This window comes from Eulemur rufifrons, chromosome 30 (assembly GCF_041146395.1).
Source record: "Eulemur rufifrons isolate Redbay chromosome 30, OSU_ERuf_1, whole genome shotgun sequence".
NCBI classification, from domain to species: Eukaryota; Metazoa; Chordata; class Mammalia; order Primates; family Lemuridae; genus Eulemur; species Eulemur rufifrons.
The window spans coordinates 104975388-105119566 of record NC_091012.1 but is presented as its reverse complement, the minus strand read 5'-3'; positions in this window follow the sequence as shown (position 1 = coordinate 105119566).

Sequence of the window (144179 nt, the reverse complement as noted above, 5' to 3'; positions counted from 1 at the left end):
CTATATTTCTTGGAAGTGTGGTCCTCGCAATGGTATCATGTAACATTTTCTATAGGAAAGGGAACAATGGTTATAGAAGGACATTCAGATGTAATCACCTCTTAGAGATTCCCAATGAACATGATCATATTAAAAGTTCTGAGAAGTTCTATATTAAGGAAGCATATTTAAGTTTGTCCTGTGAAACATACTGGAAAAATTGCTCTAGATTTGTGCTGCTTCTGCACTGGGCTAGGTCTGAATTCCGTACCTTCTATCCAAAGTAGTGCCAAGGTTGCAGGGCACATTCATGTACACCTGTAATCCCAGGTACTCAGGAGGCTGAGGCAGGAGGACTACTTGAGCCCAGGAGTTTGAGACCAGCCTGAGCAATATAGTGAGACCCTATCTCAGTAACTACAGCAAAAAAATAAGACCAAGATAAGGCAGAACAAGTTGAACAGCAAAGAGTTTACTCTGATTTGGAGTAAACATCAGGAAACATAGTACAGCATTTCATTTTTTCTATTTGAAGTGAAATTTTCTTTTTATGGATCTCATTAAGTGATATGGTCACTCATGGCAAATGCTAAGAGACTGTTTTAGCATGTTTCAATATGTCAAATTATAGTCAGCATTAGGCCATACCGAGCAATCTTTCTGTGTTTTCAGAGAGGTTGGTTGGTTGTAAGGTTTTGAGACTTAGTGCTTTTACGCAGTGGTATGTTGGGATACAGTGATTGGAAATATTTGTGGGAAAACACTGCCTTTCCCGTAGGGCAAGTTTGATACTTTTTGAAGTCTAGCCATGCCTTTTTAGTTTTGTATTTTGTTTTAGATTTCTTTTATTCTATACATATTGTTACTATAAGAAAGAAAATTTCTGTTTTTCTTAGGCCTATGATACACTTAAGTATTAAGAGGATTTAAAAAGAACAAGATTGCTGTCTCTTACTTTTTGGATGGGACAAGTGCTCTCAGAAAGCTATCTTTTTTTTTTTTTTTTAGCATATTAAGCTTTTGACAATACACTTCTTTTTTTATTTCAACATATTACGGGGATACAAATGTTTAGGTTACATATATTGTCCTTGCCCCACTCGAGTCATAGCTTCAAGCATGTCCATCCCCCAGATGGTGTGCACCAGACCCATTAGGTGTGTATATACCCATCCCCTCCGCCCCCTCCCACCTACCTGACCCCCGATAAATGTTACCACTATATTGCTCTTAAGGGTTGATCAGTTAATACTAATTTGATGTGGTACATGTGATGTTTGTTTTTCCATTCTTGGGATACTTCACTAAGTAGAATGGGCTCCAGCTCTATCCAGGATAATACAAGAGGTGCTAGATCACCATTGTTTTTTTGTGGCCGAGTAGAACTCCATGGTATACATATACCACATTTTATTAATCCACTCATGTATTGATGGGCACTTGGGTTGTTTCCACATCTTTGCAATTGTGAATTGTGATGCTATAAACATTCTAGTGCAGATGTCTTTTTATAGAATATCTTTTGTTCTTTTGGGTAGATGCCCAGTAAGGGATTGCTAGATCAAATGGTAGATCTACTTGTAGCTCTTTGAGGTATCTCCATATTGCAGAAAGCTATCTTTATTTAATGCAATCACTCAGAAGCTTTTTATTTCAAACAATTTTTAAAATAAAAGTAGAAGATTCTTCTACTTTTATGCCTAGGGAAAGGCATTGAGGCTTTTCAAAATCATCTCATTACCTAGCCAGCAGCTTTTGTCCCTGAAGAGTAATGTGTTGCTTGTTTTTTGGTGTCTTCCTGCAAGAGGAAAGGAACGGGATGTCCAGGACAAGTTAAAGATACACAACTTAAAACCCTGTGACCCCCAATTAGAATGCTAATTTCTTGTCCATAGTTCTCTTGGTTCCACAGAGTGTTAGCTGCCTTCCCAAAGAGTAGGTCACTGTAGGGTGAGGGGGAAATTTCCCCTTTCCCCTGAAAGTTAGCTGAAAGATCAACTCACATAAGGCAGATTAATAAGAGAAAAAGGTTTATTTACCATGCACACTCGGAGAATCACGGAGTGATTACCCAGTATCCCAGTGGGATCCAGATATTTTTACACCTGCCTTTTAGAGGGGAGGAGGAGATGTGGAGTATAGGTAATTCTGTTTAGGAGCAATAAATGGTTGCTCGGGAGGATGAATAGATACTCGGGGAAAATGAATGGATGGGGGAAACAGATTGTCTTGTAAATTAACCTGAGAGACAGGTATTATGTTTAAAATGATTTGGGCCAGGTCTGGTTGCATTCTTGATTTTCTTTCCTGCAATATAGCGAGATAACAGGGAAGGGAAGATAAACTGATTGTTCTTTTGATGGGTCAGTCCAGTTTATGCAGATAGAGGGAAAGCCCCTTCCAATGTCCTTTGATCTCAAAGAGTCTTTAATTCAAAATATTCTTTATACCAAGGAGTCATATTTTGGGGTGAAATTTCCTGAGCTCCTTCATCACCATCCCTTACCCTGGCAGCGGGTGCTGGGAGTTTGGGAGAAACAATGGCTCTTAACAGAGAAATAAACTATATTATCAGCTAGTTACGCTTCTGCAATCTGTAGAAACCTTGGATGTCTGATCCCTCAGGGAATCAGCAAGACCTTTTCCTACTGATGCTAAATAAACCAGCCTGCTGAATGTGAGGAAGTCATTTTTGTTAGAAAACCTCAGACCTTAATTTGGCTCTTTTATTCTCCTTCCACAGTACAGAAAAATTTCCAAAACCTGAAGTGGTTCTGATTAGCAGTGAAGTCAAGAAGCCTTCAGCTCCAATTAAAATGGGCATTAAGTCATTTTGTGTGGTAATGGCTGAAGTATAAAAACAAGTTAGGTTTCTCTTTATTTTTGATCATGGGTTTGGCTCTTGAATTATTCTATTCACCAGCGATGTTGGCACAGCTTTCTGGGCTGCCTGTGGAGGAGGTGTTCATGGGCTTCCCAATTAACACCCTGTTAAGCTGCACACCTGTGGTGAAATTACCCTCAGATCACGATATTGAAGTTTTGAATCCCATGACACCTATATTATTGTCCTGAAAGTCAAACCTAACATGATATAAAATGATTCCTGATATCTTTGCAAAGACAATTTGTTTCTGTGGCATTCTAGTGGAGCAGTCAAGGGTAGAGATATACGTGGGGGAGCCATCGTGAAGCAATTTATTCCTTTATTAAAAATTTTATAGAGGTATAGTTTACATTCCATAAAATTCATCCATTTTAAATATACAATTTAATGATTGTTTGCATATTTACAGAGCTTTGCAATCACCACCACAATCCAATTTTAGAATATCTCCATCACCCCAAAAAGAAGCCAGCACCCATTAGCCATCACTTCCTTTTCCCACACCCAACCCTAAGCAACCAACAAACTATTTCTGTCTTATAGATTTGCCTTTTATGAACATATCACATAAATGGAATCATGCAAAATGTGGTCCTTTGTGTCTTGCTTCTTTCACTTAGTATAATGTTTCCAAGGTTCATCCGTATTGTAGTAGGTATGAGTACTTCATTCCTTTTCACTGCTGAATAGTATCCCACTGTGGGAGAGCACCACATTTTGTCTACCTATTCATCAGTTTATGGACATTTGGATTATTTCTAAGTTTTGGCTATTATGAATAATGCTGACATGAACATTCACATGTACAAATTTGTGTGAACATAACAATTTATATTTAACATACTGAAAGCAGATTAAAACTCAGCTTAGATCCTCATCTCCAGACAGAACATCATAATATTAGTGGAGCTATGGGGAGTGGGCTGCAACATTTTCAGAGTAAATGGCAGTTATACAAAAGTGCTGATAATCAGAACACTAATTTATGTAAAAATTCATAGAAATTCCCAAGGATTTTATGAAAATTTTGAGTTTTATGAGAATTTTTAGGTTATGCCTTTTCCATGTCCGCTGGCAACAAGCTTAGCTTTTTCCAATGACTATAAAGAATAGCAAGGGTTAGAGCATGTGCTGGTCTGAGTGTAGGGGACCAGTCTGGGACTTATGAGTTCTGTCTGCCTTTTCTATGGCCCTCTCTGCTGCCCTAGGAAAATATTTTGAGCCACACTCCTCAGTTTCATTGTCTTCAAAATGGGGAAAAATGATTCCCGTATAGATCTCAAGGTGGTTATGAGGTTAAACATTTTCCAGGCATTTAAAGCACCACATATGAAATAGAAATACACTATATAAGCATAAAGAATTTTTGTTGGCAAAGACAAAAGGAAGGTTTAGTCAGCCTTTTGTTCTTTCTGGAAGACCTAAAAAATAGATAAAACCACAGGGTTTAATTTTGTACATTTGAGCTGGCAAGAATGTGATATTCATTTCCTCCACGGCCAAAAATGTTCATGGTTCCAGTAATGTTAAGCCCCTGATTGGAGGAACTGTTTTTCTGAGCTCCCACAAGCTTTACTAACTGCATTCTAAAATGAAGTCCTTTTACCTTTTCATGGCAACACAGCAACTATTTGGTTTACAGCAGAAAAGGGGAAAAAAACATATAGAAGGAAATTAGCCCAATAAGCAATTAACCAGTAAGTCCTCATCGAATGAGATACAAGGTGCTTCTGCCCTTAAGGAAGTTAGCATTCTGATAGAGCTCAAAGAGAATTAATAAATGCAGAAATTATGCCACATTTTTTTTTTGCTACCCCACCTCTGCTTCCACTCCAGAATGGTATCTGGCCTATTGAAGATGATAATTTTCCAAAAACAGTGAAATTTTGACTCTCATACAGATATAAAAATGAACACACATTAAAGATTTTATTTAACTCATAATGAGGGGACCAGACAGATGTTATAACCAATTCAAAGGAGAGTACGAAAAACAGACATATATATAGCTCAGTAATATCGAAATTAATGTGCAAATGGAGGCTAAACTGGCTTCTTCCACAATGGAAGAGGGAAGTCAATTAGACCTCTACTGGACAGGACAGAATGTGCATGTCTATAAATAAGAATTATTTTGCATTGCTATCAGTTATCTACCATTTAGAGAATTGTAAAATAGCTCCCATAAAATCAGAATCAGATAATCTGGAGTAGTGTCAGCTAGACCAGAGGGTCAGCAAACTAAGGCTCTCAGGCCAAATCTAGCCCCTGGTTTTGCAAATAAAGTTTTGTTTGAACATGGCCATGCCTACTCATTTACATATTCTGTGTGGCTGCTTTCACACTATAATGCTAGAATTGAGTAGTTGTGACAGAGACACTATGGCCATCAAAGCCTAAAATATTTACTACCTTGTCGTTTTACAGAAAAAGTTTGCTGACCCCTTCTCTAGTGCATGTTTTCCGCTGAGGCGCAATTTTTTCCCTATCGTCTCTAGAGTACTTGGAAAGTACTTTTAAAATTAATGGACAAAATAATCAGACAATAAAAGTTGTGGACTTCAGATAAGGAAATTGATAAAGATTTGTAAGATTTTATGAAAGAGGAGAGCAGGAATGAGGCCTTGATGAAGATATTTGGATAAGGTCAGGGTGCGGGGGAGTAGAAAGAAGGGCAGTTCTAGGCAGGGACAAAAGCATGGGAAGAGATGCGATAACCCAGCCTGTTAAATGTGCAGGACAGTTGGAAGTGAAGAGTTAGGCAGACTTTGTGATAGAGGCTAAGAAGTAGGTCATTTATACACAAGTTCCCAAAGAAAGAGCTAGCTGTGTCTGCAGTTGCTTTTCAAGTGTGGAATCAGTCTATGGGAGCCCAGAGTTAAATAGTGTTGTTCCAGGGGTCCTAACCCTTGCCCACAAAATATTTCATGGATTCACCAGACTGCCCTAGTATCTGAACTTCCCAACTCTATTCACTCCTCTGGTTGTACAGTATTGAAGGCAGCTGTTCAAATATGAATGGCATTCATCTTGGAAGAATAAATTTTGGGTTTTTTTTTTTTGTTTTTTTGTTTTTTTGAGACAGAGCCTCACTCTGTTGCCCGGGGTAGAGTGCCATGGCGCCAGCCTAGCTCACCGCAACCTCAGACTCCTGGGCTCAAGTGATCCTCCTGCCTCAGTCTTCTGAGTAGCTGGGACTACAGGCATGAGCCACCATGTCTGGCTAATTTTTTCTATATATTTTTAGTTGTCTGGCTAATTTCTTTCTATTTTTAGCAGAGATGGGGTCTCACTCTTGCTCAGGCTGGTCTCGAACTCCTGACCTCAAGCGATCCTCCCACCTCGGCCTCCCAGAGTGCTAGAATTACAGGTGTGCGCCACTGCACCTGGCCAAGAATAAGTTATTAATATATAGCCTGATTGGTCATTAACACCATAGCTCCTAATAGATGATCAGTTTCCTCAGAACAGGAAGTACTCCACCTAGAGGGAACCCCCCCCTCCGCCCCGCCCCAGTCAAGATGCCACTTTGGATTTTGGCCAGTTTTGTTCTGGGCCACAAGATATTTTGGGATATGGGGAAAGGGTCTCTTCAAAGTATCCCCCATGCAGAGACCTGTGGATGGTGTGCAGCTTTGCTCTAAAGGTTCTGATGATGATCTTTTGGATAGGATTAAACCTGACTTGGCTAGAAGCTTAAGGCCTTTCTCCTGAAATCATACCTCTATGAGTCCCTTCGAATTTCTCTGTTTCTCTGGCATATTTTTGTTTTGACTGGCTCTCATAAGAGGCAAGGAGAAATCTAGGAGCATGAAGCCCTGCTTAGCAGGAGGAGCTGGCAGAGGCTGTCCTCTCAGGGGTGGGGTCTCTTTGCCAAGTGGCTCTTTGAAAGGGAGAAAGGAATTGGCAGAGGAGAGTGTTAGATTTGCTTAGGGTGGGAGCCCGAAAGAAAGTATATACAAGACAAAATGCAATTAATGGAAAACTTAGATAGTGATCATAAGACCTGTGAAACAATAGCTGCAGGAGTCTGGAGAGTCTGGAGGTTGTCAGTCTAACTCTGACCACAGACGTTGCCACAATGCGGGCATTCCTATCCCCCTTGATAAGGACAGAGCTACCCCGCCCCATCTCTGCAGGATGTGACTGATCAGGGGGTCCCAGAAGTTTGGTGTTTGGAAACAATTTATTACAGTGACTGCTTTGGCCCAGTTGCTCACTCCCCTCAAAAACCCTCTTTAAAACCCGAAGTTCTCCCCTTCCTCATGGTGGATGCTCTTTTCAGCCTCCACCCACCTATGCCCAGATATCCAAATAAATAGCATTTTGCTATGCCTGAGGCTTTGTGTGTTTCCCTCTCGGCTCCGGACCTAACAGAAGGTACAACTTCCTGAAATGCTGCTTCTCCCATTTCACTCCTTTTTTCTGCTCACTTCCCGGTATTTCCCATTGTGCGGAATTCTCTAAGTTGATTCATACGTTTGGTGTACAGCTTTGGGGGACATCCAAAATAAATATTAGATTAGCTCATCAATAAGCACTGTGCTGGGCACTGCAGAGTGTACAAAAAGTTTTGAGACTGGCCCCTGCCCTCAAGGTGTGTGCAGAAGGAAGTAAGCAAACGTGAAAATATTGCTAATAAGTATGACAAGGATTTTCATTAACATTGTAGAATGCCTGTATTTTGGAGCTTGCCAGAGAACTAAATCTTGAGTTAAGATCACATCAAAAGATGAAAAATTAATATCTGAGAAAGTTTAATCATCCTCTAGACAAGCAGTTCTCAACCTTGACAGCTTATTATAGTCATATAAGAGGCATTTTCAAAATACAGATGCCTAAATCTTACCCTAATCCAGAAATTTTGCTACAATTGGATTAGGGTAGAGTCCAGATATTACTAATAGTGTTTTGAAACTTCTTTACCATGAAATAAAATACAAACTTTAAAAGTACATAAAATGAGAATGTACAGTTTAAAAAACTATTATTTAATAAATACCAATGTAGCCAGCATCCAGGCGAAGAAATAGAACATTTGCCACATTCAATGAGTCTCCTTGCAATGACTCCCTGTGCTCTCCCAATCAGAATCCTTCCTCTCCCAAGAGTAACCACTCTCTTGGTTTTTATGGTCATCATTTCCTCGCTTTTCCTTATAGTTTTACCACATACACACACACACACATATATACACCAACATATTAAATATCAGTTTAGTCTCTCTTTGAAATGTATTTAAAATAGAATTCTTTGCATTCTTTGGTGTCTGGATTTTTCACTCAGTATTATGTTTGTGAGATTGATCTAATTTGTTATATGTTGTTCATTTTCATTGTGGTGTAGTATTCCGAATTATGACTATTCCACAGTTCATTCATTTATCTGTTCTAGTATTTTTTTTAGAAGGGGTCTCACTCTGTCACCCCAACTGGAGTGCAGTGGCATCATCATAGCTCACTGCAACCTCAAACTCCTGGGCTCAAGTGATCCTCCTGCCTCAACCTCCTGAGTAGCTGGAACTACAGACACACACCACCACGCCCGGCTACTTTTTTCTATTTTTTTGTAGAGACGGGATCTTTCTCTTGCTCAGGCTGCCATTCCACTATTGACAAACATTTGCCTTGCTTCCAGTTTTGGGCTTGTATGAACATTCTTGTGCATGTCTTGGTGTATTTACATATACATTTTTAATGGATTTGTACCCAGGTATACTATTACTGGGTCATTTATTTATATGTTCAGCTTTAGCATATACTGCCAAACAGTTTTCCAAAGTGGTTATACAAATTTACAGTTCCACAAGCAATGTCTAAGAGTTATTTTTGTTCCATGTTCTTACTGAAGCTTGCTGTTGACAGCCTTTTTTAGCTTTAGGCATTCTGGTAGGCTAAATTTTAAATATAATGGTACCCTATTACAGTTTTAATTTGTGTTTTCTGATTACTAATGGTTTTGAGTGCTTTTTCATTTTGTTGGCAATTTGAATTTCCTCTTGTTAAGTGGTACTTTGAATTTTTGCTCACTTTTCTATTGGGTTGTCTGTTGATTTTTCTGTTGATTTGTAGGAGTTCTTTGTCTGTTCTGAAAAAAAAATATATATATATATAGCAAATGTCTCACTACTCTGTGGCTTGCCTTTATACTCTCTTAATGGTATCTTTCAATGAACAGAATTCTTAATTTTAATGTGATTAGAGTTTTTAATGTCAATATGACTTCACTATAATAAGGAGAGGGCCATAAAGATAAAGAGATATTTTGCCAAAGACTAAAAGAATCAGATTTGTAGTTAGTTATAGAGAAAAAGAGCACACATGATGTTGACTTGTTTCTTAATTTGAGAATAACACAAATTTCTGATGAAAATCCCCTATCAGAACTCATTATACAGATGTGCAAGGCACCAAGATCTGGAAATAAACTCACCCACCAGGCTAATAACCCTATATTACTTGCTAATTATTTCAAACTTATTATTATTGGTTTCTCAATTAGATTTTAAAGTCCAGTCCAGCAAATGGAACCCATTATCCTTGGACATAACATACAATGTGTAGAATTGCAGGCAGAGGACAGTACAAAGAAAATGAATGCTGGATAATGCCTGGTGAGCTATAGGTGTGTAGGGGAGGGAAAATATCTTATTCTCTACCCATTCTAGGTTCATAGCCAAGGCCCCTATAATAAAAGACAGACTAACAAGAGAAAAGTATACAAAGTTATTTAATGTAAGTTTTATGCAACACTGGAGCCTTCATAAGGAAATGAAGACCTGAAGAAATGGTTCAACTTGTATATTTTTATGGTAGGTTTGATGAACAAGTGAATAGTTATGGAGAAATATGGTTGGAGGACAAAAGGATCTGTTCTCATGGTAATAAAGTAGGGGAAACTTAGCAAGGCTAAGTTCAAATTCTTTTCTGTGTCCCCGAGTCTTCAGATATAAGGATGTTCCTTTCGTCTGGGTATAAGAAAGTATGATAGTTAATTTTACGTGTCAGCTTTACTGGGCTAACAGATAGTCAGAAAGCTGATAAAACATTATTTCTGGGTATGTCTGGGAGGGTGTTTGCACAAGAGATTAGCATCTGAATCAGTAGACTGAGTAAAGGAGATTCACATTCACCAATGTGGGTGGACATCATCTGATTCATTGAGAGCCCAGATAGAACAAAAAGGCAGAGTACAGTACAAATTTTCGCTCTCTTCTGGAGCTGGGACATCCATCTTCTTCTGCCTCCAGTCATCAGAACTCCAGGTTCTCAGGCCTTTGGACTCCTGGACTTACACAAGTGGTCCCCCAGTTCCTCAGGTCTTCAGCCTTGGACTGGGAGTTACACCACTGGCTCCCCTGGTTCTCAGATCTTTGGACTTAGACTGAATTACACCACCAGCTTCCCTGGTTCTCTGGCTTGCAGACAGCATATCATGGGACTTCGTGCCTCCATAATTATGTGGGCCAGTTCCCATAATAAATTCCCTCTAATCTATTTATCTATTATCTATCTACCTACCTACCTACCTATCTCCTGTTGGCTCTGTTTTCTCTGGAGTACCCTGACTAATACAGGAGGGTACTTCTTGAATGAGGTTTTATGACCTGCTGTAGGGGACAAGGGCCAGTAGAAGGTAATAGTGACCTTCCTGCTCTGCGGTTTTTCTCAAATGCCAAGGTACCATATTTTGGGGTAATGAACCCCATTGGGTGCTTCACTATCACCAGGGTGGGAAGCACTGGGAAGGAGCAGGAGCATTGGGGCTAATAAGTAAGCGGTGTTGCCAAGCTAAGGAGCTTTGCGTGTCATGCTGAAATGGTGGTCTAATGAAGTTCTTTAAGCAGGGGGCTAACACAGTCATTTTTGTAACTAGGGTCACTGGCAGCTGTGTGGGGAAAGGGTTGGGATAAAGGGAGTGAGATTGAATGTTCAAAGGCCAGTGGCCATTAAATGGTTAAATCTCATGGTATTTAGGCAATACATTTAAAAAATTAGTAATAATTGGGGGTTGGGGGGGTGAAGAGAGGAAAACATATCCTAAAGTCCTTAGAAAATTAGCCCAGAAATATATTTTATTTAAAAAGTGGGTTCTATCATCACACAGGTTTGGGAAACAGTGTCATCGTCTTATGTGCACACTAGAATAGTAAGAGAGCTCTGCTAACTAATTTGACAGGGGAAATCTGTTTATTTTTATTTAATCCAGCAGTTCAAAATTTTATTCTTTCAAATAACTTTAATTTTTGCATAACACATATTAATATCCTGTTCTGTTGGGTTTGCCTGGAACTCACTTTGGGAAATATTGGTCTAGGATGACTTCCAGGGAGTTCTGGCTTGTTTAATAGCATAAAGGGTGGTTCTACTAACTGAGTGAGCAAATACATGAGTAAGAGCAGATTTGTGGGATAAGATAATAAGTTTAGTTTGCATGTTTTTAAGTCTAGGAGGATATCTCTAACAAGCAATTAAATAGATAGGCCTAGAGCTCAAAGATGAGAGTTGTGATGGAGGAACAGATTTGGGACCCACCAGCTGAATTCAAAGGAGTGGATTATATTTCTAAGAAAAATGCATATAAGTAGAAAGAGACAAAAGGCTGGAGGATGGTGTTAACAATACCATTTACTGAATTCTTTCCCACTCATTTACCTCCTACCAGTTTCATATTTCACACATAGATCAACTCTTTTAGCTAATTCTTAGGATTGATGTGTCTTAAAGACATAGCTTATATTGCTACCCCTTGCTTATGAAGTTTTAAACATTATCTATTGATTTCCCAATACAGAGCATTGATATCTGTGTTTAGTTATCTTTCACTATTATTCAACTGCCACCATATGTACCTATATTCCCTGTGTCCTATTCTTCCAGAGCAGTTATATGGTGACTTTGGTTGAATCATAGTCATTTACATAATCATGAATCGTTATTAGGACTATGTAAATGCTACTTACTTAGAGTATTCTTTCCTGCGGAATCTTTTGTTTTCCTGGAGTTAATATCTTTTTGTTTTGCTTTGTTTGCAAATGTTCCCTTCTAAAATTCTGGTCCTCAAATTGTGTAAATAGCCTCACAATATATTAATTTAATATTAGGGTTTATTAATTGTATCTTTTTGAAGAAATCCCTTCTGGAAACCAGTGATTGCTCTCTCCCTGCTCTGCAGTTGTCCTTATGAGATTTCACATCACCAGTCATACTGGGAATTTTCCTTCCCTCTTTCTTATATCATCCCCTATTGACTGAATCCCCTGTCTTCCTCTTTCTTGGTTTACTCCCTCACTTTCTAGGAGGTAAAAAGGATTGAGATCCTGCATGTCTGGAAAAAAATATCTTTATTCAAACCTCACACTTATTTTATAGTTTAACTGCTTGTTAAATCCTCAGTTGTAATTATTTTCTAAGAATGATGCCGCTCCATTGCTTTTCAGCTTTTACTGTTGCTGGTTAGAAGTCCAAATGCCATTCTAATTCTTTTACATTTCTTTTAAACCTTTTCCTTTTCTTCTCTTTGGAAGCTATAGGGTCTTCAGTATTCTAAAATTTTATGAAGACATACGTAGGTTTGAGCCCTTCAATTGGTGGATCCATTTAATCATGAAACTTGGGTCTTTCAGATATGGGAAGGAAACACTCTTGAATCATTTCATTGATGATTTCTTCTCTATTTTCATTGTTCTCTTTATCACTTTGTCTGTCCTTATGAATTCCTATTATTTAGATGTGAGAGCTCAATAGGTTCTCTAATTTCTTATCTTTTATCTCCTATTTTCTTAAATTTTTCTTTTTGCTGTATTCTGGGGGATTTTTCTCAACATTATAATCCATCCATTTTATTGAAGTTTTTCCATGTTTTTATTTCTTTGATTTCAGTGTTGTTTCCTGAGTATGCATTTTTATAGTTTCCTGTTCTTGTTTCAAGGAAGCAAAATTTTAAAGTTTTCTAGTCCCATAAAGTATCTGTTTCTTCCATATTAACTGGACATCTATCCTATCTTTTCTAATTTCTGGAAGAGAGCACTTAACTTTTTAGTTTTAATCTTTGTTCATTTTAAAATAAATACATTTTAAAGCATAAATTTCCCTCTAAATGATGCTTTTGCTGTATATTACAAGTTTTGAAATGTATTACTTTCATTGTCATTCAGTTCTAAATTTCTATGTTGTGGTTTATATTATTTTTTGTTAACCATGAGTTAGTTCCAGGAACATTTTTAAGTTTCTAGACATTGTGTTTTTAAACAGATTTTTCTGGTGCTTGATTTCTAATGGTCAGCATGATACCATATCTTTTACACTTTTTTTTTTAACTTCCTTTAAGTCCTGTTAAGTGATTAGTTTTTGTAAATATTCTATGTATATTTGGAAATAAATTACATTTTACAGTTATTGGATGCTAATTAATTTTGTCATTCCTTTGAAGAACAAAATTCTTTCCTGTAAGAGGTAAAAACAAACTGTTTTTCCTTTCTACTGTCACATTTGACACATAGCACATTCAAACCAGAGCCTCCAACAAACACCAGCTGCATGTTGTCCTCTAATTGAATTCAATTCTGACACTATCTGCCTGGAGACAGCATCAGATCACACAGGTTGAGGGCTCAGTCCTACAAGACTGTCCCCCACTTCAGATACCAGTGACAAGGCCCAGGTTGTGACTTGTACTTCTGACCTACCAGCAATAAATAGAGGTTCCCAAGGCCCCCTTCTTGGATTCTATTAATTTGCTAATGTAGCTCATAGAACTCGGTGAAACAATTTGCTTATGTTTACCACTTTGTTATAAAGGACAGTACGAAGGTCACAGATAAGCACAGGATGGTAGAGATGCACAGGGCAAGGAATATGGGAAGTGTCATGGAGCTCCCATGTCCTCTCCAGGCATGCCACCATCCAGGAACCTCCAGGTGTGCAGCTATCTGGAAGCTCTCCGAACTCAGTTCTTTTGGGTTTCTATGGAGGCTTCATTACATAGGCATGATTGATTAAACCATTGGCCGTTGGTGACCAACTCATCCTTCAGCTCCTCTCCCCTCCCCAGAGGGGGTGAGCTGAAAGTACCAATCCTCTAATAATGTCCTGGTCTTTCCAGTGATCACCCCCCATCTTGAAGCTATCTAGGGGCCCCAGCCACCCATCATCTCATTAGTTTACGAAAGACACGCTAATCACTCTGGAGATCCCAAGGGTTTTAGGTGCTGTATGTCAGGAAATTGGGATGAAGACCAAATATATATTTTGCAATATCACAGGTTCTATATTCTTAGTATTTTTTATCTGCTTTGTCTATCAATTTATGATAGAGGTATTTTGAAATCTCCCATTGTGATTATGGATTTTTGTTGTATTTGCCTTGAGGCAATGTTGTCAGTTGCATACAAGTTGAGAACTAATAACTTTCTGGTAGAAATTTCATTTTGTTATATTATTGCTATTTATCTGTCTTTATTACAGTTCATGTTTTTTTGCTTCAAATTCTAATTTGACTTATATTAATATACTTTTTGCATCTTTTTTATAGTTATTATTTACATAGCATATTTTTCATTCCTTTATTTTCAACATTTCTGTTGGTTTGTTTTTTTGATGTGTGTTTATATAGTTGAATTTTTTTTTTTTTTTTTTGAGACAGAGTCTCACTCTGTTGCCCAGGCTAGAGTGAGTGCCGTGGCGTCAGCCTAGCTCACAGCAACCTCAAACTCCTGGGCTCAAGCGATCCTCCTGCCTCAGCCTCCCGAGTAGCTGGGACTACAGGCATGCACCACCATGTCCGGCTAATTTTTTCTATATATATTTTTAGCTGTCCATATAATTTCTTTCTATTTTTAGTAGAGATGGGGTCTCGCTCTTGCTCAGGCGGGTCACGAACTCCTGAGCTCAAACGATCCACCCACCTCGGCCTCCCAGAGTGCTAGGATTACAGGCGTGAGCCACCGCGCCCGGCCTATAGTTGAATTTTTAAATATTCTTTTTAAAGAGTGTAATCTATTTCATTTATTTTGATTACTAATGTATTTGAACTTATTTTGTATAATTATTCTTTGTTCCTTTTTTATGCATTCTGTTCAATAGATAAAATTTTCCATGTTGATTCAGAGGCTATATATTATATTTTTTATTCTTTTATTATAATAGCTATTTTCAAACTTTAAATATATATATTCTTAAATTTTCTAGCAAAGGTCAAAGTTATCCAATATCTGTATCCTTATCTCAGTCACGACAAGGTCCTTAGCCTGCTTTTACTATCCCACTTTCCATGATCTTGATTTTGTTTAACGATTTAATTTTTTTACCCATTTTAAATACAAAAAGTTGTTATGATTATTTTAAAGTAATAGTTAATTAAGGTTACTTATATATTTTATTGTAGGTGGTACAGTGTATTTCCATTAGAAAGCATGATATCTGGCTGTCTCTCTTTTTATGCTATTAACAGTCACTGATGATCATTACCTATATCCATTGATTATAATAGATAGGGGTTCTAAAATGGTGATGTTTTATTTTTATCCCAACCTGTGGGATCTGATGCTATTATTCCTTCTTTATTTATTAGTTGGAAGGGAACACATCTATAGACAGAAAGTTGTACTTATCAACTATTTGTTTACCCTGAGGTAAAGTTCATATAGGAAAGGCATAATTAATACTTGATTTCCCCCTTTATTTGTTAGTTCAAAATAGTGAATTGGTTCTCTAGCATCCTCCAAGCATGACCAAAGAATATTTTTTTAAATATCCTCATGAACTCATGGATTTAAATCCATCCATTGTATGTTTTTATCTTTCATGATGTTCAGACAGACCCATCTTTGGTCAATGGGAACATATTCATACTGATTCCTGAGTCCTAAAGACACAATCCTAATATTCTTTGACAACTTCTTGCTTTATGATATCACATGATAGCTAGCCTCACCTCATACATGTCCTGCCCTGTTCCTTCTAATGGGAAATTAGAGGCCACAATCTGGGCTCTTAGTGGTGCTTATTATTTCTGGTTCATTTTTGTCTCTAGGCCTTTTTAATGAACAAAGCTAAGAAATATGGGGTTTTTTTTTAAAGGAAATACATCATGAGTTCATAATGATACTCTTAATTCAAAATCAGAGTTATCAATTTTACCTAACCTCATTGAATTTACATCTGTATTTCCTTTCTCCCATGTCAAAAATCCTGATGATACCAGCACATTACTCATTTGCTTTATCCAACAATAAACACACAACAGTCGCAGAATAGCAATATTAACACTACCACTAACAATATAATTACTAACTAGTTTTACATTTGTTTTATTTTTGTTTTTGTTGTTGCTGTTGTTTTGTCCTTAGGTCTTGAACCTACTAATGATGTATGGTCAAATTTCTGTGTTTTAAAGTCAGTGGGCATAATTCTTCTCTATGTGGTATATGCCAACAACTGTAAGCATATAAAGGTTCATTTATGTCTTCTTAATTTCAATTTTAAGAATTGTTTCTTTAAGTTTAATTTTGACCTATAAATGTGTAAAATATTTGTATAGTTCCAAAGTCAAATACGCAAAACCAGGTGTATTCAATGAAATCTAGCTTCTATTTCTGTCTGACACTATTTTCTCTCCCTATAAGTAACCATTGTTTAATGTTATGATTTATAATTTCATTTTAAATGACATATGAACATAATTATATATGCATTTATAATTTATATTCTGTCGTGTCTAGATTTAAAAAATTAGCATCTGTACTGTTTTCTCCTTTTTGCTTTTCTTCTTTAAACAAAATATCCTAGGATTATTCCATAGTACTACACAGATATTTTTCATTTCTTTTTGCACCTGCATAGCACTTCACTTTTCAGTACCACAATTTATTTAACCAGTTACCTATTGATAGACCTTTGGGACTATTTCCTGCTTCTTCTATCATTATAAATAATGTTTCAATGAATAAACTTGTACATATATCTTTTTGCATTTTTGGCAATGTATCTTTGAAATAGATACTTAGAAGTGAGATTGCTGGATCATAGGATAATTATATGTGTAATTTTGCAGGATATTGCCAAATTTCTCTTCATAGGGACTTTCCATTTTCCACTCCCACCAGCAGTATTGTCTCATAGCCTCAGCCAACTTGGTATAAGTGTGAAATGATCTTTCTACACAGTTTGCATTTCTTCATCTTCAGTTAACCATCATAAGGTTAAGGTCCATTTGCATTTTTTCTGTAAACTGTCTGTTCATATCTCTATCCCAGTTTTCTCTAGGACTGATGGTCTTTTTCTTTTCTGTTTTTAGAAGTCCTATATTCTTTCTCAGTTTATTATTTCTCTTTTTATTAATACTTTACCCATGACTTTTTAAAAGGTAATCAAATGTATCAATCTATTCCCTTATTACTTCTGGATTTTAAAATAAACAGATGGGTATGGTGGCACTTTGGGAGGCTGAGGCAAGAAGATCAGTTGAGGCCAGGAGTTTGAGACCAGCCTGGGCAACATAGCAAGACCCTGTTTCTACAAAAAATAAAAGAAAAATAAATTAGCCAGGTTTGTGGAGCATGCCTGTAATCTCAGTTTTTCAGGAGGCTGAGGTGGGAGGATCACTTGAGCATGAGTTCAAGTGTAGTGCACTATGATCAGGCCACTGCACTCCAGCCTGGGCAACAGAGTGAGACCCTTTTTCTAAAAAAAAAAAAAAAATTACCCAACTCTCAGGTTATAGAGGAATTCACCCATGTTTTCCTTTGGTACTTACATGCTTATTTTCTGTATTTAAGTCTCTGATCCATTTAAAACTTACCTAGTGTATGGTGTGAGAAGTTTTCTCTTTTTCAAGAAGGTTATCCAGTTATCCTGCACTGACTAAATAAAAGTCCATCTTTTCCACCACTGACTTGAGATATCACTTTTATTGTTACTTTTTTTTTTTTTTTTTGAGACAGTGTCTCACTTTGTTGCCCGGGCTAGAGTGAGTGCCGTGGTGTTAGCCTAGCTCATAGCAACCTCAAACTCGTGGGCTCAAGTGATCCTCCTGCCTCAGCCTCCCGAGTAGCTGGGACTACAGGTGCAAGCCACCATGCCCGGCTAATTTTTTGTTTCTATTTTTAGTTGACTGGCTATTTTTTTTTTCTATTTTTAGTAGAAACGGGATCACGCTCTTGCTCAGGCTGATCTTGAACTAACCTCAAGCAATCCTCCCGCCTCGGCCTCCCAGAGTGCTAGGATTACAGGTGTGAGCCACCATGCCCAGCCTGTTACTTAAACTTCATATACAATAGGGTCTATTTACGGATTTTCTATTCTTTTCCATTGATGTGTCTATGAACCAATATCAAAATGTTGTAATTTTAAAGTGTATCTAGTGTGTTTTAATGTCTGGTATTGCTAGATCCTTCCTCATTACTTTCATTTTTAGGTTTTCCTGGCTATTCTTACTTATTTGTGATTCTAAATGAACTTATAATCAATGTGTCAAGCTCCAGAAAAATACCTGTTGTTTTTTTTTCCAGTTGGTTGGGACTGTGTTAAATTTCTAAATGAATTTAGGGAGATCTGACAACTTATTATGCTGATTCTTTAATACAAGAATATGTTTGGCTATGTTTGGTGTTTAAGATTGTTGCAGTTTTGCTCATACATATTTTGTATATTTCTTGTTAAGTTTATGTCTCAGGATTTTATTTTTTTACTATTGCTAAAAAGCTCTTATCTCCCATTAGGTCTTGTCACTGATGTTTGTATATATGAAGGCTCTCTTAGTCTTTTTCTGTCTTAAATTTCTTCACCCCCGCACTAAGCCTAAATTATAAGTTTAGCTGGGTAAAAATGATACATTGAGAGCTACTTTTCCCCTCTGAAGATGTTATTCCTTATTCTTTGTCATGGAGTGCTGCTGGTAAGAAGTCTTCTCTCAATCAAATTGTTATTAATGTGTGTATAATCTGTCTTTTGTATCTTTTACTATGATCTCTTCATCTTTGAAATTCTGCATCTTTACTATGAAATATCTAGCTGTGCATTTGTTTAAATTTGTTATATTGGGTGCTTAGAGTGCTTTTTATTCTACACCTTCAAGCTTTTCCTAATTAAAAAAAATTCTCACTCGTTATATCTTCAAATTATTGTATCTTGCCATTCTATCCATTCCCACCCTCTGAAAATTTTATTCAACAAATGTGCAAGCATCTCAATCTATCTTCTACATCTTTTATCTCTTCTTTCATATTTTTATCTATTTTTATTTCTCTCATCCATCCTGCATTCCTCAAAACTATTTCATAATTCATTAATTTGCTCCTTTGGTCTAGCCTTTAGATTATTATATTATATTTAATTTTTTTTTTGACCAGAGATAAAATTTCTAAGATTCTAAATGGGTTTATTTTCAAACATACCAGTTCTTTTAAAATATGTCTATTTTTATTTCTTAATTCTTTTAGTCAAAGTTATGTTTTCACTTATGTCTTTGAACATTTTCAACACACTTATTTTTAAATCCTCATCAGACTATTATATAAAATAATTTCTTAGGGGATAAATTTCTGTTTCAACTGTTCACTTTATTGGTTGTCTTTCACAGTATTAGACTTATTCTTGCATTTTGGATTGATTTGTAGCCTCGGTTTTTTTCTTTCTCTTGCTTCCCTCTGCCTTCTCCCTTTTATTTTGGCAGTTTTGTGGTTGCCTATTCTTGTCCCTCTGTGCTTCCAGTCTAAAACTAGGTCTAATAATGACATTTTGGAGTTCTTGTCTCACAGTGACCTTGGACACTTGACAGGTCCAGTCAAAGCCAGCAGGTGGCTTAGTTCAACCCTAGGTTCCAAGGCTATGTGTGTCTGTCATTTTACCTTCCTGGACCTGCAGCTTGATTCTACTTCTAGCCTCAGTCAACATTTGAGGTAATTTCTGTAGGCTCCTTTCAGAGGGGATGAGTTGGGATCTGGCTCCCCTGGCCTCTGGCTTTACACATGAATCTCCCTCTGTTTCGCTGCCTTGTATGTGAATCACTGCAGTCTTCTTGGCCATGCGAGCGCTACATTTCTGGCTACCACTGCCTGTTTGTGGGCCCTGAGAACAGCAAGCCTCAGCCTATCTCTGGTTCATAAATATATGTCTCTTGTATTTGAGCTCAACTATATCTTCTTTATTTTTACTTTTTATATCTTATGCATCATTGCTATGTGTTTGGATCAAAGAGGATTTTCAAAGCAATGAGTCACAAAGGAATGTTAACTGGAAGTCCATGTGACTCTGATACTTTTCATCATTTACCAAGGTTTTAATATCTATTTTGGCTGCATGTGATTGTTTGAGCCCAGGTCATGTGCCTGTATCAAAGCTTTAAGGGAGCCTAAAAAGTATTTGACATTTTCAGCTCCTACAGGGATAGGTAGCTCTGCTTCCCACCAAAACTCATAATTTGTTGATTTCCCAAACTGGGAAACAGAATTCAGATTTAGGGCTGTCAAACAAAATAACTATCTACTATAACATATACTCTGGAAACCTATGAAGAGATATCCTCTATCTGAGCATCACATGTATTTCTTCCTTTCTGTACTAAACCAAATAAATACTCAAACATCAACAAGCTAAAGTTTAATCTCATGCAATTCTGCAGGCCCTGCAGATCAACATGACCACACGAAGCAGTGTTTTTTGTTAAAAGCCTGACTGAAATTCACAATGGCCTGATTTTATACTTTATAATAGCTTTTAATCTGCATTGGTTGGAACTCTAGAGGCCCATCTGTTCTAACAGAAGACTTTGTCAACTTTATATTTTTATGGCACTACTGTAATTGCAGGTTTTTGTGATATTTGTAGAGTTTGAGCTGAAAATAATGAGAAAAATAATCTATAAAAACGGTTAGGACACCACCACTTTTTAGCAGTTACTGTGTGGTCACAGATGCCAGGGACATTTAATGATTTAATTATATTGAACTTGAAGACCTCTTTCCAGTTTCAAAAGTTGTAGACTTTTAGGCTGGGCGCGGTGGCTCATGCCTGTAATCCTAGCACACTGGGAGGCCAAGGCAGGAGGATCACTCTAACTCAGGTGTTCGAGACCAGCCTGAGCAAGAGTGAGACCCTGTCTCTACTAAAAATAGAAATAAATTAGCTGGATAGCTAAAAATATATATAGAAAAAAATTAGCCGGGCATGGTAGTGTATACCTGTAGTCCCAGTGACTTGGGAGGCTGAGACAGAAGGATCACTTAAGCTCAGGAGTTTGAGGTTGCTGTGAGCTAGGCTGACACCACGGCACTCCAGCCAGGGCAAAAAGAGCAAGACTCTGTCTCCAAAAAAAAAGAAAGAAAGAAAGAAAAAGTTGTAGACTTTTGGTATCATAGATAATGGGGAAAATAAAAATGAATGGGGTTTCCAGATTCCCTTTCCCCTCCTATCTAAGAAAAAAATTTCCTTTGCTTTATGCTTACTGAAAAAGATTACCACTCCCTTGGGTCCTATGAGAAACTCTCTTTATAACTTCTGTATTTAAAATGAAAATATCCTAGAAGTTTTCTCTTGAACCTTTGTCAATGTCTCTGTGACTCTTCTTCATATGCCAAATGTGAATGAATATATGGACCTCTATTCTTCCCCAAGACCTGTACCTATCTCTGCAATGGTCAAAGCCTGCAAGTTCTCTGGCAAGATTTTAGAGTGTCATTAAAATTACAACATGATATTTGGTTTGCTTCCCATACTGATTCTCATTAATAATTAAGGTAACACCTCACTCCACGTAGCAGCACTGTGACCATTTTAAAGCATCTCACCTTAGAAGATAACCCGTCTGTAAAGATTGGCTATAGTCAATGCCGTATGCCTGACTACTGCTGTAGCATATTCTTGGGGAATCCTCTGTGTCTTCTTGACTCCATTTTAGGGATGCCCTAGAATGTTGCCATAAATTCTTTGTGCATTTACCAGATGAGAGATTTTATTGATTGACTGGAATTTGGTGACAATCTATCACCATTTTCTCTGAATATTTGCCCCCTATTTCTTACCATTTACTTAGATATATTTTTACCCCCTCAAGTTGGATATTGGTTAAGACTAAGTTCTCCTAATGCTAAATACAACTGGTAGCACTTTGACTGGTAGAGAAGTAAGGGTGGAGTGAGCAAAAAAGAGGTCTGGGAGCCAAGTTTGGCAGTGAAGTAAGAAATGTGTGTTTTCAACCAAAAAAAGCAATTAAACATGCACCTATTTGCTAGTCTTGTCTCCTCAAAGAAAGAGTCCTTGAATTAGCTAATGGTGCACTTGTTTAACTTTTCTATGGTACCTGACATGCTGTGAATGGTCAGAAAAGGTCATACTCAGCATCTCTTTTATATTCTTTAGTGTTACATTCAAGGGTAAGTGAAAATATAACAAATGTAACAAAACCCAGTAAGCCCATATTAGACTGTTTATTGTAGTTACTCAAGTGATAAAGATTGTACTGAAAGTATATAGTTGGAGGAAAACATTCTTCAGACTTTTTTAAGACAGTGATACATAAAAATACTTAAATTTTTTTCTTAATAGTCATACATTTATAATGGAATAAATTATTTAGTTAGTTAAACCCCCATATCTTTATGAATATATTTCCTTTGAACATAATATGAACAGAAATAAATGTTCTTTATCTAAGAAAGGTGTATCATCATCTGGCATTAACAAAATAAAAAAGAGTGCTATTATACCTCTAAAATTTCACTCCTTGGCTTCCAGTCTGTGAAACAATGATTACTGCAAATTTCCATCAGACTTACATTCAAGCAAATGATCTAAACATTCCACTTGTCATTTTACCCAGTGTTCTCAGAATTAAAATTAAGCTATTTTATTTGGGAGGCAAGAAATAGGTTTGCATTGTGAGATTTACTCCTTTTCCAGGAAAAGACCCTAGTCACACTATAGTAAAAACAAGTGCCAAAAACAAATGAAGAAAATAGGATAGATCCTCAAATCAAAAGTTAGTATTAATGCAAAAGTAATAAGCAGAGAAAGGTAGAATTGCAAAGTAATTTTCTTTCTTTCTTTCTTTCTTTTTTTTTTTTTGAGACAGAGTCTCGCTCTGATGCCCAGGCTAGAGTGCCGTGGCGTCACCCTCGCTCACAGCACCCTCAAACTCCTGGACTCAAGCAATCCTCCTGCCTCAGCCTCCCCAGTAGCTAGGACTACAGGCATGGGCCACCACGCCTGGCTAATTTTATATATATATATATATAGTTGTCCATATAATTTCTTTCTATTTTTAGTAGAGGCGGGGTCTGGCTCTTGCTCAGGCTGGTCTCGAACTCCTGAGCTCAAATGATCCACCCGCCTCGGCTTCCCAGAGTGCTAGGATTACAGCCGTGAGCCACTGCGCCCAGCCAGCACACATTTATATTTGAGGCCGCAAAGTAATTTTCAACACAGCATAGAATGAAAACAAATAGTTACCTCTTGCATTGCATACTCATGTCACATTCCTGCTACCTGCCATAAACCAGAGATAAGCTTGGGGAAGAATTAATACTTTTCCTGAGCCAAACTGGGGTGGAGGTCTAGAGAAGACTGGGTAAATAGCTCTTCTTTAAGGAATACATAGGAAGGGTGGAGGAGAAGGTGGTAGATGAGGAGGAGTGGAACTAGGAATAAAATGTTTTAATTTGACAGTTCCCTCCTGCAATTCCTTTATAGTCACATCTCCTCCTCCCTCCCACCCCTAACTCCTGGCAACCACTGATATATTCTCCATCTTTATACTTTTCTCTATTTCGGAAGAACATATAAATGAAGTCATATAGTATGTAGCCTTTGGGTCTGGCTTCTTTCACTTAGAATAGTTCCCTGGAGATTCATTCCACCCTGTGTGACTTGTACACCCATCATTTAGCTCCCACTTATAAGTGAGTACATGCAGTATCTGTTTTTCCATTCCTGAGATACTTCACTTAGGATAATGGCCTCCAGTTGTATCCAAGTTGCTGCAAAAGACATTATTTCATCCTCTTTTTATAGCCGAGTGGTACTCCATGGTATGCGCACACATGTACACACACACCCTATACACACACCCACTACATTTTCTTTATCCACTCAATTGGTGGGCACTTAGGTTGATATCATATTTTTTCAATTGTGAATTATGCTGCAATAAACATATGAGTGCATGTGTCCTTTTGATAAAATAACTTCTTTTCCTCTGGGTAGATACCCAGTAGTGGGATTTCTGGGTCAAATGGTAAGTCTATCCACCAATCTATCTTTTTTTTCACTTGTTGACATCTTTTTTTGGAATTTTTTATTTATTTCAGAATATTACAGGGTAACAAATGCTTTGGTTACATACATTGCCTTTGCACCACACCATTCAAGTCAAAGCTACAAGTATGTCTATCCCCCAGACAGTGTGCACTGCACCCATTAGGTGTGAGTTTACCTGTCCCCTCCTGCCCACTCCCACCCACCCAACACCTGATGATTGTTGCTTCCATATGTGCTCATCAGTATTGATCAATTGGTACCAATTTAATGGTGAGTACATGTGGTATTTGGTTTTCCATTCTTGTGATACTTCACTTAGGACTATGGGCTACAGCTCCATCCAGGATAATACAAGAGGTATTAGTTCACCATTTTTTATGGCTGAGTAGTACTCCATGGTATACATATATCACATTTTATTAATCCACTCATGTATTGATGGGCACTTGGATTGTTTCCACATCTTTGCAATTGTGAATTGTGCTGCGATAAACATTCGAGTCAAATGTCTTTTTTATAGAATGTCTTTTTCTTGTTTGGGTAGATACCCAGTAGTGGGATTGCTGGATCAAATGGTAGTTCTATTTTTAGTTCTTAGAGGTATATCCATATTACTTTCCATAGAGGTCGTACTAGTTTGCAGTCCCACCAGTACTGTATGAGTGTTCCTATCTCTCTGCATCCACACCTACTTTTGTTGTTTTGGGACTTTTTGATAAAAGCTATTCTCACTGGAGTTAACTGATATCTTGTTGTGATTTTGATTTGCACTTCCCTGATTATTAGAGATGTTGAGCATTTTTTCATATGTTTGTTAGCCATTAGCCTGTCTTCTTTTGTAGTTTCTATTCATGCCCTTTGCCCATGTCCTAATGGGGTTATTTGATTTTTTTCTTGTTGATTTTCCTGAGTTCTACATAGATTCTAGTTATCAGCCCTTTATTGGATGTATAGCATGCAAATATATTCTTCCATTTTGTAGGTTTCCTATTCGCTCTGATGATAGATTCCTTGGCTGTGCAGAAGCTTTTTAATTTGATCAGGTCCCATTTATTTCTGTTGTTGTTGTGATTTCCCATGGCATCTTTTTCATAAATTCTTTGCCTAGACCGATGTCTATAAGAGTTTTTTCAGCATTTTCTTCTAGAATTCTTATGGTTTCATGTCTTAGGTTTAAGTCTGTTATCCATTGTGAGTGGAATTTTGTGAGAGGTAAGCGGTATGGATCCTGTTTCAGTCTTCTACATGTGGCTATCCAATTTTCCTAGCACCGTTTATTGAATAGGGATTTTCTTCCCCAGTGTATGTTTTTGTCTGCTTTGTCAAAGATCAGATGGCTATATGAGGATGGTTTTACATCTGGATTCTCAGTCCTGTTTCATTAGTCTATGTGTCTGTTCTTGTGCCAGTACCATGTTGTTTTCGTTATTATAGCCTTGTAGTATAGCTTGAAGTTTGGTAAATTGATGCCTCCCAATTTGTTCTTTTTGCTTAAGGTTGCTTTGCCTATATGAGGTCTTCTCTGGTCCCATACAAAGCATAGAATTATTTTTTCTAGATCTGTGAAAAATGATGTTGGTATTTTAATAGGGATTGTATTGAATCTGTGGATCACTTTCGGTAGTGTAGACATTTTAATAATGTTGATTCTTGATCTATATCTTTTAAGTGGGGTATTTAGATGGTTTATATTCAATGTTAATATTGATAAGTGAGATACTGTTCCAGTCATCATGTTGATTGTTACTTAGTTGCTTTGTATTCTCCCTTGTGTTACTGTTTTATACCAGCTGTGAGTTTTTACTTTCGAGTGTTTTTACACTGGTGAGTATCAACAGTTCTTTTTGGTGTTTAGAGCACTTTTGAGCATTTCCTGTAGGGCAAGTCTAGTAGTGACAAATTCCCTTAATGTTTGCTTGTCTGGGAAAGATTTTGTTTCTCCTTCATTTATGAAACTTAGTTTTGCAGGATACAAAGTTATTGGCTGAACAGATACTGTTTAAGAAGACTAAAGATGGGACCTCGATCCCTTATGGCTTGTAAAGTTTCTGTTGAGAAGTCTGAGGTTCATCTTACAGGTTTTCCTTTATAAGTTACTTGATGCTTTCATCTTGCAGCTTGTAGGATTTTCTACTTCACTTTGACTTTGGCTAGTCTGATGCCCATGTGCCTTTTTGATATCGTATTTGCAATGAATCTTCCAGGAGTTTGATGACCTTATTGTATCTGGATGTCTAAATCTCTAGCAAGACCAGGGAAGTTTTCCTCCATTATTCCCTCAAATAGGTTTTCCATGCTTTTTGCTTTTTCTTCTTCTCCCTCAGTGATACCTATGATTTTTATTTTGGGGCATTTTACATAATCCCATATTTCTCAGAAACTTTGTTCATTTCTCTTGATTCTTTTTAACTTATTTTTTGCCTGACTGGGTTAATTCAAAAGCCTTGTCTTTAAGCTCTGAAATTCTTTCTTCTGTTTGTTCTGGTCTGGTGTTAAAACTTTCCACTGTATTTTGAAATTGCCTAAATGACTCTTTCATTTCCAGAAGTTCTGTTATTTAATAAATCTATCTATTTATGAATTATTCATTCATGTCCTGAATTATTTTTTTGGTTTCTTTGTGTTGGTTTTCAACTTTGTCATCAATCCCATTTAACTTACTTGCAATATATATTTTGAATTCCATATGTGACATTTAAAAAATTTCCCTTTGATTGGAGTCCATTGCTACAGGGCTAGTGTGAATGTTTGGGGGTGTCAGGACAAAACAGCCTGTTTTTTTCATATTGTCAGAGTTCTTGTGCTGGTTCCTTCTCATCTGGAACCTCCTACCTCAGCTCGAAACAGATGGCTCTGTGGTTCACCTGTTCTACTCTGCTAGGAACTCTGCTGCTCAGTGTAGAGGGGGAGAGTACACTGCCTTTCAGCTTGTGCAGGTAGGCACCCGCTGTGGTGTTGCTGGAAATTTGGGTTGGTTGGACCTCAGACCCCCAGGAGAGTGTTCAGGTCCTAGTGGTGGTGATTAGGTTAGATAATCCCCGGTCCCCACACCCCTGGATGGCATGTGTGAGTCCTGGGGCAATCAGATTGAAACTGGGCTGGCAAACTTGCCCTCAAGCCTCCCTGAGTTCAGGTGCTAGCTGTGATAGTGAGGGGTGGGGTGATCTGCTCCAGAACAATGCTCAGGCAGGAGAAGGGCAGATGTACCGTCAGCCTGCAATAGGAGCAACAGGCCTCTCTTGACAAAATTAGCAGAGGCAGGTAGCTATGGGGTGCACAAGCCACTCACACCTCCTTCTCTTGGCAGTGACAGTGGTCTCTGTCCTTCGGGGACACAAAAGCACCCAGATTCCCAGCCTCTACCTTGGCCCAGCTGCAGCAGAGATGGTGGAGGCAGCTGATCCCACTGTGTGCAGGGCTACCAGACTGGCTGTGGGCTGTGGCTGAAATGCTCTGGTAGGGGAAGTGTAGTTGTGCTAAGGACCTGCCTTGAACAACAGTAGGCTCCTCCCAGAAGAGACAGGCAACTCAGGGAGAGGACTGCTAGCCATGTTCTCCCTCAGTGGAGGTGGTAGTTTTTGTCTTTGAGGCACACAAAAGCACCCAAATTCCCCCTGCCTTCCTGGCCTGGCCACAGCATATTTGGTGAAGGATGCTTGAGCCTTGGTATGTATGCCAGGCTCCCAGAATGGCTGGGGGCTGCCACTGAAATGCTTGGTGGGTGAGGGGCAGTTGTGCCAGGGATTTGCCTCCAGGAAGGGTAGGTTCCTTCCAGAAGTGACAGGCAATTTGGGGAGAGGACAGCTGGCCTTATCCTCTATCAACAGAGGTGGTAATTTTTGTCTGGGCACACAAAAGTGCTTGCTGTAGCTTTTTAAAGGGAAAGGAGTGAGCTCCAAGCTCTGTGGAAGCCTGGGTATGATGGGTGCTCTGTGAGAGGCTGGACAGCCATTCCCAAGTGCCCTGTCTTAATTGTTCCCTGTGGAAACTTCATTGATCCTGAGTGGAAATAGCTGAGGCTGCCCGGGCAGCAGTGGGTGGGGAGGGGAGTAGGAGGAGAAGGCCCCAAATGGGAGGGAGCTGGTGCCCTGAACCTGTTTGTCCTAAAGAGCCGTTTGGCATGCTATACTCTCCTTTCAGCTAGAAGTAGCCCACCCTGAATGCCCAAGCCCCAGGAGACCAAGAGTTCCCCTTGGACCCACAGGTTCCCTGAGGCTGCTATGGTCCAAGTGGGTGCTAGGGAGCATTGGCTGTGGATGCAGCAATACGACATAGAACCCCAGGGGCTGAGATTCCTGGGTCAGGACAGCTGCAAAAACGCGGTAAACATTCTAGTGCAGATGTCTTTTTTATAGAATGTCTTTTTTTCCTTTGGGTAGATGCCCAGTAATGGGATTGCTGGATCAAATGGTAGATCTACCTGTAGTTCTTTGAGGTATCTCCATATTGCTTTCCACAGAAGTTGTACTAGTTTGTGGCCCCTCAGCAGTGTATGAGTGTTCCTATCTCTCCCCATCCATGCCAACATTTGTTGTTTTGGGACTTTTTGATAAAAAGCCATCCTCACTGGAGTTAAGTGATATCTCATTGTGGTTTTGATTTGCATTTGCCTGATGACTAGAGATGTTGAGCATTTTTTCATATGTTTTTTGGCCATTAGTCTATCTTCTTTTGAAAAGTTACTGTTCATGTCCTTTGAAAGATGTTAATAATAGGGGAAACTTTAAGGAGGAAAGGGAGGAGCCGGGGTATATAGGAACTCTGCACTTTTTGATCAATATTTCTGTAAACCTAAACAGCTCTAAAAAACAAAGACTATTAATTTTTAAAGAATATATTTACCATATGACACAATAATCCCACTCTTAAGTATTTAGAGAAATGAAAACATGTTTCATGTGTTTTTGGATTTCTTTTTACTTCCTTTAATGTCTTCTTTTTTGTTAAGAAGATATTTTCCAGCATACCCTTTTAATTTCTTTGTTGGTTCTTTTACTATATTTTTGAGATATTTTCTTAATGGTTGCTCTAGCAATTACAATATAGATCTTAACTTCTCAGACTTTCTTTCAATTAATGGTAATTCAAATAAGATATAAAAACTTTGCTCCAATAGAGATCCATTCACTCTCCCTACCCTGTGCTTTTGTCAGCATACATACATATATTACACTTTCATATGCTTTGTTAAAACAACTAATTTGGAGGCCATTAAATGCCTTCTGTTCCTACATAAGTAAACTAAAACCTAACTCAAAATTTAAAAGAAAACAAAACTTAAGCTAACCCAATCACAGGCAGATAACTGGATATTAGTTAAATTGTCTTAAACTTTCCCACAGGGATTGTCTAAATAAGGCTCAAACTTTAATTAATCAAATAATTTCTTTGCTCTGCTTTCATGTTCACCCTATACAAGTCTTTCCCTCATGCCCCTTCAACAGAACCTTGAACCACTTCTGATTCGAATCTGCCCAATATATGAATTGCGCATCATCTGGGGGATGGACATGCTTGAAGCTCTGACTCGGGTGGGTGCAAAGGCAATATACATAACCTAAACATTTGTACCCCCATAATATGCTGACATTAAAAAAATTAAAAATTTATGAATTGCTGTCTACTCAAATAAACTCTTTAAAATTTTAATGTGCCAAAGTTTATTTTCTTAACAGTTCTAAGCCTAAAAATATTGTTTTTGAATAGTGTCATAAATTAGTTAAGTGAAGAAAGGTCACATTTTCCTGTTTCTTTCCACATCTCATAATTTATTGTTGAAAAATATATATTTTTAAATATTATATTGTAGCAAATCTTAATTCTGACTCCTTTTTTGCCACTCAGGAGTAGCTGTTGTTGTTCTGTTGTTTATTTGTTTCATCTCTTGCAAGGACTAGTTCTGTGAAGTCTGTTCTCCCCACAGTGTGTAGCTATTGATTTCTCTGCAAACTTGTTTTTGTTTTGTTTTGTTTTGTTTTGTTTTTAATTTTTAAGCCTGGCTTCCTAGGAGTCACCCATGTGTCAGCATAGCAGCATAGCTTAGTGATCAGCCAATTATTCTTCAGAGGTTGTGCTTAAACACATTGGCGAAGTAAGATCTTTACCCTTTGCTGATGGATCTGTGTGTTGCTGGGGGAAAGGATTCAAAATTCAGACAGTTTACAGGTCTGTCACAGCTTTGCCTTTCTGTACTTGCAAAGTGTCGCATTTATCCAGGGATGAGTAGCTCACTATGGCTCTCTCCTGTCTTTCCAGAGCATGAGCCCAGTGCAATACAGGCACACAGTCTCCCAGCCCAAAGGGATATGACAGCTTATCAAGGCCCACTGTGGTTGTCTTGTTCCCTGAATCTCACCATTAAATTTCTTGCTATTGTGCTGTTCTGTTGCTTGTCTCAATTGGTATCATGACCTCAGGATAGTGGTGATGTTACCTTTCCCTGATTATTTGCCACTGAGATTGCTGTCTTTGTCTAAATGCCCATCAGCATGGGTTTTTCTGTGCCCTGATTCAAATTAGGTACAATTTCCTCCTGGAGCTGAGAAGACATAGGAGCAGCCCCTGGCTAAAATGCCACAGACTGTCACTATTCTTATCAAGGTTCAATTGTTTCTCTTGAATAAATGCTTTTCAATTTTATGCCTGGCTTTTGTCAGTTTCCAAAGCCCTGATAGTGTTGTTTTTGTTAATTGTATCCAGTTTTATCATTGCTTTTGATGGAGAGGATTTACTGAGCTCTTCACTGCATTCTGGAAGTCCTGCCACCTGGTAATACAATTTTATCTCTAATTAGGATATTAATGTGTTGTGCATCCAATGTAGCACAAGTTTCCCATTATATCATTCTTTCTCCTTTCATATATTTAGTACTATATTAATGAGTGGGTTCGCATGAGCTAAATGGGATCATGGAGCCAAAACTCAGCTGAGGCAGTACGGCAGGACCCAACAGTATATGAACAAATAGGGAAAGCATATTTATGCTCATGTCCAGTTAAGGATACCTGGTAAGTTTTCCAGGTATTCTTCAGTACTGTGGATCCAATTTCTTCAGTTACAAATCTATACTGGTGAGTTTCTAGATAACCAGGTGTACTCTCAGTCATTCAGAATAGAATTTAATAATACTCAGATGTGTGTGAACATCATTCTCCATGAAAAATCAAACAAAGCTCAAAGCAGTTGTCAGTGCTGTATTTTTTCCTTCTTCTAGTAGTCTCTGAAAATTAGCTCTTAATTCTGGATTGTTAGTGAATTTAGCAGAATTATATAATGTTGTCGGTATGAAGTTTATTGTCTTATGACTTATGCCACCCTCTTTCTGGTTATTGACCCCAAATTATTGTGATATTATTTTGAGAAAAGGAGTGATTCCAGGGATTGGCTCATTTTTTTTTTTTTACCTAAACCTTAGCTGATATGAGTAATCATTTAAGATTTGACAATTAGCTAGGTCACATATGGACCAGGTGCACAAGAAATCTGTGAGCTTTTGTTTCCAAGCTTTTGCTTGGAAAGCTCTTTCCTTCCCACCAACATTTAAACTCAGCCAAAGAGAAAATGCCATTTCCAAGAAGATAGCCTGTATCTTTATTGTTCAGAATTAAGCCCTCCTTACCTTATATTACCAAAAAAGTTTGCTGATGGACTATTAGAGGGGATTGCTTTTTTCCCTTCTTCCTGGACTCCCAGATTTACTCGTCATGGAAGAGAAGTCTTCGTGGTTGGTAAGTTTGGGGAAAATAAACTGGGCATCTTCAGCTCAGCTCTTTATTTTGTTTTTTTCCTTGAGAGGAATCTTGCTTTCAGAGAGCAGAAGTTCTCGTCTGAAACTCAGTGCCAGAGTTTCTACCCACTTTGCCTGTGACAGGGTGAGTTAGTCTGCCTAACTAGTCATCCATACCCTCCAATTTAGCCTTTATTGGTAATAAAGTTAGTAATTTGGCCTCTCAACCATTCTTTTATATTTTTTCTAAAATAGTCAAAACTTCCTGGGATGTGGAAAGGAAGAGGGGATATTTATTTTACTCTCTTGTAGACCCTAGCAAATATTTTAATAGCTCATATCTCAAGTGGCCTTTTATTGTGACTATGATAGCTGTTATTGAAGCACATTTTCTTCTAGAATTTTGCTACTCAAAAGACTGGTACAGGGGCCTGGTGCATTGGTATCATGTGTAATCATCTTAGAAATGCAAAATATTGGTCTTGATCACAGACTTTAAAAATTACAGCCTGCATTTTAATAAGATCCCCATTGCAGATTCAGGCGCACATTAACATTTGAGAAGCACTACCCTATTTGTCTCATCCCTAGAGAACAGGTGCATACACTGGTCAGTTTTTGATCTCTTTCAGGGCTTATGATACTTCTTGTGCCATAACATTTTAATAATCTGTTAAATAAATTTCTAGAAACAAATTCTAAAACTGAAAATGCACTCATACTCTATTTTTAATTTTCTTATTGAGACAAAATTCATGTAACATAAAATTTACCATTTTTGCCATTTTAAAGAGTACAATTCAGTGGTATTTAGAATATTCACAATATTGTAAAACTATCACCACTATCTAATTCCAGAACATTTCCATCATCCTAAAAAGAAAACCTATATCCAATATCCTATATTCCAATATCCCCTTCCCCCCACTTCCTGGTAACCACTACTCTACCTTTCAGTCTCTATGGATTTGCCTATTCTGTACATTTCATGTAAATGGAATGATACAGTATGTGGCCTTCCTCTTGTGGCTTCTTTCCCTTAGCATAATGTTTTCAAGTTTCATATATGAAACCTTATTTCTTTTTATGGCTGAATAATATTCCATTGTATGGATATGCCATATTTTATTTATTTATTCATCAGTTGATAGATATTTGGGTTGTTTCCACATTTTAGCTATTATGAATATTGATACTACGAAGATTTGTGTACAATTTTTGTGAGAACACCTGCTTTTAATTTTCTTGGATATATTCCTAGGAGTGGAATTGCTAGGTTGCAAATAACTCTCTGTTTAACTTTGAGGAACTGCAAAACTGTTTTCAATAGCAGCTGCACCATTCTGACCAGCAATGTACAAGGATTACACTTTCTCTATATCCTTGCCAACCCTTGTTATTTTCCATTTTTTAAAATTATATCCATTCTAGTGGGTGTGAAGTGCTACCTCATTGTGGTTTTGCTTTGCATTTCTCCAGTGACTAATGATGTCGAGCGTCTCTTCATGTGCTTATTGGCCGTATCTTCTTTGGAGAAATATTTATTGAAATCCTTTGCCCATTTTTAACCTATGTTACTTATCTATTATTGAGTTGTGGGAGTTTTTTTTAATATATTTTGAATAGTAGAACCTTGGCAGATATATGATTAGCAAATATTCTCTCTCATTCTGTGGGGTGTCTTTTTACTCACTTGATAAATAATCTTTGATGCACAAATTTTAAAATTTTGATGATATAAAAAGTATCTATTTTTTTCTTTTGTTGGTTATGCTTTTGGTGTCATATTAAGTAACCATTCCTTAATCCCAGGTCACAAGAATTTATATCTATGTTTCTTTCTAAGAGTTTTGTAGTTTTAGTGCTACATTTAGGTCTTTATCCATTTTGAGTTAATTTTTGTATATGGCATAATGTAGGGGTCCAGTTTCATTTTTCCCATGTGGATATCCAGTTGTCGTAGCATCATGTGTTGAAAAAACTATTGTTTTCCCACTGAATGGTCTTTACATCCTTGTTGAAAATGAAAAACCAATAGAACATAGATGTATGGATTTATTTCTGGATTCTCAATTCTATAGCATTTACAAACACACACATACACAGAGTTGACTCTTTAACAACACAGGGGTTGGGGTGTAGACTCCCCCATTCAGTCAAAAATCCATGTATAACTTTTGACTCCTCTAAAACTCAAATACTAATAGACTGTCGTTAGCTGGAAGCCTTACCAATAACATAAACAGTCAACTAACACATAAATAGACTTGTATCTACATATATTTTATGCATTTATGACATACGTAACTTTTTCTTAGTTTTTAAGATATTTCTAGGCTATGTGGTTTGTCTGTGAGTTGTGTCAAATTGCCACAAATCTCCAAACATGTTTTCAATATATTTATTGAAAAAAATCCACTTATAAGTGAACCTGTGCAGTTCAAACCTATGTTGTTCAAGGGTCAACTCTGTGTGTGTGTGTGTGTGTGTGTGTGTGTGTGTGTTTTCTTATGCCAAGACCACACTGAGTACTGTTGCTTTGTAGTATTAACAAGTTTTGGAATTGGGAAGTGTGAATACTCTGACTTTGTTCTACTTTTTAAATATTTTTGGCCATTCTGGGTCCTTTGCAATTCCAAATGAATTTTAGTATCAGCTTGTCAATTTCCACAAAAAAAGCACTTGCAACTTTGATAGAGATTGCCTTGATTCTGTGGATCAATTTGGAGAATATTGTCATCCTAGCAATACTAAGTGTTCCAATCTATGACCACAGCATGTCTTTTCTTTATTTAACCATTTTTTAATTTATACAACAATGGTTTGTAATTTTCAGTTTACATGTCTTTAACTTCCTTGTTAAATCTATTCCTAATTTTGTTCTTTTAGATACTATCACGTACAAAATTATTTTCTTAATTTCATTTTTGAGTTGTTTATTGCTAGTATATAGAAATACAACTGAGTTTTGTATACTGATCTTGTACCCTGCAACTTTGCCGAAGTCATTTATTAACTCTAATAGTTTTTAATATGGATTCTTTAGGGTTTTCTATGTATAAGATTATATCATCTGCAAATCGAAATAGTATTACTTCTTCTTTTACAATGTAGATACATTTTGTTTCTTTTTCCTCCCCCTCTGCCCCCCACCCAATTCTCTAGCTAGAATTTCCAATACAAAGTTGAAAGGAAGTGACAGCAATGGGCATCCTTGCCTTAGTCCTGATCTTATTTCTGATCTTAGGGGAAAAGCTTTCAGTTTTTCAACATTATGTATGATGTTAGGTGTGAGTTTTTCATAGATGCTCTTTATTAAATTAAGAACTTTTTCTTTATTCCTAGTTTGCTAAGTGTTTTTATCATGAGAAGCTACTGTTTTTTGTCAAATACTTTCTCTCTGTCTATTGAAGCAATCATATGGATTGTTTCCATCATTCTGTTAATATGGTATATTACATTGATTAAATTTTTATGTTGGACCCCCTTATATTTCTGGGTAAATTCCATTTGGTAATGGTGTGTAGTCCTAATGTGCTGCTGCATTCAATTTGCTCATACTTTGTTGAAGATTTTTGCATCCATATACACAAGAGATATTAGTCTGCAGTGTTTTTTTTTCTTATGATGTTTTTGGCATGATATCAAAGTAATACTAGCCTCATAATATGAGTTAGAAATTGCTCCTTCCTCTTAATTTTTTGGAAGAGTTTGAAAAGGATTAGTGTTAACTCTCCTTTTAACATTTGGTAGAATTCACCAGTGAAGCCATTTGATCCTGGGCATTTCTTTTTTGGAAGCTCTATGATTATTAATTTAACTTCCTTACTTGTGTTTATTTAGATTTTCTGTTTCTTATGAGTCCGTTTTGGTAGTTTGTGCATTTCTAGGAATTTGTCTATTTCATCTTTGTTATCTAATTTTTTGACATATAATTGTACATAGCATTCTCTTATAATCCTTTTTATTTCTGTTGGGTCAGAAAGTAATGACAGTAATGTCCTTGCTTTCATTCCTAACTTCTGCTCACTGCTTTCAAGACTATCTTTGTCTTTTGATAGTTTGACTAGGATTGTCTAGGTGTAGATCTCTTAGTGTTTATCCTACCTGGGTTTTGTTAAGCTTCTTGGGTGTGTAGATTAATCTTTTTCATAAAATTTGGGAAGTTTTGAGCCATTATTTCTTCAAATGTTCTTTTCCCTTTTTTTTCCTCTCCCCTCTCCTTCTGTGATTCCCATTATATATGTACATTTGATGGTGTTTCACAGATCTCTTAGGCTGCATCCAGTTTTTTATTCTTTTATTTTTCTCTTCCTCAGATTGAATAATTTCCATTGATTTTTCTTCAAGTTCACTTATTCTTCCTTCTGACTGCTCAAATCCTTATTTGGACCCCTCTAGTGAATCTTTCATTTCAGTTATTGCACATTTCAATTCTTGAATTTCTATTTGGTCCCTTTTTATAATTTCTATCTTTTTCTTACTGCTATTTTATGAGATGCTTTCATGCTTTTGTTTTTGACATGATTTCCTTTAGCTCTTTGAACATATTTAAAATAGCTCCTTTGTCTTATAAATCTAATGTCTAATGTCTAGGCTTTCTTAGAGACCATTTATATTAATTTCCCCTTTTCCTGTGTATGGGCCATACTTTCCTGTCTCTTTGCATGCCACAAAATTTTTGTTGAAAACTGGACAAGTTAGATATTACAATATGGAGACTCTGGAAATCAGATTCTTCCCCTTTCCCAGAGTTTGTTTTTGCTGCTTGTTACAGTCGTTGTTTGTGTGTTTAATGATTTTTTTTTAAAACTAATTTTATAAATTCCATATTCTTTGTCATGTGTGGCCCCTGACATCTCTGTTGCATTAGCTTGGCAGTCAGCTACAATTGAACAAGAGATTTCCTTGAATACCCAGAACCAAAAAAATGTTCCAGTCATTGTAGAAGTGTGTGTTTTGAGGAATGCCTTCAATACTCAACCGTGCAGTTTATAACTCTGTTATAGCTTTCACTTTCTGTTTGCACAGAGCCTAAGGGTCAGCCAGAAGTGAGAGATTATGGCCTTCTCAGGTCTTTCCTGAGCATGCACACAGCCCTGTACGTCCACATGGTCTTCTTGATTCCCATAATATGCTGGAGCTTTTCAAAACTCTTATTCTTAAGAGTATCTCATTCTCAGCCTTTACTCCTAATCATTTTGGTTAGCATATTGTTTTCCCCAACTGTTATTCATTGTTTCATGTGGCAATGACAAAAACATTTACTTGTAAGTGTTTTTGAGCAACATCTCCCAGTTAGTGGCTTTAGTGCTGGGTGAGTTCTGAGTTAGGTGAGATAAAACAAATCTTTTGAACAAGTCTTCCAAGGAAACACCAGACAGATCAACCAAGGACAATCTTTATAAATAAGGTCCATTCTGCTCCTTCAGTGCTGTTACTAGGAATACAGTCTGTTATTGTCAAGGCTACTGCTGAGCTGGGGAGCAAAGGATGGAACTAGTGCAAATTAAAACACCACAAAACTCACTATAATTATGGAGGTTCAGCAATTTTTCTTGAATAAGTGCTCCCTAGGTTGTTGCAAGGTTTTGTTAGTTTTCAGAGTTCCAAAATTATTGATTATGACAGGAGTTTTATTTTTTTCAGTTTTTTAGTTGCTTTTATTTAGGGATGGACTACTGGAGTTGCTTTCTCTGCTTCTTTTGCTGATGTCATCCCTCTGCACAAATACTTTTAATCACAATGAGTCAGGTACATAGAAGAGCAAATGCATTTATGGATCAACAGGTTGTTTTCCAAATTGTGTTGTCAAATTCTCTTTTCCTTATGAAAAACATTTTCGTCAGACTCCTTAAGAAAATAAACTGTGATTCACATTTTACATTGCAAATCTGCATATGGGCAAGCACATCTTTGAAGACATCCAATGAGTGCCAGAGTTGCTCCATCACCAAGATGAAATGACAGTTCTAGGTGAGGATGAAGAGAAACTAGCGATGAATAAGAAAAATGATAGATAGTGAGTGCTTTTCCAAGTTACAGGTTTGGGCAGTGTAATGGGTAGACTCAGCCCAAGTAAATCAAACATGAGCAGCCTTATCTAGCACTTTTTGCCATCTCAAAATTGGCATAGACCAGTAAAGTCAAATTAAGGACCTGTGTTTACCTCATGTAGAACTGAAATCATGTCTGCATTACTCTACCAAAGATGGAAACAAAAACTAGATGCTTCCTTCCTACAGAGCCAGACCCTGTAGTAGGACCACATTGTGGCCAGGGATGTGATAAGAAATGTATTTAATGATTCTATTGACTCATTCTCAAATTAATGCCCTGGTAGTCTACTTGGGAGGCCATAGCATATTTAAACAGTGTTTATTGAGCAAAGAAAAAATACATTGTGATCACTGATATTTAATACCCTCTCATGTACCAACAGACCATCAAATGTGAGTTAAATAAACTAATCGTTAGGAGGACTCACAAAAGTCAATCAAAGAACTTGCTCATTAGATGATCTTTGAGGGAAATTGGCCATCATATTTATAAGCTATTAAATCAATTTCTTTCAGTTGTAAGAAACTTTCACAATAACCAGGCCCAATGCTTTTACTTTAAAAAGTATTTGTTGGCTGGGAGCGGTGGCTCACACCTGTAATCCTAGCACTCTGGGAGGCCGAGGCAGGAGGATCGTTTGAGCTCAGGAGTTCAAGATCAGCCTGAGCAAGAGCGAGACTGTGTCTCTACTAAAAATAGAAAGAAATTAGCTGGACAACTAAAAATGTATAGAAAAAATTAGCCAGGCGTGGTGGCGCATGCCTGTAGTCCCAGCTACTCGGGAGGCTGAGGCAGAAGGATTGCTTGAGCCCAGGAGTTTGAGGTTGCTGTGAGCTAGGCTGACGCCATGGCACTCTAACCTGGGCAGCAGAGTAAGACTCTGTCTCAAAAAATAAATAAATAAATAATAAAAAGTATTTGTTATTGTTAATTATTATAAACAAAATATGAATGAGAATATAATGAACCCATATATCACCATGCAGCTCTACAAAATATTAAGTACTTCTTTAATTACATATAATAATTTTCATAGGTAATACTTTCATTGTTTATTTCTGAATGTTATATGATTCTCAAAATAATCCATAACTCATTCAGGTGTGCATTTTAAGTTTTCAAATGTGTATGTTGTTTATGTGGGTATTTACTCTCTTTTTATTGTTGATTTGTAATTCAAATTTAGTTATGGTAAGCAAACATTGTCTGTACCATAGTGGTTCTTTGAAATATTTGAGACTACTTTGCAACTTACTATGAGGTAAATCTTTATAAATGATTCATGTGATCTTAAAAAGAATGTAAATTCTCTATCTGTTCTATGTGTACCCATTAGATATAGATTATTAGTTTTTCTGTTCAAAGTTTTAAAATTCTTATTGTCATTTTGTCTCCTTGTCTGATAGAGGTATATTAAAGTCCCCCGATGATTGTAGATTTCTCAACTTCTCTTTATAATCCTAGTTTTTTAAAATGTTATATATTTTAAGGATATACTATCAGGTGGCTATAAGTTCACAATTGTTATATTTTGGTTTCTTTTAATGTGTGTTGGTGTGGTATGTAGTGTGTTTGTCGGGATAAGCTATATAATTCTGTAATGACAAATAATCCCAAAATCAATGCCTTAAAATAGTAAAAAAGGTTTTTTGTTCATACCAACTACATATTCAACATGGGTTGAAACCATTGAGGTTTTATCTCCATACCTCACCTGCTTCCATGAGCACATAGCAATGGGAAGAGAAGATGGTGATTTGTGCAATGACTCTTAAAGCTTCCACCTAGATGTAACCACATCCTTTCTGGTCACATTTCATTTGTCAAGGCAAATCATGTGGCCATACCTATCATTAAGGGGGCAGGGAAATGCAAGTCTACCATATGACTGAAAGGGGAAAGAAATGAAGCCATTTAGTGAACTGCATTGATGATTACAATATGTAATGCCCCACATAATTCCTCAAGAAGCCAAAAGCAGTAGCTGATGAGTAGTAAAGAATGAAGAATTAGGAGGATAAAAAGGCATAACCTGACCCATTTTCCATCACATGTTTCTGAGAATGAGGTAGGCCTGAGCTGTAGGGATGGGAAGATGCTTTGAATTCACTAGACAGTAAAGTTTTGATTTAGATTAACTTTTAATACATAAAAATGGGACTTTCCTAATGTCAGAGAAAAATGTTAAAAATGATTGGATCTGCTAGAAATATCATCTAGTTAGGATAGAAGAAATAGAATAGTTCTGAACAGCAGCAGTGGAGAACAATAGATTTCTCCTCATTTACATGTCCAATTCAATATGCTGGTTACACATTTCTAACTAGGCATTTTACTAATAAAGTCTAAAGTTTTTCATTATTTCTATTCTTCACCAGACTAGAATTTAAGCATTATTCACCGAACACCATCCCAATCTGATTGTTGCTTAGAATTTTGGCTTTCCCCTAACAAACAAACAAAAAAATTAGGATACAAACAGAAAACAACTGCATTTATTTTACTATGTCTTTTGATTTGTTGAATTATTTTTTCCTTATCCCTGAATGAAAGCTTGATTGGTCCCTAGCTTTTATAATTAGTTTTACTCAATAAAAAGCCCTTCTGCCACATTCAATCAGAAGAATGCATCCATTTTAGTACTTCAAAAAACCTAATCAGTATATGAATCAAAACTCCAATCTGGTCTAGTGTTATAAACTACCCTAGTTGATCCCTGCTTGAGTTTTGGGTGTCCCTAGTTTGGGAGGGGCCATGATCTGCTGCTGCTTCTTCACTTATTCTCCTCCCATTCTTTAGTTGTCTGTTTTCTGGGGATAAGAGAGATTGGGGGGAAGAGGAGAGTGTTAAGTTTCTGGTACAGGTGTCCTCTGATATTGGTTGCCTGAGGATGTGGCATATATGCAATCGCTAGCCCTCTCCCTCCTGGAGAGTCATGTGGGTTTTTCAGAGGATATAGCACTTGGGACTGCTGATTGCAGCTCCCTTGGCAGAAGTTTCAACAGCAAATGGTTAGCACCCACAAAAGGGTTTCATGAGTAATTATTGTAATTGAGCAAATATTGCTTGCAATTAGTACTCTTCTCTGAATGAATAAAATAAATTAAGTAAATTGGTGGTACAAGGCTTGACAACTCATAGTTACTTAACATTTATCTGACATTTGTTTTTTTAATAGTACATTCAGTTCAGCAGTTCATATCAAAGAAAATTAATCTACATGCCATAGCTAGAAATAACCAAACTTTATCTTTTTCAATATTTCATATGAAGACCCTTACATAGATGAAAAATATTTCTGCACTGCAGCTATAGAGTAAAAAAGGAGCCTATTTAGGACTCCAACTCTATTCAAATGTTCTTGACACCATCAGCTGGGTGTTTAGTGCCCTGCATCATATTTCTAACTCTCTAAGAAAATCCCTTCAGTGATAAACACACTCTAATAAAAAAGAAGGTAAAATCATGTAGCTAAGGTTTGGAAAACTATGGTCCACAGGCCAAATCCAGCCCACCACCTGTTTCTGTATGGCCCGAGAGGTAAGGATTTTTTTTCATATTTTTAGATAGTTGGGAAAAATCATAAGAAGAAGAATATTTCATGACACAAGACATTATATGTAATTCAAATTTCAATGTCCATAAGTAAGTATTGGGACACAGCCACCCTCATTTGTTTGCTGTTGTCTATGGCTGCTTTTGTGTTATAATGGCAGAGCTGAGTTATTGTGACAGAGACTGTATGAACCTCAAAGCCTAAAGTATTTACTCTCTGACTGTTTATAGAAAAAGTTTGTTGATTCTTGGTGTAGAGTGCCAGTTTTATTTAATTCAAATGAAATATTGTTCAATTAATGCATCAGTTTAAAACCATCTGCAGAGCAAATTGAGGTAACTCAATAAATATCAAGTTATTTCTGCCTGATTAGTTGTCCTGACTATGATACCAACCCTTAAACTCTTCATGTTTAGCAAACCTTATCAGTCACCCACCCAGAGCCCTCAGACCCTACTATCTCAGTGTCCTCTGGTCAACGTACCCAAGGGCTTTTGCCAGAACTGTGAAAGGCTGCTCTGCCTACTCACATGTACCAGGCAAAAATGCCAGGTGATTAACACCTCTCCCCAAGCAGCCTTCAACCACCTACATACAGGATTTAGTGTATAAATATCCCAGTTCTGTTGACCTCTGAATGGGCTAATTCTGGGGTGTGATTTTTTAATACCATTTCTCAGAATTTCTCTCTGACATTAAGCTCCAGTTGCCCACTGCAGCAGCTAGCTTAGTAATACACCTTTTTTTCCCAGCTGCCTTGTCTTCCTGGTATTATTTCTCCATTTTCCTACCTGTACCCCCACCTACCCCTAAATAAACTACTTTCCCTGAAATCCTTGTCTCAGGATCTGCTTTGAGAATCCAAACATACCACACAATTAAACAACTTTTAGCTTCTAATAATGGCTACCTAGACAACCTTAAAATATCCTCATTCTCAGACAGAAAGGCACCTCAGTTTCAATATCACTATTATAATTCTGGGCTGTCAGAACCACTTAACAATGGAGATTGAGTGAATGTGAAGGGTAGAGATTATGGTGTAAATCAAAGAAGGAAATGAAACACAACATTAGAAGAAATAATATCTTCTGTATATCTGTACTCTTTAGCCAGGTACAGATATACCAAATTCTACCAAAATTTTCCCAATATATTTCTAAGCCTCTATATGGTCACCATTTTTCACATTAGGATATTGAGATTGAAGAAGCTTAAACCAAGTGACCAGCATGCTGTACATTTTCATGAAACATAGACCAGACAGAAGAGGCTGAAGTAAGAGTAGTTATGATTTAAGTTCAATGTTTGCTACTAAAGGATTTTGAACTGCATAAATCTGAGTTGCTAGACTAGCTGCCAGAAAATGAAACAAGGTATGGAAATCATACAGTGTCCAATGGTGTTACACAGAATCGAATTCAAATTTTAAGGTTCTTCACTTACAAGCTGTATAATTTTGAGTAAGTGGCTTAACCTTTTAGAGACCAATTATGCATCTATAAAACAAGGAACAATGAGTCATCTCACGGTTGTAAGGATTAAATGAGATAATGTATGCTTAATAAATGGTAGCTTTTTAAAATTTTTTAATTTCAAAGTATCAGGGGGGTATAAATGTTTTTGGTTACATGGATCACTTTTGTAATGCTTGAATCAGGGTTATAGGTGTGCCCGTCACCCAGATAGTGTTCATTGTACCCGTTAGGTAGGTTTTTGCCCATCTCCTTATCCCCCTCCCCCCTGTTTGATTTCCATTGAGTTGCACTTCCCTCTATGCACTATATGCTCACCGGTTAGTTCAATTTAATAGTAAGTGCATGTGCTGTTTGTTTTTCCATTCTTTAGATACTTGACTTAGGATAATGGCCTCCAGTTCCATCCATATTGTTGCAAAAGGCATTAAGTCATCTTTGTTCATGGCTGAGTAGTATTCCATGGTATACATATACCACATTTTGTTAATCTACTCATGAATTGATGGGCATTTGGGTTGATTCCACATCTTTGCAATCGTGAATTGTACTGTAATAAACATTTGAGCTCAGGTGTCTTTTTGATAAAATGACCTCTTTTCCTTTGGGTAAATACCCAGTAGTGGGATTGCTGGATCAAACGGTAGGTCTCTTTTTAGTTCTTTGCAGAATCTCCATACTGTTTTTCATAGAGGAAAACCTCTAGGGACTAATTTGTAGTCCCACCAACAGTGTATAAGCATCCCTTTCTCTCTGCATCCACACCAGCATCTATTGTTTTTGAACTTTTTAATGAAAACCATTCTAACTGGGGTAAGGTGATACTCATTGTGGTTTTAATTTGCATTTCCTTGATGATTAGTCATGTTGAACATTTTTTCATATGTTTATTGGCCATTTGTCTTTCTTCTTTTGAAAAGCTTCTGTTCATGTCTTTCACCCACTTTTTAATGGAGCTGTTTGATTTTTTCTTGCTGATTTGCTTGAGTTCTTTATAGATTCTGGTTATTAGCCCTTTATCAGATGTATAGCTTGTGAATATTTTCTCCTATTCTGTAGGTTGTCTATTTGTTCTGTTGATTGTGTCCTTGTCTTTGAAGAAGCCTTTTAATTTAATCAAGTCCCATTTATTCATTTTTGTTGTTGCTGTGATTGCCCTTGGGGTCTTCTTTATAAATTCTTTGCCTACGCTGATATCTGGAAGAGTTTTTTCCAACATTTTCTTCTAGAATTCTTATCATTTTATTCCTTACATTTAAGACTTTTATCCATCTTGAATTAATTTTTGTGAGTGGTGAGAGATATGGATCCTGTTTCGTTATTCTGCATGTGGCTATCCAGTTGTCCCAGCACCAATAAATGGTAGCTTTTGTATTTTTTAAATTTCTACATTTTTAATTTTTATGAATACATAATAGTTATACATATTTATTGGGCATGTATGATATTTTGATACAAGCATACAATGTAAACTTTTATAATTTTTATTTTCCTAGTAGTTTATTTTTATTTTTTTTTCTTTCTTTTTTTTTTTTTTTTTTGAGACAGCGTCTCACTCTGTTGCCCAGGCTAGAGTGCCATGGCATCAGCCTCGCTCACAGCAACCTCAAACTCCTGGGCTCAAGCGATCCTCCTGCCTCAGCCTCCCAAGTAGCTGGGACTACAGGCATGTGCCACCATGCCCGGCTAATTTTTTCTGTATATATTTTTAGTTGTCCATATAATTTCTTTCTATTTTTTAGTAGAGACGGGGTCTCGCTCTTGCTCAGGCTGGTCGCGAACTCCTGAGCTCAAACGATCCACCCGCCTCGGCCTCCCAGAGTGCTAGGATTACAGGCGTGAGCCACCGCGCCCGGCCCCTAGTAGTTTATTTTTAAATAAGACATTGGTTTGGTTAAAAATTCTGGCATTTTCCACACTCATCCCACTCTGATGAGGAGCTAGCACAAATACTAGGTCATATTCAGAGTAAAGAGTCAAACCTCTTTGTCTCATCCCAGAGCTTACAAATCTACACTTCAACAGCAGAATGTCACGATGTTTATTACTCATTAGAGAATATAATTTAAACTGCCTGCTATTGATCCCTTGTTGAAAGCACAACAAAAATAAATGACATATGAGGAATGTAATCATCTTTCTACCTTTGGAAGTGAGAAAAACTTGAATTCCTCTGGTTGATATTAATACTCCTTTCTGGTAAGAACCTCCCATGCTTTCTCCCATTTTCCTCTTTACTTTGACCTTTGACTTTGAAGGATTTAGAGCCACATTTGCACATACATATTATGTATACATTTATAATGAAATATTATATATCTATTTTTTTCCCTTCAAGTTTCTATACTCTGTTTTTTTAAGGTTGTTTCTGTATTTTTTAAAAAACTACTTCATTTGATGCCATGGCACTCTAGCCCGGGCAAGAGAGTGAGACTCTGTCTCAAAAAAACTACTTCATTTTTGTAGTTTGTTTATTAGTTCATTTGGGGATTTTTTTGTGAAAATATGGCTAAGAAATAAATTCAATAACTACAATAAATGGAAATTATCCCTACATGTATATTTTTAGGGTAGATTAAATGCAGTAAAAGTTTAGCATTGGAGACAAAGCCTTCTGTGGGCTCATTTGAACCATGACTCTATTGATCTCCTAGCTTCCTTCCTCTTAATTGTGGTTGCCTCTGGTATATCATTTATTTTCCTAAATATGTCATTTGATGTTTTTGATCATAAGTAAAACTAAAAAAAATGTACCATTCTTATTTCTTTGCTCATTCTCTCAACACATATTTATTGAGAATCAGCCAAGAGCATATAGTAGTCATCAAAACATATAAATTTCTGGCTCTCAAGGACCTTACATTCTAGTAGGAGAAGAAAATAAATATATTTAAGACTCTTCTCTCTATCATCCATAAAAAGCCACAGTATGCTGGTGATTTGGGTTAACCTTACTTGACTTCAATTTCTTACTATGACAGGTGGTAATCAAATGGAGGCATAGGTATATACTGGGAAGTTTTTTTTTTTTTTTTTTTTTTTTTTGAGACAGAGTCTCACTCTGTTGCCCGGGCTAGAGTGAGTGCCGTGGCGTCAGTCTAGCTCACAGCAACCTCAAACTCCTGGGCTTAAGCGATCCTACTGCCTCAGCCTCCCGAGTAGCTGGGACTACAGGCATGCGCCACCATGCCCGGCTAATTTTTTTGTATATATATATATTTTAGTTGTCCATATAATGTCTTTCTATTTTTAGTAGAGACGGGGTCTCACTCTTGCTCAGGCTGGTCTCGAACTCCTGACCTCGAGCGATCCACCCGCCTCGGCCTCCCAGAGTGCTAGGATTACAGGCGTGAGCCACCGCGCCCGGCCTTATACTGGGAAGTTTTGAGTTTTTAAGTGCTGTTTAGGAAATAAAGGCAGGGCAAAGGTATAGTAAGTAACAGAGTGGGGTGTTATTTATGGCAGAGTGGTCAAAGAAGATATCTCTGAGAAGGTGGCATATAAGCAGAGACCTGAGCTGAAGTGAAGGAGTATGGCCATACAGTTTTCTGAAGGAAGAGTTTCCAGTAGCAGGGACTACAGGAGCAAGGGCCTTCAGGCAGGAATATGCTCTGCATGTTCAAGAAATAGCAAAGAGATCAGTGTGGATGAAAGGCAATAGGCAAAGCAGGATTATTCAAAGATGAGCTCAAAAAAGGAAGAAAGGAGCAAAATCATGTAGGGTCTTGTAAGTCACTGAAAAGTCACTGGTTTTGCTCTGGGGGAAAAGCCATGGGGGGTGGGGAGAAGAATAGATTTAGGAATGACATTATTTGACTTATATTTTTAAGATACTCTTTTGGCAACTACAGAAGTGCACAGAGAGACCAGTTAAGAAGCTGTTGCAATAATCCAGGCAAGAGATTGTGGAGACTTGGACCAGGGGATATAATAAATCATCAGTGGTCAGAGTTTGAACATATTTTGAAGGTAAAGCCAACAAGAATTTCTGATGGGTTTAATGTGGGATGTGTAAGAAAGAAAACAGAATTTTCTTACAGACTAGCTTCTGGTAATGAAGCTGAACACCACTTCGTGAGCTGGGCACCATAACATAATGTCAAATCTTGATATGAACTCTGGACTTGCATCTTCATGTCAAGATAATTTGGTAAGTCAGCATAATGGGAAGTATGTGTCTTTCTAGCAGCCATTCCTACAGCTAGTAATAACTTAGCTATATATGGAAGTGACTTTGAATGTAATCCAAACTAAATGCATTCGCAACTCAGCTTCTCTTTAGCTAGACCTCAAAACTGCCCATGGCCACTCTAACATCACTCAACTCAAGGGAAAGAGTGATGAAGAGAAAATCAAATTGGAAAGAGCCAGAAGTTTTAACTGTTTGCCACTAAAATACCTAATTTTTGCAAATTTTACAAAACTAGATGGTTATAAGAACACATTATTAGGGTTTTTCCGAGAGCCTTTCAATGGGCTTGTATGAGTGCAGGCCCCTGAAGCTTAAAGCCAATTAGCTTCACAATCATTTTACCTCTATATGTAGATTTTGGAGAGACGAGCAGAAATCAGTCTAGGAGACTGAGTGCAGAAGGAGGAGAACTAAGAGAGCAGAGCAACTTAGAAGCCAAATGAAGATCTTGATGATGAGATTGGTCAGATGAGAACTAAGAATTGAGCAGTGTATTTGGCAACATAGAGGTCATAGTGAACTTAAGAGGAGTTATCTTACTGGAGAGCAGGGGTCAATCAAATGTGTTCATTCATTCAAGAAAGACGGAGGGAAAGGTAGTGGAGAGAATGAGTAAGCACAATCCTCTTGACACTGTCTTTCGCTTATTGTCCAGATCATTTTTTGAGTTATATGAGGAATTAATATAACAGGATTTCTTCCTATAAAAAATATTCTCATCTTCCATTCAGTCCTCTTCTTATATCATACTTCAGGTCTACATATTTTCAGCATTTTCCCAACTACATCCACTTCCTTGGCACATTTACTGTTGTATTGCTTTACCCTGTGAAATGTAGTGAACTCAACATTGAGAAAATTAAAGAGGCATTTACTGGAAATGGGGGGAGTTCTGTATTCATACCCATGCTAAGACACTTATGGAAAAACCGTAGAGCAATGAGGGGACACTTGTCTGTGGCACATGCCAATGAGATTTAACCCAAGCACTTATCATGAGAATTTGGGGAGAAGCCCAGTATTACTGAACTTGGAGGATGCAGACTACAGAATAACATGAAAACCATTAGTTGTTGAGTAGAGTTATGAACTAAAAATAGCATTGCTACACTATTGAGATTGAGGTGAAAACCGAGCAATGATATAGTGTGGGTTCAGGATGTGAGGATGTTAGTAAGGCAGGTTAAAAACTAAAGCAGAAGAACAACAAAAAGACCTGATCCCCTGTGATTCTGAAGAAAGCAAAGCCAGTGAAAACATTTCTCTCTTGCCTTTATTCTGAGGGATGTTCCTTTGGATGATTTATAAAATGAAGTTTAGCTCCTTCCCAATTTTGTGGGCATCCCTGTTGCTCTGAAGGCAGCTAATTCTAGACATTGTCAAGCTTGGATGGATGTATATGTTTGGAAATGGTATAGAGGCAGATTGGTACAGTGGGGAAGAAATCCACACTCAGGGTCAGAATATTTGGACCACATCTTGATTTTTCAATGAGCCTTATAATTTGGAGCCAAACTCTTAAACTCTGACTTCAGCTCCAATATCTATATTTATACTTCTAGTCATGTCATTCCCATCTAAAACCTTTCAGATGCTAAAAATTATGAGAAAACTGAGTTTCATGTCCCTCTACATGCACAAGGCCCTCTGTGACTAGATCCTGCCTCCTTTACCAGCATCATTTCTATCTAGCCTCCACCGAACTCCTAAGAGCCTAATGATACTGAACTGCTTGAGATTTCCTCATGAACTATGTTGTTCCAGAGGAGACACTGTTCCATTCTCTCTTCACCAAACTCATTTACCCTTATCCTTCAAGGTTCAGCTCAGCTGTCATCTTCTCCAAAAAGCCTCCACTAGATCCCTCAGTTGGACTGAGGCCCTCTGCCTGCTATTCCCATAGCACTTCATATTAGGTTGAAAAACATCTGAGACCCCTGGATATGAGGGAATGGCCTGTGTTTTGGTTGTTTGTGTATCCCTAGGCCCAGCACAGGGACAATGGTCACTCTATAGAAAAATCCTATCAGACCAAACAATCATAAATTGAGGGAAATAATATTAATACTTGCCTGACACCTAACAGATTGCTGGCAAGAAAAAGTTGAATGTTAATGTAATCCATATAAGGATGTGTGAAGGAATGAGCATTTATTTAACCTTTAATATGTTTATTTGATGCATTCATTCCCAAAATATTTATTGAATATCAACCATGTGCCTACAGCACTAGGGATACAACAGAGAATATAGTTTACCAAGTCCCTCTCTTCATAGAATGTACATTGCAGGAGGGACATAGATAATATAGAGATCAACAAGTATATATCCCATTATGTAAAGTAGTATAAAGAGAAACAAAGCAATGGAAGTAAAGAGAGATATAGAGGGCTTACTATTTTAAATAGGGTGGCCCGTAAGGGCCTGTTTTATGAAGTGTTGATTGGCTTAAAGGAAGCAAGAAAGCAGGCCATTTGATACTGCTTGTGACAGTGTTGTAGACAAAGAGTACATCAAGTTTGAAGGCCTGGAGGCAGGAATGTGTTTGGCATGTTCAAGGAACAGCAAGGAGCTCAGTGTGGATGGAGGGCACTAAGTGAGGGAGAGTCTGGTAGGAAATGAAGTAGAAGATGCAGTGAGGAGACCAGATGAAAAAGGGCCTTCAAAACTATGGGCAGGACTTGGCTTTTGTTTTAAGTGAGATGCATGTCATTGGTGGAAAAGCTCAGGGAGCAGACATGAATTGATTTATGGCTTAAAAGGCTTCCTCAGGCAAGCTTGACTACACGGAGAGCAAGCATAGATGATCGTAGCATGGACTGGGGAGACAGAGGTCAGATTTGGGATTTAGTGGGAAAACAGGGCCAACATTCACCTATTGAATATGTGAGACAGAAAGATGAGTTAAAGATGCCTCTGGGATTGTGAGTACCCAAAAGATTGGACTTGCAATTTATGAAATGTGAGAGGCTACAGAAAGGACAGGTTAGGGCAAGAAGTGAGTAGGTAATCACAAGTCTGGTTAATTAATGTCATAGGATGGTTATATGCTGATGGAAGTCGTGCAGCAGAGATTTTTAAAAAATCACGTTGGAGACCTGCAAATTGCTGGAATGACGTCTGTGAGATGACAAGAGGGAATGGGCTCTACCATTGGCCTTAGTTAAGGGCATGAACAATATCAGAAATTGCACTGGAGGCTTAAGCCCTGTGAAACACTGCACAAACATAAGCCTCTTATAGGCACAATTTCATTAACTAGATTTATGAATATTCTAACTGTTGTATTCTTTGGGGGCTAACTATATTTTCCAGTTGAGCTAGTTTGATGAATTAAAATGTCTAAAAGGCCATAGCAATGACATGGTGCATATTGCATTTGTGCTCCTTGGAGTCATCCTTATGCACAGAACTGCAAATTTAAATATCAGCTGGCCTTTTCAAGATTGTATTCATATCTGTGGTCTTCCCTGATCTTCAAACTCTAGGTAATATAGGCATTATAATTCCCATTTTATAAATGAAAAAAACAGAGGCCCAAAATTACATAGTTTGTTAGTGACAGAATCAGGACTAGAACCTGGGTTTTCTGTTCAATACCTCAGGGTTTGTCCTAATAATTGGGAGCACAGTCATATTCTATACCTGCCTTCTTGACATTGTCCCTGACCCAGAAGAGACTTACATACAGTTCTAAAGGGGATTTTCTTTGGCCCCTTGGTCTCTCAACTCACTGATTTTTCCTTCTGCCTTTTCTTCATCTTTCCCATCCTTGGAGTAACAGAAAAGGTTTGTAACCTTCTCTTAGGAAAGTGATTAATTATGGAGATAAAGAACTAGATTCCTGTAAGCATGTACTATACAAGAAAGGCCATTTCACTCCTCCCCAGGAAAGAATACGAACCTGTTGCCATGGTTCTTTCTCACATCCTGGCCTAATGCTCCTTGTCTGCACCCGGGGAACTTAAAGAGGATTGAGTCACCACGCAGTTTAGATAAGCAGAGAAGTTTCCACATGTTTATTTATGGGTTATATTGCAGATTTTGCCTTTCTTTTCTTTCCTGCCCTCCCCTTCCTGTATTTTCTAACTGCATTTAAAGGAGATTGCAGAATTAATACTATCAAACTTGGCAAAAACAAATATAAGGGATAAAATGGATGCAGGGAAAAGAAAGTAATGAGGATTGGATGATTCTGAAGTAAGATTAAATAAAAAGGACAAAAACTTACACATCTTCTAGAGGTATCCTGCACACTTGGCTCTGAGCTTCTTAACAGCCAAAGCAAAGGGGAAAACATGACAAATACAACATCCATGAGCGCCCATGAGATTATGACAAATTGGTTGCTCAGAAATGTAGTTTTTCTGGTGCTAATATATAGGAGAAATTTGTCCCACAGGTCATTAAAAGATGACATTGGGAAACAGAATAAATGAAGTTCTCATAATATCCTCACAGTCAGTACTGAAGAAGATAAGAGAAGAGAGAGGAGAGGAGAGAAGAGAATGGCATGCCTTAGATGAGCTCAGTTTGTTAATATTAACTCCATGAAGAGACATAGCAAATTGATCCAGGTGAAAAGCTTTTTGTTAGTCTGGCTTGATGCATTTCTCAAGCTTTTTGGTCTCAGGACTGCTTTACTCTCTTAAAAATGATTCAGAACTCCAAAGAACCTTTGTTTATGGGGAGTATATCTATCAATATTTACTGTATTAGAAATTAAAATGTCAACTTTGAGAAATATGTATTTTAAAAATTCATTTAAAAATCACAAATCCATTACATGTTAACATAATAACATATTTTCCAAAACAAAGAATTTAATGAAAAGAATGGCATTAACATTTTGGCCAATCTCTTTAATGTCTGGCTTAACAGAAGAGAGCTGGGTTCTCATATTTGCTTCTGCATTCTAGCTGTTAATATATATTTTGGTGAAGTATATGAAGAAAACCCAGAATCACACAGATATGCCATTGAAAAAGAGAAGAGTATTTTAAAAGCCTTTTCTGGTAATTATGAATATTCCTCTTTGATTCTGTAGCAAAATTTCACAAATGACTATTTCTTAAAGATTAGTTGCAATGTGGAATCTGAAAGTATATCAATGAACTTTTTCTTTGGTAGGGATGGCATCTTGCTATGTGGCCCAGATCTCATACTCCTATGTGGTCTCATACTCCTGGACTCAAATGATCTGCCCACCTCGGCCTTCCAAAGTGCTGGGATTATAGGATTGAGCCAATGTACCTGGCCCTCAATGAACTTTTCACATGCTGTTTCATTATAATCCATTGCTCTATGTTGTACTTTTAATAGAGCTTTTATTCATGTATGATTTTGTAATATCATGTATTGGTGATTTGGAAAATACTGGTTCACTGAGTTAAGTAGATCTTATAAATATTGATATATTTTATTATATCAAAAGATCACATTTGTTAATGTTGCTATCAATCTCATTAGAAAGCCTTTAAGTATTTGAATGCTGTCAAGCTCTCAGTACCAGATACAAGCTTTCCAAATTTCCAATTTTTAGTTGAAAGATCAAATTTTGTCAACAAATACAATCAGTTGTTTTCCGTGAAGTGACAGGCTCCTTTTGTACATTTTGAAGAAAATATCTGCCAAATACTCAAATCTGAATAACTATACTTTGACTATTAGTTGCTCTTTCAAGTAAAAAATGGTGTTTGCAGGAAAAAGAGATTAGTTCAGCTCACAACTCAGTTGCACAAGTGCTTTTCCTGGAGACAACTATTGTGCTTCAGTATGCAGTGAAATTGCTTTACTAATGTTTTCCATTGCATCACATATTCTGTGTGTTCAAATTTGAGATTTAATAAAATGAATAACTTTTACCTTAGCATCATGGGCATTCTTAAATGAAATTTGCTTTTTGTTTTTATTTACCTGTTGTTTCTTTTTGTTTTGTTTTGCCTTGTCTTTTACTGTGAGGGTGTGGCAGTGAAGAAGATGATGACTACTAGCATAGTTGGTACCGCTGCCTTGATTCATGCTAGGGTGCCAGTAGTTTACCATTGCATTTGCGCCATCACAGTGAAAAAGACAATATTAGTCATCTTAGTGTTAATTAGTATAATTATAGATTAGTATATAAAAGCATACCTCATTTTATTGTGCTTTGCTTTATTGTGCTTCATAGATATTGCATTTTTTATAAATTGAAGGTTTGTGGCTACCCTGCATCAAGCAAGTCTATAGGCACAATTTTTCCCAAAGTATGTGCTCTACCCGTGTCTATCACATTTTGGTAATACAATATTTTAAAATTTTTCACTGTTATTATATCAGTTATGGTGGTCTGTGATCAATGAGCTTTGATGCTACTATTGTAATTGTTTGGGGATGCCACAAACTGCACTGCTCATAGAAGATGGCAAATGTAATGGGTTAAATGTTGCGTATGTTCTAACTGTTTCACCAACTGACCATTTCCTGGTTTCTCTCCCTCCTCCTGGGCCTTTCTATTCCCTGAGACAGAATAATATTGAAATTAGGTCAATTAATAACCCCACAATGGCCTCCAAGTGTTCAAGTGAAAGGAAGAGTCACACATCTTTCACTTTAAATCAAACACTAGAGATGATTAAGCTTACTGAGGAAGGCATGTCAAAAGCCAAGATAGGCTGAAAGCTAGGCCTCTTGCACCAAACAAGTTGTGAATGCAGAGGAAAAGTTCTTCGAGGAAGTTAAAAGTGCTACTCCAGTAAATACATGAATTATAAGAAAATGAAACAGCCTTATTCCTCATATGGAGAAAGTTTGAGTGGTATACACAGAATATCAAACTAGCCACTATATTCCCTAAACCAAAGCCTAATACAGAGCAAGGCCCTAAAACTCTCCAATTCTATGAAGGCTGAGAGAGGTGAGGATGCTGCAGTAGAAAAGCTGGAAGCTAGCAGAAGTTGGTTCATGAAGTTTATGGAAAGAAGCTATCTCCATAATATAAAAGTGCAAGGTGAAGCAGTGAGTACTGATGGAGAAGTTGAAGTTATCCAGAAGATCTATTAATAGCTAAGATCACTGATGAAGGTGGCTACACTAAACAACAGATTTTCAATAGAGATGAAACAGCCTTCTATTGGAAAAAGATGCCATCTAGCATTTTCATAGCTAGAGAGGAAAAGTCAATGCCTGGCTTTATAGCTTCAAAGGATAGGCTGATTCTCTTGTTAGAGGTTAATGCAGCTGGTGACTTTAAGATCATTTACCATTCTAAAAATCCTAGAGCCCTTAAGAATTATGCCAAATCTACTTTGCCTATTCTCTGTAAATGGAACAACAAAGCCTGGATGATGGGAAATCTATTTATAGCATGGTTTACTGAATATTTTCAGCCCACTGTTGAGACCTGCTCAGAAAAAAAATTCTTTCAAAATATTACTGCTGATTGACAATACACCTAGTCACACAAGAGCTCTGATGGAAATGTATAAGGTGATTAATGTTGTTTTCATGTCTGCTAACACACCATCCATTCTGTAGCTCACAGATCAAGGATTAACTTTGACTTTCAAGTCTCATTATTTAATAACTACATTTCATAAGGCTATAGCTGCCATAGATAGTGATTTTTCTGACGGATCTGGGCAAAGTAAATTGAAAACCTTCTGGAAAGGATTCCCCATTCTAGATGCCATTAAGAACATTTGTGATTCATGGGAGGAGGTCAAAATATCAACAGTAACATGAGTTTGGAAGAAGTTGATTCCAGCCCTCATGGATGACTTCAGGGGATTCAGGACTTCTGAGGAGGAAGTAACTGGAGATGTAGTGGAAATATTAAGAGAACTAGAATTAGAAGTGGAGCCTGAAGACGTGAATGAAATGCTGAAATCTCATGATAAAACTTGAACGAATGAGAAGTTGATTCTTATGGATGAGCAAAGAAGGTGATTTCTTGAGATGGAATCTATTCCTGGTGAAGATGCTGTGAACACTGTTGAATTGACAACAAAGGATTTAGAATATTACATAAAAGTAGTTTATAAAGTAGTGGCAGGGTTTGAGAAGATGGCTTCCAATTTTGAAAGAAGTTCTGTGGGTAAAATGCTATCAAACAACATCACAGGCAACAGAGAAATCTTTCCTGAAAGGAAGAGTCAATCAATGTGGCAAACTTCCTTGTCTTATTTTAAGCAATTGCCACAGCCACCCCAACCTTCAGCAACCACCACCCTTATCAGTTGGTGGCCATCAACATCAAAGCAAGACCCTCTACCAGCAAAAAAAATTACGACTCACTGAAGGCTCAGATGATTATTAGCATCTTTTAGCAATAAAGTATTTTTAAATTATGGTATGTACATTTTTTTAGACATAATGCTATTGCACACCTAATAGGCTACAGTATAGTGTAAACATAACTTTTATATGCACTGGGAAACCAAAAATTTATGTGACTTACTTTATTGCAATATCTATTGAGATGGTCTGGAATCTATCCTGCAATATCTCCAAGGTATGCCCATATTGGTATATATTTATTATAATTAGTCCTTGTGTTAATATGCAAATAGTGTTGACCTTGTAAGCCCTCTGAAAAGGTCTCTGTAAATCACTCTTTGATAACTGTTCACTTAAAGGAAAGGATGGGCTGCATATCCACCATGTTATATATGTATATATAGATAGATAATTTTATAAGATTCAGATGGTATAATATAATGAACTTTTAAATTCAATTTTATAATTTGAGATCATCATAGATTCACATGCAGTTTTAAGAAATAATGAGAAGAAATCCTGTACAGCTTTTGCCCAGTTTCCCTCAATAATATCTTCTAAAGCTACAGTACAATATCACAACCAGATCACTGACATTGATACACTCGAGATACAGAATAGTTCTAGCATCATAAAGATTCCCTGTGTTGCCCTTTTATAGTCACATCCACTTTCCTCCTGCCCATTCCCCCACACCACCTCCCATCCCTGAGCCCTGGCAGTCATTAATCTGCTTCCCTTTCTATATTTTGTATTTCAGTAAGGTTATCTAAATGGAGTCATATGGTATGTAGCCATTTGGCATTTTCACTCAGCAAAATTCCCTGGAGACTCACCCATGTTGTTGCATGTATCAATATTTTATTCCTATTTATTGTTGATGACACAGTTTGTTTATTCATTCACCCTTTGAAAGTCCTGTGAGTTGTTTTCAGTTTTTCTCTATTATAAATAAGCTGCTGTGAAGATTCACATACAGGTTTTTGTGTGAAAATGAATTGTCATTTCTCTGGGATAAGTGCCCAAAAGTACAATTGCTGGGTTGTATGGTAATTGCAGGTTTGTATTTTTGAAAACCTGCCAAACTGTTTTCAGGAGTAGCTGTACCATTTTCCATTCCCACCAGCAAAGTATAAGTAATCCACTTTCTTCACCTCCTCATCAGCATTTGGTATAGTCATTATTTTTTATTTTAGCCATTCTGATAGACGTATAGTGATATCTCATTCTGGTTTTTATGCATTTCCCTAATGGATAATAATGTCGAATGTCTTTTATGTGCTTATTGTCATCTGTATGTCTGTTCATGTCACACCCATTTTCGAATTGTATTATTTGGGTATATTTATGGCTGAATTTTAAAAGTTCTTTATAAATTCTAGATATTAGTTCTTGCTTTTTTCTAAAATTTTTATAGTTTTACATTTTATAGTTAAGTTTGAGATCCATTTTGAGTTAACTTTTGTATAAGGCATAATAAGACTTAGGTTGAGGTTAATTATTTTGCCTATGAATGTCTAATTTCTCCAGTACCATTTGTTAAATTGCTTTTGTACCTTTGTCAAATATCAATTTGGCATATTACTGTGGGTCTATTTCTGGGTTCTGTATTTCCTGTTGAGCTGTGTGTCTGTCACTGACTAAGCCATTACCACACTCCTAATTATTGCAGTTATACAGTAGACCTTAATGTCAGGTACAATGATCCATCTCACTTTATTCTTTGTAAAATTAATTTAGCTATACTAGAGGCGTGCTTTTCCATTTAAATTTTAGAATAAGCTTATCTATGTCCACAAAAAAATTTGTTACGATTTTGATAGATATTGCATTAAACCTACAGATCAATTTAGGGAGAATTGACATCTTTATTAGGTTTTGTCTTTCCAATTCATGAACACAATATATTTCTTCATGAATTGATTTCTTTCATCAACATTTTGTAATTTTCAGAATAAAGATTCTGCACATATTTCCTTAGGTTTATACCTGAGCATTTAATTTTCTTTTCAACAATTGTAAATGGTATTGTGTTTTAATTTCACTTTCTACATGTTCATTGTTTGTATATTGAAAGGAGATTTCTGTGTTTTCATCTTGTATCCTATGACCTTGCTAAACTCATACATTAGTTCTAGGAGGTTTTGTAAAAATGGATTTCTTGGGATTTTCTATGCAGATAATTATGTAATCTGCAAATAGGGAAAGTTTCTTTCTTCCTATTCAATCAATATTCCTTTTATTTCTTTTTCTTGCCTATTGTAGTGACCAGAACTTCCAGTACTATGTTGAATAAGAGTAGTGAGAACAGACATGTTTTCCTTTGTTCCCAATCTGAGGTGGAAAGTATTCAGTCCTTCACCATTAAATATGATGTTAGCTATAAGTTTTTTGTAGGTGCTCATTATCAAGTTGAAGAAATTCACCTCTCTTTCTAGTTGGCTGAGAGTTTTTATCATGAATGGATGTTGGGTTTTGTAAAATAGTTCTTCTGCATCAATTGATATGAAAATATGGTTTTTATTCTTTAGCCTGTTGATATGATGGAGTATATTGACTGATCTTTGAGTGCTGAACCAATTTTATATAACTGTAATAAATCTCACTTGGTCATGGTGTATAATTCTTTGTATAGATTGATGGATTTGATAATATTTTGTTGGAGATTTTTACGTTTAGTTTCATGAGAGATATTGGTGTGTAGTTTTCTCTTTTTTCTTTTTTTATATTCCTCCATTTATTTATGTCTTCTTTAATTTCTTTAAAAAATTTTTTTTTATTTCAGCATATTACAGGAGTACAAATTACGTATATTGCCTTTGCCCCACCCGAGTCAGAGCTTCAAGCATGTCCATCCCCCGGACATTAGGTGTGTATATACCCATACCCTCCTCCCCCTCCCACTTGCCCAACACCCAATGAATGTTATTACTGCATGTGCACTTAAGTGTTGATCAGTTAATACCAATTTGATGGTGAGTACATGTGGTGCTTGTTTTTTCATTCTTGTGATACTTCACTTAGTAGAATATAGTTTTCTTCTTTCCTATTTTCTTTTTCTGATTTTGGTATAATGGTAATACTAGTCTCATAAAATGAGTTGAGAAGTGTTCCCTCCCTCGAGATTTTCTTAAAGAGATTGTGTAAAATTGGTGTTAATTTTTCTCCTCCTCCTCCTGCTCCTCCTCCACCTCCTGCTCCTCCTCCACCTCCTGCTCCTCCTCCTTCTTTTTGTAATTCTTTAAATATGTCTCCAGTAAAAATCATCTAGAACTGGAGATATCTTCTTTGAGAGATTTTAAATTACAAATTCAATTTTTAATATGTTTGCAGGGCTATTCAGATTGTCTATTTCATTTTGCTTGAGTTTTGATAGTTTGCTGTTTTCAAGAAATTGGCTCATTTCTTCTATTAAATTGTCAAACTTATGGATGTAAATTTGGTTGTAGTATTCCCTTATTTTCCTTTTAATGACACAGGATATGTGGTGGTATTACTGTTTCATTTCTAATATTGTTGATTTGTATCTTTACTCTTTTAATTTTTCTAGAGGTTAATTAGTTTTGTTGATTTTTTAAGAACCTGATTTTTTGTTTTATCGATTTTCTTTATTATTTTCCTGTTGATTTCATTGATTTATCCTCTTATCTTTATCATTTCCTTTCTTGTGTGTGCTTTGGGTCTATTTTGTGCTTCTTTCACTAGTTTCTTAAGGTAGAAGCTTAGATTTAAGAACTTTCCTCTTTTCTAATATAAGCATTTAGTGCTATAATGTCCATCTCTACTTTAGCTGCCTCCCAAATATATGAATATGTTGTGTTTTTACTTTCACTTAGTTCTATATATTTTTAAATTTCCTTTGAGCCTTCCTCTTTAGTCCAAGAAATGTTGTTTAATTTCCAATGTTTGGATATTTTCCTGCTGTTTTTCTGTTACTGATTTCTAATCTGATTCCATTATGGTCAGAGAACATACTCTGCATGATTTCAATTATTTTAACTTTGTTGAAATTTGTTTTATGGCCCAGGGTATGGTCTATCTTGGTGATTGTTCCGTGGGTGCTTAAAAAAATGTATATTCTACTGTTGTTGGATGGAAAGTTCTACATACATCGATTATACTTTGTTGCCTGGTGATATTGCTCAGTTCTCCTGTACCTTTGATGATTTTTTTATCTAGTAGTTCTATCAATTGCTAAGAAGTGGATATTAAAGTTCCAAGTATAATTATCGATTTGTTTATTTCTCTTTTCAGCTCTATCTGTTTTTGCTTTATGTATTGTAAGGCTCTGCTATTTGGCACATACACATAGGATTGTTATGTCTTACTGATGGATTGATTCTTCTATCATTATGTTATGTAACTCTTCATGTCCAGTAATTTTCTTTGCTCTGAAATCACTTTACCAGATATTAATATAGCCACTTCTGCTTTTTTAAAAATTAATGTTTGCATGGTATATCTTTTTTATCCTAATGTACTGTTAGCAATTTTCTAGGGCTTCTGTAAAAAAGTACCACAAACTGGGTAGTTTAACATAACTGAAATTCATTGTTTCACAGTTACAGAGGTAAAAATTCTGAAATCAAGGTTGACCAGGGCATAGTCTCTCCAAATCCTATAAAGTAGTATCCTTCCTTGCCTCTTACAGCTTGTGTTAGCTCCAGGCATTCCTTGGTAGAGGCAGCATAACTACAATTTCTGCCTCTGTCTTCATCTGGTATTCTCCCTGTGTCTCTGTCTTCTTATGGTCATCTTTTTATAGGAGCATCAGTCATATATTGGATTAGGGGTCCACCCTACTGTTAACATACATCTGCAATGACCCTATTTCCAAATAAGGTCACATTCTGAGGTACTGGAAGTTAGGATTCCGACATATCTTTTTTTTGGGGGGGGTGCAATTTAACCCATAATGCCTACCTCTATCATTGTATTTGAAGTAAAATTTTATAAACAGCATATATTTGGATCACTTCTTTTATCCACTTTACCAATCTCTCTTTTAATTGATGTATTTAGATCAGTTAGAACTTAAGTCTCTATTTTATTATTTGTTTTCTCTGTTTTCCTCTCTTTTTCTCTTTTTTGCCTTTCTGAAGGTTACTTGAATATTTTTCAATATTTCATCTTGATTATATTATTTTTGAGACTATCACTTTGTATAATCTTTTTAGTGGTTGCTACAGGAATTACAAACTACAAATGTAACTTATTACAGTCTACTGGTATCTACCTTTTACCACTCTGACTTAAGTGTAGAAAACTTACTTCCATTTATGTTCCTTTACTGTCTCCACTTTTTACATATAACTGTCTTAAGCATTTCCTGTACATACATGGAGTACTATGTTCAATAATGTTATAATGTTTGTCTCAACCATTAAATACGATTTAAGAGTCCTATGCGAATAGTCTATTATATCCCCCCGCCTTTTACCCATTCCAGTATTCTTTCCCACTGAAGTCCCCCTTCTGTTATCATTTTATGTCTGTTTAGAAAAATGTCTTTTAGCCATCTTTAAGGTAATATGTGCCAATTTTTCTTATTTTTCCTTTGCCTGAGAATATCTTCACCTCTTCTTCATTCCTGAAAGATATTCTTTCCAGGTATAGAATTCATGGTTGAGAGTTCTTTTCTTTTAGTACTTGAAAAATGTTATTTCACATTATTTCGGACTCAGTGTTTTCAGATGACAAATTCAGTGCCATTTTAATTGGTGTTTGACTATAAATAACACATTGTTTCTCTCTGGCTACTTTCAAGATTTTGTTTTGCCTCAATTTTCATAAGTTCAATTGTGATGTATTATGGCATGTATTTTCTTGGGTTTATACTATTTGGGGTTGGCTCAACTTTTTTGAATCTGTAGGTTTATGTCTTTCACCAAATTTGGGGAGTTTTTAGCATTATTTGCTCAAATAATTTTTCAGTCTCACTCTGTTTCTCTTCCTTTTCTGAAATTCTAATAATATAAATGTTAGGTTTTTGGTTATTCTCCCTGAGATTCTGTTCATTTTGCTACAGTCTATATTCTCTCTGTTGTTCATGCTCGGTAAATTCTATTGATTTGCCTTTAAGTTCATTGATTCTATCTTTTATCATCTCCACTCTAATATTGATTCCATCCAGTGAGTTTTTATTTGGGTTATTGTATTTTTCAGTTCTATAATCCCCATTTGGTTCTTTTTTATAACTTCTATTTCTTTACTGAGATTTTTATTTTATTTATTTATTTATTTATTTATTTTGAGACAGAGTCTCACTCTGTTGCCCGGGCTAGAGTGAGTGCCGTGGCTTCAGCCTAGCTCACAGCAACCTCAAACTCCTGGGCTCAAGCGATCCTCCTGCCTCAGCCTCCCGAGTAGCTGGGACTACAGGCATGCACCACCATGCCTGGCTAATTTTTTGTATATATATATTTTAGTTGTCCATATAATTTCTTTCTATTTTTAGCAGAGACGGGGTCTCACTCTTGCTCAGGCTGGTCTCGAACTCCTGACCTCGAGCGATCCACCCGCCTTGGCCTCCCAGAGTGCTAGGATTACAGGCGTGAGCCACCGCGCCCGGCCTGAGATTTTTAAATTTTTCATTTGTTCAAGAAAATTCATAATTGATTATTGAAGCTTTTTTATGATGGCTGTTTTAGAATCCTTGTCAGATTCCAACACTTGATTCATCTTGGTACTGGGGTCTATTTATTGTCAATTTCATTTTTGTAATTTTTGTGGTTCTTAATATGACAAGTGATACTTTATTATATAAAATATCCTTTATATTTTAGATATTAGAAAACTCTGAATTCTATTTAATCTCCTTTTTTTTAAGCAGGCAGTTCTCCTGTTGACATGGAGCAGGAGAGCCAGATGGGTGTGTATGTTCAGCCTGCCACTGGGTCCCATCGACACCATTTCAGCAAAGGTTAAGTGCTGACTCATACTTCCTTATTGCAGATGGGCAGAGTGAAAGTTCAGCTCCCCTGCAGACATCTTACCAGTGAAAGTAAGGCATCAACTCATACGCCTCGTTGTCTCCAACTGAGGGTGTAAGCTCAGCTCCTTGCTGGGCTCCAATGATATAAGGAGAGGGGAGGGTGGGAAGTGAAGTGCCAACTAAAACCCCCCACTATCTCCTTCTGCCTTGTTGAAGCTGGGAGGAGTAGCTCCCCACTAGGTTCTACTGACATTAGCCCAGCTGAGAAATCTAAATACTCCTTGGTTCCGCCAGGCAGGGATGTCTGCTTGGTCCTACTTATACTCCTTTGACAGGGGAATTGGATTGCTGCCACATACTTCTGCTGGTTAAGACATGGATGATCAGCTCCCTGCTCAGCTAGTCAACACCCTCCAACAGTAGGGGAATGGGAGTATGCTGTCTGCTTCTGCTGGGGTGGGGAGTGGAATGAGGTGGGATATCAGCTTCCCGAGTAGGGAGGGTATTGACTGAAAGATTTTCTGTCGTTAGGCCGCCCTTTGCCCAGTACTTTGGCTAAGGAGAATAGGCTTCTCTTAGAGCTTTTTTGTGTGAGCCTGTTGGCAGTTCTGGGTTGAAAGCTTCTGCAGCATCCTGTCTAAGATAAATAAGAGGTAATAAGGAAGCCCAGGGCATTCGCCACAGTGTTATTTCTCAAATCCCAAAGTCCCCAAGCAGCCTGCTATCTTCTTACTATCTTTCAGAACATTCCCATGCTTGTTTGTTTTGTTATGTCCAGGGTTTGGTTTTGGGTTTTTTTTGTCAATATAGTTTGTTAATATAGAGACTAGTTTGAATCTCAAATGTTTCTTTGTCCCTACCAAATTATGTGGCCTGGAAAGGTCACATTAATAGATTGCCTCTCTGTCCCTTTTCCTTCTTAAGCTCTTTTAGAGGGTATTCCCCAACAAAGAGCTTTAAATATTTTTATTGAGGTGTAATATACATGCATGAAAGTGTAGAAATCGTAAGTGTACAGCTCAGTGAATTTTCACAAACTAAACATATCTATGTAATTAGCACTCAGCTTAAGAAACAAAACATGACCAGCAACCCTAAAGACTTCCATTCCTACCTGCTTTCAGTGACTAAGCCTCCTAGTGGTTACTATGCTGCCTTCTGAGAGTATAGATTAGTTTTGCCTATTATTTTTTGTGTCTGGATTTTTTGTTGGTAGTTGTGGTCTGTTCATTCTTATTGCTCTGCATTATTCCATTGCGTGAAAATACCACAATTAATCCATTCTACTCTTGGGCCAGGCATGGTGGCTCACACCTATAATCCTAGCACTCTGGGAGGGCAAGACGGGAGGATCACTTGAGGTCAGGAGTTTGAGACCAGCTTCAGCAAGAGCAAGACCCATCTCTACTAAAAATAGAGAGAAATTAGCTAGACAACTAAAAATATACAGAAAAAATTAGCGGGGTATGGTGGCGCACACCTGTAGTCCCAGCTACTTGGGAGGCTGAGGCAGGAGGATTGCTTGAGCCCAGGAGTTTGAGGTTGCTGTGAGCTAGGTTGATGCCAATGCACTCAGGCCCAGGCAACAGAGCAAGACTGTGTCTCAAAAAAAAAAAAAAAAATTCCGTCTACTCTTGATGAGCATTTGGGTGTTGTAGTAATCAGGATTCTCTAGAGAAACAGAACCAACAGAATCAATAGTGTGTGTGTGTGTGTGTGTGTGTGTGTGTGTGTGTATCAAGAGATTTATTATAAGGAATTGGGGCTGGCAAGTTCCAAGATCTGCAAGATGGGCCGTCAATCTGGCACCCCAGGAGAGCTGATGGTATACAGTTCCAGTCTGAAAGCCAGCAGGCTGGAGACTCAGGAAGAGCTGATCTTTCAGTTTGAGTCTGAAGGCAGGAAAAAAGCTGATGTCTCAGTTCAAAGGCCATCAGGCAGGAAGAATTTTGTCCTACTTAGGGAAGGGTCAGCCTTTTTGTTCTATTCAAGCTTTCAACTGATTGGATGAGGCCCACCCGTATTAGGGAGGGCAATCTTCTTTATTCAGTCAACCAACTTAAATGTTAATCTCATCCAAGATCACCCTCACAGAAACACCCAGAATAATGTTTGACCAAATATTTGAGCACCCCATGGTCCAGCCAAGTTGACATAAAATTAACTATCCTAGGTATTCTCTAGTATGCTGCTATGACCATTCTCACATAAGTCTTTGAGTGAATATATGTGTGCATTTTTGTTGGGTATATATCTAGGAGTGAAATTACTCTTTCATAGTGTAGGTGTATATTCAGTTTTAGTAGATACGGCCAAAGAGTTTTCCAAAGTGGATGTGCAAATTTACATTCCCAACAGTGATGTATGAAAGTTCTAATTGCTTCACATATTTGTGATCCCACAATACTTGGCATTTATTATTTTTTGTTTTAGTCAGTCTGATGAGTGTATAAAGACATTGCATTACAGTATTAATTTGCATTTCCCCTATGACTAAGGCAGCTGATCTCCTTTTGCTGTGTATTTGCCCTTTGGTTATCTTCTTTTGTAAAGTGTCTAAGTCTTTTGCCCATTTTTCTATTAGGTTGGCTGTCTTTTTCTTAGAAATGTATAGGAATTCTTTATATAATCTGAATAGGAGTCTTTTGTTGGATATATGTACTGTAAATATAATCTCCCAGGCTGTGGCTTGTCTTTTACTCTCTTAATGGTAGCTTTTGATGTACAAAAGTTTTTCATTTTAATATAGTTCCACATTATAATTTTTTCCCTTTATAGTTAGTGCTCTCTGTGTCCTGCTTAAAAAGTTTGGGGGCTCCTCTTTTAACATTTCCCTCTCTTTCCCAGGACAACAGTTGCTCAAGAAGGAATGAGGTGGTGGAGAAGGAAGGGGTGGGAGGATGGATCAGGTAGCATTCAAGCTCAGCCTTGCATTATTCTTAAAGCACCATCTCTAGCACGAAGAGCTTTGTGCTAAATCAAACTTACCTTGCTCAAGTTTACCCACACGTGATGATTTCTCCTTCAAAAGGCTACTGTTCCTCATGAATTCTTTTGGTCTCTTCCATCCCCATTTCATGAGACATGTCTGTACATGTCTAAACCTCCAATTCTGTACAGAGCTCCAGAGATCTTTTGTATTTAAGCCCTGGGCCATGGGCAATCATGAAATGCCACAAGTGTAAGTGTTCTTGTAAACAACCTTGAAGTTAGGAAAATTATATTCAATTCAGGTCATTGAGGATTTTGAGTATGCTAATTTCATGAGCCAACATATTTAACTGTCAGTTCCAGGCCAACCAAGACACCTCCATACTCATATTTCTGTTGTGCTATTTTTCAGATTATCTTTTTACTGTTTAAATAAGAACATAAGCAAGTCTCTTAAGCTAAGACTTTAGATATGGAAGTTCTAGAAATGCCAATTGATGTATCAGTCTAATTAGGGAATTACAACGGAAAAACATTATCATGATAATATTTCAGTGATTATGATTAAATATTTGGAGTTTACAACTTACCAATGAAATTCTAGCAATGAGCTAAATGTATGAAACAAGGTAAGAGTGCAAGGACAAATTCATACAAAAGGGAAAGATAAAGGGCATTATGCCTAGAAAAATAATACTGAAATTATGTTCCAAAAGATTGTTTTAAAATCAGCTATTTAGAAATTAGAGTGTAATTTTTCCTGGGAGAAAAGAAGTTAGATAAAGTTATGCAGTGTCTAGGGTCTAGGGTAGCCTACAAAAATTTATTTAACCCAAAATATAGCAGCAATAGTATGATGTCTTTTCCTTATTTCCAAGTTCCCTCAAGGTGTTTACATCCCAGTCCTTGAGCCTGAACTCATCTAAGCTCAGCAATAGAACTTGAGCTTTATGGAGACCTGAACCCAGAGAATGGAAACCTATGAAAGGGGAGCAGGTGGGAAATGCAGTTCTATGGCAGCAAGGAGCTAAAGACTCCTATAGCTGGGAGATGGGAAGAAAGGTGACTTGGGCCCACGGTATTTCCAGATATGCTATTAATAATGGGAGGGGGTGTCATGGGTCCCTCAGCAACATGGAGTAAGGGCTGCAGTGAACCAGTCATCACTGCTTGGCCCAGGGAGCTATGGTGGCAACATGGATGCCAACAGATACCCACAGGCTACTTAGAAAGTGTCACCTATTTGGCACTTCTCTGTAGTCTTGATCTGGTTTGAAGGGACTGAGCATCTAAATTAAATCAGAGCTGACAGACACTGTAATGTCTCTAGTTTATTAGTTCTATGGTGATTTAAAGCAAATTCACCAAATGTCTTAATTAGATTCTTGAAATTCCAAAAACACTAGGCAAAAATTCAATCTTGGCAAAAACATGTTAGTCCCACCCACACCCCCTTCTGCACACCCAGCTGCCAAATTGCTGAAAGTTCTAAATAATTGCTTTCTAGATTAAAATAAATTAAGCTCCTTCATTTGCACTCAAGTTTCAAGACTCAACTGCCCATCCTTGCTCTCAAAGTTTATCAGCAAAAAAAGTACAGTTTGTTTTGTGTTGCATACACACACAATTAATAAAATGAATTTTTCAAATGATACATATATAAGTGTCAGAAAAGACAAAATCAGTAAATATTAAAATGTGTATTATAAAACTGAAATTACTTTCACCATCTATGATAGAATAAAAGGGAAAGAATTATTTACGTTACACTTATTTAAAGCATGTTGATTCAACAGGATTGCACAAAGTACATTCCATGGTAAGAAGATGTGTCACTTATAAAGAAGCCTGTCTACAGAAGATGAAAGAGAAGATGAGAGAGGAAAATATATGTCATTCACCTTAGTAGTAATAGTTGACTCTCACCATTAATATTCTTATTTTAAAAAAATCTAATGTTGCATCTGGAAAATAACTTTGTCAAGGTCCTGCTGCACCATCAGGTGAGAAGAAAGGACAGCTCCCTTCAGAGTGAGGCTTCCTCTCTCTGTCATCTAGTCTAACAATTTTTAGCCTGCGGTCCCCGGACTGGCAGCATTAGCATCATCTGGCAACTTGTTAGAAATGCAAATTCTTGGGTCCCTCCCTAAATGAGCTTTCAGGAATCAGTTTTTTTTTTTGTTTGTTTGTTTGTTTGAGACAAAGTCTCGCTCTGTCACCCCAGCCAGAGTGCAGTGGCATTATCATAGATCACTGCAACCTCAAACTCTTGGGCTCAAGCGATCCTCCTGCCTCAGCCTCCCAAGTAGCTGGGACTACAGGCACACGCCATGATGCCCGACTAATTTTTCTATTTTTAGTAGATACAGGGTCTCACTCTTGTTCAGGCTGGTCTGAACTCCTGACCTCAAGCGATCCTCTCATCTCGGCCTCCCACAGTGCTAGGATTACAGGCATGAGCCACTGCACCTGGCCAGGAATGAGTTTTTAACAAGCCCTACAGATGATCCTGAAGCATGCTAAAAATCTGAGAACCGTTGTTCTTGAAGCCTTTAAATTACATTGATGGTGCTTCAGTTATATGTCTTTCAAAATCAATAGTTTATAGATTCACCAGAAACAATACAGGGTGTCTGAGGAGTAATAGGATCATGTTGGCCTAGGTTCAAATTCTGACTCAGCCACCTAAAGCAGAATTGCTTTGGGGGAGCAACTACATTTCACACTGCACTGGTGTCTTCCTCTGTAAATGCAACCAGGCATGGTGGGATAGGGCCCAGTGAAAACATAGGCCTAGATCTCATGCCTTCATTGGAATTGCTGGAAATCGCTTAGGAAGTAAGCTGTGGCTTTTGGAAATTTCTCTTTCCCACTCTTCCTTATGATCTGAGGAAGCAAAAATAATGTGGATCTGTTACATTAAAAGCAAAGGTCTGAAAAAGGGCAAAATGTTTTACGATTTGTCTCTTTAAAATCCCCACCCTTTTTGGGAATTAAAACCTGCATTCCTGCCTGAGGCCAATAATCAAAGGGGCAGGAAAATGTCCTTTGTTCGTTATTTCTAGTATCTTAAAGCACAGGAGATGGCTCAGCAGAATTGTCCTGAGGTCACAAGATCATCTTCACTAGAGATAAGATCAACCAAAACCACCAACTACACTTAAACAACAGTAGCCCAAAGCCACACCATGTGACACTGGTCACATAGACCCAAGCCCAACATCTAGAAACCCCTCTTTAAAAAGCCCTGTATTTCTCCTTAAAGACAGGATGGTGGTTTTTTGAGACACTAGTCTGCTGCCCTCCTCATTTGCTGGTTAATCAATAAACTTCTCTTTCCTTTTCCTCAAACCACTTGTGCTCCTTCTTCTTCTCACTGATTCAGCCTTGGGGACAAGTACTGAACTTTTGGCAACAAAATAGAGATCTCTCTAAAGAAGCTAGGGAAAGCATGCTCTCACACTGGAGCAGCTATATGTTGCATCTATAGTTGGATTCTCAGCTGTTGTTTTATGAAAACTCATCTACTTTTTCTACAGTAAAATCTTATAAAAGGAAAATACTGTGGAAAATTCCATAGTTTTGTAGTCATTATCAGAGATAAGCTTCTTTTGAGCTATTTCTTTAAAGATGAGTGTTATAGCTATCTTATTTCAACTGGTAAAATCTCAACTTGCTACAGTAATCTTTTGTGAACTAAAATAAAATCTTAAGCTCCCCAGTGGACTAAATGGACTCCCGCTTGGCCAAGAGGATCCCAAAAACACCCTAAAGCTGAGTTGTTGGCCATGAGAAGGGAGGTCAGATATGCCTTGTCATGCCCCATTCCTTTCTTAGAGCTATCCTTTGTAACTCATTAACAGGCTTAAGGTTATGTGAGACAAAGCTTAAACCACACCTGCAGGTCATCCATTTACTTAAGAGATCACTCAAGTCTGGTTATATGTCAGGTGGCTTGTCTGTGATTAGCAACTTCCTTATCTTATCTTAAAACATTCCAAGCCTTTAGACAAAGTTTCATTTCTTTAACTGATTACAAATCAAAGAATCTTTAAACCCACCTATAACCTGTAATTCCTTGCTTTGAGATGTCCTGCCTTTTTGGGCCAAACCAATGTACACCTTCCATGTATTGATTTATGAGTTTACATGTAATTCCTGTCTTCCTGAAATGTATGAAGTCAAACTGTAACCCAGCTACAGAAAGACCACTTGCTCAAGGCTTCTTGGGCATGGCTCTGGGCCATGGCTGCACATACTTGGCTCAGAATAAACCTCTTTAAAGTATTTTACAGAGTTTGGGTTCTTTTCCATTGACACTTTCATATTTCTGCTTATTCTCGTTCTTGGAAGTAAATGGGATGGGGATTCAGAGAACTTAGCCGAGCAAGGAGAAGATTCTGTTACTGAAATTTTGGTACTTGTCCCCAAGGCTGAATCAGTGAGAATAAGGAGGAGGACAAGTGGTTTGAGGGAAAGGAAAGAGAAGTTTATTGATTAGCCAGCAAATGAGGAGGGCAGCAGACCAGTGTCTCAAAAAACCACAATCCTGTCTTTAAGGAGAAATACAGGGCTTTTTAAAGAGGGGTTTTCAGAGGTTGGGCTCAGGTCTATGTGACCAGTGTCACATGGTGTGGCTTTGCGCTACTGTTGTTTAACTGTAGTTGGTGGTTTTGGTTGACCTTATCTCTAGTGAATATGATCTTGTGACCTCAGGACAATTTTGTTGAGTCATCTCCTATTGTTCAAGATACTAGAAAACAAAGAATAAACATTTTCCTGCCCCTTTGATTACTGGCCTCAGGCAGGAATGCAGGTTTTAATTCCCAAAAGGGGTGGAGGCTTTAAAGAGATAATTTGTAAAATATTTTGCCCTTTTTCAGACCTTTACCTCTGTTACAACTCTAGATGTGAAATAGGCTCTGTATACACTAAACATGAGGAGTTTTTCACCGTCTGCTTTGTGGCTGGATATGGAATCTCCAAAATCTTACCTTCAGAAGGGTATGGTGTCATAAGAAATCCTAAACTTTGTAGGAAAGAGGGTAACCTAGCTGGAGGTTGGTGAGGGAGAGGGTTGTCATGGCCAAAATATCCTACTGGAGTTCATTGGCCTTTTTTTTTTTTTTAACCTTCTCAGTGAAGTCATAGGCATTGAAATATTAACAGATACTGGATATCACTGCTCTTAAGCAAGCTTTAAGAATAAAGGGAGCCACAGCTATATGAAGTTAAGTTCTATGGTAACTGGAATGTAGTCACTATGTATTCTTATTAAGGAATGTTGACTAAAGAGATATTGATATAAACCATTCTGTGCTAATGACATTCCAAATTTTTCTTCAAAAGATAAAAATCTTTATGCCAGATGTTTCTTTAATCAGGAATAAAATGTCTCTCCTATATCCCCTGAAAAAGCTATATCTATTGTTTTAGAGTAGGGCTTCTTAACTCAGGGCCCACAAATGGGCATTAGGAGTATCCTTTAACCTGAGTCTGTGTGTAAGATTTTGTGTAGTTTTCTGGAATGAAGTCCATAGATCTCAAGAGATTTGCAAAAGATTCATAACCTAAAGCAGTTGACAATCACCAAAAAATTCTTTTCCAGAGTTTTCATTTCTTCATTATTCTTCATAAGACCCTCTTGCTGTAAAAATACTCCATCTTAATGAAGGGCTTGATGGCTTATTCAACTAACAATAGTTTGTGGACAGAATATGGACACAGACCCTAGTCTTTCTAGGAAGAATAAAGTAAGACTCACTAAACATTGCCATTTCTTAAAAAAAAAAACCATTTTGTATTTTTATAGGCAATATAAGCAAATGATACAAACTTCAAGGATGGAGTGAAAAACAAGCCTTCCTCTCAGTATCTTTCTCCAGACCCCCAATCCAGTTTCTTGTGTACCCTTCCAACACTATTCCATGCATACACAGGCATATAAATATATGTATATATTTTTACAGAAATGGTAGCATGATTTTTCAATATATTCCTTGATTTTTCACTTAGAAGTATATCTTAGAAATCTTTCTGTATCTAAACATATATGAATCTTCCTCATTCTTTTTTATGGCAACATAACATTCTTTATATGGTTATATCATGCTTTTTTTGCTCAATTCCCTATTGAAAGATATTTAGGTTGTTTCCAATCTTTTGCTAACACAAATAAAACTGTGATGAATATCTATAAATATATGTCATTTTGCCCAGTCATTTTGGGTGTGTATGTTTAATAAATTCTTGGAATGTAATCATTGCTTATGTGTTGGATGACTTTGTTAGATATTCTCAAATTTCCATTTATGGAGGTCGTACTAGTTATTCTTCAACCAGCACTGTATGAAAGTGTGAGTTTCCCTGCTCTCATCTTTGACAATGTTGTTGAACTTTGACAAACCAATGGTTGGAAAATGGAACCTTGTTTTAGTTTTAATTGATATCCCTCTTATTGTGATCTAGTTTTTTTTATTAACAATCTGAACCACATACCAGAATTCCATATAGAACTTGGTCCTAAAGTGCTTATATAGGGGATAAATCCTTAAGAAAGGCACATTTTGGCATTCTGTTATGAACAGAAGCCATTGGAGACAAGGAGAGCAACAGAGTGAATATTATTTTTCCACTCCCTACTCTGCAGATGCTCTATTGACAGCATCATCCAACACAGAGGAAGGACTACATCATTATTGCTTAGGATACATTTAAAGAGATAACCAATCTATGTCTCACCCAAGAGGGGTTTTTGTGAGGCAAAACTGATTAGACAAAAAGATCCTGCTCTATTTGTTATCTAATCATTTAATCTAGTTCCTTTTCTGCTCTCTTATATGCTAGTGGTACCACCACCACCAACAACAATAATAAAAAACCAATGTTAAAGTATAAACATTTTAAGTAAAGATTAGAAATTTCAGTGTATCTTCACAATTCAAAAAAAGAGACTTGCCTCTTCTGGAATAATATTAAAAATATTAAGTTATCAATAATACAGCATGCAGATATTTTTGTATTAATTTGACAGGTTTTATAAAGGAGATTCTTTTGCATATAGCCTGAACCTAGGCAATATTTTTACTTATGTGATAAATCTGGTACTGCTGTAGATAAATTCGAATCTGAAAAAAAAGATTCTTGAAATGAAACTTGTGTGTGCACTGTAATATTTGTTAAATTTAGACCAATATCTGGAGAAGTTAAAAATGAATATTGCAAATTATCGCATCTAATTTATTTTTATAAAACACCAATTAGGAAGAAATGAGGTAATTAGACAAATCTTCCACTGAAACAAATGTAATAATCACAGACAATCCTTTAAACCACAATGGACCTGAGGCCTCCTTTATCATTAGTTAATGTTAATCTCTCTGCATGGCCATTAGTTATTGGGAAAATTTGTTGATATTTAAGGTCTGTCAGAAAATAAAAACTTCAAGAAGAGGGAAAAAAATCTCTTCAGTGCAATTATTCCATGACCAAGATACATATGTATATGTGCATCTCTCTCTCACACACACAAGTGTAATAATAATGTACTTTCAACAGGACTGATATTTATATTTCCTGAAAATAATCACTTTATTTCAATATTTTAGATTAAAGCAATATAGTGTATCGTGAGTATAGGTGGTATTTACTCTAAAGTACCGATTATGTGGTGAGTACTCAAAATTCGCTATGATTAATTCAGAACTCTGTTAAATTAAGCAAGATAGTTTATTGAACATTGAGGCACTATCAGTAGATTCATGTTTTTTTCTAATGGTTAATACACTGGAGAGAGTGTACAGCTAAATTCTTTATGAAAGTTACTTATTTATCATTTTTGTGATATTGTGTTTCCAGGGATAAAAATCAATTGAGAATACCAATGTATGAAATTAGTAAAATGAAAAAACTAATCATGCCTTGTTAGGAATCCACTGAAATGATTCAGTGTTGTTTTTCAATATTTTAAGGCCAAGGGGAGTTTACATTTTTTAAGTTTTAACAAATTTTTAGAACTCCCAATGTATTAGGTAGCAGATTGGAGAAACATCAGAAATTAGAATAATCATTTTTAAAAAATGTTATTAGATTCATTCATGATACCTAATAACATTTTATATTACTCATAAAATAACTAATGTTATTAAAAATGAGATATGTACATCTTAACAGTTTATTAGATTAATTTTGGATCTAAATATCCTGGCTTCTAGGTTTGCATGTAAAATGTATGTTCGAATTAATGAATATTTATTGTGCTCCTACAATATGCAAAAAAACCCTTATTCATTTCCCTAAAAAGGCTTATAATTTGGTTTGGAGAGGTCCCAAGGTGAAAAGAATCGTTTCATTGAAACAGTAATTAGGAAAAATTGAAAGAGAGTCAGCTATCATCATCACTGAAGAAGCATCAAAAATCTTAGACCAAAATGACAAAAAATTACATTTCCTTGAAACCCTTCCACACCTAGTGAAAATCTTGCTAAGTGAAAAGCTTTCACAGGTGCACTGGAAATAGCTCATACTGACCATGAGAGCCAAGTTTTAAATTTTCAGGAATTTTGTGAGACAGTTGTGAAACACATATATTATTAAAACAAATTATAGAAATGTATAATTAAATTATATTAAAAACAAAGGTAACAGATACCCCAAAACTCATCACTTCTTAATTATTTCGCTAAATTTTTCTATGATCTATTTTCTTGCCATTGTTAGCATCTATTGTATCTGTGTGGTGGGAATACTACTGCACATCTCTTTCTAACTCTGCATTCAGTGATGTCACCTTGGTAGCTTGAAATTGGCCGTGATGGAAGTATTTACTCCATGGAAATTGGCAAATGCTTCAAATCACAGCCTTTTGTTTCAGAGAAACAGTGGCCAGATGTTTATCAGCATACCATTGTTTAGACAGCACATCAGGCTCAAATTCTAGGTCTGAGGAAAATTTGAAAATTAGATACAAAATATCTCATCAAGCAGGTGAGCAAGGTGTCTCCCAGAGTGCTTTGCAAATGGAAATTGAGGAAGACAGGTCACATTCCAGATGAATTAGTCAGGCTTCATGATCACTTGGTGACCTAATAATCAGGCACTCCATCTCCTCCAAGCCATGCCAGGAGTTATTTTTTGAAAGATGTACTTGACATGGCTTTTCTTCAGAAGCCCAGGGGTCTGTGCTGTGCTCTCCAATTGGAGGAAAGTTCCACATAGTTTTTCCCACTACTGAAACTTCTAATACCATAGGATCTGCCAGGTCATATGGTCCAAGGTGTAGGGATGCTTGCATTGAAGCCTGGGTGTATTGCAGAGCTTTTTACTGCTCTGAGCCCCATTAAAGCTGGCAGACATTAGTGTCACCCAATATATGGATCATAGCACTATTCCAAAGTGTGAGCACTGTTCTAAGTGCCTCCAGAACCCAAAGAGACCTGCAAGGTGCTGCACTCCTTCATGGTGAGAGGGACAAGATGCAAAAATGTTTCCTTTATTGCTAACGAGATGTCCTGGCATGTCCCAGACCACTGAAGTCCTAAACTTTTTGTTGATTTTGTGGCAGTCCCTTAATTTTTTTTATGGGATTTATCTCCTATTTTCTGGAGTACATGTGTTTTAACACTGCAAATGTCCTGGGTGCCTTTTGCTTAACCAGTCATATTGGCATGATGTCATCAATAGAGTGGACCATTATAATGTTCTGTGGGATGTATAGCTGATCTAGGGATCTAGGTTTCTTTGGACTATTTTAGGAGGGAGGATAGAGAATCAATGTATGCCAGGGCAAGACTGTAAATGTATTCTGTTGTATGTTCTAAGTAAATATAAACTGTTCCTGATAAAAATAGAGAAGAAAGCATTTTCCAGATCAACAACCACATACCATGTACCTGATATCATGCTCATTTGATCTAACAGATACTACATCTGGCACCAGGAGCTAAAATCAGGGCTACTGTTTGGTGGAGTTTGCATAGTCCACTTTTATCTTTCAGGATCTGTCTAGTTCCTATAAGGACCAGACTGCTGACTTAAATGGAGACATGATGGGTGCATCATCCATACATCCTGTGGGTCTCTAAGGATGACATTAATTTATGCCACTCCTCCTAAGACTAAGTATTGGTTTTGATTTACTATCTTTATTAGGGAGGTGAAATTTTATTTTATTTTTTTTAAGACAGAGTCTTGCTCTGTCACCCAGGCTGGAGTGCAGTGGCATGATCATAGCTCACTCCTAGGCTCAAGTGATCCTCCTGCCTCTACCTCCTGAGTAGCTGGAACTATAAGTGTGTACCACCATGCTTGGCTAATTTCCTTTATTTTTGTAGAGGTGAGATCTTGCTATGTTGCTCAGACTGGTCTTGAACTCCTGGGCTCAAGCAATCCTCCCACCTCAGCCTCTCAAAATGCTGGGATTACAAGGTGTGAGCCACCACACTTGGGTCTGGGTGCAATTTTCGAGGCTTCCACTTGGCCTTTCCCATTATTCTGGAGGTTGTGCCAACTACTAAGGACATCCATTTCAATTATACATTTGGGGCCAAGGAAATGACCATGGGGTGGGCTCTGTAGACCTCGTGGAATCACTGTATTCGATTGAAGCATATGAAATTGACATTTATGTAGGTTGAAATGATTGAATATTAACAATGATGTGCTGTCCAATATAATAGTAGAATACATGAGGAAGGAATTTGCATTGGGTATGTTGTCATAAGTAAATGTTCATACATTCTAAAATGATCTATCAAATAAATTCACCTCCCGCATAAGCCCTAAAGCCCCCCAATCCTCATCATTTTGGTTACATGCATTAAAAGCCTTGCTATTAAAGCCTCTGATGTCACCCACAACCACTGGTAAAATAAAGCCTCATTAATCAATGGTAACTTACCTACTTCTATTCACTACATTCATTCCACCTCTGAGTCTTGAATTGTGTTCCTCCCCTCACCTGGAATGCTTCTTTCTGCACTGTCCCATACCCTAACCAAACAACAATAATAACAACACTCTTCTTCAAATCCACCTCCTCCTTAGAGCCTCTCCTGATGATACCAGGTTTGTCATAGCTTCCTAGAGTTTCTCCAGCATCTGAGGCCAGTTCAACACAATCAATGATTTAATAGTGTTGTGATGTATCTTGTGGAAGGATTCCATTTCATGGGATTACCTTTGTTTCACCAGCTAGGTGTGAGTTCCTTGAAGACAGAGGTTGTCACATTTACTTCCTCTGTTTTGTCCACATCCTTAACACCCACGTGGAACCTGATGATTGAGATCTGTGGATTTTAAAGGCCTTTGAATGTGTGTATTTCCTATTTACCTACCATAACTGTCCTTTCAAAGTTATATATTAATATAATCATTAATTAAATCATTCATAAATACTAAAAAAGCAAAGGAATTAAGTTAAGGGTCTGTTAAAGTATTCTTGGAGGTGTGAAAAAGCTGAAGGGAGAAGAGCTATCAATACCCAGAGAGCAGAAGCTGTGAGTTTGGCTTCCTGATTCTCCCTGTCATAGAACACTGCACTTTCCTTAGTAACACTTCTCATTTTGTCTAATTATATGTTTGTGTCACCATTTAATTAGTTTCTGTCCCACCTAATCTAATTTATAAGATTCATGAAGACAGGTACCATGCTTGCTTTTCTTACCATCATATTTCTGGTGCCTAGCACATAATATGTGCTCAATAAATGTTTATTGAAAGAATTATTAAATGCAGTGACTCAATGACTCAATGAATACCATTTGATGAAAGGAAAATAGGACTATGCCCTCAGCTCCAGGGACTTCTAGCCACCAACCTCTACCCCTGGCCAATGCTCAAAGGTGGGCTTCTTTCATCCTGTCATATCTTCCCATTTGGGAAGATCCCCAATGGATAAACACCCTCAGTCCTTACTCCCTGCCATGAGAACCCATCCCTTACTCTTTTGAGCAAATTTTAGAGTAGAGGATTTGTCTTCACTCTAGAGGTTCACTGTCCTATGGCTGAATTTGTTACCTGGACTCACAACATACACTCATAAGACCATCAACTTCACCAAAACAAGTGCGTCTCCTGGCAGTGGCACCACCAAATTGACACTACAAACTCTTGAAATCTCCCTAAAGAATACTTCTTCATATTCTGCCCAGAAAATCGCCCTCTGGACACACCTTTCCTAAACTGCCACTCATACTGGACCCAAATATTATAAGTGGTTTCTTGCATTTACTACTCAATACAGGGTTATCATACTCATGAGTCCATTTTCTCCCTTCCTCTCTCTAGAGTTTTCCTGCCACCTATCTTTCCTCTACACTATTTTGAAACAATACTCAGGTTTACATTGCTGTTGTTGTTGTGTGTGTGTAAAGTGAATTGTGGAGTGTGGAAGAGTTTGCAGCATGGCAGAATGGAGAAGAAACAGTATCAAAAAGAGAGAAGGTAAAATTATTCCAATGTCTTTTTATTCTGCACTTACAAGTTATTTATTTTGCCTAACAAATCATCCAACACTTAGTGGTTTAAAGTACCAACCATTTATTTTGCTCACAAATCAGAAATTTGGACTGGACTTGGCAGGGGCATTTGTTTCTGCCCTACATGGCATCAGCTGGGGCAGCTCGACTAGGGGCTGGAGGATCCATTTCCAAGAGGGCTCATTCACACATGACAAGTTAGTGCTGGATGCCAGCTGGGAGCTCAGCTAGGGCTGAGGGTGCAGGGAGGTAGGACTTTTGGAGTCCTCACAGCACGAAGGCTGAGTTCTAAGAGCAAATGTCCCAAACCTAATGAATTATGTTTGGATATTATTAAAGAGTTTAGCTGAGAAGCCCAAGTATTGGCTGATCCTTTCTCTATTTTTCATTTATAACCAGCTTATTTCCAAAGGATTTGAGGCAGAAGTTCCCTTTATTTAAGGTAGACACCATGACCTTTAACATGATTCTTACACTCTGGATTTTAAGAGATGGTCTACATTTTTGAGAGGAAAAAAAGGCATGTGTGTGGTATGGGGAAGTGTGCTTGTGCATTTGCATGCTGTGCGTGAGCATACATGTACACGGCTGTGTGCTTTTACACGTGTGTGTATTATGTGTGTGCCTATGGGTACCTACATGTGTGTCTATGTGGGAGTGTGTGTATATACGCATGTTTAACTGTGCTGGTGAGACTGTGTGTAGGTGCATCCATGTCTCTGCATGATATGACTTTCCATGAGGATACCAATCTTTATTGGTAGTTCTACAGTGCTTGGATAGTTGCTGCAAGACTGACTAAATGATAACATACTTTTTAAAAGAAAATTCAGTACTATATGCAAATTCAACAGACTTTAAATGTAATTATCTTTTTAGCTACATGAATGTTAGCACAAGCCATAGCATTTTCTCCAAGTGGCCCCTTCATTGACAAAACTGAATAAGGGGGCTTACCTGAGCCAATACCTTTCAAATGGTATAGTTCTAAAAGTCCTATAGATTTTTCTGATAAAATGTAAGAGTTGCTGAAAAGGAATCTACTGAATTTTCCCTGATAACTATGATTCACACCTTAATACTTATACTTAGGACTACTTGAGAAGAATAGTTCTGAAATGATTCATTTGTTCCTGGTTGAAAAGAACTGGTAAAAAAAAATGCAGTACATTTTTACCTTTTAAAAAAAGCAAATACAAGTTTCCAAGGAATGGACTGCAAGACTACTCTAACTTTGATGTCTAATTATGCAAAACTTTATCTCTGTGGTGCATGAGCCATTTTCCGAGTTACCTTTGGCTCGTTGCTTTTATTTATACACAGTAAAATACGCCTTTTTGGGCATACAGTTCTATGAGATTTGACAAATGCATAGGGTCACATAACTACTATCATAATCAGGATATAGAACAGCTCCCTCACCCCAAAATAGTACCTCATCCTGCCTCTTTGCAGTCAATCACTTCCTCTTCTCTAACCCATGGTAACCACTTACCTGTTTTCTGTCCCTAAAGTTTTGTCTTTTCCAGAATGTCACAGAAATGAAGTTACATCATAAGTAACCTTTTGAGTCTGGCTTCCTTCACTTAGAAAAGTGCTTTTGAGATATACCCATGTTGTTGTGTGTGTCTATAGTTAGCTCATTTGTATTAATGACACTCAGCATTCCATTTTATAGACATGCCACAGTTCATCCATTCACCTATTGAAGGATATTTGGGTTGTTTTTAGCTTGGTGCTATTGTGAATAAAGTTGCTATAAATATCCATGTGGAAACATAAGTTTCATTGCTCTAGGGTAAATAGTAAATACTTAGGAATGAGATTACTGAGTCATATGGTATGTATACTTTCAATTTTATAAGAAAACGCCAAATTGTTTTCTAGAGTGACTATTTCCTTCTGCATTCCCATCAGCAATGTATATTGGTTGCTCCATATCTATGTCAGTACTTTGTCTTGTCAGTATTCTTTATTTTAGTATTTCATTGTGGTTTTGATTTACATTTCCCTAATAACTAATGATGATAATAATACCTTTATGTGTTTATTTTCCATCCACATAGGTTTTTTGGTGAGATGACTGTTCAAATCTTTCCCCCATTTTTGAGGGGCTGTGTGTTTTCTTGTTGAACTTTGCAAGTTCATTGCATATTCTGAATGTAAGTCCTTTGTTGGATATCTGATTTGCAAATATTTTCTTCAGTCTGTAGCTTGTCTTTTCATTCTCTTAACAGTGTTTTAGAGAACAAAGGTTTTATTTTTTTTTTATTTTTTTATTTTTATTTTTTTTCAATTTAATTTTACAGAATCAAAGAGTCTAACAGTATATCTTGTTAGATACAGTATGTCCTCATAATGTATACATTATTTCTTGTACAATGATATGAAATAATATGGGAAATATTCATGGTAAATTATTAAGTGAACAGTGCAAGTTAAAAACAATAGTTTCATATTTTTTCCCCACCCCCCCTTTCCCGAGTCAGCACCTTCAAGTGTTACCACTCCCCAAACCGTGCGCAATGCACTCATTGTGTAGGCATACCCCCATCCCCTCCCCCACCCCCCACCTCAGTCTGATGTCCAATTGGTGTCGTTTCCAGATTTGTATTTAGGTGATGATCAGGGAAACCAATTTTCTGGTGAGTACATGTGATGCTTGTTTTTCCATTCTTGGGATACTTCACTTAATATAATGGGTTCCAACTCTCTCCAGGAGAACCATAGAGATGTCGTATCTTCATCATTCCTTATAGCTGAGTAATATTCCATGGTATACATATACCACAGCTTACTAATCCAATCATGTATTGATGGGCATTTGGGTTGTTTCCACATCTTTGCTATTGTGAATTGTGCTGCTATAAACATTCGGGTACACATGCCTTTGTTACAGAATGACCTTTTTTCCTTTGGGTATATGCCCAGTAATGGGATTGCTGGGTCAAATGGCAGGTCTACTTGAATCTGTTTAAGATACCTCCATAATGCTTTCCACAGGGGTTGCACTAGTTTGCAGTCCCACCAGCAGTGTATTAGTGTTCCTGTCTCTCCACACCCACGCCAACATGTGTTGTTTTGGGTTTTTTTGATAAAGGCCATTCTCACTGGGGTTAAGTGATATCTCATTGTGGTTTTGATTTGCATTTCCCTGATGATTAGAGATGTTGAACACTTTTTCATATGTTTGTTAGCCATTTTTATATCTTCTTTTGAAAAATTTCTATTCATGTCCTTTGCCCACTTTTTGATAGGGTTGCTTGATTTTTTCTTGCTGATTTTCCTGAGTTCTAAATAGATTCTTGTTATCAGTCCTTTATCTGATGTGTAGTATGCAAAAATTTTTCCCATTCTGTAGGTGGTCTGTTTATTCTCTGGACTATTTCTTTGGCTGTGCAGAAGCTTTTTAATTTAATCATGTCCCATTCATTTATTTTTGTTGCTGCTGTGATTGCCTTGGGGGTCTTCTTCATAAATTCTTTGCCTAGGCCAATGTCTGTAAGAGTCTTTCCTACATTTTCTTCTAGAATTCTGATTGTATCACGCCTAAGGTTTAAGTCTGTTATCCACCGTGATTTGATTTTTGTGAGAGGTGAAAGCTGTGGGTCCTGTTTCAGTCTTCTACAAGTGGCTAACCAATTCTCCCAGCACCATTTGTTGAATAGGGATTCTTGTCCCCAGAGTATATTCTTTCCCGCTTTGTCAAAAATTAGGTGACTATATGAGGATGGTTCTATGTTTGGATTTTCTGTTGTGTTCCACTGGTCTGTGTCCCTGCACTTGTGCCAATACCAGGCTGTTTTAAGAACCACGGCCTTGTAGTATAGTTTGAGGTCTGGCAAATTAATACCTCCCATTTTGTTTTTGTTGCTTAAAATTGCTTTTGCTATACGGGGTCTTCTTTGATTCCATACAAAGTGTATAATTATTTTCTCTATGTCTGTAAAGAATGATGTTGGTAATTTAATAGGGATTGCATTGAATCTGTAGATCACTTTGGGTAGTATAGACATTTTAACAATGTTGATTCTTCCGATCCACGAGCATGGTATATTTTTCCATCTATTTGCAAGTTCTGCTATTTCTTTTCTCAGTGTTTCATAGTTTTCCTTATAGAGGTCCTTTACCTCTTTAGTTAGATATATACCTAGATATTTTATTTTCTTTGTTGCTATTTTGAAGGGTATTGAGTCTTTAATTTGGTTTTCTGATTGACTGTTATTGGCATATATAAATGCCTCTGATTTGTGTATATTAATTTTGTAGCCTGAGACTTTGCTGTATTCGTTAATCAATTCCAGGAGTTAGAGAACAAAGGTTTTAATTTTCACAAAATTTGACTCACAAATTTTTATTTTGTGAATCATGCCTTTGTTTTTGCATCTAAGACATCATTTCTAACCCAAGGTCACAAAAGATTTTCTATTTTTCTCATATAAGAATTTTATATTTATTTTAAATCTATGATTAATTTTTAGTACATTTTTGTATCAAGTGTGAGATATAGGATGCAGTTCATTTTTTTATGCCTATGATGTCCAATTGTGCTAGCATCGTTTGTTGATAAGACTATCCTTTCTCCGTTGAATTACTTTTACATCAATTGACCATATTTGAGTGGGTCTGTTTCTAGACTCTCTACTCTGTCCCATTGATCTATGTGTCTGTCTTTTGCCAATACCACATTGACTTGATTATCATAGCTTAGAGTATGTCCTGAAATTAGGTAGTGTGAATCTCTCAACTTTGTTTTCTTTTTCAAAATTGTTTTGTCTATTGTAGTTTCTTTATCTTTCAGTAGGATCAGCTTTAGATATCTACAAAAAGTTTGGCTAGAAATTTAATTCTGATTGTGTTAAATCTATAGATCAGTTTGAGAAAAATTGACATCTTAACAATATTGGTTCTTCTGAATCATGACCATTGCATATTTTTCCATTAGTTTAGGCCTTATTTGATTTTTTTCACCATTGTTTCATAGTTTTAAGCATGTAGATATTGCACATATTTTGTAGATTTATAAGTATTTAATTTTTAAAGTTTTATTTTATTTTTAATTGACACACAATAATTGTACACATTTATAAGGCACAGTGTGATGTTTTGATATATATGTACATGTGCAATATCAAATAGGGTAATTAGCATATCCATCACCTCAAACACTCATCATTCCTTTGTGGTCAGAACATTCAAAATCCTCTCTTCTAGCTATTTTGAAATACATAATACATTGTTGCTGACTATAGTCACCCTACTGCAATAGAACATTCAACAATCTCACTACTAGGTATATATCCAAATGAAATTAAATCAGTATGACAAAATGATATTTGCACTCTCATGTTTATTGCAGCATCATTCATGATAGTCAACACATGGAGTCAACTTAAGTGTCTGTCAACAGATAAATGGATAAAGAAAATGTGGTATATATACACAATGAAATACTATTCAGCTACAAAAAGGAACAAAATCTTGTTACTTGCAACAACATGGATGAACCTAGGGGACATTATATTAAGTGAAATAAGCCAAGCACAGAAGGACAAATACTACATGATCTCATTCATATGTGGAATCTAAAAAAGTTGATCTCATAGAAGTAAAGAGTTAGAATAATGGTTGCCAAAGGCTGGGGAGAGTAGAGTGGAGGGGGGATGGAAAGATGCTGGCCACGAGGTACAAAGTTATAGTATTTCATTTTCATTATAGCTATTTGGAATGGTAGGTTAAAAATTGGGGGTTTCAGTAGTTCATTACTTGTATATAGAAACACAATTTATTTTTGCATATGATCTTTAATTACTTCCAGGAGCTTTGACTTATATAATGTATTTTAATTGTTTATTTTTTGATAACCTTTGAAGACATTATTATTTTATACAGTCAACTTTCTTTTAGATTTACTCATATACTTGCCATTTTTCTTTGCTCTTCTTTCCTTTTTGCATCTCATATTTTCCATCTGAGATATCTTTCCTTCTGCTTGAAGTATATCCTTCATACTTTACCCTTCATACTTTTTCTAATGGAAAATTTTCAGTTTCTTAATATGAAAATTTATTCATTTTGCCATCATTCTTCGAAGATATTTTCTCTTGGTGTATAATTCTAGACTGTAGTTACTTTCTTTCAATATATTGAAAATATCAATTCACTTCCTTTTGCTTTCCGTCGTTGCTGTCAAGGGGCCAACTATCAGTCTAAATGCTTCTCCTTTGAATGTCATCTGTCTTATTTATTTCCTGGGCCTATATTTTTATTTTCCTTTTGTCTTTACTGTTCTTTATTTCACTCTGTTAGGCGTAGGTGGGAAATTTTATTTATCTCGCTTGAAATTGAGGGGCTTCTAGAATTGTGAATTAATGTATTTCATCAGTTCCAGAAAATTCGTAGTCATTATATCTTCATTCTTTCTCTATTGTCCTTTTGGGATTCTAATTGGATTATTGTTAGATGCCTTCGCTCCATCCCCCCATGTCTCTTAAACTCTTGTTTGTATTTTGCATGCTTTATTTTCTCTGTGTTGCATTCTCGATAATTTTTCAAACTTATCTTCAAATTCACCAATTATCATTTTACCCACAAGTAATCTGCTATTAATTTTATGCATTAATTCATAATACATCCATCTATGTCTATATCTATCTATATACATATATTCATTTCTAAAAGTTGTAACTGGTTTCTTTCCAAATCTGATGTCACTTTATAAAGTTTCCTGTTTGCACAGATACTTTCAGTTTGTCATTTATTTATGTAAGCATTGAAAGTATAGTTACAGCCCTTGACTAATAATTCCAATATCTAGAGTCTTTGTGAATCTTGTTCTGTTGTCTATTATTTCTTCTTATTCTTATGCATTGTGCTTTTTTTGTGTGTGAATAGCACTGTTTGATGCTAAATATCTTTGAAAATTTATTTGTAGGAATAATTTGAGTTCTGGTATGAAAGGTACTTCCTCAAAAGAACATGCACATTTGCTTAAACCAAATATCCAAAGACACTATCTGTTCAGGATCACTTCAGACTAAATTCAATGCTTGAGGGGTTTGGGTTTGTTTTGACATTCCATAAGATGTCAATTTCGGCTAAAAATACATTCAAAGGCCAATTTTTGTTTTTTATATTTTTTTATATATATATTTTTTTCAGCTCATTATGGGGGTACAAAAGTTCAGGTTATATATATTGCCCACGCCTCCCCATCCCCCCAAGTCTAGGGAATGGACACACTTGAAGCTCAAAGGCCAATTTACTTCTGCTTGACTCTAACCCTAAGGGTATAGCCCTTTGAGATTTCAGCTTAAAATGGGGAAGGTTCCCTCTTAGACTTCCCATCTTGGGCAGATGAGGCAGATCAGGAAGATCACCCTGGTTACTAAAACTAAAATTCCAAGTTCTGCAGATTGGCAAGAGCCTTCAATGGCTTCTGGGCTCCCTTTACCTCTCTGGGTTTCTGCTTTCCCTTCAAGCTTGCCCTGGAAATTCCTCACTATCTTGTTAGCTTGTCAATGCTTTTTCAAAAACATTTTATTTGTTTGCATTTTATCTATAATTTGTAGTTGTTCTTCTGCAAAAATGTTGGTCCAAATAACATAACCTGCTGTTATTAGAAACAGAAATCAATTAACAATATTTACAAAAGAATTCTCATTTCTGATTGGAATTATATAGGTCCTGATGTAACAAGGCTGTAATAGATTATTTTTATTTATTTTCACTTTATTTTTATGAGGAGGGGTTGCCCATTCCAGTTTCTGCACACAACTGCCTTATTTTAGGGGAAAAAATGAAATATTCAGTAGGAAGCTTTGTCTTTTGGCGTCAGTAATGAACAGATTTTCTTCCCCATCTGTTAGTGGGGGGAGGGTCAAAAGCATTTTCTTTGTCTCTATCAGTTTCTCTTTCCAGACATATTTATATAATTTTATAATTTCCTTTATGTTACAGACTGTTAGCAATTCTCAAATTGACCTTTCTTGTTTTGTGCTCACAAGTCTGTTATTCTTCTTCTTAACTTTCCCTTATTTGTATGAGGTTGAGGGTTCGGGCTTGTAAGTTTCTTTTTCTGGTTTTTTTTTTTTTTTTTGAGGGGGAGGGAGCTAAAAGGGAACTTAATCTTTTTTCTGCTGTCTTATATTTAATTTTTAAAATTCACTTTCTTTATTTTTCTGGGCAACCTATCATGTGCTGTTGCAGAAGTTTCTCCAAGTTTTATGGTGAAGGGATTGGATTCAGAAAATTTTTTAAAAAATAAATAAATAAGAGAGGATTATAAGAAGTTTCGAAGAAACTACAAGTCAGACTTTTTGTAACAACCGGATCATCTCATCTATTAATAAATCCAACTTCATCAAGCAATAACTTGTTTCTCTCTCATTATAATCAATGTTTAAAGTGTTCCTAGTCTTGTCATTCATGAGTCACCACTATTGAAAGCTGTACCCTACCTAGGGGTTTTGTGAAGGAGGGAGACTCCACCCTTATTACACCCACACTGAGTGAATCAAGAGTTGATGTTTGAAAAGAGAAAATAAAAGATAAGTAACAAGTCAAAATATAATAAAAGAAGCTGATAAAAAAAAATCAAGCAGAAAAAATTAACAATTATTTGGCATTATTAAAAATTTGGAGGCCATACGGTCACTTCAAGTTGTGCATGACTATAAATTATCTAGAATCTCCAGTTTTTTAGAGGAGATATTGTCCTTTCACTGTGAACACTTGACTTCCCCTAAATTCAGTGATTCTCTCTGTTCTGATGGAGCCAAAGAAGATCCATTTTCATAATGTATTTCATCACAGAGTCATTCAAAAAGCTAGTATGAGGTCTCATGAGAAAAAAAAATCCCTTCTTCAAATCAGACTGGGAAATATCAAATTAAACAAAGTCAACCAGTTTTCTCTATTGTATGTTTCCTTGAGTCTTCAGCATGTTAATCAGCATAACAAATCTCTAAGAGAGAAGTTAGTAGGTAGTAATCCCTCTTTTATTGAGTATGTCGTGGAACAAGCGTTCTGTGGAACTCACTTAGAGAAACTTGGCTTTAAAGTATAGAATGGGAACTTTAAAAGGGAGAGAGAGAAAATCTATTTCTTCATCCTAATGGAAGTTACATTACCAGCAAAGCCTTAAGAGTCTTTATCTCATTTCCTCCTATAGTGTGTGATACATTATCATTCTTGGAAAATTGAGATACTGAAAGGTTAAGTAACTTTTCCAAGATCACACATTTGTAAGTGGCAGAACTAGGATTTGCGTGTAGAAGTTCTTGATTCATATTCTTGACAGTATATCTTCTTTCATACAGGAAGAAAAAAATCTTTCTGGTGTTTCCACTAACTCCCAAGTAAGAGCAATTCTTTTAAGAAAAATGTGCATAAACACATAAATCCACACAGGTCACTAACTCTCTGATGAATAGGACATCTGTGCCACCAGGAATGGATTGAATTTTACGAAATGTGTTTGGGTGTTTGTCCTGTGCATACACTTTAATTAATTGGCCTAGCACACAGGTACAATTTGGAAGGACCTAATCTTCCACCTTGCCCATCAAGAATCAGAAAAATGCCTGTGGCTTTCATAAAGTACACCAGTCTGCATAGCTTCTATCACTGGGAGGGAAGGGAGTCCAGTTTTACCAGCAGCATCTCCTTTCTTCCTGCTCCTCATGTATTCAGTCTCCTTCACATCCCTTCCTGATTCTAATCCAAGTTTCTGTTTTAGAAGTGATTATCAAGGAAAAAAGTGGAATTCTTATGTGGTTCATGTTAGACTTGAGATTTACAGAGAACTTGACAGATACCAAGTCTCATTCCTTTTGAATGATACACTAAACGTGCCCAAAGATGTTTCAGATTGTCCCAGAAACATACATACCAGGATTCGTTAGGGCATGATATCTATCTGTGCATCCAAGTTAAAATGGTGTGTGTCTTCTCAATTCTGATGTCTGCCCCAGAAAGATGATGCTACTCAAATACTGTACATGGTGACAGACTTGCATTTGATTTCTTTAAAGTCCCCAACAATTCACTTATAAGGAGACCAAAAGTTTTTATACTTACACAAAGCACAAAACCCCCAACAAGTATAATAAAAAAGGATTAATTAAAAATACATAGAGTTCCAATATGACAAAAGTTCAAAAAGTCTTTAAAATGTTTATGGGCTTTTAATGATATGGAGAAACATTCATGTTACAACTTACTCTTCAGCAAATACTTATGTAGCATGTATTATGTTTCAGGCTCTATTTTAACGATTGGGGATAAAGTAGTGAATAAAGTACCCATGATTGGGGGGCTTATATTCTGGTGGAGGGACAGATGTCAACAAGAGTCAGATGAGTGACAGATGTGTCTCATCCATTGAGGTTCCCATGAAGGCTGGAGCCTCTCCCTAACCCCAGCTTTACTGACATTAAGCACAATTGGCCTCCTCCATTTTCTCCAGCATGCTATTCGAATAATAATAGTTCATTTTCTTAGTGTGCCCATGATGGAGAAAATGTCAGGAAGTCCTACAAAAGGAAAATAAACAAAAGGTGATATGACAGTTATCAATATGAAGAAAAGATAAATCAAGGTCAGGAAAAGAAGAATAACAGCAGTGTAATTTTATGTACCTAGTAATAAAGGCCTCTTCATGGAAGAAATTTCTGAGCAAAGATCAGAATGAAGTGAGGAAGCCCATGTGGCTATTTACAGGGAGAGCCTTCCAGACAGAGGGAGCAGCAAGTGCAAAGGCCCTGAGGAATGGGCATGTTTGGCATTCTTGAGGAACAGTAAAAAGGTCAGTATGACTAAAGTGGAATGAACAAGGTGTAGAGTGAAAACAGATGATAGTGATGTAGGCAGGGTATATCCTGTAGACAGAGGGGCCATAAATTGGAACCAGTTTATACCAAACTTGGCAAGCTGTAGTTGAAAGAAACTGACTCTTTTGATTAGGCATGAACTCTCCAGATCACTATAATATTCACCTAATCACTGTCTTTGTGTTATCTGCCTGGCTCTGTAACAAGCATTCAAGTTTGCAACCCATGCTGTTGGTATGATATGTACATGCACAAACAGTGGCTATTACTGGGTGATTTTTAATTTCTTGTTGAAAGATTTAGTTTAGAATTTTTTTTTTTACAAAGAGCATGTGATTTATTTTTACAATGAGAACAACAAAAATTGGTTTTGAAAGAATTGAGTAGAAGCCTACCTTAAGAGGAAAAGACAATTTAGGATTTCGTGCCTTCTTGGCCAACAAAACTCCTTGAAATAAAGATGGTTGGAGGTGTAGTTATTCTGTTCAGCCCAAGGCAGCCTGAGAGGTGAGGAGGAGAGGCCACGAAGGGTAAGGTGATTCTAGGCTCAAGTTCAGCCAAAGCTGGAGGCCTCTCTAACATAGGCCCCTCTGAGTTAAGCAGCCACCATGTCTCAAGGGAAGCCACACATGTCACAGGACAGTTAATAAGCTCAGAGACCAGGAGTAACAAACAGCAGTCAGCTTTAAAAATGGTCAAAATGCAAGCTGATCTTCTCACTTCTGGTTCAATTTTCTTCCACGGCTTCTAATCTATTGCATCTAGGGTACAATCCAAACTCTTCCAGAGCTTACAAAATCATACATGATCTGGCCCCTGCTTACCTCTGTGGTTACATCCCTTCTTATTCTTCCTCTCACCTACCAGGACCTTTTTACCCTAAGAACATTTCTTTCTTCTTTCTACCTGTTGTAGATTGTGTTCTCATGGAAATAGACCCCGAGGCAGAGTTTAGCACGCGGGTTGTTTATGAAGGGATCAACGGCCAAGGGAAGTAGGGGGGCTAAGCTGGTGTGGGAAGACAGAAAAGTCCAAGGTGCAATGCCAGCCTAACAAAGGCCTCAGGCAACCTGATGGGGCACTCTGGAGTTAGCATGGCCCTTCAGAATTGTTCCAAGTTGGGACACGATGACCAAACTTTTTATCCCTGGCTCTGTCAGTCATTGGGGGTGGGCCAGCCTGGGCAGAGACATGGCCTTTGGGGCAGTGGTTCTCTGCTAGCTGATGCAGCCCCTGTAGGCATTGACAGCTGGAAACTGATTGCAAGCAGCACTCCTAGCAGCTAGGGCAATAAGACCTTCCTTTAAGGAAGTGTTAGAGGTTGAATTGTGTCCACCAAGAATGATATGTTGAAGTCCTAACCCCTAGTACTTCAGAATGTGGCCTCATTTGGAAATAGGGTCTTTACAGAGGCAATCAAGTTAAAATGAGGTTATTAGGATGGACCTAATCCAATATGACCAGTGTCTTTATAAAAAAGGGGAAATTTGGACACAGACACAGACATGCACAGTGGACAGATGACCTGACGAGACACAAGAAGAACACCATGTGAAGGCAGAGGACAAGCCAAGGAGCACTAAAGATTGCAGGAAAACTACCAGAAGCTAGAGGAGACGCATGGGACAGATTCTCCCTTACAGCGCTTAGGAGTAACCAACCCTGCTGACACATTGATTTTGGACATCTAGCCTCCAGAACTGGGAGGCAACACATTTCTGTTATTTTAAGCCACCTGGTGTGCAGTAATTTGTTATTGCAGCCCTAGGAAATGAATACAGGGAGCTTTGGGCAGTGCATTACAATGAATACCATGTCCTGCACGTCCCCATGTGCTCTATGGAGGCGACATGCTGGAGATTTTGTCTTTAATCACTCTCTTTCATCTCTCTTAGTCATTCTCATTGTTGTCTCTGTTTCTGCTAAAGTGCTGCAGTAGGATTGGTGCCTACCATTTGTCAGTCAGCCTGATACTAGAACTCTATGCTCCCTGGGCCAGATGCTCCACCTATTTCTGTTAGTGCATCACTACATCTCCAGAGCATCTCATGTAATAGGTGCTCAGTGAAACTGTGTTTGTGAACAAATCAATTAATGAAGGAATGTTGAATATTTATGTGCATGTGGACACTCAATTATGTCTGAATGTCTGAAAGTCAGCTAAAGGGTTGCTTTATGGAGCTGGGCTAGAATCAGGCCTGGAAGAAGCACATCAAGTTTAGAAGCTTAGAATAAAAAGGTATCTATCCTACAGTAGCAGTGCCAGACCAGGAATGAGCTGAGGAATCTGGAAACAAGACCACATGAAAAGAAAATTAAATAAATAAATAAATAAATCAGATCAAAGCAATGATTGAGAACCAGGTGTGAGAAAGAACATGAGAGTATGAAAATACTCTCCAGATACTAGAGAGCAAGGCATCAGGTGTCACACCCAGGCAGATAACAAAGAATTGCATTTTTAATGTAAGGAAATTAATCAAAAACCAAAAGGTCAGGAGATTCTGTGTGTCAGAACACAGCAAACAGAGGACATCAGCAGTAATGGAGACTTTTGTACTCTTGAAACCGAGGCAGTCTTTTGCTAAAGCCAGAAGATAAAAGACCATGGCCTTGGAGTCAGACTTTGATTCCTATATCAGCTCTGCCATTTGCTAGTTGAGAGGAGACCTAAGGTAGAGAAGTTTTAAAACACTCCTGAGTTTCAGGTTTTTTCTTGGGCAATACACATATAAAAATGGCTCTTTGACTGACAGTGTTTACTAAATGTGACTCATCTTCCTTTATGTGCTTCCTGCAAGCTTCACACTGTTTGTTGGGTGACATGTATGTAGTGGGCAAACACAAGCACTTTAGGGAGTTAATGAGAAAAATTAATTAGTGGCAATGGGGTATATCAAGGCAGCTTCTCTAGCAAAGTCATTGCTGCCTCTTTATTTGTAGGCAATATGATCAAATATGAGTAACCCTGTGAAATTTCCAAAAACCTGACAAGTGTTGGTCAGTGAATTTAATAAGGTTGCAGGATAGAAGGTCAATATTCAAAAATTAATTGTATGTCTATGTTCTAATAAAGAACAATTGAAAATTAATATAACAACAACTGAACTCTGTAAACAAAAAATATTGCTGAGAGAAATTAAAGATCTCAATAAATGAGGAGATATATGTGTTCTACCTATTAGCTTACTCAATAATAAGAAAATAGTTTTGAAAAAAAAATGGACAAAAGATTTGAACAGGCACTTCAGCAATTAAGATAGTGAATGACAAATAAGCACATGAAAATATGCTCAAGATCATTAGTAATTATGGAAATGCAAATTAAAACCATAACAGGATACCACTACACACCTCTTAGATGGCTAAAATTAGAAAGGCCAACCATATCAAATGTTGGCAAGTATGTAAAGCTACTGGAACTCTTATATACTGCTGGTGGTAATGTAAAATAGTAAAAATCATTGGTAAAACTATCTGGAATTTTCTTAAAATGTTAAACACATACTTACTGTAAGACCCAGCTATTCTACTCCTAAGTGTTTATCCAAGAGATGTGAAAGCATAAACCCAAGAGATGTCCATGCAATGATTTGTACATGAATGCTTAGAGCAGCTTTATCTGTAATAGCTCCAAAGTGGAATCAATCCAAATGTCCATCAACATATCAATGGATGAATAAATTTTGGTATATCCATACAATGAAATACTACTCAGCAAAAAAAGTAATGAACTTTTGATACATACAACGTGGATCAATCTCAAAATAATTAATTGCTCTGAATGAAAAAAGTCAAACAAAAAGAGTACATACTATATGATTCTATTTACATTAAATTCTAGACAATACAAACTAATCTATAGTGACAGGAAGCAGATCAGGGGTTGCCCGGGGATGGGGTTTGGGAGAGTATGTGGAAAGGCATGATTATGGATTACAAAGGAGCATGAGAAAACTTTGGGAGATAATAGATGTGTCCATTATCTTGATTGTAGTAATGTTTTCATGGGTGTATACACATGTCAAAACTTATAAAATTGTATACTTTAAATATGTGAAGTTAATTATATGTCATTGTATCTCCATAAAGTTGTTTTAAAATGTAACACCTCAAGATAATATAAGAGAAAACCTCATTTACATAACCAACAAAAAACAAAATACCTTGGAATAAATTCAACATGAAACTTGCAAATTCTAGATGAAGAAAATATTTAAACATTTGTGAAAGACACAAAAGTAAACTTGAACAAACCAGATGATATTAATTTATTTTGAATATGTCCAACAATATCACAATGACATGACTCCCTGAGTTAATTTAGAAATTCATTGCAATCCCAATATAAATAAGTTACTTTATGGAGTTGAACAAGCTGGTACTAAAGTTCATTAAGAAAAAAACCCCTCCAAGAATAGCCAGGTAAATACTGGGAAAAGAAAAACTAAAGGGGAAGGACTAGCTTTATCAGTTGATAAAACATACTTTAAGTGTCTATAATTAAAACAATGCAGTACTGGCATATGAATAGACAAATAGACCAGTGAAATAAAATAGACTTTCTGTCCATAAATAGGCCCAATTATATATGGAAATTTAGTATCTGATAAAGGTCTGCCCTCTCAAATCACTGAGGTAAAGATGGACTTTCTAATAAATGATGCTGAGACAACAGGGTAGCCATTTTGAAAAAGACAAAAGTAGAAATATTTCTCATACCATAATACCATCCACAAGAATAAATTCCAATGGATCAATAATTTAAATATAAACATATAAGTACTATATAACCACATAAATACTATAAGGAAACCATATAAGTACTATAAAGAAACATGAATGTTTAACCTTGGTGTAGGGAAAAGCTTTCTAACTGTGATTCAAAAGGAAGAGTCAGTAAAGGAAAATATTAGTAAATTTGACTACATAATATTTCTGACATGTGTTTGCATGTCAGAAAGTCCACAACGTCAAAAGACAACTGACAAACTGTGGGAAATATTCACAATATATATCACAAAGATTACTATTCTTAATATAAAAATTATTAAAAATTGAGGGACAATTTTGAAATATGCAGTGCATCATTAATACATATACTTATTATGTCAATTAAAAATAAAATTTTTAGAATAAAATAATTTTATTAAGAAAAAAATATGAAGAACAAAAAAAAACCAACAGAAAAATGGGAAAAAGATATACAATTAACAACAATAGCAACTACTACTCTGTGTGTGTGTGTGTGTGTGTGCATATATATGTGTGTGTGTGTATATATATATATGGCTCTCAAACATATAAAAATATTGAAACTCATTCATAATTATAGAAATGCAAATTTAAAAGTATGACATCACATTCCATTCCTATGGGGATGTGTACATCACTGAAATGCAAATTAGTATAATCCTTCTGGAGGGAAATTTAGCAATACCTAACTAAACTACTTATGCACTTACCTTTTGACCTAGCAATTCCAATACTAGAAATCTACTCTGAAGTTATACCTCTAGCAATACAAAAATACATATGCACTAGGTTATTCATTGAAGCATTTTTTGTAATTGTGAAATACTGGAAACAATCTACATGCCCCTACATAGGAGAGGGTTGAATAAACTATGGTTATATCCACACAATGGAATGCTACGCAGCTATTTAATACAAACAAATAAATGAAAACAGAATGACTAAGATCTTTATGAACTGATTTTGAGTGAAAATATCAAAGTGCAAAAGAGTATAATATGCTACATCTCTTGTAAGAGGGGGATATAAAAAATTAGGCACATATCTGCTGCACTGTACAAATGAAATATAGGAAGGATAAACCAGAAACTAAAGATTTTTGTTTCTTACAGGGAATGGTCAGCAAAAGGGGGGAAAGAAAGGAATAATGGGAATGGGTTAGTAGGGATAAGGAGGGAACTATGCTTCTCTGATTATAGTTTTTATATGGCTTTGATTCTTAGAAACATAATAATGTTTTACATGTACTCCTGCAATAAATAACTAAAATAAATCAAGATGTGAGGGCAACCCAAAATGGAATACAAACAATAATAAATGAACCAAACTGTATGACAAATGAATAACATAACCACACTAAAGGAGATAGGGAAGAAAAGTCCTAATCTAAGTATCCTTGGAAATGAGTATTTTGACTGGATTCTGTAAGGGTGAAGACAAAAAGAACTGCACACAAATACTGTACTCTAGTTAGAAAGCCTGGTTTTCATAGGCATATGGGTTGGTAGCTCTGAAATTATTTTATATGAAATCTAGGGTTGAACAAATAAGTAAATATAATTAAAATAATGAGGGCCAGGCTTCTCACTCTCAGAGTTCCAAATAAGGAAAGTGTTAAAATGAACCTAGTAGTGTTGAGTTGGAATTGGAGATATCAGAAGGAACTCATGGTTTTTAACATACACATACAGATATATACAGAACTAAATACAGATATGTGTGTATACATGAGTTAGTATACACACATGTATTTCCTGGCTCTTTCTTCTCAGAAATCTTAGAAGTAGTGATACCTCAGTACCAATGAGCACAATTAGTGTCCAGATCTTGGTCTCTAAAACACCATTGTCCAATAAAAGGACCAGGGATTGTTGGAGAAGCAGTTGACTCCAGGGCAGGGACAAGAAAACTACAAGATGAGCCTGGAATATTTTGTGGTGCCAGAAAATAAGGATGTGATCAGAAAAGGATGGGGGTGTTTCAAAGGGACACAGGAGACAACCTAAAGGAGCTCCTAATGGCCAAATAGGAACAATTTGAGAAATAAAATGAAAAACAGTAGTGTTAGATAACAAGCCATAGAATAAAATAAGTATCCATGAGTCTATGTTGACAAAAATAAATAAATATATAAATAAGCAGATGATAATGGACAGCTCTCCCTTACTGAAGAATTCTAATTTTTAAAATTTGCAAAGAATGAGAGAAATGCAAAATCTCCATGTGGCAAACACCACAGTAACAGTTGTTGCAGTCAAGATCTACTGATGGATGCTAAAATCAGTGGGTAAAAGTTTGAGGAGAAACAGGATATTAACATAGTCTGAAAATATCTCTGTCAAGATATTTGTCAATTCCCAAAGGAAAAATAGTAACTTTACAGTAGAGAAACTTGGCAGGCACCACTTTAACCAAGTAATCAAGGTTAACATCTCCAGGAACAAGACACATTGGCATCATGTACCCCCTGATATAATGCACCAATGGGAACACAATATAACTTACATACTTTTCTTGTAAAAATGCATAACATCAAACTAATCATGAGAAAAACATTTTAAAAACTGAAACCAAATAACTGACCGGTACTCTTTAAAAGTTTCACAGTCATAAAAGACAAGGAAAGACTGAGAAACTGTCACAGATTAGAGGAGATAAGACAAAACAACAATAAGCAACATGAGATCCTGAAACAGAACAAGGACATTTGGGAGGAAAATTGGGAAAATTCCAAAGAGCTCCACAGCTTGGTTAATCATATTTTATCAGTGTTAATTTCCCAGTCTGGATTATGGTACTATGCTTATATATGACATTAACATTAGAGTAAGTTGGATGAAGGGTACACCTAAACTATTTGTAGTATTTTTGCAACTTTCCTGTAAGTCCACAATTATTTCAAAATAAAAAGTTAGAAATACTGTCATCTGTGTCTGTGTAGGCAGTGGAGAGAGAAAGAGTAGAGAGAAAGAAAGAGAGAGAAATGTCATAAGAGTCACCAGAGGTGTATGGCAGTGACAAAATATGACATGAACACCAGTAAAACCAAAATTGTAAATAATGTAAAGGCAGATGACCACCATCTGGAGATATGATAAAGGCAAAGGTGGGGCATCAAACCTCTTTAAGTTACAGAAATACCCCTGGATTTCTGATATCTGATCCACTGAAAGATAAACCTAAATGACATTAGTTTAGTCAACCCCGACAAGCCTGCATAGGTTTAGTGAAAGCAGACTTGGGCAGGCATTAGAAGACCAGAACCAGGTGACAGCAAAAAGACAGATGAAAATGCACTTTTACTGAAAAAGAAATGATCATTCTCAGAGCCCAAATGTCCTCAGAGTTCCAGAAACTTCTGAGCACTCATGGAGGCAGGTACTGAGCAGCAACAGAGCATCAAGTACCTAATGGCTGAGTCCTTGTGCTACTGTCTATTCGCTGTGTTGGTTACATTCTTACCAACTTCTTTTTGTTGAACTTGGAGTACTGCCCTCATGCTTAAAAGCCACTTCAAAAGATGGATTATTCAAATATCTTTGCTCTGCCTTTTATTTTTTCATTCTGAAGAATTTTCCTTTTATCATCTGATTGCTGCCCCAGCTATTTCCAGAGGGAAAATATATGCTTTGTTCCTAATGCGCTACTCGGCAAATAATGTTAGCCTCTGAACATTTTTACCACAAGCAACCATTTTAATAGTGGAGTTTGGTAACATCACTTTTGCTGATAAATTGCCTCCATGTTAGATAAATAAGTATTAAAAACTTTAGATTAGGCAAAGTGACAAGACAGGCAATCATTTCAGATGATTAGAGAAATGATAATTATCTTCATTTCATGTGGGAGAGGGAAAGTAATAATAATGGTGTCAAACAGTGGGTACAATTTTCTGGATTAAAAGAAGTAGCTCTGTGAATATGATGGTGAAAGTAGGCAAGAGGTAGGCTTTTTGTGGCAGAACAGTTCTAATGTAGAATGATGACGAAATGCTTTTTATTAAAAGTCACTTGATGTCAGATTTTCTAACTCATATCCTGTTTTAGCCTGGGTTCCCTAGATTCCAAGGAAAGCTTATGTTCCAATGCATTATTCAGGGGGATATAATCCCAGGGAAGCAAGAATGAGGGAGAAAGGAAAGTGGGGCGAGGAAGGTGAGAGAGCATACACAGGTGGGAGGGTACAAGCAGGTGGGAGGGAACATGCAGGTGGGAGGACAAAACACAGGTGGGAGGGCAGATATAGGTGGGAGGGCACATGCAGATGGGAGAGGATATGCAGGTGGTGTGTTACTGAGCTGGCCACAGCTTCTCAAGAATATCCGGCTGGTTCTCAGTTATGTGAGAAGTTTTCAAAGAAGCCACACAGAGAAGCTCCTTCTATGTCCTCTCTCATCTGTCAAAGTCCTCCCCACAGAGCTCTATTTTTTCCCACACTCATGGCAGCTGCTGGGGAAGTTGAGCCTCTGTTGGTCAAGCTGAGTCACACCTGAGCACTGGAGCAGCTGGAGCCCCTGACATGATCAGGGGCTGTGCACACAGCCTGACCCTTGGCCCAAGGGAAGCCTGAGACAATAAGTGATATTAGGAAATGAAGCAAAGGTGTTAGTAGGGGCTCTCAGGCAGTGGGGACAATGATGTGAGCCTTCACTGGGGTGCTCTAGCCACAAAACAAGGCAAGCAGCCAAAGTCTATGAGAGGTATTGCAGGTTTGCTCCCTGGGAAGCAGGCTCTGAGATAAAAATTTGCATATAGGAGTTTTATGAGGGAGTGCTCTTGGAATCAACCCCTAAAGGAGGGGACAAAAAAGAAGGATGCAAGATTGGGAACAGAGAAGTCCAGCTGTGATTCAATCCCAACAGAAGCGTCAATCAATCCCACAGAAAGTTCTGAAGATAAGATGGTGCTTCAGCTGCTCTGGTGCTAGATATGCTGCCTAAAATCCATTCTACAGATTCAGGGCCAAGGAGGAACTGTGGACAGGCCACTGGCTCAGGTATCATTCCAACCCCGTAGCCTCCATTGGGTTCTGGATTGCATCATCATAAAGTTCAGACCATGGGTCTAGGTTTCCAAGATCCACAAGCCTCCAGTCTTGAGGAGGTTTTGGTCTTCATGAAGTCCACAGCAATAGAGGTTCCAGAAATATAAACCACATCTTCAGCTCATAATCTTCTGAGGGCAATTCTTTAGTTGAAACAAATATGGGGATGAAGGGGACACCTTCCCTAGGAGGCAGGCTTCTTAAGCCTTTGCAATTACACAGCAAGATGTAGTGGCCACAGCCATTGTGACACATTATTGAAAATGCCTACTCATTAGACAGTGTAGGAGATCTGTCAGCAGAGATCACCACCTGCATACAGCACAAGGTGTTAGACATATAGTGCCAAAGGGAATGGAAGTTAAGAGATTCCAAATATATATTGTTTGGGTGAAAAAAGAGCAATTCAAATAAGATCTAAAGTCTATGACTGGCATCATTACAAACTTCCAAACTTGGCAAGAAGACATCCATGGCTGGAATGACAATTTCAGACTGTGACCCAGGGATTTCCCACTAAAGTTATGGTAAATACCTACTGTCAACATTCACCTCTTCATGGGGGATTTCTCCAGAGAATGTTAGGTCCACAGGTTATAGGCACTAGACAACTAGTATAGTTGGCCTGGGGTTTTGGAGAAGTTGAAACCCAGAAGAATGTTTTTGCCTCATTCTTCCTTCCCATACCACTGAGTCTCTATTATGTCTTTGGCAGTGGCAACCCAGGGCTAGAATTTCATTTTGTTTGGGAAAACTATTCTAGTGCTGTAAATTGCTAAATGTCATTGGTGTTAGCCAATGTTGTAATAATCTTGTATTTCCTATTGACAATCTGGACTCTTCAAAAGTGAGACATAAGAGAGAATAATATAACTTAGAGGACCCAAGAGAATGACACCCATTCTTATGAAAGGTATCCCAAGCCATGATGCTGAAGGCATTGATAACTCCACTTAGACATTGAGAACCTTTCTGGATGACAATGAGCATAATAAGAAATTGGCAAAGTCCTTATCTCTGGATTTTAATGCTAAGTTTTAATTTTTGGACCCTTTAAAAGTGGGACACATAGGAAATGTGAATTTCTCCCTGGGTAATTCATAGTGGGAGGAAATTTATATTCAAATATGGGCTATCCCTATATATTTTGGGAATTTTGTGTTTGGAATATCTTTATGATGTCATTTAATGTCACTGAAGATACTCTATTAGGCTGGGTAGAACAATGTGGCTGGACCTGATTTGGGAAAGGCAGTAGAACAGGGAGTGGATTTTTAGCCATGAAGCAACCTTGGAGTAAATCTAATAAATCTATAATTCTAATCCATTTCAGAACCTTCCACTGGCAAAGTCTGCCCTGCCCATCAGTGGTCAAGTGACATCTCCACAAAAGCAGAAGTTGCTATTGTGGGAGTGGCTTGGCAAAAATAGAAGTAGGACAGCTGGTCTCTTCCAGCAGGGGGCTGGACACGCCATTGGTTAATCATGGGCTTGCTAGTTCATTTCTTTCCTAGGTAGCCTGAATTCCCTGGCTTTATTTGATCCAGGTAAATTGTCATAGTGTCATCTAGCATTGATTGGATGTAGTTGTGATGGGCACTGTAATGTACTGCCCAGATCCTCCTTTAAAAATGAAGAACTTATTCCCCCAGCTACTGGGAGTGCTACCCACTGATCGCTCTCTGTTCTCAGGCACTTTCAGGGATTGCTGTGGCTGAAAAAAATAAAAATGAAAACTCCCTCACCCAAGGTCCAACAGAGGCAACCCATATCCAATGCTGAACAATGCAGGGGGTATAAAGGCCTGGCCGCCTTGCCTCAATTTGGGACAGCTCTGAAGAGCCATCCCAATACCAGAGCTTCCAAGGAGATCAGCAGAGGGCTTTGTTAGGACCAGCAGTACAACCTCTCCCTCTATCCACTTATGTTTCCATCCCCTCCTTTCTACAGATATTGATCCCAAGAACACTTCCTAATAAACATCCTGTATGCTGATCTCCATCTCAGAGTCTGATCCCTGGTGACCTTGGACTGTGAGAGCCATCTTTAGTTTTGATGTTTGTCTAACATTTGATCCATTCTGGTCTCAGCTCTGCAATAAAAGATTTAGATTTATTCTTGGTTCACAGGCTCCGCTTTCTATGAATGTCCTAGATGGAGAGACTAAAGGTCTCTGCTCTCAAAGCTGTCACTCTCCTTTGAGGATAGAAGTTTAAGGAGGAATAAGAGAGCTATCTGCACATCTTTAACAATCAAACCAAACCCAGCATGCATCAAACCAAACTATAGCAAGCAGTCTTTGCAACTGGAAAGCCACACAACTCATCAGAATTGTGGGGTCCTACTGCTAGTCTCTCCATAAGGCAGAAACTGTCCTACTCAAGGCAGATCCCTAGTGCTTTGCACAGAGCCATGAACAAAAGAAGTGCTTGGTAAATATTTAGTGAATGAATGAATGTATGCCTGGGTAGAAAGATGAACCAATCCATGCAGTCCCCTGGGGCAGTGCTTGAGAGCCCTGGAACTAAAATGACCAACTCAAGGTTGGAGGAGATGGAAGGGACAAGGAGCATCAAGGGAATGGGGGTGGAATAGGAAGGCCCACAAAGGGGAGACAGAAGACTGAATCAAATCAAGCCAGTCTTCTACTGAAGGAGAGTTCTGCAGCCTCAGTCACTCCTTTAACCCTCTCTCCTCGTAGTCACTTTTCACCACTTTCTCACCTCCATTCAAACTAAAACATAGTGGCACATTATAGTCCCTGCTTTATTGCTGAATTATTTGTGACATTTTGAGAATTTGTCTGGGGCATCAGAATAGTGCTGGCTAACTCTAAACTCTTTTTATAGTGAGCTGCTTCTGCAGCAGTTGGAATTGAAATGAGAAACATGCAGGCCTTGAGCACTAAGCTGGGGCTGGTGTGCAGGAAGTGGTAAATGAATAACTACCTTATTAGATAATATTTTCATTTTACAATTCCTTAGAACAAAGACATTTTCAGCCACAAGACTTGTTACCTAGTGGTATAGTTGTGCCGAAGCCAATAATAATTGTATGATGCTAAAAGCCTACTCAAATCCATCACTGGGAAGTATAAAGGAACCTCAGACACTTCAGGATTTACTATATTTTTTCTGGATAAACTATGACTTAAGTAAGGGAAGTTTTAAAAGTGATTCAGGGCATCAACATAACAAAACATTTTAAACAATGGCATAAATGGTTCAGTGTTCTCTTGATTAAAAATAAAATCTATTCTTTTCCTTTTTTTAAGAGAAAAGACATTTAAGACAAAAGACTTTAGGAATCCTTTCAAACAACCAAATGTCTGACTAGTGTTTCAAATAACAATGGATCACAGAAGAAACATCCCCCCTACACTATTCCATACTTATCCACATTAATTATTACACTAGGCTGAACAAACTAATTCTGAATTCTCAACAATGTTATTAATAAAGGAAGCTCTATTTGAAAGCTCTGACTTTTCCCCTAGTAATTATGCCTGATTACAGGTGTAAGAAAGTTTTCTATACTGTATGTCTTATAAAATGCTCCATGAATGTTAACCACATTTCATCTCATGTGAAGCATTAGCCATATGTGTAGATAGGATAGAATTCAGTATAAAGCACTGATCAGGTGATTAAAAACATAAAGCAGAAATCAAATAGGTGGGTACTTTTTTACTGACAACACTTAAAATTATTCTATAAGATTACTCCAAAGAGTCCAGGTTCTAGCAAAATTATTTATGGTTGAGTGTTATAAGGTTATTCAAAGAATGTATAAACAATAGGTAACTCCAATTTTTCATGGATGCCATAATTATTTAGGGTTCCCATATTTAGTTAACTTCTGAGAGTACAGGTCTGTTTCAGAAATGGCTTTTAAAGAATGCTTAAAAATTGTAATCTTTTAAAAAATTATTAACCAAATAATCTCCCAATGAATGGGTAGTGGTTCAAATTTAGTAAACCATAATTCAAGAAGCTCTATTGTTCACAGTTACTCCCAGGATAACTTATTCCAACAATGTTCCAAGTTTACCCAATGCCCATACCCTTACAGAACAGTCTGTCAGCTACCAGCATTCCTACACCTGGGGGTGGAAGTAAATCATGTAAAAAGTCAAAAATGACAAGGGCAAAAAGCATTTTCAGAACCTGATTTTCCCCATTCCTTACCCTTGTATTCTGAGCAATGAGAGGGGAGAAAGTGAAAAAGAATATATGTACACGTCAAAGGAAACCATAAAAGTTTATCCACATTTAGATAACCCCAGAAGGTACAAGTTTTACCCAGCTGATGGAACCACCCACTTCCATTCAGGAGGTAGTGGCACTTATTTTGTGTCCAAAATAAACCTATACAATTGGAGGCCAGAGAGTCAAAGGTTAATACATACCTGCAGGCAGGGCAGGAGAAAAGAAATACTGCTTGGAGAATAGGGCAAGGAAACCAAGTGTTCTAAGGAAAAATTCACAAATATGCTCTTGGAGATAATACTAATAAAAATGAATATGAATCAGAAAATGCATTCTTTGACAAACTGATGGGAGATAATAAATCACAAAGTTCATCTTTATTTAAAATATATTTTTTTCTTTTCTCTTTCCACCAAGCCAGAAACATATGCCTCTTAGCAACATCATTGCCCTGCGAGAGCTCACCAAAAGTACAGCTAAAAATGGGTCCATACGTACCTCTGGCAATAAAGATTTTTCAATAACAGCTGAAACTTGCTTGCGTGCTTGTAATACAGAATTTAGCCAGGTTTATTACTACACCTGATGTTGTATATAAAACTGTGTGTACTATTTAAAAATCTCTGTCATATTTATAAAATTAACCATAGCATGGGAACTCTGTGCTAATGTGGTAAGTGAATGACTGAGCATGTGAATTTCTGCCTACATTACTGGAAAACATTTCCCCTCCTGTATTCTTGAGGTTTATTCTCTAATTTTATCTTGGCAAAGAGCCAGTATTAGAACAGAATCTATGGAGCTTTTCCCTAAGAAAGTACTCCCTTATAAGTAGAGAGCTGAACAACTGCACCTTGTTTTTCCTATTTTTTAAATAAAAGGGTTTTTTTGAAGTATAATTTACATACCATAAGGTTCACCAGTTTTTAGTGTACAAGTTAATGATATTTAGTATATTTATAGAGTTGTGCAACTCTTATTACAATCCAACTTCTGAATATTTCCATCACTCCGGAAAGATTCTTCATACCCATTTGCAATCACCCCTCATTCCTACCCCTAGCCCCAGGCAACCAATAATCTACTTTTGGTTTCTATAAATCTGTCTTTTCTGGACATATTTTATGGAAATGGAATCACATAATATGCGGTCTGTTGTGAACTGGCTTCTTTCACTTAGCATAGTGTTTATGAGTTTCATTTATGTTGTAGCATGTATGAATATTGTGTTCATTTTAATTGCTGAATATTATTCCATTGTATGGATATATGACATTTTGTTTAACCATTCAAAAGTTGATGGACATTTGGGTTGGCTATTATGAATAATGCTGCTATAAACATTTGTGTACAAGTCTTCCTGTGGACATATGTTTTCATTTCTCTTAGGTAGATGTCTAGGAGTGAAATTGCTGGATCATACAATAGATTTGTGTTTAACTTTTTAAGGAGCTGCCAAACTGTTCGCCAAACTGGCTGTACTGTTTTACATTCCCATCAGAAATATTTGAGGACTCCAGTTTCTCCACATCCTTGTCAACACTTATTTTTGCCTGTCTTTTTGATTATAGCCATTTTAGTGAGTGTAAAATGGTGACTGACGATTGTTTTAATTTCCATTTCATTAATGACAAATGAGGCTGAGCATCTTTTTCATGTGCTCACAACACATTAGCAAATCTTTTTGGTGAAATGTCTATTCAAGCCTTTTACCCATTTTTCATTTGGATTATTTGTCTTATTATTGACTTGAAAGTATATTTTATATATTCTATAAATAAGTTCATTTTTAAGTTATTGCTTTTTTATTATGGTAAAATAGATAACATAAAATTGGCCATTTTAACCATTTTAAGTGTGCAATTGAGTGACGTTAATTACATTTACAATGTTGTGTAACCATCACCACTAGTCCCAAAATTTTTCATCACTCCAAACAGAAACTATGTAGCCATTAAACAATAACTCCCATTCCCCGCAGTCGCCAGTCCCTGATAAACTCTAATCTACTTTCCATCTATACGAATTTGCCTATTCTAGATATTTTATAGATATGGATTCATACAATATGTGTCCTTTTCTGTCTGGCTTCTTTCACTTAGCATAATGTTTTCAACATTCATCCATGTTGTAGCATGTATCAGAACTTCATTTCCTTTTATGGCTTAATAATATTCATTCCATTGTGTGTATATATGCAACACATTTTGTTTATCTACTCATCTGTTGCTGGACACTTGGGTTGTTTTCACCTTTTTCACTACTATTTTTGAGTAGTGCTACTATGAACATTCTTGTACAAGTGTTTGTTTAAATTCTATTTCCAATAATTTGGGGTATGTATGTAGAAGTGGAATTGTTGGGTCATATGTTAACTGTACATTTAACTTTTTGAGGAATTGCCCAACTGTTTTCAACAGCAGCAGCACCATTTTATTAATACATTCTCACCAGCAGTGCATGAGGTTTCCAACTTTTCCACATCATCCCCAACAGTCATATTTTTATTACCCTTCTGAGTAAGTGTGAAATGGTCTTTCATTGTGATTTTTGTTTGTATTTCTAGAATGATTGATGAGATTGAACTTCTTTTCATGTGATTATTGGCCATTGGTATACCTTCATTGGAGGATATCTATTGCAGCCCTTTGTCCACTTTTAATTGGGTTGTTTGGGTGTTGTTGTTGTTCAGTTGTAAGAGTTCCTTATATATTCTGGATATTAAATCCTTATCAGATATATGACTTGAAAATATTTTCTCCCAATTAGTGGATTATCATTTTACCTTCTTGATAGTGTCCTTTCATGCACAATTTTTTTAATTTTGAGAAAGTCCAATTTATTTATTTTTGTTGTTGCCTATGCTTTTGATGTCAAAAAGCAATTTTAAGAAATTACCAAATCCAAGGTCATGAAGATTTGCCCCTTTGTTTTCTTCTAAGATTTTTGTAGTTTTGGCTCTTACATTTATGTCTTTGATCAATTCTGAATTAATTTTTGCATATAATTAAGGTAAGGTAAGGGTCCAACTTCATTCTTTCACATGGGGATATCCAGTTTTTTCCAGCACTATTTGTTGAAGAGACTGTTCTTTCCCCATTGAATGACTGTGAGACCCTTGTCAAAATTCAGTTGACAGATGTGAGGGTTTATTGCTGGGTTCTTAATTCTATTCCACTGGTGTATATGCCTATTGGCCTGTTCTATTGGCCTATTCCATTGGTCTGCATGTCAGAGCCACACTGTTTTGATTACTGTAGCTTTGTAGTAAGTTTTGCAGTTAAGAGGAGTGAGTACTCCAACTTTGTTCTTCTTTCTCAAGATTGTCTTGGCTATTCTAGATCCTTTGAAATTCCATACAAATTTTAGGTTGAGTTTTCCCATTTCCACAAAAAAACTATTGGGTTTTAATGGGGATTACATTGAATCTCCAGGTCACTTTGGGTTTATCATCTTATCAATATTAAGATTTCCATCTCATAAACACAGGATGTCTTTTCATTTATTTAGGTCTTCTTTAACTTCTTACAGCAATGTTGTATAGCTTTCAGTGTATTCATAAAGGAAATTAAGAAAATGATTCCATTTACAATAGCATCAAAAAGAATAAAATAGGCTGGGAGCAGTGGCTCATGCCTGTAATCCTAGCACTCTGGGAGGCCGAGGCGGGCAGATCCTTTGAGCTCAGGAGTTCGCGACCAGCCTGAGCAAGAGCAAGACTCCATCTCTACTAAAAAAATAGAAAAAAAATTAGTTGGACAACTAAAAATATATATAAAAAATTAGCTGGGCATGGTGGCATATGTCTGTAGTCCCAGCTACTCGGGAGGCTGAGGCAGTAGGATTGCTTGAGCCCAGGAGCAGCTTGAGGTTGCTGTGAGCTAGGCTGACACCACGGCACTCTGGCCCGGGCAACAGAGTGAGACTCTGTCTCAAAAAAAAAAAAAAGAAAAGAAAAAAAAAGAATAAAATACTCATGAATAAATATAAATAAGTTCTTTATCATATATTTTATTGACAATATTTTTCCCCAGTCTGTGGCTTGTCTTTTCATTTTCTTAATGATGTCAATTGAAGTGCAAAAGATTTTAATTTTGAAATCCAATTTATAATTTTTTCTTTGGATGTCATGTCTAAAAGACTTTAGTCTAATACAAGGTCACAAAGATTTTTCTCTATGAGTTTTTCAGTTTTAACTCTTATATTTAGCTCTATAATCTATTTTGAGTTAATTTTTGGTTATGGTGTGAAGTAAGGATCTAAGTTTTGCTTTTCATCTGTATATGCCATTGTCCCAGCACCACTAGTTGAAAAGACTATCCTTACACCATTAAAATGCATTGGTACCTTTATTGAAAATCAATTGACCATAAATATAAAGATTTATTCCTGGATTCTCAATTATATTCTGTGGATCTATATGCCCACCCTTATGCCAGTACCACACTGTCTTGATTGCTCTACCTTTGTAGTACTTTTGAAATCCTCCAGCTTTGTTTTTCTTTTTCTTGATTGTTTTGGCTGTTTTACAGCTTTTTCATTTTCATATAAACACTTGAATCCACTTGTCAATTTCTGCAAAAAAAATACTGCTGGGCCTTTGATAGGAATTGAATCTATAGATCAATTTGGGGAGAATTGCTATGTTAGTAATATTGTGTCTCCCAATCAATGAATATAGAATGTATATTCATTTATTTAAATCTTCTTTAAGATCTCTTGGCAATGTTTTGTAGTTTTTAGTAAACATGTCTTATACTTCTTTTTAAAATTTATTCCTAAGTTTTTATTCTTTTGGATGCTATCATGAATAAAACTGTTTTTTAAATTTCATTTATGGGTTGTTCATTGCTAGCATATATAAATACATCTCTCGGTATTTCTTATATCCTGCAACCTTCTTGGACTCTTTTATTAGTTCTAGTAGTTTGTTCTGTGTGTGAATTCCTCAGCGTTTTTTATATACATGGTCATGTCATCTGTGAATAAAGAGAAGTTTTCTTCTTCCTTTTCAATCTGAATGTTTTTTACCTCTTTTTCTTGACTTACTGTACTGGCTAAAACCTCCAGTATAATGTTGAATACAAGTGGAAAGATTGGACATCTTTGTCCTGTTTCTGACTGTGGGGGAAAGCGTTCAGTCTTTCACCATGATGCATGATGTTAGTTCTAGGTTTTTCATAGATGCCCTTTATCAAGTTGAGGAATTTCCCTTTTGTGAGATTATGATATGATAATAAACATATATATACATTGGTCTTTGCCCCCAGTTCCTGACACAGTATCCCTAAGACCTTTGTATGATAATTTCCTGAGTGATAGGAACATCTGACACAGCTCCTAAATCCCTTGGAATTGCCTTAGTGATAGAAGCCTCTTTTGTTCCAATGAGGTGGCTTTTAGTGGGCTCCTGGATAGCCTCAGGATGGGGGCTGGTAACCAGGGGAATCAAACACGTGATTAGAAGGTTGGAACTTTCAGTCCCGCCCCCAATCTCTGGGTAGGGGAGAGGGGATAAAGGTTGAGTTGATCATCAATGGTCAATGATGTAATCAATTATGCCTACATAATGAAGCCTCCATAAAAACCCAAAAGGACTGGGTTCAGAGAGCTTCTGAATAACTGAACACATGGAGGGTCCTGGAGGGTAGCATACCCAGAGAGGGCGTGGATGTTCCATGACCCCTCCCACATACCTTGCCCTATGCATCTCTTCCATCTGGCTGTTCATCTGTATCATTTATAATATCCTTTATAATAAATATGTAAATGTAAGTAAAGTGTTTCCCTGAGTTCTGTGAGCTACTGTAGCAAATTAATCCAACCCAAGGAAGGGGTCCTGAGAACCCTGATTTATATCTGGTTAGTCAAAACCTGGAGCTTGCAATTATCATCTGAAGTGGGGGACAATCTTGTGGAATTGAGCTTTTAGCCTGCAGGATCTGACACTATGTCCAGGTAGATGGTGTCAGCATTAAATTGAATTAGAGGACATCTCCTGGTGTCCCCCACAGAATGGTTTGGTGGTATGTGCAAATAAACCTCCACATGTCTGGTGTCACAGGTTTTGTGTTGAGAGGTGTGTGAAAACAGGAAAAACACTTTGGTTTTATTCCTGTATCTTTAGATCTTCTATTCCTAAATTGTTGACAGTTTTTATCAGGAATGGATGTTGGATGTTGCCAAATGCTTTTCTGTGTCTATTAAGATGATCATGTGGTCTTTGCATTTTATTCTATTAATGTGGTACATTACATCACACCTGCCATGGTGTATAATGCTTTTTATATGTTGCAGGATGTAAGTTGCTAATATTTTGTCAAGGATATTTATGTTTATATCCATGAGGAATATTGCTATAGTTTTCTTTTCCTGTGATATATTGTCTGATTTTGCCATTAGGGTAATATTGGCCCTATTGAATGAGTTGGCAAGTGTTTCTTCCTCCCATGTTTTATAGAAAAACGTTGTGAAGGATTAATGTTATTTCTTCTTTAAATGTTTGGCAGAATTTACTGGGCTTGGGCTTTACTTTTGGGGCAGATTTTTATTTATCATTACAATTTATTTACTAGTGCTGGTTGTACATATATTTCTTCTTTCTCCTTCAATCATTTTTGATAACTTGTGTCTTTCTAGGAATGTGTTTATTTCATCTGACTGTCTCATTTCTTGGCATCAGGTTCTTCATAGTATTGTTTTTAAATTTCTTATTTCAGCATATTACGGGGGGTACAAATGTTTAAGTTACATACATTGCCTTTGCTCCACCCAAGTCAGATCTTCATAGTATTGCCACATAAACCTTTCAATTTCTGTCATTTGGTAGAGGTGTCTCCTCTTTTATTCTTGAGTTTGGTAATGCATGCCTTCTTTTTTATTTTATTGGTCAGTCTAGCTAAGTTTTGTCAATTTTGTTTATCTTTCAAAGTACCAACTTTTGATTCCAGTGATTTTTCTCTATTTTTTCTGTATTCTGTCCCATTCTTGCTGTAATCTTTATTATTTTCTTCCTTTTGCTGGCTTTTGGTTTAGTTTGCTTTTATTTTTCTAGTTTCTTAAAGTGGAAGGTTAGGCTATTTATTTGAAGTCTTTCTTCTGTTCTGATATAAGTGTTTACAGCTATAAATTTCTCTCCATGCACTGCTTTGGCTGCATCCCCTAAATTTTGATATGGTGTGTTTTTTGTTTTCATTCTGCTAAGAGTATTTTCAAATTTATCATATGATTTCCTATTTGATTTGAGTTGTATGGATGTATGTTGTTTAATTTCCAAATATTTGTGGATTTTCCAAATTTCCTCTGTCATCGATTTGTAATTTGATTCCATTTTGGCTGTAGTTCTACATAAATTTCTGGCTAGATGTCATTCTGTTGCTTTTCCCAACCAGTTTTGTGACCTCAGGCTAGCTGTGATGTTGTTATTCTCTGATTGTTTGCCACTGAGATTGGTATTGTTTTTGACTGTTATCCAGGCATGGAATTTTCCAAGTTCAGCTCCAAATAAAGTCATCACCTTCTTGCAGGGCTGTATAGCTGTCATTTCTCACAGTCTTCCCGCTGCCCTTGGGTAGAATTATGAAGCTAAGGTGAAGGAATTAGAGAAGTCCCAGAGACTCTTACTGTTTTTATAGATGTTTATTAAATTTTTATGAATAAACATTGTTCAACTGGTATGTCTTTAGTCAATTTTCAGTGTTTAAATGACTGTTTTTGACAACTTTGTCCAGTTTTTTCATTGCCATTTAGAGAGAGGATTTTCCAAGCTCCTTACTCAGCTCTTCTAGAAGCCCTGCCAAATTTCAGCTTTTTGAATCAATAAGACAGTCTAAAGGCCATAGGGTTTTTAGATATTTTGTTGTTTTGGTGCAGTTGGTATTTAAATATTACCAAATTCTTAGGACTTTTTTTTAGATTGGGTAAACTGGCCATGGAATTCTTATTACAATTTAAGTAATAATAATAACCATTATTGCCACATACTAAGGATTTACTATGTGCTAGGCACTTAGCATACCTTATCACATTCAGTAGTAAAAATGTATCTGTAATGTATTACTATTTCATTTCATAGATGAGGAAATTGAGACTCTAAGTTAAGTTCTTTGCCTAAGAGCTCACAATTAATAGGTCCTGGACCTGAGATTTGAACCCAGAAATAACTAACTCTGAAGCCCTTCTTTTCCATACACTATAGTACAGAACTGAGCATTATCAGACATGTTTCTTCCCAAGATATAGCTGCAGGTTACTAGATAAACCTTGGACAAGAAACAGCTTTAGATAATTAATAGGATTGGTGTTTGTCTACCTGATGTGACATTAGAGGATGGAAAAAAATGCCATGTAACCTAAAATAACTTCTAGTGCCTGTAATTTCTTCTATTTATTTGTAGTCAGTTTGTTTATGAATAATTTATGCCCTGCCTAATTCAGAAGGCTTGAAGTGACTTAGAAAAGTCATTAAGTGCAATGATTTTAAATATTTTGGGGTTCATACATCATTGAAGTTCAGATAAAGTCTTTCCCAGAAAAATGAAAAAATATACATGCGATTTTGAATAACATTTTTAGGATTTCATGGGCTCTAAAAGTCATAAACTCCAGTTTGGGAACTCCTGTCTTAATAAGGGAGATGAAGCCTAGAGCAGCTGCTTGCCTGTAAAACACCTTTGTAAAGTATTAGAAGAAGCCAGCCAACTCAGTCAAATGCCCTTTTTCAGTGAGGAACCTGCACAGCTGTACATGGTGGCCTTGACAAAGACAATGGACTTGCTAATGAAGATGTTATGCTTCCATTGTCTTATCTCTCTAGTTCTCAGCACAATACCTGGTATACAATAGGTTCCCAATTATGTTTTATTCGTGAATAAATGATCGCTAAAATATTTAATTCCAAAATAAGACGGGACTTAAAATGCAAATGACCTGAGAAAATAACATTGACACCAAAACTTAGAGTAAGGGTTAAATCCCTTATTTTACTTCCTTTGATAGAGTCAGAAAGTAACAATGTAGAATTTGGGGGTCTCAAAAATAAAAATTTTACCAAGTACTGAGTCAGGTCAAACCTCAGTCATCTAGTGACTTTCTGAAGAAACTGGTTAACGAAGAGTGAAAGAATAACACATTTGTGGATTGCCAAGGAATAAGTAGGCCTCCATAGCTAAAAACAACACACCCTCAGCAGTGCTAGAACACCTTAGTATTTTCCACATCTCTGCAAGTTCATTTTGCTTCCATGGAAACTACTGATTTACATTGATTCATAAAGAGTTTCTACAGGCAAACACTTGGAGAAATTTAAATGTAGGCATGTGGGTTCCATGTATCCAGAGGTCTCAAATCTTCCTGTCCATGGAAAGCTGTCAGGAGTAGCCAGCACACTTTCTAAGCCTCAGTTAATTCAACAGTTGTATAGACATTGCTGAATATACCACACCAAATCTCCAAATTTCTTATGCTTACAATTCAATTCAGCAAATGTTTATTGAGGGGCTACAGTGTGCCAGGCATGGTCCTAGTCTCTAGGATTATAGAGATAACATCTGTGGTCAATGCAGTATTGATCCTAGGGAAGAAGCTAATGGAGCAGCATTTGTCTGCTATGAAATTCTAAGTGTTGATTAGGGTTTCTCAACTCCTAGGTGATAGGTTATCCTGTAAAACACCTTTGTAAGTATTAGAAGAAGCCATCCAACTCAGTCACATGCTCTTGTTCAGTAAGGAACCTGCACAGCTGTACATGGTGGCCTTCACAAAGGCAATGGACTTGCTGATGAAGATGCTACGCTTCCTTTGTCTTGTATCTCTAGTTCTCAGTACAATACCTGGTATACTATAGGTGCCCAATTATGTTTTATTCACGAATAAATGATTGCCACCAAGGTAGCTTGGGAATCTCATTTGTTAGCACTTGCCACATCAGTTTAATGCCTAATTTTCTATTACACTAGGAGACCAGACTTTCTTATTCACTGCTTTACTCCTGACTTCTAGTATAAGGCCTGTTACAGAGTAAATACCTAATAAGTGCTTATTGAATAAAATAAGGATTAAATCAGCTAAAATAAATTTAAATAGTTTCTGATGGTAAGATTATTTTCTAAGCATAAAGAACCATCATTTTGGAGAAAAGGGAACATGATAGGAGATTGGGGTTAAACCAGAACTGTATCCCTGTAAGGTGGAGGATTAGGGAAATTAGACCGTAAACCTTCCCTCCCAAAAACATTTCTTAATGCTGTATATCTTACACTTTAGTTTTCTATTCAGTCAACAGTTTTCTGCTGATAGGACTTGCTAGGCTTAAGAAAAAATATACACATATATACATACATACATACATAGACATATATATACACACATACACAAACACACACACATATATATGTATTTAAAAGAAGCCTGCACTTTTTCTCCCTCTAGAAAAGGAGAGTGCAGTACACAGACTCTAAGATGGCCTTCAATGATTCCAGCCTCCTAGTATTTATGCCCTTTTATAAGCCCTTGCCCTTGAAAATAGGTGAGACCTGCTTCTAACAAATAGAATTAAGCAAAGGTGATAGGATATCACTTCTGTGATTACATTACATACAATTATAACTTCTGTCTTGTTAACTGGCATTCTGCCTTTCTTGCTTTGATAAAATAAACTGCCATGTTGTAAACTTCCCAATGGAGAGACCCGGGTGGCAAAGAACTGAAGATGGCCTCCAGCAACAGCCAGCAAAAAATTGAGGAATTGAGTCCATCAGCCCTTGAGGAAATGAATCCTGCCAACAACCACATGGGCTTAGAATTAAGTCCTTCTCTGTTCAAAATTCCAGATGAGATCCCAACCATGGCTGGTACCATGATGGCAGCCACATGAGAGACTCTGAAGCAGAGAACCCAACTAAGTTATGCTCAGACAGGAAACTGTGAGAAAATAAATGTTCATGTTTTAAGTTGCTAAGTTTGTGGTAAGTTGTTATGCAGCAATAGATAATTAATACAGATGGGAATCTCATTCTTTTGCATTTTTCTTTTGTCAAATAACATTTGCAGCATTATATTCCATCTGTCCATTTAGTTCTAGGATTTGATAGCAAGAAGAGAGAACACTAGCCAAAGTGATGGGTAAGCTTCAAGGCTAATAATACTTATTGGCAGAGCTTCTAGAATCTTAGCAAAGGAGTGGAAATGTGTAGTCACTGAAGCAAAAAAAAGGAGGAATAAAAAATTCCTCTTTATAGATCATGAAAGAAATTCTCTGAAGATTCCATTTCTGGTCAAAGAGTAACAGAACCTAGATTTAACCTACACATTGAAACAACCAAAACACAGACAAGCCATATGAAATAATAGTTTGCAAGACACTGTACATCAGAAAATAAAGGACAGTGATCCATGAGAGATGGAAAACAGAGGAGATGAGCCCTATAATTTCTCCGGCTTTTAGCCTTGAGAGATTTTCCAGGCCATGCCTCAGGAAGGGTAAAGGAAGGCAGGTGCCAGTGATTTCCTGAATTGAAGAGACAAATCTGGGAGTTTGGGAAGAATGAGGCAGCTAGAGTTATCATGAAAGAGTACCAGAGAGAAGATAACTGCACACAGAGAGAAGAATTCCAGGGATCTCCAAAGGATACCCCTGAAGTATTCAGACAATTATCAGTGCCTATGAGTAAGGAAACTACCTGAAGCCAGGGCAAGTACCACCCAAAAAGATTAGAGGCAACAGTGGCAGGCCCTCACACAGGGCTAGTAATAAATAGTGCCTGATCCCACCATCCAGAATGAAAAGCCTCAAGATTCACAGGGCATTGGCTTAAGTACTCAGAAGAGTCCTGTATCAGTAATGGTGAATGATTAGCCCTAGAGTGAACACATCTTTGGTTCTGATGATCAAATTCTTAAAAGCAAGACTCAAAATAATCACATAGTTTCCAAGTAACTTAACTGCATACCTAAACAAATCTCAAGAATAATTTTAGGATACAAAAATATCTGACACTCAAAGAGGCAAAATTCACAATGTCTGGCATCAAACAGAAAATTCCCAGGAATAATCAGGAAAATATCACACAAAATGAGGAGAAAAATCAGTCTACTGAAACTGACATAGAACAAACACATTGGTTAGAACAATAATAGTAAAGAATATAACAAAAATTTTATAACTATATTCCGTATATTAAAAAATAGATACATGAAAGATATTTCAAAGGTCCAAATAAAACATCTAGAGATTAAAATGAATGAGATGAAAAATATACTGGATGAGAATAATGTCACATTAGACATTGCAGAAGAAAAAAATAACAAACTTGAAAACAGCAATAAAAATTATCCAAACTACAACACAAAGAAAAAACTAAAAAAAAGGAACTAAAGACAAAAGAACAGAGTATCATTGCTTGAGTGACTTCAAGCAACCTAATTTGTATAATTGTAGTCCCTGAAATGGGGCAAAGGGGGTGGAGCACAGAAAAACACATTTGAAGATATGGTGGCCAAAATTTTTCCAGATTTCTAGATCCAGGAAACTTAATGACACAAATCACAAGAAACATGAATAAAACTACACCACACATCATAAAAAATTGATGCAAAACAGGGATGAAGGTAAAATCAAAAAAGCAGCAAGAGAAAAAAGACACATTACATATACAGGAGCAATGATAAAAATGACAGTAGATTTCTCATCAGAAACAATGCAAGTCAGAAGACAATGTAGCAATATTTTTAAAGTACTAAAAAAAAATACTGTCAACAGAGAAATCCATACCCAGTGAAAATGTCTTTCAAAAACAAATACTTTTTTTCAGACATACAAAAGATAAAAGTTAATCACTAGCAGACTCACAATACAAGAAATATTAAAGAATGTCCTTCAGAAAGAAGGAAAATGGTGCCAGATGGAAATATGAATCTACACAAGGAATGGTAAATACATGAGTAAATATGTAAGATTTTTCTTATTATTTAAATCTTTTAAAATATAATTAACTATTTAAACAATAATAATAAAAATATATGTGGGGTTTGTAACATATGTAAAAGAAAAGTGTATGGCAACAATGGCACAAAAGTTCAGAGGGGAGAAATAAAAGCAAAATGTTGCAAGTTTCTTATACACTATGAAAAGTGGTACAGGAGAGGGAAAATGGCAGATTAGTGGTGGCCTCTGGGCTCACTGCTCCCAGAGAAGGAGGTGAAGAACTAGGATGGCTACACATGAGTGGATCACTCTCCCCAAAGAACAGCATTGTGAATCTGCAGAGAAACAGCATGGTACACGCAGTGCAGGAAAGGAGATGAAAGGGAGATATGTTCACAAAGACTGGAGAGTGCAAGAAATACAAGAAGGAATAGAAAGCAGTGCAGGAGGGCCATTGCCTGGCCAGCCAGCACAGTGCAATCTGACCCACAGGAGGACAACTGTCTCCTCCACAGACCTCCACACCCACCCAGACAGGGACATGCCTGAAGTCAGTGCAAAGTCATGGCATGGGACAACAGACTCTGTGGAGAGGAGATAATAGAGGGAAGCATTTTGAACTTTCTGGTGCTCTGTGCTGGGACCACACTGGGAAGGGGAGGGACTGTTCTCAGTGGTTACTTCCCCTGACCACAGCAGCATGAGGGAGTTTGGAGACAGGCACTTTGCCTCTGGTGGTCAGCAGGACCAGAGCACAGGAGGCGAATGTCAAAAAAGGGGTTCTGCCCCTGGAAATCACTGGTGATTTGGCCTGCTCAGGGTGGGAAAAAAAGGGCAGGGCCATCTACTAGACAGATGTGAGACTGTGGGACTGTGATGCTGAAGTAACAGCTGGCAGTCTGTTGATTCAGCCTGCCGGACTAGCTTCAGCTAACTCTTTTTTTTTTTTTTTTTTTACTTCAGCTTATTATGGGGGTACAAAAGTTCAGGTTATGTATATTGCCCATGCCCCCCCATCCCCTCCGAGTCAGAGCTTCAAGCCTGTCCATTCCCCAGACAGTGCGCATCGCACTCATTATGTAGGTATACCCCCATCCCCTCCCCCCCTACATCTGTCTGATACCCAATTGGTGTTATTCCCAAATGTGCTAACTCTTGAGTGGTCACCCCCAGTGCTGGCTTTCCAAGGGTGGGCAGCCACCATCTTTGGGTCCCCAGCCCAGAGACGCTGCAGCAGCAGCGATTTCAGGCACCACTCCACCCCCAACTGGGAGACTTCTGTGCCGGGTGCAGTGCACTCCGCCCTTGGAGGTGGGGAGAATTGAGAAAAGCCACTTTTTCTGTGCAGCTGGCATGAATCTTCAGGACTTTGGTGCTGAAAAATAGCTGACAGCCTGTTGATTCAGCTTGCTGGACCTGCTTGGGCTGACTCTGGAGTGCTCGCCCCCAATGCTAGTTCTCCAGGGGTGGGCAGCCGCCATCTTTGGGGTCCCCAGCCCAGAGACGCTGCTGCACGTGGCAGATTTGGGCAACACCCCTCCCCCACCTTGGGGACTTTCATGCCGGCTGTGCAGACCCTGCCCTTGGAGGTGGGGCGGAGTGAGGAAATCCACTTTCTCTGCATGGCAGATGTGAATCTGTGGGACCTGGGAACAGAAGAAATAGTCAGCAGCCTATTGATTTGGACTGCTGGACCAGCTTAGGCCTTCTAATAAGAACATAACTCCAGGCTTGCTCTCCCATTTGGGCAGCCTCTAGCATTGGGGATTGTGGACAGGGAAGGAAAATCCTGGCCAGAGACCTTAGCAATTGCACCAATTGACCCCTCCCACAAGGAGTAGCCCTCCAAGTGTAGTGAAAGAGCCCTGAATAACATATTATTGGCTCCCCCCCCCCCCCCCCCCCCCCCCCGCAGCAGCAGGTCAAGCAACGTAGAAGCACACACACCCAGGCTTGCGCATACCAGATGCAATCTATCTTGCTTCTACCCACACCTTAAGGGGGAATAGGCTCCAAAAAACCCTCAGGAGTGGCAAGGCCCCTCCCAAAGATCAGGGCACTTGTATATCCCATCCGGGGGACCAGAGCCTACCACAAAGACATTAGATTACTTCAATAACTGGCTTCTCCACACAAACTACAATCAATGACAGAGAATGTAACCCCACAGCTTAACACAGTACCTTACATCTCAAGCCATTAGAGAGCAGTGGAGTCATACCCACAAGTGAAATCCACCAGCTTGGAGCTTAAGCTAGGGGACCAAATGCACTAGGCTCCATTGGCAAGAGGTGAAGACAACAGGTCACAGGTAACCCAACTTGCTAAAATACCCCTAAGGCAATACAGGACCAGTGTGCCTCTTCCCAGCACTGTCAAGGAATGATCCTTGGAGACTTGGAGACAGGGCCATAAATAAGTCCTAGCACCCCCCCAGTTCTTGATCAAGAAGCCCGATGAGAAAGAATCAGCAAAAGAACACAAGAAACATGAAAGATCAGAGAGAAAAGTCACCCCCAAAAGAAATCATTAAATTCTGAATAATGGATACCAACTTAAACAAAATGATTAAAGTGACAGAGGAAGAATTCTGAATATGGATTGTAAGAAAACTCAATGGAATTGAAGAGAAAATAGAAGCCCAACAAAAGAAGCCACAAGAACAATACAGGAAATGAATGAAAAATTTTCTAAAGAAATTGAATTATCACAAAAGAATCAAACAGAAATACTGGAAATGAAAGAGGCATTCAAGGAACTACAAAACAGAGTGGAAAACCGTAAGAATAGATTGGATCATGCAGAGTAAATAATCTCAGAGCTTGAAGATAATGCCTATGGGCTAAACAAATCAGATGAAGAAAAAGAACACCAGAAGCAAGAAACATGAACAAAACATACAAGAAATGTGGGGTTATGTAAAGAAACCAAACATGGCCGGGCGCGGTGGCTCACGCCTGTAATCCTAGCACTCTGGGAGGCTGAGGTGGGTGGATCGTTTGAGCTCAGGAGTTCGAGACCAGCCTGAGCAACAGCGAGACCCCATCTCTACTAAAAATAGAAAGAAATTATATGGACAGCTAAAAATATATATAGAAAAAATTAGCCGGGCATGGTGGCACATGCCTGTAGTCCCAGCTACTCGGGAGGCTGAGATAGGAGGATCCCTTGAGCTCAGGAGTTTGAGGTTGCTGTGAGCTAGGCTGATGCCACGGCACTCACTCTAGCCTGGGCAACAGAGTGAGACTCTGTCTCAAAAAAAAAAAAAAAAAAAAAAAAAGAAACCAAACATAAGAATTATAGGCATCCTGGAGATAGAACAAGAAAATACACAAGGGCTAGAAAATCTATTTCTTGGAATACTGGAGGAAAACTTACCTGGCCTGGCCAGAAATCTAGATATCCAGGAGTTCTGGGGGATTCAACGTGAAAAGGCAATCACCATATCACGTGGTTATTAGGCTGGCCAAAGTAAACACAAAAGAGACAATCCTTTGAGCAGTAAGAGGAAAACAGCAGATAACCTACAAAGGAAAACTTATCAGACTAACTACAGATCCTCAGCTGAAACCTAACAAGCCAAAAGGAACTGGGGACCCATCCTCAATCTTCTTAAACAGAATAATGGCCAACCTACAATTCTTTATCCAGAAAACTAAGCTTCATCAATGAGGGAGAAAGAAAGACTTTCCCAGACAAGCAATCACTGATGGAATTTGTGCAGACCAGACCTGCCCTGCAGGAAGTACTTAGACCTGCATTATACACTGAACAGCACAATAGACAGCCACCAATGTAAAGACACTCAAAAGTTAAAGTCCACAACCCTGATTCCACAATGCCTCAAGAGGTAAAACAAAACAATAACAATTTATTCAACAGTATAAACAGAAATCTACCCCAAATATCAATTCTTACCATAAATGTGAGTGGCATGAATTTTCCACTAAAGAGACATAGACTGGCTGAGTGAATACAGAAACACAAACCAAGTATTTGCTGTCTCCAGGAAATGCATCTTACCCACAAAGACACTTTCAGACTCAAGGACGAGGGTTGGAAAACAATGTTCCAGGCAAATGGAAACCAAAAGAAAGCTGGGGTTGCCATTCTTATATCAGATGACATAAAATTTAAAACAGGAAGAGTAAAGAAAGACAAAGATGGTCACTATATAGTGGTGGAGGGAAAAATTCAACAAGAAGACATAACAATTCTTAATATTTATGCACCCAACACAGGAGTGCCCAGATACATAAAGCAAACCCCCTTTGATCTAAACAACATGATGAACAGTAATGCCATAGTAGCTGGGGATGTCAACACCCCATGGACTAAACTGGACAGATCCTTCAATAAGCAAAGAAACGATGGACTTAAACAGAGCTCTAGAACAAATGGGTCTAACAGACATCTACAGAACATTCCACCTAAATAAAACTGAATATACATTCTTCTCATCAGCTCATGAAACTTTCTCCAAAATCGATCACATCCTAGGCCACAAATCAGATATCAACAAATATTAAAAAACAGAAATTATATCATGTATCTTCTCAGACCACAGTGGAATAAAATTAGAGATCAATTCCAACAGAAACACTCACCACTTCACAAATTCATGGAAATTAAACAATCTATTACTGAATGATTATAGGGTCAAGGAGGAGATCCAGATAGAAATCAAAAGATTCTTTGAACTAAATGGCAACAGGGACACAAGTTATCAAAATCTGTGGGATGCAGCAAAAGCACTCCTGAGGGGAAAACTAATAGCATTAAATGCTCACATCCAAAAGACAGAAAGTTCACAAATCAATAAACTAATAAACCATCTGAAGGAACTAGAAAAGGAAGAGCAAAAGAATCCTAAACCCAGTCGAAGAAAAGAAATAACTAAGATCAGAGCAGAACTAAATGGAATTGAGAATAAAAGAACTATATAGAAGATTAATAAGACGAAAGGTTGGTTTTTCAAAAAGATTAACAAAATTGACAGCCTTCTTCCTAGATTGACAAGAATTAGAAAGGAAAGGACTAAAATAAGCTCAATTAGAAATGAAAAAGGAGAGGGCACTACAGACATCACAGAAATACAAAACATTATCTTTGAATACTATAAAAATCTATATGCCCCAAAACTATCAAATGTGGAGGAAATGGACAAATTCTTAGAAACACACAACCTCCCTAGGCTCAATCAGGAAGAAATAGAATTCCTGAACAGACAAATATCAGAAATTGAAGCAGCAATTAAAAATCTTCCAACAAAAAAAGTCCCAGCCCAGATGGGTTCACTCCTGAATTTTACCAAACTTACAAAGAAGAACTCAAACCTATACTGCAGAAATTATTCCACAACATTGAGAAGGATGGAATCCTCCCCAACTCATTCTACAAAGCCAATATCACCTTGATATCAAAGCCAGGAAAGAACACAACAAAAAAAGAAAACTACAGGCCAATATCCCTCATGAATATAGAGATGTAAAAATCCTCAACAAAATCTTAGCAAACCGAATCCAACAGCACATCAAAAAAAATAATTCATCATGACCAGGTGGGCTTTATCACAGGGATGCAAGGATGGTTCAACATAAGCAAATCTATAAATACAATACACCACATAAATAAAAGCAAGAATAAAGACCATATAATTCTCTCAATAGATGCAGAAACAGCATTTGACAAAATCCAGCACACTTTCATGATAGAAACTCTTAACAAAATAGGCATAAATAGGATATAACTTAAAATTATTAAAGCCATATATGATAAACCAACAGCCAATATCATAATGAACAGGGAAAAATCAAAAGCATTCCTGCTTAAAACTGGAACCAGACAACTTTGCCCACTGTCTCCACTTCTATTCAACATAGTGCTAGAAGTCCTTGCCAGAGCAATCAGACAAGAGAGGGGAATTAAAGGGGCCCAAATGGGGGCAGAAGAAGTCAAACTATCACTCTGCTGATGATATGATGTTATATCTAAAAAATCCCAAGGATTCAACCAAGAGACTCCTAGAATTGATAAACGAATTCAGTAAAGTCTCAGGGTACAAAATCAACGCACACGAATCAGTGGCATTCATATACGCCAATAACAGTCAAGCTGAAAATCAAATCAAAGATGCAACACCTTTCACAGTTGCATGAAAGAAAATTAAATATTTAGGAATATATTTAACAAAGGAGGTGAGAGACTTATATAGGGAGAAGTATAAAACAGTGAGAAAAGAAATTGCAAAAGAGGTAAACACATGGAAAACCCTATCGTGCTCATGGATTGGCAGAATCAATATTGTTAAAATGTTCATACTACCTAAAGTGATCTACAGAATTAATGCAATCCCTATCAAAATACCATCATCATTATTTACAGATCTAGAAAAAATAATTCTATGCTTTGTATGGAACCAGAGAAGACCTCGTATAGCCAAAGCAATCTTAAGCAAAAAGAACAAATTGGGAGGCATCATTCTACCAGACTTCAAGCTTTAGTATAAGGCAATAGTAACCAAAACAGCATGGTTACTGGCACAAGATCAGCGATATAGACCTTTGGAACATGACTGAGAACTCAGATATGAAACAATCCTCATGTTGTCATCTAACCTTTGACAAAGCAGACAAAAATATACACTGGATAAATGAGTGTCTATTCAATGAGTGGTGCTGGGAAAACTGGATAACCACACACAGAAGATTGAAACTGGATCCCCACCTCTTACCTCTCACAGAAATCAACTCACAATGGATATCAGACTTAAACCTAAGGCAAGAAACCTTAAGAATTCTAGAAGAAAATGTTGGGAAAACTCTTATAGACATCAGCCTAGGCAAAGAATTTATAAAAAGACCCCGAAGGCAATCACAGCAGCAACAAAAATACATAAAGGGGACCTGATCAAATTAAAAAGCTTCTGCACAGCCAAGGAAGCTATCATTAGAGTGAACAGATAACCTACAGAATGGGAGAAAATATTTGCATGCTACACATTCGATAAAAGGCTGATAACAAGAATCTATAAAAAAAAAAAAAAAGAATCTATAAGGCGGGGCCCAGTGGCTCATGCCTGTAATCCTAGCACTCTGGGAGATGGAGGTGGGAGGATCGCTCGAGGTCAGGAGTTCGAGACCAGCCTGAGCAAGAGCGAGACCCTGTCTCTACTACAAATAGAAATAAATTATATGGACAGCTAAAAATATATAGAGAAAAAATTAGCTGGGCATGGTGGCACTTGCCTGTAGTCCCAGCTACTCAGGAGGGTGAGGCAGAAGGATCGCTTGAGCCCAGGAGTTTGAAGTTGCTATGAGCTAGGCTGATGCCACGGCACTCACTCTAGCCCAGGCAACAGAGTGAGACTCTGTCTCAAAAAAAAAAAAAAAAAAGAATCTATATAGAACTTAAGAAAATTAACAAGAAAAAATAAAACAACTCCATCAAAATGTGGGCAAAGGACATGCACAGCAACTTTTCAAAACGAGACAGAATAATGGCCAGTAAACATACAAAAAAGCGTCAGCATCTCTAATTATCAGGGAAATGCAAGTCAAAACTACAATGAGATATCACCTAACTCCAGTGAGAATGGCCTTCATCAAAGAGTCCCTAAACAGCAAGTGCTACCATGGATGCAGAGAGATAGGAACACTCTTACAGTGCTAGTGGGACTGCAAATTAGTACAACCCCTGTGGAAAGTAATTTGGAGATATCTCAAAGAACTTAACACAGAAATACCATTTGATCCACCAATCCCACTACTAGGCATGTAGGACAAAAACACATTGTATAATAAAGACATCTGCACTCCAATGTTTTGTTTTGTTTTGTTTTGTTTTGTTTTTATTTCAGCATATTATGGGGGTACAAATGTTTAGGTTACATATATTGCCCTTGCCCCCCCTTCCCCCCCATGTCAGAGCTTCAAGTGTGTCCATCCCTCAGAGGATGTGCATTGCACTCATTATGTATTTATGTACCCATCCCCTCCTCCCCCCTCCCATCTGCCCAATGTCCGATAAATGTTATTCCTATATGTGCACTTAGGTGTTGATCAATTAAAACCAATTTGATGATGAGTACATGTGTGCACTCGAATGTTTATGGCAACATAATTCACAACTGGAAGGATGTGGAAACAACCCAAGTGCCCATCAATACATCAGTGGATTAATAAAATGTGGTATATGTATACATGGAATACTTAAAACAATGGTGAACCTGAACCTCTTATATTATCCTCAGTAGAGCAGAAGCCCATCCTTCGAAGTAAGGTATCACAAGAATGGAAAGACAAGCACCACATGTACTTGCCATCAAATTAGTACTAACTGATCAACAGTAAGGTACTCACAAGGAAGTAATATTCTTCAGGTGCTGGTCATGTAGGGGCCATGGGGGGCACAAACTCACAACTAATGGGTGTGGAGCACACTGTATGGGGGAAGGGCACTCTTGTAGCTCTGGCTTGGGTGAAGCAAAGGCATTATATGTAACCAAAATGTCTGTACCCCCATAGTATTCTGAAATTTAAAAAATAAGAAAAGTGGTACAATATCACTAGAAAGTAGAGCGTGATAAGCTAAAGATGCATACTATTACCCTACAGTAACCACTAAAATGACAGAAAAAAAGTTATGTCTGCTAAGTTATCAAAGGAAATACAACAAAATAATAAAACATGTTCAATTAATTCAAAGGAAGGCAGAAAATAGGGAAAGGGGAACAAAGAGATGAAATATATGGGGTGGAAATTAGGTTGGTAACTTTGAGCCAACCATATCAATAATCACATTAAATGTTAAAAGTTTTAAACATCCTAATCAAAAAACAAAGATTGTCAGATTGAATTAAAAATAGAAGACCCAAGTATATGCTGTTCTCTCTCTCTCTCTCCCCTCCTCTCTCTCTCTGTCTACATGCACAAACATACACACACTTGCTGGCTGAACATCCTGCTGCCTCCAGACTTCCCTGTCAGCCCTCAGAGGGACTCCTCTTCTCTTGTAGGTCTCTGACTAATAAAATACTTTGTTTATTACATGTGTTTTGTTGTGCTGCCTCCTTTTTGTCTCACCTGACTGATACTCACCTACCTCTCCTTCCTGTCAGGGCTCTCCTAGAAAGAGGCTATCTTGGTAGGAATAAACTGGACACTGGTCAGACAAGAGCCACAGGGGCGTCTGTACAATCATATTTTCAGTGAGGACACCTGGTCACAGGTCAGACACTTGGGCATTAGGCCATTTGCCAAGATAAAAAAAAATGTCCCATGAAGGCACACTGTAAACATCCACAACTATCTCCCTTGGAGCACCATCAGGGCAGGGCTAGAACTTATAGCCACTCCCCAGAGAGAGATCTCAAGACCAAGTTAGAGGAAAATACAACATATATCATGACCAAGTGGGACTTATGCCAAGATTGCAAAGTAAATTTAACATTCAAAAGTCAAATCAGGCCGGGCGCGGTGGCTCACGCCTGTAATCCTAGCACTCTGGGAGGCCGAGGCGGGTGGATCGCTCAAGGTCAGGAGTTCGAGACCAGCCTGAGCAAGAGCGAGACCCCCGTCTCTACTAAAAAAAATAGAAAGAAATTATATGGACAACTAAAAATATATATAGAAAAAATTAGCCGGGCATGGTGGCGCATGCCTGTAGTCCCAGCTACTCGGGAGGCTGAGGCAGTAGGATCGCTTGAGCCCAGGAGTTTGAGGTTGCTGTGAGCTAGGCTGACGCCATGGCACTCACTCTAGCCCGGGCAACAAAGTGAGACTCTGTCTCAAAAAAAAAAAAAAAAGTCAAATCAATGTAATTCATCATATCAACAAACTTAAAAGGAAAAAAATCCATACAATCATCTCAATATTCATAAAAAGTATGGGAAAAAATCCAATATCCATTCGCAAAGTAAGACATGACACTGAAAGCACAGTCCATAAAAGAACACATTAATAATATGGACTTCCTCAGAATTAAAAACTGCTCTGTGAAAAATGGTTAAGTGAATGAAAAGATAAGCAACAGACTTGGAGAAAATATTTGTAAATTGTATATTTCATAAAGGACTTATGTCCAGAGTATTTGAAGAACTCTCAAACCCTGATTACAGGAAACCAAAATCCAATACATTTGAGCAAAGGATTTGAACAGACGGAAGAAAATATATGGAAAGCAAAGAAACAAATAAAAAGTCATTAGGGAAATGCAAATTAAAGCTACAATGAGATATTACTACATACTTATTAGAATAGGTAAAATGTAAAAGACTGACCGACCATACTAAGTGTTGGTAAAGAAGTGGATCAACTTGGAACTCTCATACACTGGTGGTCAGAATGTAAAATGGTACAAATATGTTGGAAAGCAGTTTGGCAGTTTCTTCAAAATTAAACATACACTTACCATATTACCGAGTCATTCCATTCCTAGGTATTTACCGGAGAGAAATGAAAGCACATGTTTATAAAAGATTTGCACATGAATGTTCAAAGCAGCTTTAGGTTTGTTTTGTTTGCTTTTTTTCATTTGGGGGTGGTGAATCACAGCAGCATGCTTTAGTTTTAATAGCCAAAAAACAACCCAATTCTCCTTCTACTGGTGAATGGATAAACTGTGGTATATCCATTCAATAGAACACTATTAAACAATATAAAAGAATGAACTATGGGTACAAGCAACAACATGGAAGAATCTCAAAATTATTATGCTGAGTGAAAGAAGCCAGAGAAAAGAGAGTGCATGCTTTATGATTCCATTTACATAAAACTCTAGAAAATGCAAGCTAATCTATAGTGACAGAAAGATCTGTAATTGGAGATAATGCAAAAGGTAAGGAGGTGTATAAGGAGTGGATTAAAAAGGGATAAGAGGAAACTTTTAGGGATGATGGATAGGTTCATGATCTTGATTGTGGTGATGATTTCACAGGTATACATATGTCAAATTGCACACCTGAAATAGGTGTAGTTTTATTGCATGACAATCCTCAATAAAGCTGTTTTTACAAAAGAACCAAAATATATTGACACTGAACATTTGGATGGAGGGAAGAAACAGCCTGTTGGTAGGGACACTCAATTGACAAAGAAAACAAATATTCATAGTTTATTGCAAGGGAATAAATTTCAAAACATTTGCAAGTATCAAAAAAGGAAAAGTATAAATTCTATGTATAATGTTGATTGCTACTAATTTGTGACAGATATCATAAATATTTTCCTTACTAAAAAAAGAATCCTCTGAAATTTGCATCCCTTATAAATCTAACATGATGAACCCTATATGGAAAAGTATGACCTGCATGCTTGTTACATAGTCTAGAATAGATTTACAAATGTGTCACATTTTGCTCCTAAACCTTCTGGAGCTCTGTCTTCACTGTATAATTAGTTAGGATGGAAAGATTGAAGGCATTAAGTACCTCCCTAAGGGACAAGCCAAATCATTGAAATCGAGTCAGATCAAACTCTTGAGCAGTGCTCTCTCTCCCACTGGTGCTAAGTGTTCACCATATAATATCCCTTTGAAGTAATTATTATTATCCCCCTTTTGCAGATAAGAAAATTGAGCCTCAGGAATATTAAGTTCCTCTGGCTCACCCAGTTGCATCACAGGCCATCATAAAGTGCTATTACATAGGCTAGATTATGAAGTCAAGGATATTTACAAAAAGAGAGTACGAATTAATGATTATTGAGGACTGGGCCCTGTCGAAGGCCCTTTACCAATGCTATTGTATTTAGTGATGATAAAAACTCTCAGGGTAGATTTTATCATTCCTGACTTACCGGTGGGGAAGTCAAACCAGAAATGGGTCAGTGCTGGTGAGTCACTAAGGAGCTGGGAGGTGGATTTCAAAGACAATAACATCATAAACAAGTTGAGACAGATGAGTTTCAGAAGCAGAAGAGGTGAGGATGAGAGATGGCAGAGGTGCACAGCCTACATCCTGGAGCCCAGAGACAATTTGCCAGAAGTGACAGTTTGGCTGTAGCTGCCTTTTATTTTCACTCAAGATCCTTGATGCCATTCTCCTCTATTTCTTAAGAGAATACCGGCAATTTCTGACAACACTCTAATAGACTCCTGGAAATAAATCTGTGATTGAGCCTGGACCAGTCTTCATTTCCTTCGCTGAGTCCTTTGCCACAAAACTATCTTAAACCCCATAACAGAGGTACCTCTGTTTAGTATTCATCCTATCCATGTTATTCCATGGTAAATTATTTGAATGTAGGAGTTCCAGCATTTTGGTTTTATTTAATGTTTGCTCAAACATAAGAAAAAATATAAAATCCTTGAAAAGAATATCCCAAGAGATTTTTACCTCAGCACTTCTTACATTAGAAGATCAAAAGCTTTATCTCCAAAATGATAAAGTGTTTGGTTAGCATTGGGAAGTTATAACATATTAAAGGGCACTACCTGTTAAGTGTTTTCTTCACCTGAAAAGGATTTGGAAGCAAAAAATAAAGTTCTTTGGGTACAGTTTTGTTGACCATAAAAATAAACACATATATTGCAGAAATTCAAATGATAAAAGAACCACCTTATAAAGGTGCAAACAATAATAAATAATTTTTAGTGTCTACTAAATACCAGGAAGTTATATACATGCTCTTAATTAATCTTCAGAATAACTGGGTAAAATTTGTGTCAGTATCCTCATTTTCAGAGAAGGACGTGAGGATCGGAAGGGTCATGTAACATCTTCAAGTTCACAAAACTAATATGTATCAGAATAAGGATTCAAACCCAGCTTTGTTTGGCTTCAGTCCCCATATCACACTGCCACCCTGGTACTAGAGAAAAGGACCACTTCTACTCTATTTTACCTTTTCTGAGTAGACATGTTTCAGAGGATGCTAATTAAACTAGTCATGACTGAAACAATAGGAAATTCTCTGGTTAGAAAAGATAATCAAATACTGCCTCAAACCTAAATTAGCAGCATGGCTCTAGAAGAAACCATTTGTATACTTATGCTTTGGGCCTTCTTCTTTCCTCATCTACAAATTAGGTCTAATGGTAGTTATTGTAGAAATATGAACATTGAAATTGGTTCTTCTCTCTTCAGGAAGCTATATGATGGGCTGATCCACCCCTTCTAACATAGGTACCACACTTTGATGTAGCCCTGAGGGAGAATCTGGCCATCTCTCCTGCATGGGATTCAGGAAGGGCTGCATCTAGGGTCTAAGGGGCTCTTTTTTCTTCACGTCAGTGTCGAAGGCCCATCCCAGAACACTGGTGCAGTAGCTGGGTTTTTCCATCTGTTCACAGGCTTAGCATCAATATTTATTAAATTCTTTATATGGATTATCTCATGTCATCCTCATTCAAACTTGATGAAATGGGCAATGGGGCAGAGAGAGAATGAGTGATTTGCCTGTGGTCACATAGCCAGCAGTGGTAGAACCAGGATTCAAACCAGGTCAGTCTAACTTCAAAATCTACCCCTTAGCCATCATGTCAGTGTATCTGAAAGCATGGCTGTTTTAGGAATTCCACAGCAGAGCCATCTGCGTAGAAGTTCCCTAATCACATAGATTCTTGGATCCCATTCAGATCCACAGCAATAGGGTTAAATCAGCTGCTCTTCATGGAAGCCCTGCTCCCTGCCTAGGTATCCCAGAAGTACCTGCCCCTGCCTCTCCTCTGCAACTGAAGCTCATGTACACACCTGCTGATAGCTCTTCTGGCTCCATCTGGTGCTGTTAGCTTGCTGAGTACACACCCTGTCACCTTTCCCTTCTTATGTGAGTTCCCCAGCTGTCTCTAGGGCCCAGCTCCTTACCGTCAGTCCCATGTCCCTGAGACATTGCAAGCACAATTTGTGAAACTAAGGACCACACATCCCAGAGAGAAAGACTGGCTGGTTGGTTGAGCTGCTAGAACCATCATGTTTGGGCACCAGAGCCCAGGAAAGAGGAATAGCCAGTGAGCTCTGGTGTCAGGCATTGTTCTCAGCACTATAGACACATGATTCCACTTAACCCTCTTCAGCTACCTGACAAGGCATGTTTCGTTAAAAGTAGAAGACCATGAGGTAGCAAAGGTAAAATAATTTCCCAACACCACATGTGGTGTCAGATACCTTCCATGTGCTTCTCCAGATCCACACTGCCCCTTGCTCTCTGTCCCAAAGGCTGACCTGTATGACTACCTCAATGGTCTCTTTGCCAAATTGAGTTCAGCCAATGGGGGGCAGGGTATGTGAAGGCAGGTGAAGAATGAGGTTGGGACATTTATTTCTTGGCATCCTCCCTGCAGGGTCATCTCAGGCTGGATGTGTACCTCAACTGAAGAACCCAGTGTCAGATGCCACTCTCTGGGTTATTATAACTACTCCCTCCTCTTATCTTTGTGGGCCCAGGAGTTGTAACAGTTGTAACAGTGCACTATCCCCTGTGTCCTGTATATGCTTCCCACATCTTTGTAAATTGTTTCTTTAGTAAACCTTCCTGAAATCATCCTAATTTGAGTGTGCCATCTGTTTCTTGCTGGGACCCTGACTGATACTCATGGTTATTGAGTGGTAAAGGTGGGATTACAGCCCAGACCTCATCTGGCTCAAGCCCATGTTCTTACCACTACCCTGTTCTTATGCTCTAACATCCTAGCCTGAAGCAGATCCAAAGAAAACACTCCACCTGGTGCTCATTCATTTCAATTCAACAAACAGTAACACAGAACACCTACTATGTGTTAGGAATCACAGACCAGTTGCTGAACTTTTCTGAGCTTCCTTTTCTATTTCTATGAAGAACAAATAGTATTCTCTACCTGAATTGTAAGGTTGTTCTTAGGATAATATAATATTCTTTTTTTTTAAATTTCATCTTATTGTTATGGGGGATACAGAATAGCAGGTTACATACATTGCCCATGTACCGCCTTTCCCCCCAAGTCAGAGCTCCAGGCGTGTCTGTTCCCCAGATAGTGCACGTTGAACCCATCGTGTAGGTATATATCCCTCCCTTCCCCACCGCCCCCTTCCCGAGTCAGCACCTTCAAGTGTTACCATTCCCCAAATGGTGCGCAATGCACTCATTGTGTAGGCATACACCCATCTCCCCCCTCCACCCACCATCTCAGTCTGATATCCGATTGGTGTCATTCCCAGATGTGTATTTAGGTGATGATCAGGGAAACCAATTTTCTGGTGAGTACATGTGTGCTTGTTTTTCCATTCTTGGGATACTTCACTTAATATAATGGGTTCCAACTCTCTCCAGGAGAACCATAGAGATGTCGTATCTTCATTATTTCTTATAGCTGAGTAATATTCCATGGTATACATATACCACAGCTTACTAATCCAATCATGTATTGATGGGCATTTGGGTTGTTTCCACATCTTTGCTATTGTGAATTGTGCTGCTATAAACATTCGGGTACATGTGTCTTTGTTACAGAATGACCTTTTTTCCTTTGGGTATATGCCCAATAATGGGATTGCTGGATCAAATGGCAGGTCTACTTGAATCTGTTTAAGATACCTCCATAATGCTTTCCACAGGGGTTGCACTAGTTTGCAGTCCCACCAACACATGACAGGAAAGGTATGTTACTCATTTTTCTCTTAGAATCTACTACTTCTGTCCAAAGCAATCTACAGATTCAATGCAATCTCTATCAAAATAACAATGTCATTTTTCACAAAAATAGAAAAAACAATTCTAAAATTCATATGGAACCAAAAAAAAAAAAAGCCCAAATAGCCAAAGCAATCTTGAGCAAAAAGAACAAAACTAGAGGGATCACACTGCCTTCAAAATATATTACAAGAGTAGAGTAACCAAACTATTGGTATTGGTATAAAAACAGACACAAAGACCAATGGAACAAAATAGAGAACACAAAAATAAATTCACATATTTACAGCCAACTGATTTTTGACAAAGGTACCAAGAACATACATTGGGAAAAAGACACCCTCTTCAATTAATGGTGCTGAGAAATTGGATATCCATATGCAGAATAATGAAACTGGACTTCTGTCTCTCACCATATACAAAAATCAACTCTAGATGGATTAAAGACTTAAATGTAAGACCTGGAACTATAAAACTGCTAAAAGAAAACACAGGGAAAACACTTCAGGACATTGGTCTAGGTGAAGATTTTATGACTAAGATCTCAAAAGCAAAGGAAACAAAAATACACAAAAGGGACTATATTAAACTAAAAATCTTCTGCACAACAAAGGAAACAAAAACAGAATGAAAAGACAACCTGTTGAATGGGAGAAAATATTTTCAAACTATTCATCTGACAAGGGACTAATATCCAGAATATACAAGGAACTCAACAGTAAAAAACCAAATAATCCTATTAAAAAGTGGACAAAGGACATGAATAGATATTTCTCAAAAGAAAACATACAAATGGCCCACAGGTATATGAAAAAAAGCTCAACGTCACTAACAGAGAAAACCAAATCAAAACCACTATGAGATAGCTTACTCCAATTAGAATGGCTATTATTAAAAAGACAAAAATAACAGATGCTAGTAAGGATGTGGAGAAAAGGGAACTCTTATACACTGTTGGTGGGAATGTAAATTAGTATAGCCAATATGGAACATGATGGAACAGTATGTAGATTTCTCAAAAAACTAAAAATAGAACTACAATACAATCCAGCAATCCCATTACTGGGTATTTATCCAAAAGAAAAGAAATAAATATATCAAATGAATATCTGCACCCCCATGCTTACAGTAACACTATTCACAATGGCAAAGTTATGGAATCAACTTAACTGCCCATCGATGGATGAATGGGTAAAGAAAATGTGGTATATATACGTAATGGAATACTATTCAGCCATAAAAAAGAATAAAATCCTGTCATTTGCAGCAACATGGGTGTAACTGGAGGTCATTGTGTTAAAAGAAATAAGCCAGGCACAGAAAGACAAATACTGCATGTTCTCACTCCCATGTGGGAGCTTAAAAAGTTGATCTCGTGGAGGTAGAGAGTAGAATGATAGATATCAGAGACTGGGGAAGGGTATGTAGGTAGGCAGGGGGGAGAATGATGACACCCTCTGTATGCTGATTAAGGGGTACAAATATACAGTTAGATAGAAGGAATCAGTTCTAATGTTTGCCAGCAGAGTAGGGTGACTATAGTTAACAACAATTTATATTGTATATTTCAAAATAGCTAGAAGAGAGGACTTGAAATGTTCCCAACACATTAAAATGAGAAATATTCAAGATGATAATACCCTACATACCCTGACTTGATCATTACATACTGTGTGCATGTAACAAAATATCACATATACCCCATAAATATGTACAAATGTTATGTATCAATAAAAATATATAAAAATAAAACTATAAAAAACCAAAAAAGTTCATTTATACTGTAACTCACACATGCACAAAAAGAACCTTATTATACAGTGTCTTGTTCATAGTAGGACTCCAGTGAATGTTATTTGAATGATTGAATACCTGGATGAATGGATGGATGGATGGGAAGAGCCTGGTTGAGTTTTATACATTTAGACATGCTAGAGATGTTCAATATATTAACATCCTCTTCAGTTGAACTTTGAGCACTCAAAAAGCAAATGGTTTCCCCACTCCTGTTTGGAGCACTTCTCCCCTTTAAGACTGAGAAGGCTGAGAAACAGTATAAAGTCCAAATCTGCTAAATTCACCCAAGGGTTACCCTCCTAAAAATGAATGGACTAAGTCTGTATATATGCAAAGAACTTTATATTGTTTTTTAAGACTATCAATAGAACTGTTTTCCAATACTTTGGAAAAGATTCAAAATGTACTAGAACACTCAATAACTTCCAAAGCAGCATTTTAATGAATTATAATAAGTGCAAATTGATCAGGAACATATGGATTTAATTTATCCTTAAGGACATGCATTTAAACATTTAAGGGGAAAATGTGTCTTTTGAAATATATTCTGGATTTAGTCCAGTGTAGAACATTTAAAACAAATTTTCAAATTGTATATGAATCCAGATCTCTGGTATGCTCACTCAGTCTTTATTGAGAGATGCAGATGGAAGGTTATTTTTATCTTAAAACTGGAATTCTCAGAAGGAGGTAGGAACTGGAGGGCCAACACCCAAGCCTCAGCCTGACCATTTATTGTGTGACCTTGGCAAAGCTGCTTACCCCTGTGAGACTGTTTTCCACTTGTGAAAACCAGACAATGCCTTGCACACTTCACTTGGTTTCTATGAGGATCAGATGAGGTGATTTATGTCATAAAATTCCTTGGCTGGGAAAATGCTATACAAATTAAATAATTTTTTGGTGCCATGCACATTACAAAATAAATTACTTACTTACTTTTTCTTCGTGCTTCCCCTTTTATAACCACACATTCAGTTTAGAGTTCACTTGATCTTGCCTGTTTGGCTGAACTGCACATAGATGCTTGTTGCTGTTTTTTGACATTAATTTTCCACAGACTCCCAGATTGGAGTGCTAATAAATCTTTATTCAATTAATACAAAGAACTTTCACTTTCATCCTTCTAGCATAATTTATTAAAATATATTCTACTAATAATTTGCTAATCAGCTGTGGCCTGGGGCAGGATAAACTGTGCATGTACCTGCCCAAAACTGCACCAACCTGTTCAAGGGCATTTACATGGTGCAATGTTGATTTATCCTGTTTGTTCTAGTAGCAAAATCCTCTGACCTAAAGTAACCTCAGGTGTGGAAGGCAGCCATTCAAGAATTCCAGAAGCTGTTCTCTCTAGCATTCTTTATTCTTTCTCTCCCCAAACCCAAAGACAAAATTTTTGTTTTGCGGTTATTTTTTCTCACTTGTATCTCTGCCACATCTTGACTCTTATGGAGATGCATTTTTTTAACTTTTTATTTTAACTTTAGTTATAGAGAAATAATTTTAGATATAGAGAAATGTTGCAAAAATAGTAAAAAGAATTCCCATATGCTCTTCGCCCACCTTCCACTAGCGTTAACATCTTACATAATAATAGTACAATTATCAAAACCAAGAAGTTGAGATTGGCATAACAATTTAACATTTAACATACTTTATTTTCATTTCACCAGGTTTTCCACTAATGTACATTTTCTGTTCCAGGATCAAAATGAATGTCCCAAATTTCACTTAGTCATCATGTCTCCTTAGTCTCCTCCAGCCTGTGACATTTCCTCACTATTTCCTTGTCTTTCATAACCTAATACTTTTGAAAACTACTGGTCAGTTATTTTGCATAATGTCCCCCAGTTTGGGTTTCTCTGATGTCATATTGTGATTATATTCAGGTTATACATTTTTGGCAAGAACATCACAGAAGTGATGCCCTTCTCCATGCATGATATCAGGGGATACATGATGCTGATATGCCTTATTGCTGGTGATGTTAACCTTGATGATGTCTTCTGAGTTTCTCTATATAAAATTACTATTTTTCTCTTTGTGGTTAATAACTGTCTTATGAGAAATACTTTAGGCTATGAAAATATCCTATTTCTCCTCAAACTGTCATGGACTAATTTTAGCATCCTTCGGTGGATATCTTGCCTACAATTATTACTGTCATGTTCTAATGGTGACTTTGTGTTTCCCTAACTCTTTCTTTCTTTATTTATTTTATTTTATTTTATTTTGAGACAGAGTCTCACTCTGTTGCCCGGGCTAGAGTGCCGTAGCATCAGCCTAGCTCACAGTAACCTCAAACTCCTGGACTCAAGCAATCCTCCTGCCTCAGCCTCCCAAGTAGCTGGGACTACAGGCATGTGCCACCATGCCCGGCTAATTTTTTCTTTATATATTTTTAGCTGTCCAGATCATTTCTTTCTATTTTTAGTAGAGATGAGTTCTTGCTCTTGCTCAGGCTGGTCTCGAACTCCTGACCTTGAGCGATCCTCCTTCCTGGGCCTCCCAGAGGATTACAGGCATGAGCCACCACGCCCGGCCTTTCCATTTATTAATGGAAATTCTTCTGTGAGGAAGAGTTTTCTCTTCTCCTCCATTTATTTATCTATTTCATCATTTATTTACATCAATATTGACTCACGGGTTTTAGCCTGTGGTTTGTGATTCAACATTATTGTTATTCATTCTGTTGCTCAAATTGCTCCTGCTTTGGCCGTTGGCAGCTTTTTCAGGTTAGCCCCTGTGCTCTTTTGACAAGTCCCATACTTTTTTAAAGAACTTCCTTATTTTTTGGCATCACAAGACGCTCCAAGCTCTTCTTGTGTTTTCCTTTTCCCAGCCCTGGAATCACCCACTTCTCCAAGGAGTCCTGGTTCTTTCTATTGCAGAATAATGTTTTAAAAACCAACATCTAGGTGCTAAGGTATGTCACTGTTTCTAGGCCCTCTCAGTGGACAGAACTATGAAAAAATTTGCATCTATATACATATATATGTATATCTCAACCCATGCAAACATATAGATCTCTATTTCTGTATCCATTTTTCTAGATATTTAAAGCCCATGACTTCCCACTGATAGCTATGACTCCAATCCAGCACCAAAAGGTTCATTCTAGCTTTCCCCCTTTCCTTATATGTATGTTATAGCTTTAACAGTGAAACCTGGCTCTCATAATCTATAGAATATTTACTTATTTGTTCAATCCTAAAATTCACTAAAAGTAATTTCAAAATTGCTGTCCCATTTCCTGTGAGAGCCAGATTTACTAACTGGCATACAGTATTTGTGTACAGTTCTTTTTGTCCCTTACCTTACAATGTCCTGTCAAAACATTGTTTTCCAAAGTTACTTAGGTTAATTATTTTCTTCCCCATGCCCTTCAGTATAGTAATGTTATTCACTTCCAATAGAGTTAGGTTCATCTGTTTTTATTTGTATTCCATTTTCAGTTTGCACCACAATTTGCTTGACTGATTAAAAAAAAAAAAAAGTAAAATTCACTCTGTGTACTGTTCAGTTCTATGGGTTTTGAAAAGTACATAGAGTCGTATAGTCAGCACCACATTCATAATACAGAACAATTTCATTGCAACAAAAATTCCCACATGTCACCCCTTTGTAATCCATCTTCCCTTGCCCCCAACCCTGCAAACCACGAATCTATTTTCCTTCCCTATAGTTTTTCCTTTGCCAGAGTGTCATTTAAACATAATCACACAATATATAACCTTTTGGTTCTGCTTCTTTCACTTAGGAAAATGCATTTAAAATACATCTGTGTCATTGTGTGAGTTGTTAGTTTGTTCCTTTTTATTGCTGAAGAGTAATCCACTGTATTGATATGCCATAGGTTGTTTATCCATCTGCCAGGTTGTTTGTAGTTTGGGACAATTATGAATAGAGCTGCAATAATCATTTGTGTACACATTTTAGTGAGAACATGAGTTTTCACTTCACTTAGGGTAAATACCCAGGAATGGGATTGCTGAGTCATATGATAAATGTATGTTCAATGATATGAGAAACTACCAAACCATTTTTCAGAGTGATGGTCCCATTTTGCATTCCCACCAGCAACGTATGTGACTTCCAATTGCTCTGAATGCTCACCAGCACTTGGTATTAGGAGTAGTTTTAGTCATCCATACTAATAGGTATGTAGAAGTGTCTCATTATTGTCCTACTTTGCATTTCCCCAACGACTAATGATGTTGAGCATATTTTCATATGTGTATTTGACATCCATATATATTTGTTGAAGTTCATTTCAGCTGTTTATTCCACATTTTGGAGGGGGGGTTGTTTGCTTTCTTATTATTGAGTTTTGAGAGATTTTTATATATTTAGGACGGAAGTCCTTTGTCAGAAATGTGATTTGCAAATATTTTCCCCCAGTACGCATATTGTCTTTTTATTCTCTTATAGCATTTCTCACAAAGCAAAGGTTTTTTAATTTTGGTACAGACCAATTTATTAATTTTAGCTTTCATGGATCATGGTTTGGGTATAATATCTAAAACTTGTTTGTCTAACTCAAGGCCATGAAGATTTTGTCCTATTTATTTTTTGAAATGTCATGGTTTTATGTTTTACATTTTTGTCAGTGATCCTCTCAGTTATTGTGGACATTCCATTTTTTCACCCCATCTATTTACTGTACTAGAATTATTCCACTGAATGGCCTTTACAACTTTGTTGAACAATCAGTTAAGATATACGCATCTAACAACAAAGCCCCAAAATATGTGAAGCAAAAATTGAGAGACTTGAAGGAAGGAACAGAAAACTCAACAATAATATTAACAGTTGGAGATATCAATACTCCACTTCTAATAAATAGATAGAACAATTAGGCAGAACAAGCAAATGAAAGTTTAACAACACTAAAAACCAACTAGACTTAATAGATGTCTATAGAACACTTTACCCAACAACAGAATACACATTTTTCTTAAGTGTATGTGAAAGATTCTCCAGAATAGAACACATACTAACACATATAAACCTCAATAAGTTTAAAAGGATTCAATTCATGCAAATTATGTTCTCTGACCATAATGGAATGGAATTAGAATTCAATAACAAAAAGAAATTTGAAAAATTCACAAATTTGTATCAGTGTGTCACATTTTGATAATTCTCATAACATTTCAAACTTTATTATATTTGTATAAACTATATTATTATATGTGTTATTGTATTATCTGTTATCGGTGATCTTTGATGTTACTCTTATTATTTGGAGGCACCACAAACCACACCCCAGGTAAGATAGCAAACTTAATCAATAAATGGTGTGTGTGTTCTGACTACTCCACTGACCACCCTCCCCTCTGCCCTTCCTATTTGCTGAGATACAACAATATTGAAATTAGGCCAATTAATAACTGTACAATGGCCTCTAAGTGTTCAATTGAAAGGACGAGTAACATGTCTCTCACTTTAAATCAAAAGCTAAAAATGGTTAAACATAGTAAGGAAGAAATGCCAAACACCAAGACAGGCTGAAAGCTAGGCCTCTTGTGCTAAACAGTTAGCCAAGTTGCAAATACAAAGGAAAAGTTCTTGAAAGAATTTAAAAGTGTTATTCCAGTGAACACACAGATGATAAGAAAGTGAAACAACCATATTGCTGATATGGAGAAAGTTTTAGTGGTCTCAATAGAAGATCAAACCAGCCACAACATTCCCTGGAGCCAGAGCCTAATCCAGAGCAAGGCCCTAACTCTCTTCAATTCTACGAAGGCTGAGAGAAGAGAGAAAGCTGAAAAAGAAAAGTTCAAAGCTAGCAGAGGTTGGTTCATGAGGTTTAAGGAAAAAAGCCATCTCCACAACATAAAAGTGCATGCAAGGTGAAGCAGCAAGTGTGGATGTAGAAGCATCAGCAAGTTATCTAGAACTGTAGTCACCAACTCCCAGGCTGTGGATCAGTACTGGTCCATGGCCTACTAGGAATTGGGCCTCACAGCAGGGGGGGACATTTCCCAACTCATTCTATGAAACCAGTATTACCTTGATACTAAAGCCAGCTAAAGATATCACAAAAAATAAAACCATACACCAATATCTCTTATGGCTATGGACACGCAAATTTTCAACAAATACTAACAAAATCCAGCAACATGTTCAAAAGACCAGTCTTTTTTTACATCATGACCAAGTGGGATTTATTCCAGAAATTCAGAATTGATTTAACATGAAAATAAATTAATGTAATACAACATATCAGTAGAAAAAAGGACAAAAACTACATGATCATTTCATTAGATGTAAAAAAAAGCATTTGAGAAACTCTAACAACCTTTGATGATTATAAAAACACTCAACAAATTAGTAATAAAAGGAAACTTCCTCAAAGTGATAAAAGACATCTATGAAAAACGCATAACTTACATCATACTTACTGGTGAAAGATTGATTGTTTTCCACCTAAGGTCAGGAACAAGACAAGGATGCCTGTCTCACTACTTCTAGTCAACATTGTAATGGAGGCAAGAAAATGCAATAAAAGGCATCAAGATTGTCCATATTGGAAAGGAAGAAATAAAAGTATCTTGATTCTCAGATAACATGATCTTGTATATAGAAAATCCTAGAGATCCACTGGGGAAAAAAACTGTTAGAACTAATAAGTTCACCAAGGTTGCAAGATAGAAGATCAATAAAGAAAAATAAATTTTATTTTTATTCATTTGAAATTAATAATTCAAAAATGAAATTACAAAAACAATTCCATTTGAAATAGCTTCAAAACCTTGTTGAAAGAAATCAAAGAAGCCATAAATAAATGAAATGACATCCCACATTTATGAATCAGAAGACTATTGTTAAGATGTCAATACTCATCAAATTTATCTACAGGTTCAACAGTTTCCATCAAAATTCCAATTGGCTTCTATCCATAAATTGACAAGCTGATCCTAAAATTCATATGAGAATTCAAAAAGCCCAGAGTAGCTAAAACAATCTTGAAAAAGAAGAGCATCACTGGAGGTTTCACACTTCCTGATTTCAAAACTCACTGGAAAACTACAATAATTAAGACAGTGTGTTACTTGCATAAGTATTGAAAAATAGATCAGTGAAATAGAATTGAGAGTCTGGAAATAAATCTTCATGTTTATGGTTACTTAATTTTTAATGACAAATCAATGGCAAAAGAATAGTCTTTTCAACAAATAGACAATTGGATATCTACATGCAAAAGAGTGAAGTTAGATTGGTGCATCATACTGTATATACAATATACTTTGGATGTGTATCAAAGACCTGAATGTGAGAACTAAAGCTAAAAACTCTTAGAAGAAAACATAGGTGTAAATTTTCATTACCTTGGAGTAGGTAAAGGATTCTTAGATAAGACAAAAAAACACAAGCAACCAAAGAAAAAATAGGTAAATTGAACTTCATCAAACTTAAAAACTTTAATGCTACAAACAATACCATCAAGAAAGTGAAAATATAACTGACAAAATAGGAGGAAATATTTTCAAATCATATATTTGATAAGCACTTATATCTAGAATATATAAAGAACTCTTCAGCCTGAGCAACATAGCATGACTCATCTCTACAAAAAATAGAAAAGTTAGCAGGCATGGTGGCATGTGCTTGTAGTCCCAGCTACTTGGAAGGCTGAGGCAGGAGGATCACTTGAGCCCAGAAGTTTGAGGTTGCTGTGAGCTATGATGATGCCGCTGTACTCTAGCCTGGACAGCAGAGCAAGACCTTGTCTCAAAAAAAAAAAAAAAGAACTCTTATAACGCAATTATAAAAATTTTCCTTAATTTGTTCCATTTCAAGTGCTCTTAATCTCTTTGTGTTGATCCAAGTTTTTATCTGGTATCACATTCCTTCTGACTAAAGAACTCCTGTAACTTTTCTTATAGAGTTCTCATTTTTTGTTTGCTTAATACAATGATTATTTCCCCTTCATTTTTGAAAGGTATTTTGCTGGCTTTAAAAATTCTGGGTAGAATGATTTGTTTTTCTTGCAGCATTTAAAATTGTCACTCATTGTCTTCTGTTCTGCATGAATTCTGATAAATCCACTGTAATTCTTATATTTTCTTTTTTATGTAACATGTCTCTTTTTTTTCTGGATTCCTCAAGATTTTCTCTTTGTATTTTGTTTTCAGGAGTTTGATGATTTTATATCTAGAAGAATGGGGTTTTGGGGGGGTGGATTTTGTTCTCTTCTTTTTGGTATTTATCTTTCTTTGCATTCTCAGCTTCTTGGGTCTGTGGTTTAGTGTATGTCATTAACTCTTGAAAATTCTCAGCTATGATTTCTTCAAATGTTTCTTTTGCTTCATTCTCTTTCAATTTTCCCTCTGATATTCTATTTATGTGTATGTTAGCCTATTTGATGTTGTTCCACAGCTCTTGGACTCTTTTCTGTTTCCTTTTCTTTTTCATTCACTCATTTTGCTCCTTGTGTTTCAGTTTTGATCATTACTATTGACCCATTTTCAAGTTCATTGCTCCTTTCCTTGACCATGTGAGGTCTGCTAATGATCCAGAGATATTCTTCATCTCTGTTACTGTGTTTTTCATTAGTTGTTTCATATTGTTTTTATCTCTCTGTGGAAATTACTCATCTGATTATGCATGTTGTTCACCTTTTCCACTGGGGCCTTTAGCATATTACTCATGGCTGTTTTAACTCCATGCCAAATAGTTCCAACAGTTGTGTTATCTCTGAATCTTATTCTGTTGATTTCTTTGTCTTTGGGAGTGTTTTTCTCTTTCCTTTTGTGTGTCTTCCCCAGACATCTTGTGTAGGAGAGTAAAGACCAAAGTAACAAAATAAATAGTTTTTATGCCTGGAAATGGGCATGCTTTCCCTTTTGATAAGCCTTTAGTGTGGAGTTTTGAATTAATCTAGTCAGGAGTTGAGCTGGGTTTGAGGTTTTTTTGGTTGCTTTAGTTATTCTCAGTGCACCACAGGCTTCAAATTCCTCTAGCAGTATCTTGTGTTTAAACTGGGGCTGGTTTGCTAGAAAGATTTTTTCAGTCACATCAGCTTTAGGATTTCCTTTTAATCTGTGTCTGCTTGTGGAAGAGTCTTGCAACTCTTGTGGCGGTATTCACCATTACTTGTTACTTATTAGAGGGTTGTGGGAGAGCATGGGGGTGGGATATCTGTTGTTCTGATTCAACCTCCGTTTTAGACAGACAATTGTGTCCCTGGATTTCTGGTGTGTGGCCTTCTCGATGCTCCAGCCTCTCCTCCATGGATATTTCAAGACCCTGTACCCATAGCTGCCCTTTCCTCAGGGTAAAGGTTTATTCTTTTTTTCTGTGCCTTTCCCTCAGTTGCAACAGATTTTTCCACAGTGTTCTAGGAACAACAGTGTTTTTTGCCCTTCCCAGTATAGATTAAAGCTTTTGTTCCATAGAAGGTATGGGGGGAAAGGTCTGGGTAGAATTTCCTGCCCCTTCCACAGTGGTTACTGTTCCTGTAGCCCAGGCCTTTATCATAAGGGATGCTTTCTCAGCACTCTCATCAAGTGGGGTACATGAAGGAAAGCTTGTCTTATATCTGCAGCCCCCAAGGGCTCCATACTCTGTTACCAGTCCACACTCAACCTCCATTGACTCTAGGTGAATTTTTTAATACCAGTGTCTGGGACCTTCTGCCCCTGGTAAACAAGTGCTTACAGTCTGTCTCTCCTGCAAGGTGCCTGTCTCTCCTTTGACTTCAGGATACTTGGTTATCCTGCTACCTCAGCTCTCTCAAGAAAATGTCTGTACATACAATTTGTCTGTTTTTTTTTTTTTTTTTATTGTAAGGGTGGAAATGACTCCTTCCAGCTTTCTACATCCCTGTATTGAAATCAGAAATCCCTCAGGGAGATGTTCAAAGGCAATTTTTAACTATCTTCATAGCAAAGAGATTATTCTACCAAAGGCCACAGAGTTGCAGCTCTGAGTAAATGGTACTGTGGCATGACATACAAATGATTACTCAGATCAGCCTGCTATAAAACAAAAGACAAAGAAGAGAAAATGATATTGAACACTTATATCCTGGGAAATGCTTTATACATTTTCTTGTCTGCCTCTTAAGCCTGCAGAAACTTCTCTGTGTCCCTAGGCCCTTCCATGACCAACCGCTCAATAACAAGAAGGTCAGAATTTGACTAAATTATAAATTCACACTGTGTCTATGCATATTATTAGTCCATTGCATCCTAAGGAGTTCTGTCTGTTTCTTCTTTTAATCCCAAGGCAAGTAGAGAAGCAGCCCTTAAATAACTAATAGTAATAAGTAAACAAGAGCTGCATGGTTGTCTTTCACCACTGTGCCTTCAAACAGCTGCACTAATGGACACAGCCTACACTCAATCCATTCAGCTGTCAGAGCCAGATCCTTACTTTAGTTATAGGCTAAACGTGCTTCCCTCAAAACCCATGTGACCTCATGGTGGCTCCCAAACCTGGCTACACATTAGAATTACTTAGCAAGCCCATACCAGAGATTCTGATATGGAATCCTTACCTCAAGGGCAAGGCCTGGGAATCTGTGTTTTTAACAAGTTTTCCAGATGATTCTGACATAGCTGGTTTGTCTTTGGAACCGGGAAAGTTAGGGATTCAGCCTGGAACCTTATTTTTTGATTTCTCAGATGGTGCATAAACTACAGCCAAGGTTTCCTTTCTGGAACATTAGTACCCACAGGGCTCGTTCCTGTTTCTCCAGCCACACAGTTTAAACTTGTTAGAGCCCTTCGCATCAGTCCATCCACTGCTGAGAGGAACCCCAGGGCTTTGATCCAGCTCCAGCCAACCTGCTCTATCATGAGGAGCCAGAGCTACCTAACATTTTGTGAAGATCTTGGTATGATAGATGACCTCCAAGATAACCCCCCAAATCCCTGACTCCTGATATTCATGTGTTTAGTCCCCTCCCACATTGTACCATGGTTCATCTATGTGACAAATAGCATGTGGCAGAAGTAATGGTATGTGACTTTCAAGATTAGATTATGAAAGACTGTGGCTTCTGTGTCAGGTGCCCTCTCTCAGATCACACTGTCTCAGGGAAGCCATACTGTGAGCAATCCTATGGAGAGGCCCACATGTCCTGGGCCAACAGCCATGTGAATGAGCTTGAAGGCAAGTTCTGTAGCCTGGTTAAGATGGCTGCGGTCCTGGCCAACAATTTGACTGCAGCCTCTCAAGAGACCCTGAGCCAGAACCACCCAGCTAAGCCTCTCCCAAATTTCAAACCCTCAGAAACTCTGCAAGATATGTTTATTTATTGTAAGTTTTGAGGTAAT